Below are 144,179 nucleotides of genomic sequence, written 5' to 3'. Positions count from 1 at the left end.
GGACTGTCAGACTCACAGTGTTATTGGATCATTTCAGGTATGAAGAGTAACTTGCAGACAGCACTATTCTAAAGCTTTTTTAAAAAAGTGATAATAGATATAACATCAAGCCCATATCTCAGGCATTTGAACAGACCTGACGAACATATTCCTCAATGATATACATTCAGAAACATCAGCTTTCTAAAGGTATTTAGTTCCACCTGCTGTTCAGATTGTAAACTACACATGTTGTCACTGCTGAGCGTGGCCATCACTTGTTTCCTTCTAGGTTTACTGGTGCTGAGGTAAATTTAATTTACCTGTTATTTTTAACAGAAAGGTCAGAATGAAGTTTGTAGAATGGGGTCTCATGCAGGAAGCAATGAAAGAACATTTTTTTCTTTTATTTCTGATCGAATCCACAGTTTGTTTTTATTTTGTTGATACATATTGATTTCTGTGACACACCAGTGTTTTCTTATATTTCCTCTTTTCTTAGGGAAGAGAAAATTTCACAAGTGGTCGAGAGGGTTCTTACTAAGATAAGAGAAAAACATCTGGTTATGACAGTCAACAAATTGTTTGTCCAATGTGAGGAAGTTTGAAATCTGAGGAACATAGAAAATGCATGAATATCATGTATTTAAATTTAAATCATTTTATTTTAGTTTTTATTTATTATTTTCTTATTCATTATAAAATAATAAATCTTATATTATATTCTTATTATTTTATTCATTATTTCTTTTTTTTATATTATATTTTGATTATTATTTCAGAGTTATTATAATGGTTGGATTATGACATTCATGGTCTAAAGAAATACTACTATACTGAGCCAAGTGATCCCAGTTACTGTGATACCAGTAACTAAGATGACCAGTGCTGGAATGTAACTAAGTACTGTACTTAAGCACAGATTTAAGGTACTTGTATTCTTTTTTTTTTTTTTTTTTTAATTTTCTGCTTCCACTCTAGTAGTTACTAATTACTTTACAAATCAAGATGATGTACACAAACCATAAGAAAATATACAAGTTCAGCTGAAATAATTATTCAGTTGATTAGAAAAATTAATTGATGACTCTTTGATGACTGTTTAAGTCATTTTTCATGCACAAATATTTCATGGTTTCAGCTTCTCAAATATAAGAACTTGCTGCTTTTCCTTTTGATTATTTTGATATATGAAACTGATTTAATGTTTTCAGCGTTAACTGCTTTTACTTTTGATACTTAAATACATTTTCCTAATTATACTTACATACTTTTACTTCACTAAAATTTTCAATGCAGGATTTTTACTAGTAACAAAGTGTTTTTACAGTATATGATATTCATGCATTTTTTTTATGTTCCTCAATTTAAAACTTTTCCTCATGTTGGACAAACAGTTTGTCTGCCGACACATCATTTAACAGCTTGATGAATATTGTGCTATTGCTGGGTTTTTGATGTTCCTGTAGTGCCAGTGCTCACACTCACAAATCAAATTTTATCTTTTTAAAGTTTATTTTAAAAGGACGTCAGTTTCACTTCTGCAGATGTTCCTCTGACATCCTTTTGTGGTGGCACCTCTCCAGTTCTGGGGCATGTACAGTTGTATTTGCCCTTATATAAAACACCTGCCCTTACATAGTGTTTAGAGGGCGTTACCTATGCTAATAGGTTACTTATGATCACATGGGATTCATCATTCAGCACACCTGGGTAAAAGCAGATTTGGGTAGTTAAGAATGTTTGATGCATCTGGAGTTGTCTTCTCTTAAAGGAAAATTAAGAGAAAATAAAAGGAAACTTTAAGAGAATGTTGCTGCATGAGGCCCACTGTTGTATTCATAAAGTACAGTGCAGTGCAGTACACCAACATAAATGAGCCTTTGTCAAACTAAAACATAAACAAACCAACACTGAAATATTATCACCAGGGAGAAAGAAGAAAGAAGTGGCTCTGCTTTGTAAATACTTTAATTGTTCACAATCAGCACTTTGTATTGGATGACACAGTGTTCCTAGAAGCTGACGCTACAACAATCTGTCATCCAATATTTGCAACACCAACACACTCAAAGCATTTGAAATATGTTGTTGGAATTCTACACAACCAGAGTGCAGGCAGAGAGCTCCAGCTCACAGGATTTCAGCAGCAGTGAGAAGAAAAACATACAGTCTTGCTAGTGTACGCTGCTACCTGGTTGTGTAGTTTGGTTGGACATTTCTCACCTGTTGACAACCCAAACTGTTGCACAAACAGGCCCAGAGTGTCGACTTGTCAACAAGGCTAACTGTGTGCTTAGCCTTAAAATGAGCCTTTGACTTCAGGCTGAGTGGGTCATTGTGGCTTTGACAGAAAGTTGGAGGAGATGAGTGTTTGACCTCTTGCCTGTGGAGTTTAGGCTGTTTATGTAACTTATTTGACAGGAAGTCCTGTTGACATTAAAATTAATTAAAAGAGTCTTTCCTGTTATGCAGCAGCATTTCTGTCCCAATGAGTTACTTCTTCGTACTTTCTTTAAAATGTGTCAAATATTAATGACGAATGGCCTAAATTATAGATTAAGGTCTTCCTTATCACACAAACACAAAATAATGCACATGAAAAATACTTATTTTTGCTTTACTGAGATTTATTTGGTACATGTGCTCAATTATACCCTGTCACCTTCAACCTTCTGCGGAGGGCAAGCGGTTTAACAGTAAGGCTTATTACAATATACAAAAGAACACAGACATATAATACAGTAAGGGGGACAACAGTAGTCACTGGTATCAGACAGATAAAATAAATAGTGGCCAAATATGACTAAAATGACCCAGTGCAAAGTGATCAACCTCTACAAGAACTATAAGCCATTAAATGATACAACATATCACCCATTCTTGAGATTTGGGACTCACATGTCCCACCAAGAAAATAAATAAATAAATAAATTTATATATATATATATATATATATATATATATATATATATATATATATATATATATATATATATATATATATATATATGAAGCCAACTGACAGTGCCAAAGCTGCAGTTCCTTGAACGGCCACTTGAGGCTGGCTCCAGAAGAGAGCCAATCCCCATAGACCCCCATGTTAAAATGCCTAACTTAACAGCAGAAATAAAAAAAACTTTACAGCCTGGTACAAAAACAGTTTTATGGTATATGGCTATAGCTAATTTCAACAAGCCTGGTGAGACCATCCTGATGACATGAGCTCAACATTCTGTGTCATTCTCTGTATGTCTGGACTCGCTGCCACCCAAACACTTTCAGTGGGCCAGAGCCCACACCCTGACAGTGTGACAAAATATCGGGGAACATCTTCATCACCAACAGAGCCAGTTGATAAATCAAGCTTTGGCAAAATCCAGTTGGAGGAATGGCAAATTACATCTTATCTTCAGAGAAACTAGCAGTAATTGTTGCTATTGACTCCATTTCTGCTGTAACTTAACTGGTGTGTTTACTGTAGTAATAGAGTTGGCGCTCGTTGCTTTGAGCTGCCATTATGGTTCTGCAAGCTGCGGCCTGCATTTTACGCCATGAACTACAATGTAGTCCCTGACTGGCTGCTTAATTTGTCAACAACAGTGTGGATCCATGATTGGACCCGACTGAATTTTGATTTCTGGAAATTGAAAGAGTGAAACAGAATGTTAAGCTAACATCATCAGGTTGGTCACACCAGGCTAAATTTCATCACTCATGACATCTGTACATTTTATTAAGGCTCTGCGTTATGCAAAATTAAGGGCGGGCCGCATTGAGTGACAGACTGTCAGTCTGTTGATAGTAGCCTCGCGTCACCAGGCTCTTGAAGCGAAGAGCCTGGTGTCTATTCACTCTGAATTTTGTCTGGATTCTGGTTCCGGTCTAGGGAGTGGATGCGGTATTCACCAAATTCACCAAACTCAAAGTGTTCACCACAGTAAAACTTTAAATTCTGGCGCACCATCGATTTGGGGTGATGAGGGGTGTAAGAAAATCGATTAACTTAATGGCTTGGGGCGTTTCTTGTAAATTATATTCTTTAAATTAAAAGTTTCACCGCATTTTTATTAGCTTGGTGCTTTTATTTTTACAGAAAGGCACATCCATCGAATTCCGGATCCTGTCTCACTCGCCCTGGTTCCGTTTCCTTACCAAAACGGCCACTAACAGCCCCAGACTAGTTGATAGTGTCCTTGGCCTCTCTCTCAGATCCACCCCTCGCTCCTCCGCGCCAGCCTCTTACCTAAATATGGTCACTTCAAAAAACCAAGATGGCGACGGCCAAAATGCAGGACTCAAGACTTCAAAATGGGAGTCCAAAAACCAATGCGTGACGTCACGGTAGCTAAGTCCATTATTTTTAGTCTATGCAGGAAACTCAGGAGTAAAGTAGGATACTCAGTTAAGAAAAATGATGTAGTCTGGATATGTTCATGGCCTTACAGATGGAGGCTTTAAACCCTTCTTCACAGTTACAACACAGTTCACAGTTAAAGAAATCATAATAACAAGACTTGGTGTTCAAATAAATTTAATGACAGCAAAAAGAGTAGTGTGCTACACATCTCAGTTGTTTCAATAAACAAATGCAAAAAGCTTAATATTTACAGAAAGTCAGAGCTTGATTTCAGCAAAACCTACTTAGCAGCTCGATATTTACAGGTCTACACATTTTAACTCTGCGACAACTGTGTTCTGGACTCTATTTTTTGTAATCCAACATATGCTCAGTGTGACATCCAATAAATGTATAACACACAGAGAAAAGCAATGACATTATAAAGTAAAAAAAATATTCTAATCTTTGGGTAGCAGTAAAAAGGCAGTGAAAAGGTTAAGTAATAAAATATTAAATTTAGCACAAAACATTCATATTTGGCTACTCAACATGTCCTCGTCTTATTCAAGCACTCAAAAAGGAAACAGCACACTAATCAAGCAAATAACAATCCAAATATTCTATGCTGTGTTCGACTATGATTAAATTAGAATTGCACCCTAATTAGTTATAAGATAAGTCATGATAGAAAAAAATGCCCCGACTCTCAAAAAGATGCATAGTTCCACACGGCGGTCCCTTCACTGCTCCACAAAGTCTTGCTGCATGTTTTCAAAAAGATAGTTCCTTCATATGTTCAGCGTCTTAAGGCTTCCTGCGTCTAGAAGGCAGAAAACAAAAAAAGCCCAAATTTTAAATCCAAGGTAACAGCTTCAATCATGTAGCCTATATAACACGGTAAATGGAGCATACACACATCAACACACACATGCTTTTATTTGCTTACTTTGGATACCCGAGGACTGTACTTGTGTTTGCCACCGGAGCCTGATGGGAGGAAATTATTAGAAATTCTCATTAGATTAAAAAATGTCTTGAAAAATAATTGGCTAAAGGCCCGATTTATTGATACCTGGAGACATGTTGAAGATTATAATAAATGATACAGTAATTGTACACTTAACTGACCAGGAAGCATGAGCAAAGTTTAACAGTACTTTTATATTTTTGTTGAAATCTGAGTTTAATTAATTGAGCACTTACCCTGTTTTCTACATCCTCCATATGAGCTGGTCCTTCTCCAGACCCTGATCGCCTCTTACGACTGAAACAAAAAAGGGTATTTGTCAGTTTTTAAGACAAAAAAGGATTCGTCAGACTTGAACTTAATTTTACAAAAAGACTTAATAGAGGTATCAGAATTTGTTGACATTTATCATGTAAGACATAAAGGGTAGATTAATGAGTAACTCTATAATCTCTGAAAGTTTTAACATGGATTTAAAGGTGATTACCAACTAAATTAAGTATTTCAATATGTTATTTCTGTGGCCTGAAAGTTCAATTAATATTTGCCTGCATGAGCTACTCTCTCACAAAGCTAGAAACCAGGGAAGTGAATCTCAACTTGAGATGTTGTAGGGTACAAAGTCTGTAGCTGTACCACAGACGATGAATGAGAGCCTAATCAGTCCCTCCAGGATCTCACAGCAAAGGAACCTTGAATTTGCGGACAATTTTGTCAAAAATTGCGATAAAAATTTGGCATTTTTATGTGTTTTTTTGTGGGAAATTGCAGCAAATGACAAAAATTGCAGCTAATGACAAAAGGAGAAAAAAAAGTTGTTTTTTTTTTTACTACTACCACCACTAAATTGTGACGTTTCTATCTACAAGGGCAAAAAGTATCTGGCAACTAAATACATTTTTAAACTCGAATTCACTAACAAAAGTGACAATACAAATCAAATTCATATCAGATATACTTTTAACTTTATGTTCCAAGATATGATTGGACCTGCAATCATTAACTAGGTTAATAGCAGGGGTGGAACATTACTGGGATAGTTTGGATCTTTTAAAGTGGGGCTGTATGATGGAATTAGCCATAGTCAGTGTATAACATACAGTAAGTCAGCACACTCTTGGTTTGAGAAGCAGCAGGAGTACCACCACAGAAGCTAAGCTGTGGAAGGGGGTCCAGCAACAAAATGTGTGTTTGTTCCCTCAAAAAGTCCCACCTAAGACAAATCAATATCGGTTTAAATGTACGCTAAATTTAGCGTCTTTTTCACTGCTTTACTTTGCCGCCCGACAGTGATTTCCAATGGGGAACTGAAGCAGTTCTGTCTCTCTCTACAAACCCAGACTCCATTGATAAAAACAGTGATTTGACATCACTGAACACAGAAGCTGCTGGTCTACTGCTGCCTCGAACAGGTAGTTTGTTTGTGTTGTTGTGTGACTTTGGCATTTAAAAGGGTTAGTTTCAATAAAGGATTCAATAAAGTCACACAGTAACACAAACTAACTGATCGAAGCAGCAGTAGACCAGCAGCCTCTGTGTTCAGTGAGCCAAAATGACTGTTTGTGTCAATGGAGTCTAGTGACGTTGACGAGAGTATAGATGGGGAACTGAAGCCGTTAATGGCTTTCCTATCGAACGGACTGTCTGATGGAAAGGTAAAGTGGAGAATTTCCATGTCAGACTCCACCCTGCTTCTCCAAACTGGAAGCACAAAAGCTGGCATCGACTGTTGGTAATATACTGACTATAGATAAGTACTTCATACAACCCCACTTCAAAAATTCTGAACTATCCCTTTAACATCTGTTTCATGCAATTGTATTCTTGGTGATGCATCACAATATCACAACCTGTAGTGGTAAGTACTGTACCTTGATGCTGCTGCACACTCTTGTTTTAGTGTCTCAATGTCAGTGAACTGAACAGCTTGTCCTCCGCCTCTGGTCTTAAACACATTGCCCTGAAGATTTAAAAAAAAAACAAAAAACAAAACCACAAATGTCCAAAAGGAGAATACAGGAAGAGAAACACACACTCACAATCAATGACGAAAACCATAACAGTGTTCAAGTCATACATAAAACAGGACCCCAATGTGAAATCCCACAGAATGTGATTAAGTCAAATTCATGCAAAACAAAATAATCAAAAGTCTTAAATTAAGCAATTAAGTGATTTTACCTTGATCAATTTGGTCTCTATCTCCCCGTCTGAGGCAAGCTCTTGATGTCTAAGTACATACTTGTGACATTTAGACAGAGCTTTCTCGTTCGGGGTCGACACCTTGATTGCATTGGGTATGATTGGCTGCATGACAGTGTCTAGATCCAAATTAGAAGCTGGTTTGTGGTCTACCCATTTCTCCCCACCCGCAGAGTGTGAGCGCCTGTGCGTTGGATGAACTGGAGGGGCCGTCTGGTGATCCCAGTGTGAGAGAGACAAACCAGGAAGTTATTCACATGTGACACCAGCAGGGACCGTTGAAAGTTTGTCGGGGGTTAGTGGCAGGGTTGGAAATTAGCATTAGCCATCAGCCACATGCTGGGAAAATATGCAAGTGGCTGCAAGATTTGTTTCACTCACCAGCCAAAAAAGACAATGGTAAGCTGGCAAGCTGAATGGTAGATTTTGGAATCCAGCAGCCACAGTGGCAGGTGGACTAAAAAGTTAATTTCCAACCCTGCTAAGTAGTGACGGTGAATCGTTAGTAAGGTGTTGAAAATAAATGTGCTACTGGAAGTCCACAAGGGACATATCATGTCCCACTAGAGATTTTTTTTATATATTAATTTTTAGATTTCAGGGGGAACAAGTGTTTCCAAGGTATTGTAGCTCATGTCCCAAACAAATGATATTCTGGCCTTCCAGTAATACACATTTCCTAAAGTAATTAAAACACACTGCATTAATAAAAATAGTCCAGCAGAGTGAAGAAGAATTAACATGCAAAGCACAGGAGTGGTATGGAAATGGGTCTAGCAATTAAGGTTATATGCAAACATAATACTGATGTGGTTTGCAGGTTAGAGATGTATTATAAAGCACAGGTGACTGATGCAGGGTTTAAACATCTCTTCATTTCAATATGGCAGCTGATACAGACAAATCTTTGGCTGAGGCCAACAGTTAGCCGCTGGTTAATGTTGGGATGGTTGGTGAGTGTCAACCTAGCTTTTGCAGTATGTCCCACACCGTTGGCACCACTCGGCCCTTGGTGGCTTTTTTTCCTGCTGATTCTAGCCTGGTTCCAGACCATAGACCCCGCCCACTCAACTGAGTAGGCTTGCATTACTGGTCTGGCATACTTCAATGAATTTGCAATTTATCTCGTCCAAATGATGGACGGACCAATGAATGCCGGGGGTCTAGCGATTAGCCAATCAGCGCCACGCTGATGTCAAGCTGTACGCCGGTGGGTAACTGGTGAGGATAGCAACAATGGCGACCGCTACAGATCCTACAGACCACATTAACGATGCTATCGAGGTATTTCGCCACTACTCGCGTTAATGGAGGACCAAATTAAGGAAGCTGCTAAACTGGATTTAACGGCGATGCAGCTGGGCATGCACGACGACGGAGACATTTTAAATGGGCAATGCTCGCTTGTTTTCGGCACCCCCGAGGCATGGATACTAATGACGTCAGATTCTGGGTGAGTCGTTGATCTCTACTGATTGGTTAGGGACAAAATCAAATTCCCTCCCCCTTGTAAATCACCTTCAATGGAAGCCATGTCAGACTGAAGGTTCTGGGAGCTTCAGTCTGACACTCAGACTATGCTGATTCAGCATAAATGGCGTGAAATTACTCTAACTGGCAGTTCAGCTCAGTGCACGAGAGGAAAAATGGAAGTGAGGAAAGCAAACAAACTGCTAAAGAGATAAAAAAAAAACTTGTTATATAAGGAAAGATTTTTTGTTGTTGTTGTTGTTGTTGTTGTTGATACGCTAACTGGCTAATTAGCATCTTGAATCTGTCCATTTGGTCTTCAGGTTTCCCTTTTTGAATTATGAATACAGACTATGGAGAGTTACTTCTAGGGATGCACGATAATATCGACACATTATCCATAGTCTTTAAAATGAAGAAATCAGAATCTAAAAATCAGAATCAGCAAACGTGCTTTGTCTTAATGAATGAATATTGCATACATTGAAAAGCTTCATATTTCATGTCTCCATCTGCTGGTGGGCCATCACAACAACAGTATGTATGCATAATATGATGTTAATTCCACTACAGAAGAGACCTAAAATTAGGTCTGGAAAAAATTAGATATATCAAAATCAATTATCGGTCAAATGAGTTGTTACATATCAGATATCAGCAAAAAATCCAATATCATGCATCCCTAGTTATTTCTTCTCGTGCAGGCACGGAATGTACACGCTAGTTGACTGCTGTGTGTTCAAGTGCAACTTTTTGGCCGAGACACAGGCGGTGTGAGGGGATGCAATAGTCAGCCTTCATCGCCACCTGGTCTTTGATGTCCATTTGGTGTGTCTGGGCCCTCAGACATAAGATGGAGACTGTTTTGGTTCGAAAGAACTGAGAAGGTCAACAAGAAACTCCCCTACTACTTTGTTTCTGATTCAAAGTTCTGTGTGGCCTGCTGAGGATGGAAGATTTGATTTCAGACTGATAATCAAACTGAATTGCTGTTTTGTTTCACTTCATTATTCATCAAGGTTTTGAGAGCAAGCCAGAAGTCTGGAACCAGACTCGGTAAACTAGAATTTTATGACACAAAGCAAATCACAGGTCCAAGTCAGGCCTGGACAAACAGACCAAACAGCTGCACATCTGCACATTTGTGAAGAAGCCAAGTATCTGTAAGAACTGCAGATTATAATTTGGTGATTTGGCCCCCGTGTGTACAGTCATACCAATTCTAACTTCTAGGTCAAGTAAAGGCTGTAGTTTATTTGTACACTCACATATGTGGGCAACCGAAACCCAGCAATATGTCTTTCAATCCCATGAAGACATGAAAATAGATCCAAACTAAATGGCCACATTTTGATTGTAGCAATTGTTAAAAGTGGGACACTCAAGACATTTGTGCAAGCCAAGTACACTGAAAATCATCAGCGCTGAGTGCCACATCAAATCACTCTATAGAGAGACTAACCAAGCCTCAACACTGCAGCTGTAAGAGTCCACTGATGTTTTAGGTTTCCTTAACCCATTTTTAGGTTTGTTTTTTGACGAATACCGGGTTAATAAATATGCTACTGTCTGCATCAGTCTTGCTGCTGCTAAGTGACGGCATTTTCTTGGAGAAATGACTACTTGTGTGTGTTTATTTTAGTGATGATAGTCTGGTTTTGTCATTTTAAGTGGTGCTACTGAAATGTGTGATGATATAATACATGAAAAAGCAGTTCTAAAGAGCAGTTGGCAACAGGAAATACTACAAACTATGCACATACATGATGTAACTATTCACAAGGCTTAAGATGCAAGTCAAGAGGATTCACAAGCATAACAGATCCATCTGCCTCTGGATGAGAGAAACACCAGCCTACACCGATGCAGCACTTCTACTTCTAAACAAGCAGACATCTACTGATAACACTACAGGTGCAGCTCTACACTACGGCAAAGCTTAGACTATAGGCTCACAGACAGAAACTACACACATCCTTAAGGGCATCTACTCTTAACACACACACACACACACACTAACCCTTGTGCCTGCCTCTAGGTTAAGCCCATTGACAAGAGTTGTAGCAGGGGCCTCAGTCTCTGCGACCCAACACTGGCCTCTCCTGCGGCCCACGCTGCTGGTGATGAGGCCTGAGGCAGGAGTCCGGCTCCTGTACTGGGGAGTCCCAGGGTGCCTAGCTTGGCTGCTTGAGTCTACAGGGAGCCTTTGCTCCCAATTAGAGATGCAGGAGGCTACTGAGGGAAAGGCTGAGGAGGAAGAGGAGGTGGTGGAGGTGGGGTAAGCATCCTTAACTGCCCTAACATTGGCTCGATTATGGTGGGTAGGAGTTTGGCTGCAGTCCTAAAGAGTGATGAAGGAATGGGGCCAAGCATTGTGATGTTAGGGACACCAGATGAACACAGATACAACAACAGCGTGATACAGAAAAGAAGATGTTGCGTATAAATATAAGCATATGAATCTTCATGTTTAAGACCATAACGATTACTCGCATGCAAATTTCCACATTGATTTAAGTTTCATACGAGAGTGACGAAGTGCACACTGAAGGAACAGGCAGTATGACAGAGTAAATAACTCACAGGAAGTGGCGATGGTGAGGCAGATCTCTTCTGGCCATAGTTGCGGTCTCGCTCCCTCGAAGGTCTCTCAGGCTTCTCTGGACGCTCAGTGGGAAACACGCTGCCGCTGCTGCTGCTCTCCGTCACGATGGCCTTGAGCTGCTTCAACTTTTCATCCTTCACCCACAACTTGTTCTGCATCTCCAGCTGCTTGGCGTTCACTCTCCTCTCCTGATTAGAAAACACCAGCAGGAAACAATATAAGTGGTTGATAAATTAACTGGTTGACAAGAATATTGACTTATTGTCGTTTATTAATTAGACTTTATTTAAAAAAATATTGACTAGAAACAAGTCTGCAATAACTTCAGGTATTCTTTACCTCAGGGACAGCCAAGGATCCCTAAATGCTGCTGTTATATTAGAAAAATAAACCTGTCAATCTAAAGATATGTATTCATTTTCCAGGGCATATCATGGTGCAAAACAAAGTGTCCAAGCTCATCTAGCACTATTGAGCTTGCTAATGTTACAGCTCAGCAGAGGAGGACAACATAAATGTTTACATCTCATGCTGTAACAAGCACAAGCCTCTTGTTCACAAGTAGGTATGGTCAAGCCCTCAATATATAAAACAAAAAGAGTAGGGCTACTATCAGTAATTCCACTTACACACTCCTTCTCCCACTTGAGTTTGGTGTCTGTCACCATGCCCTGCATGCGATGCTCCATGCGCCTCCTCTCTGACAGCTCTCTCTGTAGCCGCTGCTCCCGCGTCTCGAGCTCCTGCTGAAGTGAGCGTTTGTCCTGCTCATACATGCCTGTTGTCTTCTGCAGGATATCAATCTGAAAAGGAGGACCATTACAGTGAGAGAGAGGTCAAAACATTAAACATAAGTGAACTCACATTTACACTTACATTTAAAACATGTTTAAATTGCCTCAAACCAAATATAAAAAGAGCAGAATAAGAGTTTTGTAGCTGAGGGAGACACCTTGTATTCCAGCGTTTTGGATTTTTTCTCTAATCGTTCTAGCTCCGCCTTCTGGCTCATGATGACTCGGTCCCTCTCGCTCAGTTTGCTCCGTTGATCATGGAGGAACGTGTCCTTTGCACTGAGCTGACTGTCAAACTGCTGAAGCATGGACTTCAGTGTGTTGGCTGTGGGAGAAAACACATTCATGTAAGCCGTAAGCCATTTGGCTTGAAATGTAATTAAAATCTAACTTCCAAAGTTACAATATTGTTCTTTCAAAACAATAAATTCAGTGGCTGGTTCTCTATAAACCCAACAATTATAGTAGAAAATGGGCGTATACCAGTTTTGTTGAACTGCTCTGTCATCATATTACGGACACGCTGCCTCCTCTCCAGGACCTCAATCAGGCGGGACAACGTCTGATCATCAGCTGGGTCCACCAGCTCACAACGAGGCATGGCTGGGAGGCTTTCAATGAGCTGACTCAGCAAAGCCGGGTCATCTAGTGTGTGAATAAGTCATGAAAAGGTTCGGGTAGAATTAGTAACGTACAGTAAATACAGGTACAGACACTTAAATGTCGAGAAAATTATTATCAAAATTTAACTGCAAATGTTTCTGTTATCCCTGGTTTCATATGAGAAGAGAAAAAAAGATTACTCACTTCTAAGCTAATTTATACAATGTAAAATAACACTGACTTGTGCTAATAACATTAGCATGTTGTATTTGTGGGAAAAATGTGTCCAGATAAAGACTAGTGTTCGTCTGTAAATACTGCAAATTATAGTGAAGCCAATTTGTGTACTTGAATCAACTAAACTTCACAGCACTTCATGGAAACCCCGCCACCAACTAGTGTTTTGGAGGTGTAACTGCAGAGTGACACAGACATCACCGCACAAGTATTAACACTCACAACGGCGTAGGCTATGGCGTAGGGTCTGTTGCCCAAGTATAAATCCCACTTAAGTATAGAGGTTAGTAGAACATGTAGTCCTATGCAGAGATAGGTTTAATGTAGGAATATGGTTACTGAAGTGAGTAAAGTTAATCTACATTTTGCTAACAGGTAAATGCAAGTATAAAGTAAAAACACAGTATTAGGTTCAGTGGTGGGTTTAAAGATTCACAGATCACATATGTGGACCTTGAAACAGAAGATCTCAACTCATTTTGACAAAAAGAAACTAAAAGATGAATAAATGAAATTAGATAAAATGTTTGTGGCAATTAAGACCTCACAAACTAAAATTTAAGACTACTTAATGACCTTTGAGCACTACTATTCATTAAGTTGAATTTTAAGACTTTAAAACCCCTACAAGGAACTTTCATTTTGAGTTGATTTTGGTGACCCTGTGGACAAAAGCGGTAGTGTTTTGCCGGAATGAAGCCTACATTTCCCATGAGCTCTAGCGCGTATTGTCGTAAAAACGCTTACCTGGCTCGCGCGTGTGTTTGTTTTGGGGATGAATGAAACAACAAGACGGGAAAACTTTGCCCCCGCTCCTATCGGGGATCCCAGCTCACCTCTGCCGCGCCCCAGCTCCACCTCTCCGGCGTAAGCGCCACTGCCGCCGGGGTAAACGCAGCAGTTGGCTGGTAAGGCTGAAGGCCTGTTTGGCAAGCACTTCCACAGCTTGAGTATGGAGCGGTGCCTCGCCTCTTTATTTCTCAGCACTCGCTGGACCCTGTCAATGCCTGGCTGGTACCTGTCGTCGGCCCGGATGAGGTGTTCCAGCCCCGCGGCCCCTGCTCTCCTCGTCCACGCTGGCGCGGGGTGAATCTGCACAACCTGCGGCCTCTGTGTGTGGCTCCCCGGACAGCTAACACCATGGACCCGCCGGCTCCTGCCAGGATTGGGCTGGTAAATGCTAGGTCACTAGCAAACAAAACGTTTATCCTGAAGGATTTCCTGACTTCCTGAGGATTGGATTTTCTCTGTGTGACTGAGACATGGCTGACTGTTGGTGTGTCCAGTGCTTTCACAGAACTTTTACCTGATGATTGCTGCTATTTTAACTCCCCGCGGACGTCAGGTCAAGGAGGAGGAATAGCGACTATTTATAAGACTCACTATAAATGTAAGCAGCTAGGTAAGATGACATGTGCCGTCTGAGTGCCTTAAATGGTTTTGTCCTGGAAGCGACCTGGTGCGGACCCGGAGACAGGTTCCTAAAGGTATGGATATACACTATATAGAAATAGCTTATCTTCACACCAATGGTCCTATTTGCTGTTGTACGTCACGCACAGACATCAGCAGAAACGACTGCTTTTGCATATCCAGTTAAAAGTTCCTTGTAGCGGCTTTCAAGACCTGCAGGCACCCTGTGAGCACAGTGAGTCAGTAGTACAGATCTGAGGGTGATTTACCAGCATTACTGGGACCGCCTCGCTCTTCCAGACGGCGTGACAGCTCATCCTTGAAGGCCCGGTTTCTGTGTCTGCGCCCAGCAGCAAGGCCACAGATTGGCCGGTCAACCGGTCGTGCCACCTCCACCTCCTGGGTCATCTCTGCAAAGCGCATCACCAGCTGCAGCACACACAGTGGAATACCATTAGAAATACACTCCCTGATTTGTAGAAGCGCAACTGTGAAATTTGTTGAGTTTCAAAGTGTCAGCACTAGTCTTGGAGGAAATTAGGGGGACACTGCTGGGCAAAGCAACAAAACCAGGGTTAGTGTTTTGATGGCAAACCAGCCAGCAACTGCTATAATAGTTCAGCCATGCAAAGGATGACATGATTTTCCTCTGGGAAATCAAATGAGATTAAAGAGACAAGATTTTATTATTCAAGCCATTTTGCAACACAAATACAATATCTTACCATGGTTTCGTCGTAATCATCAGCCTTTGGGTTGACACACACGATCATCCTGACTTTCCCTTCTCCATCAAAGTAGTTTTTAAACAGATGTGTAACTTTAGAGTCCCTGTAAGGCACCATCTGGAAGAAAATAGAGGCTCTGTGAAAGTGCACTTACTGGAACATTACCAATGCTAACAACAAAGATGAATAACAGGACTCTAGTAATTAAACAGAAATGGTTAAATCAAATGATGAAACAATGATGAAAAGGTCATGAAATACAAACCTTATTAGTTCCACACATCTGGTTTTCACGCAGGACCTCCATGCATGTGCGCAGTGTCATCAAGGACTGGTTAATATTGCCTGTAAATGAGACATTACTAGAGACATTTGGTGTCTGCACACTGAATTAAAAATTTAAAAAAAGCAAATGCCTCGGGTTGATTTAAGACAGAAGCTCACAGAAACCTGACCTGCTTCACGGAGGCGGTTTCCTTCTGCTCTGGTTCTGCTGGTGCGCTCGCTGCCTGCCAGGTCAACCAGACACAGCTGACTCACATTCACCTGGTTTTTATCCTGCAATTTATTAACAAGCTGTTAGCGACACCAAACATTGGCTGGGAACCTTTGTAACACATGAGGTGTATTTATTTGGGCTGCTATGTGTCACAACCTTTCTATCTTAAATTAAATATCAGAAATGATTCCCCTGCTTTCTTTGCATAATCATTCATCATTAAAAGAAACAGATAAGCCATTTAAACATTAAAAAAAACAACAACATGTAACTCTGGAGCTGCATATCACCTGTAGAATGTGGTCACCATCAGCGTCCAGTGGTGCCTGGGCCAACTTTACTGTGAACACACTGTGGGAACGACTGGATTCACGGTTCAGTTCAGTGTTGGCTATCCTCCTTTTCTTTTGCCCTGGAGACACAGCAGAGCAACTTTAATACAGTATGACATTAACAACAACCGTAACAGTAGAGTTCACCATCACTGAACGTTGCAAAACGGCACATTTCAAGTAGTTGCCTGTTTCAACTTGTGTCCTTGTGAATTTTTGGTCTGAACTGGGCTTTAAGTATTTAAGAAGAACGTTTTTTAACCACTCACCCTTCCAAAAGACTTCAAAAGCCTCCTCTGTAGATTTGACCTCAACTTCTGTGCAGCCAGCCACGTACATGTTATGATTCTGATCTTCACGGAGAATCTTAGATTGAGGCACTCTGAAACAAGTTAATGAAAGAATCAACATAATGTCATAACATAATCATGTGTCGCTTTAGTAAGACAAGCAGCAAACGCTACAAAGACACATACTTGATATTAGTGTCAACGCTAAAATAAAATACAGTCTAGGGAGATACAGGCACATTCAGGGGCACAGACACATGCACATAAAGCTTGAGCCATACAGGGACGTTATGTGTCTCCATACTGACAGTAACAGCAGGAAGCCAATCCTTTAAGCCATCAACATGACACAGAGCTAGAAAGGTACTCCTATGCTATGGACAGGGCTTTGGATTAATGGGATGGAAATGCACTGACGGCCTATGAGACAGCAGCTACAGCCAAGTTATGACTATGAATAAACAGAGTACTGCGTCATGTTCTTTCACTGGCCACATACATGAACTCATTGTTCCGTACAGGCGTGCCTCCACCCAGCCACCTAACAAAAACAAGATTTTTAAAAGTGCGTCTTGTCAACACAAAAAAATGTCTAAATGAACTTATTCAGCACATACAGTCAAAGTGTTTGTAATGCAGAAATGCATGGTTGCACCTCTACTAGAAAAACCATTTGTAGTGCACATTAGTAGCATGTAACTGTGTGGTTACAGTGGGTGTAACAAACTTTATGGACAGAGCCATCTCATACATGAAAAGCACCACAAATTATTGAGGTTATTAAATGAAGGTTGGGACATGCTCCTTGACCCCACCCCAGTGTGGCAGCAATTGAGTCATTTGGTATGTAGACCGGACTCTACTGCACATGTGTTGTACCCCAGTGATTTGATGCAATATAACACTGTCCCAGCCGTCATTAAACAGCCTTGCAAAAAACCTGGATACAAATAGGCTTTACACAGACCACCCTTCAACTTGACATTGTGTTTCAAAGAGCATACAAGGATGTGAAAAGCTGTCTCTTACTTTGGTCTGATTGGGTCAAATGGAGCATCTTCAAGGAGATCATAGATGTAGTTGTTGTAGATCTCAATGTAGGACACAAAAACGCTGTAACAGCAGTCTTCATCCACATTCTCAGATTTACATGCCTCCTCTGTGCTGATCATATCTGCAAACTCTGGGTCCGGCCTCTGCCTAATAGAATGAACCGGAAGAAAAGCAACGCCTTTATCAGCAGTCAACATGTACTTTAAATGCAATTCTCTCTAAATGTATCAATGTATGTATCATAGCTACCTGGAGGACGGCGTTTTGGGCACAGACTGCTGACTGTCTCGCTTCTGTCTCTCCAGGAGAGCATCAACTTGATCCTGGATCTCCATCCCATTTTTTTCATCTGGCTTAAACACCTGATGCAGATTTGAGACAAATCAAGTCAATGTCCGACCACTCTTCAGACACGTAATACATTTTTTTTTTTTTAGAAACCAACAACAACACTAAAGAATGAAAGTCTTACAAATCTTTTGGCCTGAAAGGGGCCGATGCTGTTGAAGAGCATATCCAGAGAACGAGGGAGGAGTCCACCTTCCCCAGGTGAGCCGGTCATGGTGAAGGTCTTACCACTTCCAGTAACACCATATGTAAATAGCAGTCCTATAAAACACAGAATATCACAATTACATAACCACTTTTACACAGAGGATTAGGGCTGATGCTGATGGTATATTATGTAAAAACTTTATGTGTGAGAGTATGTATTAACTGGACAACAATACTAATCCCAATCAGACTTCAAAGATTAATCAATTATCTTTTCTTAAAACTAATTTTCTGTTGACAAACTAATCCTTTTCAGCACTAGAGAGGACACAAAGACAATTTATGTTTATGAACAGTAAAAATCATACATGTCATGTCTCCAAAAAACCCTTAGATTCACTTACCATTCTTACAATGAATAAGGTCCTCTATCAGGGGCTTGGCAACATCCTCAAACAGCTCCATTTGAGTGGTATTAATACCAAATACTTTTTTAAAGGAGTACTGTGTCTAAAGGATGAACAGAAACAAAACATACAGTACATGTAGATCATAATGGATTAAACCAAATAGTGTCTAAGAGGGTCTCAGGTCTCTGAATGCAACTATGACCAAACCACAAAAAAAAAACCAAAAAAAAAAAAACAAATATCCAACCAAATCACTGACTTAATAAAAAGCATTATTGTCATGTGACAATGTGTAACTAAGTACAAATCAGATACTTGTTGAGGTCAGTTGAAATGTATCACTGGTGGTGTCAGATTATATCAGGACGGATCAAAAGCAAGTATAGATGATCAATTTGTTTTACATGCTCACGTGAGTCGCCAAGCAGAGAGGCCTGCAACACACTTACCTCTTTGTATTCTCCATTGCGGTTGGCTTTGAGGCCATCAGGAGCATGTAGCTGGATAGTGGAGCTGCTGATCATCTCAACACAACATTCCTCATCTTCTGCTCCAAGTGGACGTATACGGCAGTATACCTATGAAGATGAATGAATAGATGAGGCCTGCTGTGGAGAAGCTATCACAGCTGAGAGATCTAATTTCAGAAAAACGTAATTTGAATGGTCTTGAAGACTTCATTAGCCTATGATGTCAGTCATAACTTCCGTGTTGTATGTTTTTGTAATCACAAGATTAGCACAATGTTAATTAAGTTTAAGATTAGTTTTTCTGTCATTTCTGTGTGACTGTGTGATATTGTTTCAGTTTCAGTAGTTACAAAGTTAACAGTGTTCACTTACTCCCACAGGATCTTTGTCTATGTTGGATGCCTTTTTGGGGCCAGGCCTCCGAGGAGTCTTCCCTTTGCTATAAGTGAAAATAAGAATTACACAATGTCTAACACAGAAAAAAATGCATGCTATATTCCATCTTATTAGACACATGACTTATGTGGTGTGGCAGTTGCTCAGTCCACAGGGACTTGGCTTGGGAACCACAGAGTCTGCGTTCACTTCCCCGTACGGACCAAGCGTGGACTGGTAGCTGAAAAAGCAACAGATCGCCTCCTGTGCCCTGCCAAGGTGCTTCTGAGCAAGGCACTGAACCCCTAAGTGTTCAGGTGTTCCTGTCCAAGGTAGCCCCCTCTCTCTGACATCTCTCCATTTGATGCATGTATAGGTCCTGTTTGTGCATGTGTGTGTATTTCAGGCTCGTGTGTATATATGAAAACAGAGTGAAAGAAATTGAATTTCCAGTTAGGGATTAATAAAGTATATCTTATTATTATTATTTGACCTACTGTAAGTAACTCACACTATGTGGACACATTAGTTATACCTAGCTCACACTCTGTGGTTCAGTTCATCCCCAAACTCAACACCAAACTCAACACCAAACCCAGAAAAATATTTCTTTGTGACTTGTTTCACTGTCGTCTCGAAGGGTCAGGCCGACCTGGACCAAACGTTAACGTTACATGTGTAACTTTTTTTAACAGGTATGTGGAGGGCAAACCCGTCCCCATACTTTTAGCCATGTAGTGTAAAATTCTGTAATATATAGGCCTAATAAAAAGTATGTCGCTTCACCTCATCAATCATGCTAACAAGCTAAATTAGCTCAGGTGTCACTTGCTAACGACAATTCTCAGGTTATGGTCAACAAAAACATAAACTCGACATGACAATTGCTATTTGCTACATTATTATGAATATAACCGAATTTAAACTACGTTTTTCACAGAGATACAACACAAATCAGGGACACATTAGCTGTAATGTCGGTTGAAAGGTGAGCTCATAAACCGATATTGACCTGTTGCCAGCCAGTCAACCAGCCTTAGCTAGCAGTGAGCTATGCTAACATTATGAAGCTAGTACTCCTTTTTCTACGTAACAAACGCTAGCAGGTTGCGCTAGTTAGCTAGACGGTTTCGCTAACACAATTAGTAACTGTCTATTGATAGCCGTTTATCGAACTAAATGTAAAAGGACGGTAATACTCACTTTGGTCTCTGCATTGTGTGTGTTGTTAAACTCCTCTCCTATGAACACAGAGCGCTTCTTCTCGATTTGAAAAATTCCCTCTGTGAAACGTTTTTCCGAGTGGCCGATATTTCAACCAATCACAGAGCAGATACGGCGGTCAGCACCGGAAGTCCCGCCTACAGCACGTCCCCCCTGTTGCGTGACTATAAATAGCCGAATTATCTTATGTAATAGATAGTATTTGTATTTGACCTGTTTTTATACCGCGGCGCATGTTTCAGAATTATTTGCTATTTCTTATTTTGTGATTTTGCTCATTATGTGGTCTAAACAAATAAACTATATTTAATTTTAGGGTGAAATAACTCAAGGTAGTCTGATATAGCAGTAGTATCCACTACATATAATGCTAGAATTTGGAAGCTATTCGGATATTTCAATTAGTCCTTGGCTATTATTTGGTTTTATCCATACATAAATATTATTTATGAATACTGGTCAAGTTGTTATGGTGTACAATAGGCAGGAATGTTATCTTATTAATTTTAATGTTTATTATTTTCATCAAATTGTACATAAAAATGAAATGGTCAGAATCAAAACCTACATTTATTCACTTATACATATACATTTTCCTGTATCACTTTAAAATGTGACACAGTTTCATGGCACAACAAAAATCAAATGTACATTTGTAATTTTAAGTATTATAATTACACAAAATTTGTTTCAGTTGTTATTACCTGACATGCTGAGGCCTCAATAGTCAAAATGTGGAACGTCTCAGTTCATACTCAGTTTCTGTACCCCTACATTCACCTTTGGGGTACCCCACCTATAAATGGGTGTCTCCCACCTTATCTCTCCCCTTTTGCTGTTGTACTCCATTGGAGAGGGGCTCAAGTTATATGGTTGTAGTTGATGGAGGATTTTGTCTTTACCTTTTGCTGCCAGTTGTCAGGAATAAACAGAGATTGCCTCCACAGATATCCACAGTCTGGGCCTCTTCATATCAACACAACACAGACAACACTAGTGTCCACAGGTTCACTTTCTGTTACTATTTTTCTAAGTTCTGATACACTGACATTAGAATGACACACAGGCATGTTTTGTTGATAGTTTATTTGAAAAATCATAATAAATAACATTGCACATAAATACTTTATCTTTGGCATGTCTCACAGGGTTACAGGGACGGACACAGCAATCATATAAGGGAAATAAACTACTCTGAAAACATTTACTCTGTCTTACATATATCTTATGTAACATTAACTAAACTTTTAATTATTTAGTTGCTGCTCTGCAGGCAGCTCAAACTCAAGAGCAAAACATCTTTCTTCCCTTGTCATGACTGTCTCTTTAGTCTTGACATGTTTTATAAGAGTGACAGTAGTATACAATGGACTCTGTACAAGCACAGGCACTATAAATATGAAAAGGCACGAAGTGTTAATGCAGCACTACAATTGAAAATTGAAAGTGAAATCTGCATTTTTAAATTTACATAATTTTTGTTCTTTGCAGCTGACAGTCTCTTCATACTCCACGTGTGGAAATCAGAAAACTGAGCAAATCAGTACAGACACACAGAACTGCCTCATAATGTAGCTAACATGCTACATTCATAGCTTTTTTCAGTACGAAAGAGTTTCCTCAGAAACATTTACATTCATTACATATTATGGTAACGAGCATTTTGTTTAATGTCCATTATATGGTCATGCAACATGCAACCTGATTTTCATTTTCGCTCACATGTAACAGCAGTCGTCACAGTGATGTCTGAAGGCCGAGCACCACCTTGAGTTCAGTGCAGACTACTTGATAGCATTCAGTCTCCTTGTAATTCAGGAGGATTCTTAAAATGTTTGAAAGATGGAATCACCTCTTATATTGATGTTGTTTTTCCTAATAATAACCGTTTTAAAGGTCTAGTGTGTAGGAGTTGGCAGAAATAGAATATAATATTAAAAACAATGTTTTTTATTAGTTTATGATCACCTGAAATTAGGAATGGATGTGTTTTTTCTTAACCTTAGAATGAGCCGTATATATCTACACGTGGAGTGGGTCCTCTTCAGAGATGTATACTAGATACCGGACGCCAAGATGGCATCTCATATTGTCAGTCATTTCAATTAAATATCACAATGTAAAATGTGTGTTTTCTCCTTTAAAAAGCAAAACCGACAAAGAGACAGCAACGCCTTAAGCGAAGATCTCGAGTGCACAGTTACTAACCAACGTGGTTTGTTTACATGTCGTTACAGAAGTGCATATTTAACAGATTCAGTGCAGACAGAGAGGTACTAGCTTGCTTTTAGGACAATGTGTTAGGCCTACATATCTGCAGAGGGAAATATTTTTACTGGACATCATGACCAAAGAGATATAAATCTATCAGACTTCAACAGATAGGTCGACCTGCCTGACCTGCGGGTCAACCCACAGGACCCACAGGCTGTAATGTTGACCTGTGCGTCACTACTGATCGGCGGTCCTGGAGACCTGATCCACCTTTACAGAGTCTACCATGGTGTTCTATAGTGGCCCAGAATGGACAAATCAAACACTGGCTCTTGAGTTCTGCATCCTCACCACTAGATGCCACTAAATCCGACACACTAGACCTTTAACGGACATTAAAAAACTGAGATTCAGACCAAATGAATCTTTTTTTTTAAATTATTGTTATTTGAAATCGTTTTAACCTCAAAGAAGAAGAATTCTATGATTTAGTGTACGTCCCCACAGTGTTGCATGACAGGGGAGAATACTGTTGTAACTTGGATTTTGAATTTGTTTTCAAGTCCAAAAGAATTTAAGTGACCTCCGATCATTATTGAACCACATTGGTGAAACTGGGCTTTAAAAATATTTTCCATAATATGTTCACCTGACACCTTCTGATCCAGGTCCAACAGTGCTAACCCGACACTAACCTTCTTCTTCTACTGTGTAGTTTGAAGAACAGCTTTGTGAAAGGGACACTGCTGTTAATTCCAGCTTGTTAAAGGCATTATTGTGCACTTGACACTGAAACAGGAACCTGTTACGATTTACACTAAGCTTCCAGCTTCTTTTTCTTCTTATTGGTGATTTTTTCTAATCTTGTTGAACTGTTACTCAGAGGTATCTTTGTCTCTGTCTGCCCTTTCAATTGTCAGTCTGGTTGAACCACTTTATGGCTTTTTGTTCTCCAGTACAAACCCCCCATACAAAATAAGATCTATTTGTAAAAAGAGACTTTCTACAAAATAGGGAAGTCCTGTCAGTCATCTGACTGTTCTCAATCAAGATTTTGTGGCAGGAATTGTACATATATCACCCATAATGCCCTCTGTTCACATGTCTCCAGCATGTTAGTTGTGCTCCCTCAGCCCTGACTTATGAAGCCGGAGGTTTAGTAGCAGGGGCAGACCTTGGCTGAGGCTTTCTTTGGATCTTTATCATGTTTCTTCTCTTGGCAGACTGGAGCAGAGAGCAGAGGTAAACTGTACAGTAGGATGATAATCAGATTCACCACCACACAAAGCAGCGCTACACCCAGTGAGTTGGCAACGGTGATGGGGATGGAGTGTTCAAGGAGCCAGGGGCGCCGTGTCACCATGTCCTGCTCAGCAGCCTTCATCTGGAAGTGGGTGCCGAGGATGCCACACACATGGAAGAGTTGATGGCTGTGACCTGCAGAGGGAGCAGTCGAGTCATGTTTGAGTTCAGGCAGCACAGCGACATGTCACAGTAGAAACAGTAGCGGTAAATACAAGCCCTCACCACTGAGTGAATGAGTCACATTGCCAACTGATTTCAACAGGATGAAGAAAACATGGAGGTGGTTATGCATTAATATTGTTTCGCAATGTTAAACACAAATGAGGATACACTGAATGAGTTAATGTGAATCCAGTGTTTCACAGAGTTATTTATAGTGGACAAAGATCTGAAAGGTGACATTTGATCTCTGCGTTCATAAGCTGACTTCCTGATCAAGACACCGATTCCTCCAATACTCTAGGTGCACATGAATGCATCCTAATGGCAAACCTTTCACTGCATCCACTTTTTAGATTTGTGACTTACTTTTAAAAAACGCTTCAAGTTTAAATCACACATTTTTATGTAACCATACTGATGTAATCCCAGTCATCTTTGACTGTCGAAAGTTTCTCCCATTTTTTTCTTAAATGGCTTTGAGAACAGTTTCCTTGCATATAACGAGGGTCTGAGGTTGGTGCTGAGTCACCAGTGATGTCAAACCCTGCATTCATGTCAGAGTAGTGTCAGAGTAAAGTTAGAAATGAGTTACCTTTACCTGCTACCTTTAGTTGCTCTCTGTGTCGTGTGACCTAAATTAGCTTGAAAAGTTGTTCATTAACATTAGTAAGGTAAATAACTATTTCAGTCATTTGAGGTGATGTACTGGTGCAGCAAGAAGTCTGGGACTTGTAATACAAAGCTTCACACCATGATCAATGCGTTGTTTAAATGCCCTGAGCAGTAAAATACAACACTTCATCTCTGTAGCATCCATGTTGCTTCCACATTACAACTCAAAGTTCACAAACACACCAAAGTCAGAAGAATGACTTGCCAACTTAGGATATGGGAACCATCCGAGGAGCATGTGAATACAGCATTAGTCTCTGTCTAACATGCTCTTCTGAATCTTGTGCGTTGCTCTGATCTCATGTTTTAAATAGTGTGATCCCCTTTGACTTCATTTGTTAAGAATTTCTGTTTTTGGATGCTTTGTTTACTGGAGGCATGAAAAAAAAAAAAAAAAGTTGAAGCCCCATTACTCCGAAAAATATCCAACTGGATTGAAAGCCCATTTCCTTGACAGCCGGTTATCCTAAAAACAAAGACCCATTGCTTCAAAGTCCTGTTCCTCCAAAAATACACACTCCTTACAGTTACTTTCAGTTTCCAAGTGGTGTTTGGGCACTTTTGTGCCACCTAATGTGGGTGTTTAAGCCAAAACATGATCTTTTCCTGATCATAACCAAGTGGTTTTTGTGCCTAAACACAACCACACATTCACCGCAGCATTGATAATAAATATAATGTGTCTGAGGTTTACAGAAATGTACAATGTTATCATTTTTTTCCTGGCAACTTAAACACAAAACTGACAATGCACCTCTGAAGCTGATGTGACTTGTTAGCAAACAGTTGCTGATTTACACATCCAGCAGATATGAAGCAACATTCACTGATACAGCACACTCCTTTAAGCTCTGTTTTGGTCTTAACCAACTCTTTAGGGAAATATCTGGCTCTTTTGCTGCTAAAAACTCATCCACCAGCTAAGTGTTAGCTTTCCCATTTGGTGGTGTGCCTAAACCGAAAAATCAGCTGGAAGATGCTGAAACTTCCTGCAGAGTTCAGGGGAACAGCAGACTTTGGTAGTAATTCTCTGTAGTTTCTGATTGGCACACTGGGCAAAAGTAAAACACTACTTAACATGCTCATGAAAACAACAGCAGCTTCTCCTGAGTTCAGTCTTACCGATGTAGTCGAAGCTGCCAGGCGCCAGGCGCTCAGGTAGATGTGTGGCGAACAGAAAGCCTGTGAGGAAAGCCAAGGCGATGTGGTAGTAGTGGAGGATGTTGGTATCATTGTCTGTGCAGCCCTCTCCTACACACAGAAACACCTGTGAACACAACACACACACACAGCAGATTTAATAGATTACAGTGCTATCCCCATTATTACCACTTTTATCACCTTCACATTTCTTAATGAGGCATAAACTCTTTTATTAAGTATCTGTTAGTGGAGCTGCTGCAACGTTAAACTGTGGTTCCAGTTTCAAGGGTGTCAAATTTAGCTTTTTCACTGCAACAGGACCAGATTCTTTTCATATATCATATCGGAACTTAAACACTGAACTTCTATGTACAATTACTTCAAATTATATCACATCAGAGATACTCCTCGACATGGACATTAGCACAAAGTAATGTATATTAAAGTATGAAAAAATGGAGCAACAGAGCACTGAAAAATTATGAGTTTGTTGTCTAATTCTTTACTGCAAAAAAGTAAAAAGTAATTCCAGTTAAAGAATCAAAATGGACAAGTTAAAGATTTGTGTTTTAAAATAATATCCAGTATATTTTAAAACAGATTTACTGTACATATGAACTGCTATGCCATGTTGAATTTATATATATGGATGGTTTGCAATAGGGCAGACCGGGGTTGTTTGGCACACAGCTGTTTTTTGGTCCTCTGAAGGTCACAGAAACAAAAATGTCACATAAAAATGTTTGCTTCCTTCACCTGCACTCGCATACTAGGTTAAAACTGTGTTAGATAAGAATAAAGTGTTACTTTTGAATAATAGAAACAGGAACCAGCTACATTTTGACATAAGATTTGAAAGTCTGTGATGAGTGTCAGTAGCTGGCCAACATAATTTAACACCAAAATTAGGTGAAGTGCATAAGGGGTTGTTTGGCACACTGATCCCAGGGTTGGTTTGTAACAATAACACATGTGACTGTAGCTGTATTTTTAGAGATTAAAAGTATTTTGAAAGATTAAAAACAATGTTTAAATAAATCTTAATCAATTTTTGAATGGTAAGAGGTAACAGTAATCCGACATCCTGCTGATAAATTGCTTAAAAACGTTGTTTGGTATTTATCTTTTATTTTTAATTTTCCCCATTTCCTCCAGATACATACTCTTTCTAACTTCCCTATAGAATTTATCTTGTCCTGTCACTTCTCTCTTTGGTTAATAATGTGTAGCATATTCATGATTTGCGAGCCACTGTATCCGTAGGTTGACCCGATTGGTTATGGGTGGGATGGGTGGTGGGGGTATGTGTTGTTGTGAGGGACTGTACTATGAAGACCAAGTGATTTGAATATTATAAAATAAAAATTCCAAGTCATAAAAATATGTTGTTTGATTTTAAAAATGGGCAGATAATCAATTAAATGTTCACGTTTTCTGGTACTTTTTTGACTAAATTTTCAAAATAACTTTTTAAAGATTAAAGTTTAACGACTTTAATCACAAATTACATTACATTTTAGAAAACATTTGTGTACATTTAAACACATTTATCTGTAGCTCTAACCCAGACTTTTCATTTGCTAGTTATAAAATTCTGACATAAATTAAGCCAGGGAAATACAAAAGAGAGTGAAAGGTGTGCCAACCAACCACAATCTCCCCTACTTCTTTTTACCTTTAATCTATTGTTATACACCAAACACAAACTCCTGTACGCTAAAACCTGCTTGGCAGTAAACTAGTTTCTGATTCATTCACATCTGCATCTCAGTGTCTGTATCTGTGACACACGTTGTTTGTTGTGTCTCGTGTGAGGACACGCACATGTGAAGTGCACAGCCGTGGCCCTACCCTGTAGAACAGAGGAATGTTGTCAAACAGGTAGGGGAAGGCGAAGGCAACAACTCGGAGGTATTTGCTGAACTTTGGACTCTGGCTCTCAGGAAATCTGGAAAAAAAGAGAAAACAATACAGTTCTTATATTCATTAAATATTCCTCATTTGCATCGTGTTAGAGCTGTGGAGGAGGAAAAGTGGAAATGTCATGCACAGCATCACCACTGGTAATGTCATCCCTGTGCAAGAGTTTATGATTAATGCAATCCATGTGTGTACAGTTTTAATGTCATGTCATCCATAACCAGCATGGTGCACTTCTCTGCTGAGGACACAGTGTGCAGCAGCTGGAAATTTTAGCATAAATAAACAAAAAATCTGTTAAATAAATACATTTACTTTTAAAATTCAAATCAATCCCTTGAACTACATGAATTACTTTATAAATACTCAAATTGTGTTTGAGTCAGTGTGATGACTTATGTGACATGACGTCTCTCCTGAGCAGCACTCATGCAGCCTCACAGTTTCAAAAAGTCATTATGTAACACCAGAACAAGTCAAAGTCAGTGAGTCTGGCTCACACAGAACATGTTTTACAACTCCTTTTGTCACGTCCTCGGACCAGCCCAGCTGAAACTACAGTTCAATTAAATCACAGTTCAGGGCTGGTCTCTATAGTCGCACTTCGGTAACACCCTTTATATGAAACAGAGGGTTGCTCAACTATTGAAAGTCAACAGTGTCTGTGGGATGAAGTCCCGCCTGAAGACATGTCAATAATCACACATGTTCAAGGGGTGAATCTTTACCATCATTTGATGCAGAATTAACAGAAATTCAGACAGATTATTGAAGCGATAGGACAGGCAGATTTTTAGCAAATGGAATGTCTTTACCTCATCACGGTGTCATGATTATATTGCAGATATGGTAAGCCAAGCCTTTGCAGCGGGAGAGATGAGTGAAAGAACAATGAATTAGAGAGTCAGCATTAATCCAGGAAAACAAAGAGACAACAGTGTTAACAATGTGATGAATGCTGTGAATTAAAGAGGTGGAACAATGCTGTATTAGGTGCTGAAGCTTTTATCCTCAGTGACAAAGGTCCTTCAAACTATAATTAAATTTAGTTTTGATGAAACTACACACCCCATTGAGCTTCATTTGCCAACCAGAGTGAACAAGCAGGATTTATCTGACACATGTATGTGACACCAGTCATGTTAAAATGTTGTCATGGACAATGGTGGAAAGTACTGTACTTAAAAAGAATTGAGTATTTCCATTTTCTGCTACTCCTCCACATTTCAGAAGTTAATGTTGTACTTTTTACCTTTAGTTACTAATCAATAAAAAGTAAGTAATAAAAACAAATCAATTTTGAATGCAGGAATTTTACTTTTACTGTAATATTGCTACTTCTACATAGGTTAAAGATCTAAGTACTTCTTCCACCACTGCACCACGACTACACTTTGAAGGTATAACATTATCTTTAGGGACTGTTAGTTGTTTATGAGAGGAGGGGGTGGAGCAAAACAGGGGAGGCACGTCAAATCATCTTTTAGAGGAGGGACTTATGTGTGTTATTTTGGCTTAGGAGAGGAACATACAATTTAACGTAAAGTCATGTCACAACTTAAGATAGAAAGGAAATGTGGGAGCGAGAAGGGGAATGACATGCAGCAAAGGGCTACAGGTTGAAAACACTGTGGAGGCTTTAAAGGGCATGTCTTTAAAAAATGGCAAAATTAAACCATTTATCAACGCCAGAAACTGCAAAAACAGATATTATCGTCAGATATTCTCTCTGTGCTGTTTGCTTGTTGCATTGGCTCCAATACTCACATTTCATGTGATTTAAAAAATGGTTATTTATGGTGTAGGGAGGTTTGTGCATTTTCACCCAGTCACTCAGGGAGGCTCAAGGAAAAATATTTATAGATCTGGGGAGGGTGAAGTTAAAAAATAAAATAAGAAAATAAGAAAAAACAAGTCACAACCCAACTACCCCGCTCCTCTGATAAACAACAAACAGTCCCTTATTTACAGATTAAACTGTGATATGATTGAGCCACTGGAAAAGGTGGGGATGAAACCAACACTGACTTAAATTAGGGGGTAGCTAACATAAGCATTTTGTCATTGATAGGCATGTTAGCAAGTTAACATATGACTCTTTGCAAGAGTTATTATTGGCTGTATAAAATGAATTTTCTGACTCTACCTGGAGTAGCAGGCGACACTGGTGCAGATGACGCTGTTGATCACAGTGATGGGGATGTAGCACCTGTGGAAGAGACTGTTCACCCATTTGTCCGGGAAAACATAAGCTGAGTAGATGATCGATGACCCTGCAGCAGGACACAGCAACAGAGGACAATAGTTAAGTCAGAACACTTTGTGGATTATAATAAAAAAAAAACAACAACAACAAAAAAAAAAACCTGCAATCCAATGCAACGCTAACTTCAATCACGGGCAGGCATGTGCATAGATAGACCCCGGGAGGTGCTCAGGCACCCTCCCTTTTGCTCTCTGTCTCGAGAAGTGCCTTTTTGCAAGACATGTTTTTTGAAATAATTCTATATTTCAGTTTTTAAATTAGGCCCATGGCATCAATTTCTAGTTAAAAGTGTGTGTGCTGTATGCCAGACAACTGCATTTGAGTCGAGCCCCTGGCCCTTCCTCTTTAACTTCACTTTCAGCAGCTGAAATCGAGCGCCCTGCAGAGCAGCATCACGTCTCCCAGCCAGGTAATGATAGTGTTTGCCCTGAGGCTCGGCATTGTTTGTCACTGCTGTGACATTAAGCCACTATTAAAACATCTTAATACAGCCAGTCTAATTTAGGCAGTAACTCACCATTAACAACAAATAAGCTAGTCTGGCATAAAATCACACTGTCTACCTTCAATTCTCTGCCAGATTCTGGTTCACCAACTGCCCAGTACAAGCAGAGACAGAAGCTGAATTGCTTCCCACTTACATGTACCTTTTTAAACTAATACTCAACTTGAATTAAAGCTTCTGTCTCCCACGTCACGTCTCTGATAATCAACTTAAAAAAAAAAAGCGGTTTGGGGCAGCACTGCGTAAAGGGCGCAGAGGAGGAGAGGAGTGCGGGGCTGCTTGTTTCTGTTATATGGAATTCTTATATTTATATAAGTATATAGTTCTCTGGAATAGGTGTGTGACTTTTAAAAAGAAAGGAGGAGAGGAGAGGCGAGGAGAGGAGAGGAGAGGAGAGGAGAGGAGAAAGCACTTAGCCCTAATTGTTGCAACTGAACATCAGCCTACTTTGTAGTTTGGAGGATAGATTGGTTGGTTTATCACTCTATATATAGGCTATTAATCTTGCATCAAAAGGTGTACGCTGTGTCACATAACTAAACACAACACTTTAAGACTCCTGCCTTTTTTTTTACCATATGTGGCTGAGTTACTGATACCACAGCAAACGTTTCACAACATTGTGTGTGTGGAGGGCTCAGTGCATTGAATACGCCAGTGTGAACCACATACACTTACCGATGCTGTAGAAACTGAGGGCGCCGTAGTCAAAGAAGAAGCAGATGTGGCGTGCCCGCACTGACATGCTGCTGAAGGTGTGAGCACAGCTTGACGCCAGCGGGTAAATGCAGCAGGTGAGCAGGAAGACCAACAGAGGCCAGATGAAGGAGTCCTGCCATGCCGTCTGCATCAGCACCACCGTCACTAATTTCCATAGGAAGTACCTGCCGGGAGAAACAGGTTACATTAAGATGATTAGATTGGATGCAGCAGTAAAGGGTAAGGTGGAGTAAGATGCCCCCACCGTTTAATTCCTCTCCTAAACATTATATGGCACTAGGTCTACTTTCAACACATGGAATGGATATGCTGTAGTGAATGGTGACATTTCATCTGAACTGCTGTGTTGTTAGTCACAGATCTGTTATTTCAAATCACTTATCTTTGGAGCTTGATCGTCATATCAACATTTAAACAATCAAGTGTCTAAACATACAGAGGACTGACATATTAAAGGAAAACATGCAGATACTTCTGTACAGGACATGAGGGGCCACTGGATGGTGTCAATAGTATAACACTGATGTGAATCGTATTGCCTTCACATGTCATCAGGTATAAACCCAGCTGAACACCTATATATTTTGGAGCCTTATGCAGCCACACTGCCAGAAGAAAGTGTTGGCATTGTATGATTCTGCAAACCAAAAATACATACATTTGCATGCTTCATACATATATAAACGTTATTTATGTGACATAGTACATAAGCTGACATTCTCATCAGGAGGTGAAGTGGAAGGTCGATGATGTGTTACCTGGGCAAGATGCCTGCCAAGCTGTAGACCACTGTTCAAGATTAACAAACAGCAAAACCGGTTGTTGTAGCTCGTCACTAATATTTTTCCATCGGCCTTTTAAGTGTCAAACGTGGGTGTTTTGTAGCGACAACTCAGGGGGGACAGTGCCACCCAAAGCATTTGTTTTTTGTCACCAAGATATCACTGTGTTTCCTGCTGGTAGTGTGCCCCCAAAACCAGGTATTTCAGGCCAAAACATGATCTTTTACTGACCATCACCAGGTGCTTTTTGTACTTAAACGTAACAACACTTTAACCACTGTGTTTTAAAAAGATTCAACATATTCATTACATAATAATGTCTAAAGGTAACACATCCATGGTTGGCAGAAACATACAATCTCAACATTTTTCTACTGATTGGGATGTTCTTTTTTGTTTGTTTGTTTTTCTCATCCATCTGTTCATTTATACACTTTGGCCCTGATCACTGAGTGTTTCAGCAGCTGGAGGCGGCTTTTTGTAATTGTTTTTAATGACAATGAAGGTTTTTGCTCACTGTTTTTGTGTTGCCACATGCCCCCATTGTCAAATCGGATGACTTGAGAGGCGGGCCTTCTGTGGTGGTCACAAAAACAAGTTTACAGTTGGTAAACAATGGAGGAGAAACTGGTGGTACTGTAGCAGCTGGTGGATACCCAGAGCTATACTACTTTAAGAACTGCAGTTCCTACGATCTCAACAGAAACCAGCAGGCGTGGCAGCATTTAAGTGCAGTACTTGAAACGGCCATCATCGAGGCAAAGCTCCTGGACCAGCTGGTGATACTCCCCGTGATCCACCCTCTTTTTTAGGGTCTCATGTACCCACACAGATCTCTGTTTCTCTGCGCCCAACAAACTTTTATCTGACAGCCTCTCACCCTCAATCAGAGCCACAGCAAGTAGCCTCTGCCTGAACAGTTTAGGAACTTGATATTAATTACTGTTAAATAATTAAAATCAATAAATAAACGATTTTAAAAAGGCAGTGCAGAGCGTCTTGTGTTTTTCAACCTGCAAAACACTTTGTGTGATCGGGGCCTTCAAGTGAAGGTATGCAGCATCTTTGAAGTGAATGAAGGTGAATTTGTCTCTTAAAGTTGTAACATCCTCACAAGTGGTAGATAGAGAAGCAAAATACTGGTCAGAGGTACTACTGACTGTCTCATTTGGTGTTTTGCCTCACTTTATTTGTGTTTTTCTGGCACTGTGTCTCTTGGATGCCTGCTCTTTACAGTCTGGCACCTCGTTGCTACTTTTTTGTAAAGCCCTGACCTCACCTGAGCACTGCAGGGGTACACACCCTTTTGAGCACAGAAAATAAAAGGAAAATAAGAAAATACAGGCAGGGGGCAGAGTCTCTGCAGAAAAATACACCCTCACACACTTCCAGTGTGTCATAAGTGATGATTGAGAAGGATTACCTCTGTATGAATCTATAAATTGTTTTATTTTTTTAGGAAAATCCTGCATAGGTTATCATTCATGTCACCAAACACAATCGAATAGTGTCCCTCTCCTCAGTGTCAGTGATTACTACATATTGTCGGTCACACTGTCGTAATATCACTGCTAGTATTGCTGGAATATTTACACATAAATGAATTAATAAAGGTGTAGCTGAACATTTGGTATGTGATATTTGTATATCAGAGTTGCAGCATGTAACTTCCCATAAAACCACAACTTGTCATTTTTACATTTCTGTTTGTTTAAGGATTAAACAAACAAGATACAGCGTGTTAACCGCTAAGCTTCAGGTGTGTTCTGACCTGCAGAGCGAGCTGTACTAGCTGTTTCCCTCTGCTTACAGTCTTTATGCTAAGCTAACAGCCTCCCAGCTCTGGTTCTGTATTACATGCACAGACACGAGCGTGATGTCCATGTCTTCATTTAGCTGACATAAACATAATGGAAACAACATCAGATGTACATACATTACATATATGTAATTATACATATATTCCCTACATGATGACAGTAATAGACTGCTAATTATCTCTGTGCACGGCATTTAAAAGACACACACTTGGCTTGTAATCCCTGGACCTGTCAGTACCTGTCGATGAAAGACTGTCATAATAAAGTATTACTCAGTTTAATCCTGCATTTGTCAGCAACTGTCAGTTACACAACAGCCTTATTGGGAGGCTGTAGTTTGCTTTGTGTATCTCTTTCCACATCTCAGTGCATCTCATTAACAAATCAACATTATTTGTGCTTTTCCCCGTCACTGAGCAGTTAACTAATTGAGGCAACTCATATGAAAGCCTCCAACGCAGATCTGCTCATTAGCGGCTTGCCTCGAGGTCTACACTGTGCCCCAAAGACACAAACACCCATGTGACCTGCTACACACACACACACACTCCCTGGCAACTGGCATCTCAGCAGGGAGGAAGTGCAGGGTGGCTTGTGGGAGCAGTAACCTTTGTAGTAACTTTAAATTCTGAGACCTACTCACATAAACACACACACATGTGCAGAATGAAATAATTGCATCACTTAAGTCTTGGATATATCTAACCTCCACGCTGTGATGAAGTGTTTGTCAAACTGAGAAGAGACGCTGAACTCAGGGAGGAAGCTGAGGAGCCAAATGTTGCTTTTATGGAGCACCAGTCAGAGTGAACATACTGTGCTGAGATGTGCAGCAGAGGGATATGGGAATGATCCCTCCTATTTATCTTTGGCCTTATTCCTCTTCAGCTTTTGAGGCTCTCTAGCTGCTTTCACACACGCACTGCAAACATGAAATTATGTAGACATTACCCCGAGGAGCTGTATGTGAGAACCCAAATCAGCTGGACTGGACATCACATGTACTTCACCCTGCCAGCTGCCCAGTGTAAAGTCTGTGTAATGTCTGATTGAGTCCATGTGTGGATAGAGCAGGTCATTGTCCAGAGAATTCACAGTGAGCAAGTGGACATGTGGACTTGTGCGAACCCGGAAGAATAAAAACATCCAAAGGTGAAGAAGAAGAAGAAGAAGAAGAAGAAGAAGAAGAAGGGTTACATACGCAACGATGCAAATGAAAATGTCTAACTGAAGAGATGATGAGATTCGAGAACTAGCGATAAGGGCCAAAGCTGAAATCATCAGACAAATTCAATGAATGGCAAAGAGGTTTGGTTGTATATAACCGTAATGCTCTAAACAGACACCATCCCTCGCCTAAACCAAACAGGTTATTTCCAGTTGGTGAGAATGCTCACGACACGTACAACCTCCCGTTGTGTGTTACGTGTGAAGGGGCAACTGTAGACAATGTATGGACCTGATCCTTTGGGTATCGTCCAGAAGTCATATCAGAAAACAGTTCGTGTCCGCACAACACATTCTCACTCTGACTTCGTCACATATCAACATTTGGTCGTGAGACGGGGTTGGTCTGCACCTACAGGCACTGTATCTAATGTCTAACAAAACCCTGTAAAAGCTGAGAAAACTCGAAGAAATAAGGCAACAAGTTGCAAAGTCTTCTTGAGTTTGCTCAGTTTTAGGGCCGGCTAGTTGTGTCAACTCAGTTTAAGAAGTTTTACTGTTTGTTTCATCAAAGTTTGTTCTTATATCGATCAAACTTCATGTCACCAGTCATATCACGTCATCATATGAAGTTTAGATAACTTGAAAGTTTTGAGGTAGACAAACAGACAAAGAATTTAAGTTGAGCCTACGTAATTAGTTATGTTGTCAGTAGCTGTCAGACTGGATCTCCAGTTTGTGAAGCAGTGTCAGGTTTGATGTCCTCGTGCACAACAACTGATCTAATCACTGCAGTTTCTGATGTACTTCTAACAGCCACGTTCAAACATGGATCAGTGGATCATAGTTTGCAATGTGAGGCTGAAATGTGTTAGAAAAGACCACGAGAAGTGAACTGTTAATCTTCATTATGTTTGAATTTAAAAAAAATGATTAGAGAGAAGACAAGGTGACTCATCAGAGACACATGTATATACACACATATCGAGCCTCTGTCAAAACTGCCAACCCTAAATGTTGGCACTGTGCATTTCTGCACACCGGATATGTAGCAGATGTGTTGACACTTTATGCTTCAAGGATGCCGTAGTTAACGTGTGGCTATGTTTAGGCACAAAACCGACTTGGTCATGTTTAGGAAAAGATCACATTTAGACTTTAATTATCCAGTTTTGGAGGCACAGTCACGGCTGGAAATGCTGCCGATGTGATGTCTTGCTAAAAAACGATGGTTTTTGTTGTTTGTTGCTCTGTAGCTTGGTAGCTGTCTCACCAGGGTGTCACGCCACCATCCCCTCGTCCTCATGATAACAAAGTCAGCTCACATGCATATAATTTTTAACTGATATGATGAGGTGGATTTTCATGCACTCTGTACCAAACAGTATAAGTTGACATCTTTACAGTTTATGGCGGAAGAGTTGACTTGAATAAAGGATAAATAAACTACATAAATACAGCCGTACTATAGAAGTCCTGCTGCACACAAAGCAAGAGGCCGTTGACAGGGAGACACTGCAGGAGGTCTATGGGACCCACATGGTTGCTGGGATGTATGACTTCAAAACAAACCTGTCTGTATGTGTAATCCTTCTCATATTACTTAAGTAAATTCAGCCCGATGGCTGTGAGTGATTTGGCACACATACGTGTCCTGCGCCAGCTGTCTGCAGAATCCACAACAGCTTTATTACTATGTAAAGTCCACTGCTCCTCTGGCATCTCTGTAACTCCTTGAAAAGTGCATTTATGGTAATAAATATACACTGGGATCTACTCGCTGACAGGTACTATGAATACTAAGCAGACAGATACTGTAACTCTGGGTATGAGCAGTAAAAATTAATGGTGGTCTTTAGTCAGTAATGTGGCGGAACTGATGTAATAAATCCGCTGTCTTTGCTTGATAGTAGGTATAATAGAGCTGCAACTTCAGAAACTGTCAGTCTGTGAAACCGCAGAATTAAATTCTAGATGACTCTGTGACCTACGAGATTAACAAGCTGTGCAAGATTCCTTTTAACATAAAGCTTGAAAAAGAACGCCCATGACTGTTATCAAAACAAAAACAGTCAGTAGGAATTTAAAAAATCTTGAGCTTGGAATGAAAAGAATCCTAAAACACAGATATAGATGTAAAGATGTAAGAGGTGACTTTTATGTAACAAACTCTGCAGTAGGACTGAATTGTGGAGGATAAGGTGATAATCCTGTGATGTGACATGTGTTGAGGAATCTCTAAAACTGCAAAGCACTGGAATTTCTCAATTATGGGATCAATAAAGGTGTCTCTTATCTTATTAAACATAACATTTGTCAGTCGTACCAGGTGGGCAGGAAGTGGGTCCAGATGTTGAGCGTCTCATTGGTCAGCTGGAAGAGGCTCAGGATGCAGTCGGTGGCTGAGCTGCGGGGGTGTCGGTAGCCGGAGATGATGCTGTCCTCGTGGAAAACCTCAAGAGAAAAAACTCTTTGTCAGTCCTCAGCCAGTTTGACAACTACGCGCAGCTCACAACAAACAACAAAACACACGAGACGAGGAAATCCTCAGTGAAATGCTGAGTGCTGAATGTTTAAGAGCTGGATTCAGGAACCCTCCCTCCTCAGGGTGTCCCAGGTCAAAAAATTGTATATATTGGTGTGCTAGATATATAATTAAAGTATACTACAAGCACACTTGCACTTTTTATGACTTATTTAAAGTATATTTAAAATATGATGTTTAATGTATACTTCAAAATAGACATCATCAAGTTCAACTTTAATGTAAGTAAGTATACTCATTCTGCAATACTTAAAGTGGTCTTACAGTGTACTTATTAGCAGTGTACTTTATTCACATTGTTTTGTAAACTGTATGTCAGTGCACTTTTAGTTATACTGCTAATTTAGTGTAATTATGTAAAGTTATTTGAAAGTCCTTTGTAAGATACACAAACCTGGAGTAACGTCCCAGATGATGTTAGACCAGCCCCGAATCATTTTAAATAATCTTTTTATCTTTGCACCTCTTGTCTGTACTTTTGCAAGTTTTAATGGTGATTTCTTTTAAATTGTAATATCTTTTTTTCCCCTCTTTACTCTTTTATTGTAAATTATTTATGATGTTTTACATTTTATTGCTTTGTAAAGCACTTTGAATTGCCCTGGTGTATGACGTGCGATACAAATAAAGCTGTCTTGCCGTGCCACACTACTGGTATGCTTTATTAGAGTTTACCTAAATTTCACCTCATGATCACCTTTTGTACCTTTTGTAAGATCACCTAAAGTGATCTTACAAAAGGTACACTTTAATGTAAGTTCATTTAAAAATGCATTTCAGTGTACTTTTAAAAAGTATATTAAATTGCTAAAACTTAAAGTGGCACTTTGGTGTATTTATGGAAAGTGTTCTCATTTTCAGGTTCTTTGTAATACAATATCAGTATGCTTTATTAAAGTTTCATTTAATTTCACTTCATCAGAGGTGTATTTAATTTGACTCCAAAACAGTGCACTTTAAAGTTAGTTTATTTCAAGCTTTATTTTTTGTGCACTTTTAAATGATAATAATACTAATAATTAAAAAAAATAAAATAAATAATAATAATAATAATAATAATAATAATAAGGCATTTTATCTATATGTACCTTTCAAAGCAGGAAACCTTACAAGACAGTAAAAAACAACAACAACACAAGTATTGATGTATCCAAAGATCCTAAAATCACACATATACAATAAAAGTTAACAAATCTGTCCACCTCATCATATCAGTTAAAAATCCAGAGACCCTTGTTTTTACTAAGTTGAGAACAATTTAAATCCAGTAACCAGAAGAAAATTTAAGTTTCTGCAAACCACAGATATACACTATTAGTATGCTTTATTAAAGTTTAATTTATTTTCACTACTTACAGTGCACTTTAAAGTTAGCTCATTTTAGCTGTATTTCAGTGCACTTGTAAAAAGTATTAAAGTGCACAGATTTACAGTGATTTGTTTCACCGCGGGTCACAAGCCAAAAAAGTCAGCAATATAGGAGTACTCCTTTACATTACCTTACATTACATTACTTGGTGGCTGTTTTGATCCAAATTCAACTTTACACTGAAACACGTGTGCAGTCCTCTTGGATAAATAAGTGCTTATGTTTTTCAGTCTCTGCACACACAGGATTAATCAGTGTTTATTTCATTAGGTGAAATATTAAAGGTGTAAATAGGTTCAAGTTTGACTCTGTGAGCAAAGCTAACGCACTAGTTTTTTATTTTTTAAAGTTTCTTCACCCAACTCTCCACTTCCTTTTTGACTCCAGCTCAGTCTGACTGTGTGAAAGCTGAAACCTCCAGTTAAGATATAGTGAAGATGAACTTACTTTTGGCACTTGATTGATGGTGAAGACTCGTGGTAATTTAAAGAGGCTGAGCATGATGACTGCCAGGTGCTGCTGTTACTGCTGCTGTCACTGTCAGGGAGGAGAGCTCAACTATGGCCACCGGCTGGGTGTGCCTCCCTCTTTATAAGGTTTGTGTTGCCATGCTGCCCTCAAGGTTTTTCCCCTTCATCTCCTCCCTCTTCAAACCCAGCGAGAATATCCAGTGTACCTGTGCCACTCCTCCTCCTCCTCCTCCTCCTCCTCCTCCTCTCTGGAGGTGGAGAGTATGTGCACGCAGGTGTATACTTACACACAAAAAGGCATGCACACATACATAAACACAAGTGCTGTTTGGTCACCATTATTCTGTGAAGGAAGACAAGTTTTTCAAGATCATATAACATCTTAACATTCACAAAAAAAAGGCAGGTGTTTACAAAACAAAGCTCCTCTTTTTGTGGTTGCGTAATCCTGCCTCAAAGACATGATAGTCGAGCCTGTAAGGCAGGTTTCAGTCACAAAATATCAGTTCAGTGACACAGCTGTGATTGACATGAATGGTCTGTAACTGAGACTTATATTTTCCTGGCACAAACTCTCAGCTAGTGCAGCAGACGAGGAGCTCAGCTCAGCTCAGCTCTGAACTCAAGTTATCAGAGTTTCAGCTGAGTTTCAGATAAGCTCTGACATCATGAATACAGGGTGTGAATTGGTCTGGGAGAAAAGTCAACAAAGTTCTTTTCATGCCACTTTCTTGCTCCTCTCCTGGTTAAACTGGCATGTCATCATCTGCCCACACAGACCTGACGGCGGTGGCTGTCACACCCAGACAGCCTGAGTTCCCCGGGCCTGTTATCTTGTTCAAACTGTGAAGCAATGAATGCAAACACGTCTCTGCCACCGCAGAATTAGGAAATGGAGATTTTATTTGTGGTTTGTTTGACAATTTCATCATGTGATATAGAAAAGAATACGTTAATTACATTTTGTTGGTGTGATATATGTATACTTTGGTGACATCACTTCATACAGAAGCTCTTTTGCTTTGAGCTCAGTGATCTATAACAGATGTCATGCTCGCTTAAGTTTAAACACACATGATAAGTTAATGCTTAATCTCAATGGCTTGATGGAAAACTGAAATTATTCTGTAATGTCTAACCCTCAGTATAAAGTCCAGTATGGATGCTTATGTTTAAAGGAACAGTGTGTAAGATTTAGGAGGATTTAGTTGCCTCTAGAGGTGAGGACTGCAAACTGCAACCAGCTGAAACTTCTCCTGGTCAGAATTCTTTCAGTGTTTATTGTTCAGGAGGTTTTAACCAGGAGCCGAATTATCCACAGAGGTCTCTTCCTCTCCAAAACAAACAACAGCATGTCGCAGACAGGCCGCCAGCTCAGCACCTGCTAATGTGTGCTCACCTATTTTTCTCCGATAACTTCATTAGAGCTCATCGTTTCTCTGATCCAGAAGTTTATACGGATTTTACTGGGGCTGTCAAAGTAATACATTCATTTTGATTAATTAATCACAGGAAAAAAATAGCGCTGATTAATTGCGTGCCATGGTGCCCTTTGACTTGGTGTCATTGAAGGCCACAGTGGCTTTGTCAAATGATGGAGGCAGACGAGACGATACTGCTCGGCCCCATAAATGGAACATTTACATTTAAAAAATGCCCAGATGAAACTGTTGATAGGTGCACCGTCCTCTGCAGTTTCTGTAGTAAGGACGTTTCATACCATCGGTGAAGCCTGAAACATCACCTCAACGTAAAAAGCATTTAGCAGCGAACCCAAGGGTCCGAGCTGGCACAGCCTCTGATGCTAGCGCTAGCAGCCAGCCTTGTCAAGCCACACTTGACCAAGCGTTCAGACACAAATTGAGTATGTCTACCTCTGACCGACTAACTCCCTGGCAAAATGGATTGCAATGGACTGCAGATCAGATTCAGTGGTGGAGGACAGGGGGACAACTGTGTTCAAATTCCAGCTGCTTTACTCCAACACCTCTACTTGAACTGCATTTTAAAATACTTTCACAACAAAAATTGATGTTTGCGATTATTTAAGATTGATAAAAATTTTAGTTACATTTTTTCAATCATTTGACAGCCCTTGTTTTTACCAAGCTAAATTATCCACAAAGTTTCACATCACAATCAGTGCTTCTGTGACACTGCAAGGCAGCCAACTTCTTCACCAAGTGATGTGTGCTCAACATTTTCTAATCCAGACATTCAGGAGGTTTTTACTATGAGCTGAATTATCCGCAGAGGTCTCTTCCTCTCCAAAACTAATGGACCCATTACAGTGGTGTAAAGTAGTTACGATTGGCCCCAGTGTATGTTATTATGACGGGCTCTAGTGTGCCCTAGTTACTAGTTATGAAGCACACACACACACACACACACACACACACAAAGCGTTAGGTGTATATATATTTTACCAACAGTGTGTCTTACTGCCGCTTTCATGTTATACTGTAACTACTTGCAGATGTGCCCAGTCTTGAGTCGTGAGTCAGTCTTGAGAGTTTTTGCACCTAAACTAGCTACTGTACATCATATCATCTCGTTATATGATTAAACAGAGACGTGACATTGGACATCATCAACATAATTATTACCCAGCAATCATCATGACATATCTATTTATGATAAGAAGTACAAAAGAAATTAGGAAATTATTACTTTAAATAGTTACAGTTAAATTATATTTTTTATAGTTAATGTAGAATAAGCATATCATTTTGTTATAGTTTGATAATATCTTACAAAAACAGAAAACCATGATTGGGATGGGTTTGCCTTTTTGAGGGCATAAATATAAAATTGCACAATTATTCCATGTAATGTGAGTTCTTTGAACACGGGCGTATTTCAAGGTGGCAATCAGGCCTCTCCACCCACAGGCCCCAGTGCAACCACTGCCTGCACTGTCTATATTTACAGTCCTGACCCACTGATTTGAACCACTAAAAATTGAAAAGCAGTGTTTTTCTGACGCTTTTGTCGTGGACAACACATTCACTCTAACCTCATCACATGTCAACATGTGGTCATGGATCTCCCACGTCCACATACGACGTGCAAGGTACCCTGGGTGTGTTGGTTGTTGACGTTCTGGGACACAGTGTAAAGGGACACTGCTCTCCTGGGTGAAAGTCGGTGTTTGTTGGACCCATCCACCACGCTGGTTTCTGATGCCACAAGTCACTGCAAAAGTGCCGGATTTTGATGACTTCAGAATGAGACTGCGCTCTAGAAACATGGTGGTGCAAAATGGTGATCTCTGTAGAAAAAGACCTGCTCCCTATGTAGATATAAAAGGTTCATTCTAAGGTAACAAAGACACAATGATTCTTATTTACAGGTGATAATATATTAAAGAAAACACACTTATTACATTATATACCATTTCCATCAGTATATCCCCCTAAACCCTAAACTGGACCTTTAAAGCAAACACATTTCATCATGATGTTCCTTTAAACTCTTTGATTTTCTTTTTCCAAAGAAACCAGATCTAAATTTAGGCGCGATCTCCAAACCATCAGCCATGATTTCATTAAAACCCACTTTCAGTAATCCACCATGTTGTGCTGTAGGCTGCAATCACAAAAGCTCAGTGCCATGAACAAACCCATGCAGTGCAGCAAAGCACCTTGGGATCTCATTCAGCTTTCTCTCTCTCAGAGGAGCAGAGCTGCAGTCAGAGCCGGAGCACCACCACAGATTCAGGGTGAGGAAAAAAAATAAACCAACAGGAGATGAATGTCTGCCTGAAAGTCAGTTTGGCTTGGCTCGGAGTCAGTTAGTTAATATGTAAGTCATTAGACTTTAAGTGGCAACAGTGTAAACAAAGTCAAGTGAGGAGGGTTATGCCCCAGAGACAAGAAATCAAGGTCAACAACAAAGTTATTAGAAGGAATATGATGAAACAAAACATACCACGCTGAGAGTGAAATCGCAGGGGTCTCTGTGGTAACTGATTAACATACACCCTTAGGTTTATAGTTGTGTTTAAGATAAGATGCTTTTGTAACATTTAGGTCGTACCATTCATACTCACCATACTTATTTAACCCAGGCTGAAAACAGTGTTCGCTGCCCTCTCTGGTTTGAAGTTTCATGACTGCTGCACTGACCATTGGGTGGAGTCAGGACTGAGCTCTGTGGGTCCAAAACCTGAGCAGTAAGGCACTGCTTTGTGCCAGGTGGGTGTGGTTTCAACTTAAATTCAGGTTGATACACAATATGGCACATGAATCAACAGCTGTGTGCAGCACATAGGTTAAACAAACCCCATGTGTACCAACAGAATCATAAACAATAGACTGAAAAAATGAGTAATGGCTGAATCCAAATAGAAAAGTGTTTTTATCACCATGTACAAGCTGTAAAGATATTAAAGTTTATCACACCTTCCCTCTGATTATCAGCTGATAGAGATTTAACATCATACCTCATGGGTCACCAGCTTGCACCTCCTGTTAGGTGTTTGCACCTGAAACCAAAAGTGACGTCACTGTGCACTGACAAAGGTCAACAGAGACAAAATTTCCAAGCAGTGTCCAGGGAGCTGTAAGCGACATTCAGATTGTAGTTATGACTGTCTGCACGCAGCTCGCAGCACCATTAGCTAGTAGCTAGTGCTAACAACAGCAACAGTGCTGACAGAGCTAACATTCTTAATCTGGAAGGAGGGGGACTGGAGAGTGGGGGCCACACTTTAGTGACAGTGCTGTTACCGTTATTAGCAGTAACCGCTGCATGAGCCCAGTGCAGAGCTGCAGTGATTAGCTAGCCAGTTGGATACACACACAAATGTGAATATCACAGAGCGACTCTTCCACCTAGCTGTCTTGAGGAATGGGTGGGTCTATGTGGTACAGTTCTTAACTGGTTTCACTCTTATATTTCTGAAAAGAAATTTCAGGTCAGAATTGGTGAACACATATCAGAGACAGTGTTGACTATGGTGTAGCCCAGGGCAGTGTCCTAGGACCTTTTGTTGTTTTCAGTTTACCTGTTGCCACTGGGATCAGAACGCTGTTGCCAGGGTTTAAACAATAAACTAAAAAGATAGACCATATAACTCCTGCTCCATGTAACCTGCACTGGCTCCCAGTATGTTTTAGAATTGATTTTAAAATCCTTCTTTTGGTTTTTAAGGCTCTTAATGGCATCGCCTCCTCCTATAAAATAGATTCCCTTACACCTTATGTCCCTCCACGAACCCTGAGATCCTCCGCAGCTGCTCTTTTATCTGTTCCTAATATCACTACAAAAACCATTGAGGGTGCTTCTTTTAGCTGCTACGCCCCAAAAAATACAGAATAGCCTGCCTTACAATATTGGACTTGTTGGCTCAGTGGACAGTTTTAAACAACAACTCAAAACATATCTTCTTAATATAGCCTATAACTAGCAAATATCTGTTTTAATATTCTTAATATGTTTGTATACAGTACAGGCCAAAAGTTTGGACACACCTTCTCATTCAATGCGTTTTCTTTATTTATCTTTATTTTATTTCTTTATTTTCATGACTATTTACATTGTAGATTCTCACTGAAGGCATCAAAACTATGAATGAACACATGTGGAGTTATGTACTTAACAAAAAAAGGTGAAATAACTGAAAACATGTTTTATATTCTAGTTTCTTCAAAATAGCCACCCTTTGCTCTGATTACTGCTTTGCACACTCTTGGCATTCTCTCCATGAGCTTCAAGAGGTAGTCACCTGAAATGGTTTCCACTTCACAGGTGTGCCTTATCAGGGTTAATTAGTGGAATTTCTTGCTTTATCAATGGGGTTGGGACCATCAGTTGTGTTGTGCAGAAGTCAGGTTAATACACAGCCGACAGCCCTATTGGACAACTGTTAAAATTCATATTATGGCAAGAACCAATCAGCTAACTAAAGAAAAACCAGTGGCCATCATTACTTTAAGAAATGAAGGTCAGTCAGTCCGGAAAACTGCAAAAACTTTAAATGTGTCCCCAAGTGGAGTCGCAAAAACCATCAAGCGCTACAACGAAACTGGCACACATGAGGACCGACCCAGGAAAGGAAGACCAAGAGTCACCTCTGCTTCTGAGGATAAGCTCATCCGAGTCACCAGCCTCAGAAATGGCAAGTTAACAGCAGCTCAGATCAGAGACCAGATGAATGCCACACAGAGTTCTAGCAGCAGACCCATCTCTAGAACAACTGTTAAGAGGAGACTGCGCCAATCAGGCCTTCATGGTCAAATAGCTGCTAGGAAACCACTGCTAAGGAGAGGCAACGAGCAGAAGAGATTTGTTTGGGCCAAGAAACACAAGGAATGGACATTAGACCAGTGGAAATCTGTGCTTTGGTCTGATGAGTCCAAATTTGAGATCTTTGGTTCCAACTGCCGTGTCTTTGTGAGACGCAGAAAAGGTGAACGGATGGATTCCACATGCCTGGTTCCCACTGTGAAGCATGGAGGAGGAGGTGTGATGGTGTGGGGGTGTTTTGCTGGTGACACTGTTGGGGATTTATTCAAAATTGAAGGCACACTGAACCAGCATGGCTACCACAGCATCCTGCAGCGACATGCCATCCCATCCGGTTTGCGTTTAGTTGGACGATCATTTATTTTTCAACAGGACAATGACCCCAAACACACCTCCAGGCTGTGTAAGGGCTATTTGACCAAGAAGGAGAGTGATGGAGTGCTGCGGCAGATGACCTGGCCTCCACAGTCACCGGACCTGAACCCAATCCAGATGGTTTGGGGTGAGCTGGACCGCAGAGTGAAGGCAAAGGGGCCAACAAGTGCTAAACACCTCTGGGAACTCCTTCAAGACTGTTGGGAAACCATTTCAGGTGACTACCTCTTGAAGCTCATGGAGAGAATGCCAAGAGTGTGCAAAGCAGTAATCAGAGCAAAGGGTGGCTATTTTGAAGAAACTAGAATATAAAACATGTTTTCAGTTATTTTACCTTTTTTTGTTAAGTACATAACTCCACATGTGTTCATTCATAGTTTTGATGCCTTCAGTGAGAATCTACAATGTAAATAGTCATGAAAATAAAGAAAACGCATTGAATGAGAAGGTGTGTCCAAACTTTTGGCCTGTACTGTACATGTATTTCTTATTATTCATTCATTCATCCTTTCACAGGGACTCACATGCACACACAGCTGGATGGGCCGCGACAACAATAATAAAAAAAAACTGGATAACAAGCTAAGCGTCTATAGAAATACTGGACATATCCACCGTGACGTTACCTGTTGGTTTGTAGACTCATGTTTGATGAGTTCAGCATTTTGGCTGTTGTCATCTTTCACTTCTTGTCCTTGTGTGTTTTCCCTCCCTCTAGATGACTTCACCTCTGTCTGATTGTCTGTCCCGCCCTGATTAGCCTCACCTGTGTCTTGTTATCCTTCCCCTCACCAGTGTTTAGTGTGTGTCTCTGTTTTCTCTCAGTGCCAGTTCATCTTAGCTCCTTGTGTAACGTTCCAGCCTTTAGTTTCCCTGTGTCCTTTCACAGTGTATTTCAGATACTTGTACCGTCTCGTCTCACCACAGGGTGTCAGTGCTCTCAAACAGAAGCTGCACAGGTATGGGCGTGAACAGGTACTGCGGGTGATTATGAAGATGTATGAGGACCAGATCCGCTCAATGGTTTTCTTTAAAGGAGCCCAGTGTCCTCACATTTTGTCCTCAGATTTTATGTTTTACTTTTTTTTTGTTTCTCTGTTTTATTAATTCATTTATCTCTCAGTGACCTTGGACTACAAAGCTACATGTTTTTTGAGACATCACAGGGAATTAAAGTGCATCACTCCAGGGACAGAGAGGTCTTGGAGCGCTGCATGCTCCTTTTATTGACTGTTAATGAGAAAAAGTAACAAGTTCGCTTCAGGCCAAAGCCCCCACACTCCCTCCTCCCACCTCCTCTCTCCCATGCAAGCTAAACTGAGCCTCCTGTGGCAAGTCCTGAATGTTTGTGTAACATCAGCACAACGACCATGCAGCTCCTCACATTAAGCATTCAGTGAGACGCTGCTGATGCAAACACTGCTTTCTTTAATATAGAAACAACTTTGTGTTTGTTTACGACAGACAACTTACAGCACAAATATCATTAACTCTCTAATGTTGACTAAACACAACTAATATATATATTTAATTTTCATATGTGCAGTGGTGGAGAGTAACTTGTACTTCACATGAGTCCACTTTCTACTTAGTCTACTATCTTCCAGAGGGAAATATTGTTCTTCTTACTCCACTACATTTATCTGACAGATTTTACTTTGCAGATTCAGATTTACAGACGAAACATAAAATCAGTTTATGAATTAAATTACCTTACAACATATGAAGATGTTAATATTTGCTTCATGTGTGTTACTGTACCAATCGTAATAATAATAATAATAATAATAATAATGATACAGTAATTATAGAAAATGGTGAAAATATTCAGATTTTTAACTTCAGTAAAAGTAGCAATACTGCAACACAAAAAGTGAAAGGCTTTAATGTAAAATGTAGGTAAAAGTACAAAGTATTATCAGCAAAATGTACTTAAAGAATTAAAACTAAAAGTATTTATAATGCAGATAAATTTCCTCTGGGACTTTCATAAACTATGTTCGTAGACTATTGTTGCATGAATGTGCAAGCACCCGTTGTAGTTCACTGAGATGGAACTAATTACAACTTTTTTAAGTGGTGTAATGTTTTTTTTTATTATTATTATTAAATTTACTTTCTTTTTTTGGTTTAAACATGAAGGCCACGAGCAAAATAATAAAGAATAAATAGAAAAAAACACACACAAAAAAACACACAAAACAAAACAAAAAATAAATAAAATTAAACAATTTTTTTATCTTTAAAATAATTAAAATTTAATTCAATTTAAATTAAAAAAAAAAAAAGCTTTACAAGTAACAAGGATGTTGAATCAAGACATACATATGGAGACAGTGGGGGGCTACTGATCACACCACACTGTGTTTCTAGTGTTTATTCAGACAAACTCAGGTCTAACGTTTGAAATTTGACACTCATCATTTCGTCCAGTTCTCAATAAAATTTTCTTTCTGGGTTCTCAAACTAAAAGTAATTTTCACCATTATATAGTGCCGTTAGTGTAATATATTTGTGTTAAATTTTAAAAGAATATCGTAAACTGTGTTTTTTATATTAAATGTTAATCTCTAAGGTAACAGCTGTCAAGTAAATATAGTGTGGTACAAAGTACAATAACTCCCTCTGAAATGTGGAGTAGAAGTGCAAGGAGGAGAGACATCTATTATTCATATCAGATCTGTAGTGTATATACAGATATTTTTACTTATACTTACCTGTGCTGCCGATTGTAACTGCTGTGCATGTTTCATACTGCTCACACTCTGCCCCGCCCACAGAAGTGGCTGGAATTGATTCTGTTTTGGAGCCAGCCCCAAGTGGCTGTTAGAGGAACTGCAGTTTTTGGCACTTCTACATTGGCTTCATTTTTCAGCCTTCAAGGCTGCTGCTTGGTTTATGTTTAATTTGGTTGGTTTTAAGCCCAGTTCAGACCAAAGATTTGTGACAAGACAAATTGAAACAGGCAACTACTTGCAATGCGCCATTCTGCGAGGTTCTGAAAACCCGTCAGTTCACACCAATGCGACTAGATGAGATGGTGTATCATCTCTATGCAACAACTCTCTGTACCTCTGTTGTGATTTGCAGTTTTTCAGGTTTATTTTGTGGCTGAATATAATTTGCAGTTACATTTTGTAGTGGAGATGAAACAACAAAAAATGTAAAGAAAATGAGCATCAGATGGACTCTACTGATAATTAATACTCTACAGGCGGCTTATACGTGACACCATCAACCAGCTTGAGTCGAGCTCAGACTGGCCAGTTCACACCGCTGCAACTTTTTAAAACGGGGATATCTCGTCACGAATCTTTGGTCTTAACTGGGCTTAAGAAGTAATGGTGAATATTTTGGTTCAAAATAAAGTGTGGTTTTCGTTGCTTATATGTAGGATTAACATGATTATTGCAGGCCTCCATGGGCCCCAGGGAGCTTTCTCCTTTTTCCCCCCTTACAGGCGGCCCTGCTCATACTAAATATATCATACTATATTCATACCCCTCATTGTTTGTTACACATTTTATTTATTCTATATTTTATGTAATTATATACATATACTATATATTTTACTCTGTATATATAGATACTATATATTACTCAGTACTTGTACTCTGTGCAATGAACAATATTCAAGTAAAGCAGACAGTAGTTGGTAGCAGGTAAATGTACATAGTTATATTCCATCTCTGCACATTCAGTGTGTGATTATACAATAGAATAAACAGTAAATGTACACATAAGAGTTTTAGGTGCATCATCTTGTTTCTGTCTTTCTTAAACTACTTATTTAAACAATATTTTCCTTCTTTACAGTCACTATTTTTGATAATAAAAATAATGTATTTTGACGTGCTGCTGCGTTTGTGTTGTGATCTGTCGTGGCGGTGTGGTTACAGAGGAACAGATGTGCGATAGACTTCAGTGAACCAGGCTGCTGCGCTGCAGCTGCTCACAGTGTTGCTGCCTCCCTGGTGTTTTGGTTGATGAGGTGTCGTTTGTGTCTCCAAATGAGAAGCGTGCGTGTGGCAGACGCCCCCCTGATACATTATTAATAGTTGTTAGACTCCAGGCACTGTTTTTTTTCCTCTCTGTTGAATTTCAGACTTTCAAAGCATTTTCTTCTCCGCTCAATCTAGAAATCCCCTCGCCACAGAGCTTTCTCATCTCTATATCATTTTCCTATTTACTCTACCCCCTGCTGCTGCTCTGTCTCCTTATTCTCTTCCAGCACCGCCGTCGTCGTCTCAGACTCTGGCTGGTGATTGCACCGTTCAAGACTGATTCTCTCTAAACCAAAGTGTGCCAGCTGAATGAGCACAATACAGCAATTACCAGGTTTGGAAAGTGAGGCAAGAGACTTATTTTATTTTAGTGTAATGACAGTTTCACTGTCTCTAGTGTTCATTTGGAAGAGGGGAAGAGACTGAGCTGAATTTGATAACACTGTCTGCTCAGTAGCACAAATGAAACCAGATAAGAAGTGATGTTTGAAGGTGGAGACGATTTAGAAAAGCTTTGCAGTGGACTGCTCAGGTAGCTGCTAATAAGAGGGCAGAGCTTTAAAGGACCAATTCTGCATATCGGAAATGTTATGCAGTTTTTCTTTCTTGCTGAGAGGAAGATGAGAAGATTGATATCAGTCTCTGATTTGTCCTTCAAAATATGAAGCTACAGCAAACAGCCAGTTAGCTTAGCTTAGCACAAAGATTAGAAACAGAGGGAAACTGCTAGCCTAGCTCTTTTCAAATATCACAAAATCCACCTACCAGTTTCTCTAACGTTCACATTATATTTAACTTGTTTAATCTGTACATAAACCAATGTGTGAAATTGATAATTTGTCTGGCAACCAGCAACCAGTGGAGTAAGTTACTGCTCAGAGCCAGAAATCAAATGGTGAGTTATTACATTACAAGACTAAGAGGTGCTTATATAATCTAAATACGGCCTCACGCTGTGTCAGTCACGCTTGCACACTGAGTCCGAACCTTTTGTCCGTTATTAAAATATTCGGAACAGGTTCGGTTTTACTGCGTTTTCCGCATCAATCAGAGCCTTCAGAGACGTTTGACCAAGAATCAGTGAAGAAATGTGGCATCGGGACAAAGCCATGACAAGACAGAGGAGCAGGGCGCACAGAATTATTTCGTAACTCAAATAGCTCACTTTCAACAGGTCAGATAGTGATATTCAGGTGGATGATGATGAAGAGGAGAAGGATGTGGACCGCACACAGTATGTGAAGGACAGAGAGGGAGGACAGCTCCGCCCCTTCATGCAGCTGTGGGGCCTACTTAAGGACAGGGAGGGAGTGGTGACAGCCAGATAGGTAACTCTAGTGGAGAGAGGCAAAGGAGGAGATGTGTCTTTCATTTTGTCATGTATTACAAATTATAAATTTATAGGTCAGCTGGGATAGGGAGCCTAAAAGGAGGAGAAACTGGTGGAACTGTGAAAGAGAATTATGTTACTCCAATTTTAAAATCATTACACTGGTTACCTGTCTGTCACAGAATCCATTTTAAAATTATTTTATTTGTTGTTAAATCACTGAATGGCCTTGCCCCACTTTATCTGTCTGTCATGGTCAACACACATGTGCCTGCTAGGTTCCTAAAATCCTCTGATTCAAATCCTCTGATTGTTCCAGAGGTCAGAACTCAAAGACACAGAGAGGCAGCATTTTTCAGTATTGCTCCTAAACTTTGGAACAGCCTGAGGATCTGGGGGGCTCTACATGTGTTGAAACTTTTAAATGTGACCTTATGACACAGCTTTTTACCACTGTTTTGCAACTGATGGTTGTTTTATCTAATTTAACTGAATCTGATAATCATTGGGTACAATCCAAAAAGAAAAATTTGTATGCAAATACAGTTTATCTTTATGGATTATATCGATGTCAAACTGATGAATACATGTCGTCCAGTGACGCATTTATCTTGTGTTTCTACAAGTTTGTATTTTTGTGAACACGAAAGGGATTGTTAATATTTTATATTTCTTAAAGGGAGTGAGGTGTCATCTTTTCCACCAGGGGGAAGATGGGAAATAATCTCAATAGGAATCCATTTGTAATCTTGCAAATAGTGATCTGCAGTGTTTTCAGAACCGTATAGTGTGTGACTAAAAACTCACACTGCCTTTAGATGTGAGGGGGTTTAAGAGTTTAGTCTCTAAAGTATGTTCAAAGTCCTGTCTAAGTCTTCCAGTGTATGGTGGGCATTAGCTGTAGCTCATATCTGTAAAATGGACAGGTATAAGAGCAGTATTGATTTACTCCTCTCTAACCTACTGCCAGAAACCAGAGAAGTGCACTTCCCATAATATCAAACTTTTGCTTTTTTGCTTCAGGACAAAAACTTTGGAAAAAGTTTCTCAGCTGGGACGTAAATTGTCAAATTTCAGGTGAGTTGTTTTTCTTTTCTTTTCACTGGATGCTTCCATATCCAGTTTCTCCTTCCCCACCTCCTCTGAGACCACCAAGCAACACACAAACAAATCCAATAACGCAGGGTTCAACGGAGTGTTAATTTCATCAAGTGGGTAAATTTATGGACACCACAAAGCCTGTGGCCTCCGGACGCCGCAGTACCAAGGATTCACTGTAATGTCATCACGGCCATCTCAAAGGCATCTGATGGCGGCAGAAGAGGCTGGCGCAGAGGCCATGAAGAGACGGAGCTTATCGGGTTTATGTAGGGCTAATTACAGGACTGGGAGACAGACTCAGGAGGGACGGTAATGTCATTAGCGTCGAGGAAAGAAGAGGAATGAGATGTATGAGGCGAAGTGTGCGGCTGTGAGGGAGAAATTATGGCTGGATTGTATAAATGCCAGAAGGTAATGAAAAATGCAAGCGGGTGGCAGGAGATACAGTCCTTCTCAGGTGTCTGCGCTTCTCTCTGGATCAGAATAGCCTAATTAGGATAAATTATTAATCAGGATTGGGGGTTTTTTCTGAGCAGTTTCAAAGAGATGACGTTCAGTATGAACAAACTGTTTCTGTACTGCAGTCAGAGCTGCTGAACAATGGAAATGTGCAGCTAAACCAAAAAGCATTGTTCTAGGTCGAACACAACCTGAACTATTAGAAAAAAACAATATCAGAATAAATAAAAAGGAACTGATTCTAATGTCCTTAAAATTTTCCAATAAGCAATTAATTAAATTTTGGAGAGTTAGATACTACAGGCAAGTTTTTCATTAGACTTAGGCTGATAGGAATAACATAACACGGTACAGCTCTTTGAATAATACACATAATATTAGAGATGTTTAGATGATGGACTACATGATTAAATGGATGATCAATGAACTCAATATGTTGTTCATTCATATTTTTACTTCAGTAAAGCTGAGATATTTTGAAACCTGAAACCTTGAAACCTTTCTATGGATGTCAGTTTTTGATCTGTGACAAAGGACAAAATCTGGCCTGCAACAGATCTCAGCCGAGATGATTCCAAGAAAATTTGCGGCCCCTATCAGGTGGTTAAGACGAGTGAGGAGTCAGCAGTCAATAATAAAACAGCCCAAAAAAGAGGTTTTTCAACAGTTGTGAATCACTACAACCACCAGAGATCATTGAGCATACAGTCAGAAATATGCACACAAAATATTAGGCTGATTGGTCCAGTAGTTTGTGAGATTAGCTGTGGACAGACAGATACACAAGCATGATTAGAGATGATAATAAGGTTAACAATTCAGTAAAATATATGGACCGATTCAAACTTGACAACATAAACATTCTCAGTGGTTCCCCTTTGTATTTCCTGTTTGGATGCTGACAGGGAGTAAACATCAGTATCAGTTAATCTAATGATTATTTTCTCCTCCCAACTGATTAACTGTTAATACTCAAGATGTTAACATCACTTGTTTTGTCTGATCAAAAGCCAAAAAAACAAAGATACAGTTTTTGGCCACAACAGACAAAAAAAATCGCCCCAAAACTGCAAATCTTTACAACTAAAACATTCTGCAAATCTTCTTCAAAAATGGCAAAAACAAATAATCAATAATCAAAATACATGCACAGTGGATTGATAAACTGTGTCAGCACTACAATGAAGGATAATAAAGCAGTCATACATTTGTACAGCAACATGTTCTCACTCCCAACTCATCAAATATTGACACTTGGTCAGTGGCCCTACACGTCAAACTGTGACACTCTAGATGCTCCTACAGCGTCAGTTTTGGACGCTCAGGGGCGGCGGGTCAATATACCTTTGTTACGTGCATTGGGACTTTTCCATAAATTTCTGTATTCACAGGAAATGTACAAATGTACCCCTTGTTAAATACATTCAGTCTCATGTCAAAATAAAGTCAGAACAAAGGTAAAAACATTGGTTTTAAGGCTACTTTCTGAAGTTTATACAACAAACGTTAGGTTCAGGAAAAAACATCATGGTTTGGCTTAAAATAAGGACATTTGTTCCTAATGTAATGTGACATATGTCGTATGTGGAGTATGCTACAAGTACTAGCATGCTACATTGTTATTACAATAATATTGGTTGACTTTTGGTGTCACATGGGACATAAATGATGGTCTCCCAGTCTTCATGTGGACTTTCTAATTCCTTAAACTATAGCAGTTGGTCAGAGCTTCAACAAAAAGCCACCGCCTTATACTGCAGCTAAAGGGTGCCTCCGTGCGTCAGTATCTGACGTGAGGCCAATTACCAAATGTCAGTATTTGGGAGTGAGTTGGGAGTGAGACCAAGTTGTGTGTAGAGATCCTCATTAAACCGGTGAGGTCCTGTTAAACATCAAAGAGGAAGAGATTCCACCACAAGTTTAAGAAAAATGCTTTTATTTTGTACACCTTTAAAAAGCACATTTTAAAGCACAAAGATTTACTCTGTATATAAACACCTCTCTTCCTTGGACTAAAAAATGGTAGCATTTGCACATTGTGCTTGAATTGCAAAGTCTGTACATCCGCTCTGGGTCTCCTGTGGTGTTCAAGACCCCAGTAAACATTTTATTGCATAAATCACATCTGACCTCGGCGGCCATTTGTTGAAGTCTTTAACGTGTTGTGGAAAAAAATAACCAGTAAAATGAGGGAAAGAAGCTCTCATACCTGTTACACAGTGAACAATAATAGCAGCTTTCTTAATGAAGGCGTTGCACATTGTCCTGAAAAGAAAAAACAAAGCAATCCAAAAGAAATCATGTGACATAAACAGCGGTTGTGCTTTTGTCTATCTAGCAAAACATCTCTGCAAATGATTCCAACAAATGATGAATGATGCAAACACACACTCCAGCAAAAAACTTTCAAGGAGAATTTGCAGCTACTGGCTCGTTTCCCTTTAAACCGTAGCTGACTAAATGCTAATCTCTAGTTGCACACATCCCCTTTACAATAAGCAAGTTTTACACGTCTTATTTTTGCTATAATCTACTCGACCTACGCTTGAAAAACTAGCATTTGTCAAAAGGCAGTGTCTCTCTGTGACATCTCCAAGGAGACTTAACATCGTTAAATGCTGAATGGAAATCGGTTCGCACAAAAATAGACAAATTCAAATATACTTGAATCAATGACTTTGGTATAAACAAAATAAAGATTCACACACAAAACTTCCATTCCTGAATGTTCCATTTAAACTATATTTTTCTACCCGTCCTGTCAAAATGGCAGAGCGTGAATTATGCACGTGTTCATGGGAAGAAAAAACCACCAGGAAATGAACAAAACAAGGATCGGCAAGCGTACAAAGAAATGGGATTATCAAAGCGTGCACTCGTGGCTCTTCTCTGGGGAAATATTCTAACCTTTTAACTTTAAAAAGAGAACAGAAATGTAATTGCTTTCACTGACACACAGAGGGTTAGAGGTTTGAGATTATTATTTTTTTAATTCAGTTTTTGTGAATAAAGTCAAAATATTTTAGAGGAAAAAGTCAAGTTGTTATTTCAAGGAGAGAGGCATCATTTTACAAGAAAGTGGTGGTTTTCAAGAAAATATTTCAAGAATAAAATAATTATATTTTGATAATATGTTTCTAGACAAAATTCGATATTAGAATTGCGTCATGGTAATTTATCATCACTAAACAGGGTAGATGTTACATGTGCATGTGAACTAGTAGCACCCAGAGGTGGGATCAAGTCATTGTTTTGCAGGTCTCAAGTCTTTGCACTCAAGTCAAGTCATATACTGTAAAAATAATTGACATAGCCACTGTGACGTCACCTATTGGTTTGTGGACTCCCGTTTGGGAGCATCAAGTTCGGCATTATTGCTGCCACCATCTTGGATTACTGGAGCTAAAAGTGACCATATTTGGACCAGAGGTTGAAGCCGTGGAGAAACGAGGGGTGGATCTGACTGAGGAGCCGAGGACACTATCAGCAGACAGCCTGACACTAAAAGCGGCCCACCTTTAATTATGCATAATTGAAGCCATAATAAAATGTAAACGAATGAGTCATTAAAATTCATCTCTGTACAGTTTTCATGACAATTAAAGTTAGCTATAGAGACCAAAACAGTTTTTGTACCAGGCTGTATGCCAATGAAATAATCTTTGGTATCAATTTTTGTTCATGACTCTCGTTTGAAACTTGCTACCTGATTAGTTCAAACAGTGAATCTGGAGAATTAAGTGTTGACTTGCTGGAAATGAATTGATTTATTGAACACTTTTTAAATCACATCTCTGGGTTTGGGGGAAGATATCAAGTATTCAAAAGGTCAGGTTAGAATCCAATTGAAGTCACAAGTCATTGGTGTTAAAATCCAAGTCAAGCTGCAAATCTTTTTTTGATTTTGTCAAGTTGAGTCTAACGTCATTAAATTTGTGACTCGATTCCAAGTCATGTTGCTCAGGCCCACACCTCTGGTAGTATCTGAACATCACAGTATATATGCACTGTATGAGCTGTGTTAAACAGTTACTATTTTTCCATGCAAAAAAAATGTCTTTTCACTTTATTCTTTAAATATTACCACTTATTTCTTGAAATCTGAGATTATTTTTGTCCTGATATTATTTTTGTGGCCCTAATACACACTACTGTCACAAACACTCACTTAGCTCTCAATGCAACAAGCTGATGAGGTGAGGAAGAACTACCCGAAGAAATTAGTAACTTTGAACGAAAACGAGACTTGTTTTTTATCCACTACATCAAAATGAATCACATGCTTTTCTGATTTAGTCAAAAATTAGCTCACACTATGACAACCTGAAAGCAGGGAGAATGTTTTCATCTCAAAGTTTTGATGAAAATGACCAAAGAAAATTCACCGACACCTTCAGAAGAACAAACTGGCCTGATTCTCCTCCATTAATAATCTTTAAGGTAGATCGATGAAAGCCTCATTGATGCTGAAGGCTCCACTCTGTTTTGTTTGTGAGTGCTGACTCATCCCCGACTAGCGACTGTACTGTGTGTGCAGGCTCTCCAGCCTATTAGCCGGGTGAATTGTTAGTGCCTCGGCGAGCTTTCTTTCTCCTCGTACAGCGGTCAACAGGTCGGCTCTCAGATTAAAAACGCTGAGTTCACGCACCCACAGCAGCTGAGAGGAGCAATGAGAGCCTGCTGGGACCGACAGCCTCTTAATGCTTGTCAAGAATTGACCTCGACCTTCAGTACTCCTGGCATTGTCTATTTAAATGTTATAAACTGACGTGTTAGCGAGACGCAGCTGTGCCTCTGCTGCCCACGTGTCTTTCTACCCGAATACACAACACATACATCCACCTCCACCTACACTTGTTTCCTGCAATTATCATCTGGAAGCACAAGCTATAGAGAGAAGCTTTACAGATGAGTTTCCAAAAAAGGTCAGAAGCGGGGCAGGAAAATGAATGACAAAGCAGCTAATGGTGCTGATGATCAAACCGGGGGAAATAAGGGGATATAAAGATTTTAATGTTTCACAATGACAGGTCAAGAGATTCATCTGACGCTAAAGTTAAAGACGGTTTAATGGAAATACAAGTGTTGGTTTAAAGTATGTCCTGTGTGCATTTCTTATTGGGTGAAGGGAGCTTAAAAATGACACTGCAGGGCATTTATTTGGACCTGTCTGCATGAAGCTTCAGCAAACAAAGTTAGTCCATGATTTGGACCAAAGCAAGACAACTCTAGGTCTGAAAGCACCCTTAAACTCCAAGTGATGCACAACTATTCTTCTGCAGTGGCACATAGATTATTACTTTTTTTTTTTTTTTGAGGGACATTAGTGGGGTTTGGTTACAACTATGACTGGCAGCACACAGTTTGTCATCTTCCATAAAGGTAAAAGCATTTCAGTGGCTAATTCGGATAAATGATTCAATAGGATTCTGTTGAAGATTGTTGTCGGCCTGACGGGTTTATCTCAGAGAACATATCAGGAACAGTGAGCAGTCTCAACTGAAACACAACAGTCACATAACTTTAACAACTCTGAGCTGATGTGCGCACACAACAGCTCAGCTAAACACAGTGGGATTGTGGGTGGGGACCAAGGAGACCTGCTGGTAACGGAGCCGATTTAACCATTTGAAATCAAATATGGTGGATTGAGGTGTTTACTCCTCAGAGCAGCTCGACAGGCACCTAATCCACGACTTGATATTTATATTGGAAAGGGAAAAACATTTTTAAAGAAGTTGAACTCAGTGAGTTCGTAACAACATAACCCCCTAAAATTAGTTACTATCTATCTGTGTTTTGGGGGCTTCAGAGAAGAAGTGGAAGCTGCCAGTTTGGAAGGATAAAGTATTTGATGCTTCTCTGAGAAGGGATGACAGCCGAATCAATTTATCTCACCTAACAGCTTAAACACGGTGTACTTAAAAAAATACTTCTTGATTTAAAACTTTTAAGGGTTGTAGGATAAAAAAATGGTTGCAGCGGAGAAATAAAATCCAATATGTTTGATTTTATATTAATAAGAATATTATTTTGGCAACATTCTCCAAATTATCTATAATATATTCTGTGTTTTATTGTTTTAAAAAGCTTTGCAAATCTAGGGTGAGATGGTAAAAAAATACAATTAGAGAAGAGACGTGTGGTGGATGCGTTAAATGTCGGAAATATGATTCAAGCAGTTTCATCTTTCTCTAACGTCATATATTGTTACTTTAAACCACACACACACACACACACACACACACACACACACACACGCAGACACACACAGCCGTGTTCTCTCTGAACACACACATACACACTCACACACTGAAACTAGGTCTGTGCATAATTACAAACACTAGCTCAAGGAAAGAAACAGGAGAGGAGAGCTACAGTCAGTGTTGCAGAAAATATAAAACCTGCAACAGAGCACAGGAGAAACTTTTAGTGTTGAGAGCTGCAGCTGAATAAACTCATCCTTTAGATTATGAACCTCGACCAAAACTGGGACGCACACACACACAATGTGAGCATCCGCCTCACATTCAATCATCATTAAGCGTATATTCACCTTGTCAGTCATCATCTCAGCTGTATGCTAATGTGGGTTGCAGTTTATCTAGTTGTGCTTGGCACGAATCCCTTTTAAGTAGTTCTTCCAGCGCTTCACCACATCCTTGAAGATGGGAGCGTTGTCTATGGATGCCAGCAGCTGCAGCTGGTTAATGTGTGTGGTGTGATAGTCCCAGCGTGCCAGGTTGGGCGCTGTTCCCAACATAAAGTGACGCAGGTCGTAGATGCTTCCAGACCCTGTGTCAAAGAGCGGCAGCATGGCCTTCAGCGACTCCATGCCACGGCTGAACAGCTGCCCCGCCTCCCTGCCGAGCTTCTCCCCGGCTGTCTCAGTCAAGTCATAGAGTCCCAGCAGGGAGTAGATGAAGCCGTTGAGGACAAAGGAACTGGGCGTGGTGGGGTACTCTTCATACCAGTCGTATTTGTTCATGAACACAGCTTTGACCCCGTGCTGCGCTGAAGGCACCTTGTAGGGTCCCACTGCCTTGAGGGCAGCATTGAGGTACGCTTGGTCCTTGGTGAGGAGGTACGCTCTCACCAGAGTGGACATGGCCTGGCCCTGAGCCATGGCCGAGTACCAGCCGGGCTCCAGAGGCCGGAAGCCTTCACCTAGTTTACGGGTGACCATGATGGGCCAGCCACCTCGCTCGTCCTGGTTGCGTATCAGCCAGTCGCTGGCGGCAAAGAAGGCGGCCATGTGGGCGGTGGTGGAGATGGTGACGTTGTCAACAAAGCCACGCCCACGTAGGACTAATCGCACCACCCGTCTGGGCATGATCTGAGCGGAAACACAGACGCAAGGGCAGACAAAATTATTGAACACTGGAATTAGGATTTGGCATCAATTCAAAATCTCTTTCACTGTCAATTAATCTGTTGATTATTTTCTCCATGATTAATTAGTTGTTTGGTCTACAAAATGTCAGAAAATGTTGAAAAATAAAAAAAAGTTTAGATATTTTGTCAATGAAAATGTGTGGGACCCCTGGATAACTTAATTATCAATGCAGTGAATAAACAGTATCATCTCTCGTCCAGTTTCATGGTTATCTAAACACAGGTGTTTTTTATTAAAGGTACTTTCGGCACCAACCGTCTGACACAAACTGACCTTAGTGGCCTTCACAGCCTTGGTGTTGGACAGCCCGACGCCCTTCCTGAGGTCGGTGAGCAGGTCTCGGGTCAGAGTGCTCCAGGTGGTCCGTGGCCCGACACCATATGTGATTTCGTGGTCTTTGAAGGCGATGAGCTGTGTGCTGGTCACATAGTGGATAGTGAACGGCGGGCCCTTCTCTGTGGTTTCCAGGACGACAGACACGCTGCCGTTGGAGACAAACTTGATGTCCAAGCTGAGGATGAAGTCTTTGGAGTTACTCAGCTGGAGGGACACGCCTTCGGAGGACTCTGTGGTGGTGGGATGAGAGGAGGATGTTAAAGGTACACTATCGGGCCATTTTTGTAATTATGCATTATTCCGATAATTAAAATTATTGCAGATAAATAGCGCCGATAATACAAAGCCAGATTGCTTTCATTGACTTAACAAAGGAAGAACCTACACACCCTAACACAGTGTGTGGTGGTACATGTACCTTTAACCTTGGTTTGCAAGCCACTAATAAACACAGAGAAGAACAACAACTGCAGTACGCTGTCTAGAGGGCAAAACGTCGCGGTGTGGACGTCTTTCACAGTTCAGAGCAAGACAACAGGACTGTGCTGAGGGTCTGATCTCTGACTGCCCAACACCCCACATCTTCGCCTTTCTTACCCTCAGGTGTACATAAACTACAGGTTATACTCTTCTTCTGAAAAAACAAAAATGTGAAGCTATTGGTTATGGTATCAGTTATCAGCCATGAGCAGCAGGTAATTATTGGTTATCAGTATCAGTTGAAAAAATCCATATCAGTGCATCCCTATACACGATGCAAAATGTTTCTAAAACCAACGTATAGACTCATACAACAGTAACCCCTCTTAATCATCACTTAGAAGTGTGCAACGGTGTATTTTTCTGCAGAGACTCTGCCCTCTGTCTGTATTTTCTAATTTTCTTCTTATTTACGGTGTTCAGGACGTTTATTGGCGTGCACCCCGACAGTGCTCAGCTGAGCTTGGTGCTCTATACAAAGGAAGTAACCAGGTGCCAGACCGTAAGCAACAGGCATCCAAGAGAAACAGCACTGGGAAAAATGCAAATATAACGAGGCGAAATGCCAAATGAGAGTCAATCTGGGGTTGCCTTTTACTTTCAGTTTTGCTGGCGAGTGTGTTTACAAACAGTAACCAACAATCCTGCACAGTATACCTTTAAAAACGTGTAAAAATCACAGTAGAAAACAGGTTTTGTCGTGTTTCGTCAGGTGCATCTGGTCTAAAAAAACCATGACTAACCTCATTTGACTGAATTTACAAACTCTGGAAGAAAATGGACTATTTTTAGCAGACTGACTGGAAGCCTTTTACAGCGCCTGTCTCCTTTGATGTTTCAATAAAAGCTCGTCTTTGTCCTCATGTTCCCAAGATTCACTCTGTAGTCACATTCTGAAATGATCAATAACAGTCAGATAACATCTGTGGTCAAAACCTGACTCTTTATTACTGAGGGTCTTGTAGTGTTATTACCTGTGTGAAGTGCCTCACTGTGTGTGTGTGAGTGTGAGACAGAGAGAAAGTCTCCAAATGCACACAGAGACAGGCTTCTCATGGGATGTACAGTACAGATGTGTCACTGCACACAGAGCTTAATTAGGAGGAGGACATAAGGGAGGGAACAGAGGGAGGAAAGATACAGAGTGGTGGGAAGAAGAGTGAAGAGTAAGTTTATGCACTGCACCAACTTTTCCATTTGCATCTCCACATCTCGTCTCTTCAAAGCTCAAAGTAACCAATGATATTCAGTTGCCACACTGCCACCGCTCCTCTTACATTATACCAACTCAGTACCAGGCACTTCAGTTGCTGTTGTGAATTCATTTCAACCCTCTTAAACACTAACAGCTTCTGGAATGATCTCTCCTTTGGCCTCGTTACTCAGTCTGCACAGCTTAAAAAAAACAACCTTTTCTAATCAAAGCTCCCAAAAGGACAGAGAAGAAAGAGTGTAGGAGTCAAGAAAAAGGAGGGTAATGGCATGATGGGTCGCCTCAAGTGCCCTTAAAGCCAGCCCGAGACAGGAGCGAGTGAAAATGAGCCAATAGTGAGAAGACAATTGAGAATCAGATCTCACATGACATGAGCTGAGGAAGCAGAAGCAGACGAGGCCGCCTGAGACACAAAGGCAGTCGATCAGGAGGAGAATGGAGGAGAGAGCCAGTCTGGCAGGGGCCTTTGGATGACTACGGCTCTTTAATGCACTCATAAATCCATTACTTAAGGCAATGCAGAGAGTAAGTGGATTTGTACTCTGGCCCCGTGATTACTCTGGCATCAATAAAGGATGGGCAGGGAATATAGACGAGATTCCACCTCCTCTGCTCGGCTTTGCTCTCTGGCTGTTTAGCAATCAGGCAGGAGACAGAGATGACATGTAGCTGCAAATATGTCGGCGTACAAACAAAGCTTGAGTATATGAGTGGGCACGATGAACATTTGAAAACACATGTTCAGCGTGTGTTGTGCATGTGAGGATACAAAAGACACCATGCGACAAGACAACAGTCGATGCGCTTTGATTATTTATCCACATCTCTTTGGGACTACATCAGGACATTCAGTGTCTATAAAAGTATTCACCCCCCTTGGGAAATGTTCATGTTTTTAGGGCTGTGAGTAACAATTACTTTCCTTATCAATAAATCAGCCAATTATTTTTTCAATTTATCTTGTTGTCCAAGAAGTGGTGCAAAATGCCTGTCATAATTTCCCAGAGCTCAAGGCGACAATTGCTTGTTTGACACAGCCAACTGTCCAAAACTTAAAGGGATGGTTCAGATTTGCTGATTGTCTGATCAGCTGATTGGCAGTTCAGCTCAATGCATGAGAGGAGAAACGTAAGTGAGGAGGGTAAACAATAGGATGTTCCTGGCGATTAATTTCCCTGTCGACAAAATGAAAACTTTAATTAAGCCTAGTCGACTAGTCTAAAAAAGGGAAAACAATCAGAAAACAGTCAAAATTTAGCACAATTTAAGTTGTTAAGTATTTGAAACACTGTCCCAAAAAAATACTGTGTGCATTAAGAGCCCTTTGAAGCCTTTAATCACAATCTTCAACAACCATGTCGGATTTTAAATGCAGCTGAAGTACGAGACACTTTGCGTCGTGCAGTATGAATGTGAACCTGCACATTATCTGACAACACTGACGTAAAGTTAACAAATAATATATCATCTCAAAAAAGATGAATTTCTGCTGAATTCATTTTTTAGATCAAAGTACTGTCAAACCGTGCTGGTTTTGTGAGAAGACATCTCTCTTATTTCCCAACATGCTGTTTTAAAACTCCAGTCTACTCGAGCATTACCACGGGGAAGTGGACTGCTGTCTGACTGCTCTGTAGCACCCACTAGTGGCGGGCGGGTGCGTGACAGTTAAGCAGCTTTGTACATAAATAAAACACTAATTGGTTTAACCAACTGATATTTATGGTGCCAACTAGGGAGGGGGTGGACGTTTAATCGTTTAGATGGCTAATCGCGTGCATCCCTAGTAAACACAGAGATAAAGTCTGAGGGCGTGAGATCAAAACAACCTTGTTACGTACGATAAGATTATTTTTCTTTAGCCATTGAGCTCCTCAGCAGAATTGTTTCCTGATGGTTCGTGTTACTGCTCACAATCACACAGTAAATACGTTCTGTTCTTTCAACATTGGATTATGCTATTAATGTGCTAACTGGCTAACTCACGCCAAGATGGTCTTTCGTTTTCCCTTTTTTAATGACGAATATAGACCACCACCGCCTGCTGCTATGGAGAGTTATTTCCTTTCACACAGGACCAGAACATACATGCTGGTTGGCCATTGGCTGTAGTCTTTGTGGTGTGCTCCTGTGCAACTTTCTGGCTGAGACACAGGTGACGTGAGGCGACACAACAGTCTGCTTTCATTGCTGCTAGTTCTCTGCAGTCAGTTTGGTGTGTCTGGGCCTTATGGGCCAAGCGGGAACTCGTGGGCGGGGCCAGTGAGCGGAACACTACTGCACATATTCAGTGGGTCACATACCTGGGAAGTAAACCTGCAAGCTACGAACTTTTTTTGCACAAGAGTACGCAATTCAATTGGACTGAACAGGGGTCCAGTATCCAGTCATTACTATACATCTATGTGACGTCTGTAGTCATTTATCAAAATTGCATCCTAAGGACAAGACTAATTTTCAGTAGGACATTTTTAATTTTTGCAAGGAAGTAATAGAAATGTTGCAATTATTACTGACTGACATCGAAATTAAAACAATGCAAGTTTGTTTGGTTGAAAAAAACCAAGACACCAGCTGTTGCTTTTCTGTTCCTCAAAAAGGAGCCACTCACGAGTGTGGCTGTTGCCACGGTAACCACGGGTATCTTCAAATCAACCAGGACTGAAATCTTGAGAATTAGAACTTTGAAGTGTCACTAAAGCCACTTTAACTTTGATTCAATGTTGTGAGACAATGAAACATAAAACTTTCCAACACAGCCGCTGACAGCTGTCACTCCACTGGATTTCTGTACGCAGATCGCCTCGCTAATTCTGGAGAGGTTTAGTTTATTCAGACTGCATTTCTGAACTATCAAACGTCCACGAGGGGATTGAGAAAATAAAGGTGCTCAGTAGCGGACGGCGTTCGTGCAGGAATGTGCAGATGGTAGATGGTAGGTTATTATCAGGGGACAGACGATTGATCCACTTGTCAGAGGATTTGAGAGGCTGTTCAACACCAGCGCCCTAGATATAGTAAGGAGGAAAAAAGACCCAAACAGAGGGAAGGGAGCAGGGGGAGGAGGTGGAGGGAGGTGAAGACAAAAAGAGAAACTGACAGCAGAGGAAGAAAACAGGAAAAGTTTGCATGACAGAGCAGAATGAGGCGTTAAAATGGAGCATAATATGATTGCAATGTTTAGGAAGATCACTGAGGGTTGATAAGTGGGCGGAAATGAGTAAAGAGGGGTGGAAGACTGACTGAAATCTGGGGTGGACGAGGAAGATTAATGGAGAATGAAGACTGCCGAGGGAGGGCTGAGGAGGGATGATGAAAACATGATGATGTCGAGGAAAGAGAGAGCTGATGATGGCGAGTTGAGGCTGCGAGGCGAGGTGAGCAGGGAGCAGAGAGGGAAAGAAAGGAAAGTGAGGAGCGGTGGAATGAAAAGAAGTTGTTGATGATGAGAGGTTGAAAGCGGAGGAATTAGGAGGAGGGGGAAATTACAGTAGAGGCAGCAGCTCAGCAGAGGACACAGAGTGTGTCCTGGAAATATCAGCAGGAGATCAAAGGAGAATAAAGACAGCTCAGAGTCAGCACTCAGTAAAAGATTCTGACTTCTCCCAAATCCAAAAATAACTCTGCCAACTATCTCGTGGCCGTGGTCATTTTACTGCTGGAAAACTGGGCCACTATCAGAATAAACAGCCGGATTGTTCTCATAGTTTAGATATTTACACCACTCAGATATTTACAATAGTGTACGTTTACTACGGGCTGAGCAATTTAAGAAAAATATCTAATCGGTTTAATTTTTCTTACCAATATTGCGCTTTCAATTGAAACCATTTTTCCATGAGTTTAGCTGCAGGTCTGTATTAACGGTCTATATACTATATCACAAGTGTTACCAAACAGTTATTCTTTCTAAACTAATAAAATCATAAAATATTGCTGTTGCTTGTTGCTGAGGTCCTGGGGGGTTCAATGTCTTCCACCAGGCAGAGAAAAAGTTTTAATATTGAAATATTGACCAATTTAACACACATATATGAACAGGGTGTCTACAGGTGTCTGACAGTTAAATCTAATGCTTTTTAAGATCCATTCAAGACACCTTTAAACCAGACATATTATTGGACAACTCATGTTTTACTTTTTTAAGCATCGCAGAGAAGTAGTATATATGTGGTCTTTAGCAGAGGAAAGTGTTATGTAGGAATATGGTTATTAGAGCGAGTTATGTCTGTCTAGATTCTGCCAACAGGGAAGTAAAAGTATGAAGTAAAACTCAAAGATGCTTTTTACACTGGTTAAAAACGATCATAAAATAGACTACAATAAAATGCACGCAACATCATTCACACAATAAAATCCAATTTGAAAAGATGTGTTTTCAGTAGAGGCTGGAATCAGGGAAAGTCGGTGCAGTCTTGAATGTGTTTGGGTAGAGCATTCCAGGAGGAGGGGGCAGCAATGGAGAAGGCTCTGTCGTCCCAGTTTTGGTGCTTGGTCCTGAGTGGTGGAGTCAAAGAGGGTGGCATCAGAGGAGCGGAGACTGTGAGAAGGAGTGAGGCGGTGGAGCAGGTCAGTGAGGTAGGAGGGGGCCTGGTTATGGAGGGCTTTGTAAGTGAGGAGAAGGACTTTGAATTGGATGCGTTGTGGGACAGGGAGCCAGCAGAGGTTCTGAAGGACAGGGGTGATGTGATCACGGGTTCAGGATGGGTGAGCAGATGGGCAGCAGAGTTCTGGATGTATCGGAGGCTATTTAAGAGTTTGGATGGTGTACCGTGGAGAATGCTGTTGCAGTAGGCCTTATTGTTGAATTTAAGACATTTTAAGGCTTTTTAAGGACCTGTAGACACCCTAAGATATTTATTAAGATATTTAAAAGACCTTTAAAGTTAGTTTAAGTGGGAGGTTCAACACCTCTGGTTACCAGCTGTCAATGACTATGTTTACATGCACAGTTATATTCCTCTATTATCCCAAATACGATTTCAAATTAGGCCTTCTTCTAAATGTAACAATTACTGATTAAGACTTGTGGGACATGGCGGTATTATTCTGGCTTTAGTAGCATTCTTTGGGGAAACACCTATAAAAGCAATTTATTTATTTACATTACACATATTATAAAAAAAGCCATCAGGATTGTACATAATGTTGAAAATAGGGGGCACATGAACACACTGTTTTTAAAGTCACATGCACTGAAATTCGTTGACTTAATGTACAAAGCTAGAAATAATCTACTTCCGGGCGATATTCAAAAGATGTTCTGTGACAGGGAGGGGGGAATTGATTTTTGGGAAATTGGGATAGTTTTTGACAGTTGTTGACAGTTTCCTGTTCAAATGTGACATGAATACTAGAGAATGGGGTATGATTATATAAGTGCACACTTCTTCCTACTCCTTTTGTCCAAAATAAAGTCATTCATTCATTCATTTATTTATACAGCACACTCAAAATATGCGTCTAGATCTGGGTTTTGTACCACAGTTTGCCACACACAACCTCTTGCCTGTTTACGCTCAGCTCTGTGCATTGTCATGGATACACTGATAACAAACTAACTTGCTAACAGTTTGCAAGGCTGGAGTAGAGATGTATGTCCAAAAGAAAGGCCAACATTTGTGGTCGGAAGACGAAACACAGGTTTTTGGATATGTGGAGTCACTGAAATGCTGTCCTTTTTTTAAAGAAAGTGGTTGAAGGAATGAAAGAGGGAGGCTGTGTTCACATTCAAGTCGGCCACTGGTGGAAAACTGGAAAACATCCTATTTTGACACCAAGAAAATGGCACAAGGAACTCCAGCTGTTCCACTTTGCCACACATTTATCAGGGTATACATGGTTACCTGTAAACCGTAATATTAGTAGAATGTTTATTTTCATTAGCCAAGTAAACAGCTTTGAAGGAATATTGTTTTTGGAATAATGCAAAAAGTTGATGTGAGGCGAATACAGAGATTTTTAATGTAGAAAAGAAGTAGCCACTACCAGCAGAAAGACACAACCCACCCCTTATTTTGTCATTAGAAATAACAGAGTGGTGCTTCTTCCTCCATAAAACCATCTTTGACTAAGCATAAATCTATAGATATCAGCATTCGGAGAGTGAACATCAGAACCAGTCAGCGGCCAAGATTTATATTCTGTTGTTTCACAGAACGAACATTAATTGACACCAGCTGAGTAAAGACACCTACGTCATTATAGCTGATGAAACCAACGCTTAAACTTAGATTAAACTCACTCTTGTGATGTGAAAACTTGTGATGTGAAAACACTCTTTCAGCTCACACCTGAGTGAGTCTATATAAATATACACACACACTGCAGCCCTGAATACAATTCTGTTTGGAGCTTTATGAAAAGGACAATAGGAGTGAAGAGGGAGACAGTTTATTTTTTCATATTTTCCCTCTTTATAGATCAATTTTTTGATGCATAAGGGAGAAGGCTGCACACAATAAACGTCTGTGCAGTCTGAGTGTCCTCAGTACCGTATGAGCCTTGATACAAAGAGAGTGAGGTGAATTAAATGAGATTCCTTGGAGTTGAAACTGTGCAAAAAGGCACCAAGGACAGTGTCATCCTTCAGTTAGGTTCATTACAAGGGGCAAGAGACCCCGTTTTCTGAAGGCCAATTAACTTTACACTGATGGAGAATTAAACAGATAATATTGTGAGTATTTGTAGGGATTTAGTTCTGACTGTAGCGCTCAAATCTCAACAACTCCCTCTGAAATAAAAACAAAAAAATGTTCAGTGACAGTTTTTTGATATCAGCTCCAAGCCCCATCAGTGACCTTCATATCTTATAAATTTATTCTGTTATGATACTGCTTGTCTTGTAATATATTCTGAAATATTCAAACACGTATATGGTTTGTTTAATATTAAATTCTGGTTAATATTAATAACCATATATATATACAGTACAGGCCAAAAGTTTGGACACACCTTCTCATTCAATGCGTTTTCTTTATTTATCTTTATTTTATTTCTTTATTTTCATGACTATTTACATTGTAGATTCTCACTGAAGGCATCAAAACTATGAATGAACACATGTGGAGTTATGTACTTAACAAAAAAAGGTGAAATAACTGTTTTATATTCTAGTTTCTTCAAAATAGCCACCCTTTGCTCTGATTACTGCTTTGCACACTCTTGGCATTCTCTCCATGAGCTTCAAGAGGTAGTCACCTGAAATGGTTTCCACTTCACAGGTGTGCCTTATCAGGGTTAATTAGTGGAATTTCTTGCTTTATCAATGGGGTTGGGACCATCAGTTGTGTTGTGCAGAAGTCAGGTTAATACACAGCCGACAGCCCTATTGGACAACTGTTAAAATTCATATTATGGCAAGAACCAATCAGCTAACTAAAGAAAAACGAGTGGCCATCATTACTTTAAGAAATGAAGGTCAGTCAGTCCAGAAAATTGCAAAAACTTTAAATGTGTCCCCAAGTGGAGTCGCAAAAACCATCAAGCGCTACAACGAAACTGGCACACATGAGGACCGACCCAGGAAAGGAAGACCAAGAGTCACCTCTGCTTCTGAGGATAAGTTCATCCGAGTCACCAGCCTCAGAAATGGCAAGTTAACAGCAGCTCAGATCAGAGACCAGATGAATGCCACACAGAGTTCTAGCAGCAGACCCATCTCTAGAACAACTGTTAAGAGGAGACTGCGCCAATCAGGCCTTCATGGTCAAATAGCTGCTAGGAAACCACTGCTAAGGAGAGGCAACAAGCAGAAGAGATTTGTTTGGGCCAAGAAACACAAGGAATGGACATTAGACCAGTGGAAATCTGTGCTTTGGTCTGATGAGTCCAAATTTGAGATCTTTGGTTCCAACCGCCGTGTCTTTGTGAGACGCAGAAAAGGTGAACGGATGGATTCCACATGCCTGGTTCCCACTGTGAAGCATGGAGGAGGAGGTGTGATGGTGTGGGGGTGTTTTGCTGGTGACACTGTTGGGGATTTATTCAAAATTGAAGGCACACTGAACCAGCATGGCTACCACAGCATTCTGCAGCGACATGCCATCCCATCCGGTTTGCGTTTAGTTGGACGATCATTTATTTTTCAACAGGACAATGACCCCAAACACACCTCCAGGCTGTGTAAGGGCTATTTGACCAAGAAGGAGAGTGATGGAGTGCTGCGGCAGATGACCTGGCCTCCACAGTCACCGGACCTGAACCCAATCGAGATGGTTTGGGGTGAGCTGGACCGCAGAGTGAAGGCAAAGGGGCCAACAAGTGCTAAACACCTCTGGGAACTCCTTCAAGACTGTTGGAAAACCATTTCAGGTGACTACCTCTTGAAGCTCATGAAGAGAATGCCAAGAGTGTGCAAAGCAGTAATCAGAGCAAAGGGTGGCTATTTTGAAGAAACTAGAATATAAAACATGTTTTCAGTTATTTCACCTTTTTTTGTTAAGTACATAACTCCACATGTGTTCATTCATAGTTTTGATGCCTTCAGTGAGAATCTACAATGTAAATAGTCATGAAAATAAAGAAAACGCATTGAATGAGAAGGTGTGTCCAAACTTTTGGCCTGTACTGTATATATAGATAAATCACTTCTGATTATGTTAAAGCTAATGTTATCTGACTGATGACCACCTAATGATGGCGCTGAGTGCTCTCCACTGCAGCAGAATGAGCTAACATTAGCTTCACACACTGACAGCCTGAGCTGCTTCACAGCTCTGTATCCTGGAAAACCCCGGCCAGAGCTACTAGGCTTATTTGCTTAAAATATGAACATAATTAATATGATGTGCTTAATAGGAATAAAACATTTGTGTTCCTCTGTGCCACTGACTTCCATTGTCATCCACAAACAATTAATAACACATCAGTGCTGTGACATGCATCTTCCTGACAGCTAATGTGTAGTTTGGTTTACAGTCAATCTAACGGCCTGCTGCTGTAAACTCAGCCTTTTTTGATTTGTGAGAGTAATTATTTGTGGCAGTTTTGTAAAGATTTACCCCAGAAACACACTAAGCAGTGGCCAAGTGCAGTTCTAATTATATTTTTCTGTGGCTGGGAGGCATGTTCATGTGTTTAGATGGTACGGAGTTCTTCGTAACACAGGTCAGCATGTCCCAGGATTCACAGGACTCTGTTGACCGATTGGCTGCGTGTATTCTCTGGCCGCAATTTGAATTTAAAGTTCAACTGTCCTCAACTTTACAGCCGAAATACATGGGGCACAGACATCACGAAATGGGAGTGGAGCAGGGTGTTTCTGAATTGCTACACAGACTACATCTCGGTAGTGTGTGGTTCCTGCCTGCTTTAATGTGTGTAAACTGAGTTTTGCAGAGTGATAATGCAGCTGATTACGGAGGGTTTGGAAGCATCAACTATATCAATTGGTACTGAATTAATTAACTGGATCATTTTAGGAAGAATTGCTTTGATTGATATATTTTAATGTGAAATGTAAAAACACCCACAAGGTTACTCTGCAGCTTCACATTGCCTCTGGTACGATGAGGTATTCATTTTAATCATTTTTAAACAGACTGTGCTCATTTTTACTCAGTTCTTTGTAGTTTTTATCCGTTTATGGGCTGCAGAGCTGCACTGCTAAGACCATCCTGATGACGTGAGCTCAACCTTCTGTTTTGCTTTCTGTATTAGTCTGGACTCGTAACCAACTAAGCAACGTAAGCAACTAATCAGAGATGACGTAAAATGCAGGCCGCAGATTAAAGAACACGAATGGCAGCTCTAACTTCAGTAGAGTTAACATAGCAATAAATGAAGTTAATGCAGAAATAGAGTTAAAAACTGCATACTCTTTAAATTAAAGTTAATTTGTTACGCTGATTGGCTGAAGGAGTCTAAAGTGCAACACACACTGCCGCCGGTGCGGCGCTGTGGCCATCAAGTGCCGCCCCCCAACACACATTGGCAGTGGCGCGCAGCGGCACTGTCGACACTAAAGTGTATTTCCCACCCCAGCCCGCGAGATGGCTGTACCTACACTAGTTGCCAATGGTTGCCAACTGCTAGTAACCGAAGAAGAAGAGGAAAACTTTGAGGCAACAACAACTTGGATTTCATGGGTGAGTTTCTTATCAAAATCGTCTTATTAAAAATTTGAAAAACTTAATAACGTTAAGCATCCAGATACCCCTTTGAAAGCTGCAAATGAACATAAAAGGCTTTTCTCACTATCTATACATCTATTTTCATCCCTTGGCAGCAGGCCCAGCAAAGCACCCATGTCGTCCCTCTCCCCAGCAACGCTTTCCAGCTCCTCCTTGGGGACCCCAAGGTGTTCCCAGGCCAGATGAGATATGTAATCCCTCCAGCGTGTTCTGGGTCTGCCCCGGGGCCTCCTACCAGTGGATCATGCCCACAACACGTCCATTCGGAGGCCCCCAGGAGGCATCCTGATTAGATGCCCAAACCACTTCAACGGACCCCTTCTAACACAAAGGAGCAGCAGCTCTACATCCATGTCCCATGTATTTTGGCCGTTACTTTGACTGCACTTCAGAATCACAGAATCAAACAGCCACAACTCAGAGTGGCTGCTGCAGTTTTGTATAGACATTACAGGGCAGCTCACTGCAGGACGCACTTTGCCGCTGCTTGGTGTGTTTTCAATGTTGTATCTTAAGTAGCCGACTTGACCACCTGTCTGAACCAATCAACTACATTGTTTGCTTCTGAACAACAGAAGGCAAGAATTAACTACCTTTCATTAAAGCCCATATGGTGCGTTCAGCGGTTTGCAAAGAGCCCACTAACCAGACAGCAGCCGAGAGATTTATTCTGTCCTTTGACCAACAAACACGATAAAGGTTAACTGATACCAGCTGATAAAATTTGGAGACAACAGCTCTCATGTCAGGCAGTGATATTCATGCTCTGGATTAACAGGAGACGTCTGTAGTGGAAAAAATGTTGACTAAATGTGTTTCCGTCTGTAGCATCAGCAGGAATTTTCACAATGCATTTAGACAGCATAAATGTGACAATGTCTGACTCAGTGAGCAAAATAGGATGAAATGTGTGATGTGTCTGCTGCTTCTTTAATCATCACAATTTTCAGGAATCTGTCATTATGTGGTGGGTCCACTGTCAACCAGCCAGTATTCTCACACAGTGGCGGTGACTCACTGCAGACTATCATCCTGTCCTGAGGGTGTAGTTGCGTACCGAGCCTCCTACAGTCACAGTTAACAGGAGATAAGCTCCTTGTCCCGAGGCCATCTGGGCTCATGGAAGGGCTTACATACCTGGAGCACTGAACTGACGCACAGAGGTAGCTCGGGTCTTGTCGTGGACACGGCTCAGACTGCAACCTTTCGGCACACTCCAGGGCGCCGTGCTGGCTCGGCTGTCTCTGTCCTCAGCTGTGTCGTAGACCTCCACATGGGGAGGGCGCTCCGTCAGGTTTTTGCTGTAATGGCTCAAGCCGTACTGAGCGATCTGGATGGCGTAGAAGTAGCCCTGAGGGCCCCACTGAGTGGACAGAGGCACACCTGGGTGGAAAAGAGGGAGACAGAAAAGGAGGACAATGGTGTTAAATAAATAAAAATAACCTCCTTATATACAAGAGACCACAGACAACTCATTAGGTAGTTGGTTGTCTACTTTTATAGTGTCTTTAAATGTCTCTAAATGTTGTGTTTACATGCTCATCCTGTTTATGTGAAGGTTTATCTTTAAAGCTCTTTTCAGTCTATTTCAAGTAAATGCTCCTTTTCAGATGGCAGTTGTCAGAACAGAATTTTTCTCAGGCAGTGTCACATTGAGTTCATTGCCACAGTCATATCAATAAAACTGCTCTAAAATTAATTTCTGATATCAAACATACACATTTAGAATTTCTTCAGTAACTGGATGAGACCGACTATGGTAGTGACAAAGATTTAAATCTGGACCTATTTTATAAACACAGATAAAGACAAAAAAAAGCATAAAAAGGTTGGGAAAAAAGCGCCACCAGCTATAGTAAATGATTGGACGATGTGGTGAAATTCAAGCTAATCTATTGCATTTCACCGGAGGCGAGCTTCCTTGTTCACGCAGCCAGAAATAGCTCAGGCAGGAGAATCACTCTGATTAACAGATAGTTCACTTAAAGACCTTGTGACAGTGAGAGCACATGTGCAACCCAAGCCCCATCCTTCTGAGAAGAAGAACATAATATACTCATGCTAGGGCCAGGCAATGACGTGCCTCCTCCTGTCAAACCCATCACCACTGCACACACAGCTGATCACTTAGGTTCTAGTTTCTTTACTGTCATTTGTGGCGTTTTCCTAATGGGACACATCTTAAACCAAAGGCTCGTTTTTGTGATCAATTTTTATTTTTCAATACTAAAGGTTAAAGTGAGTATAACATCATCAGCCTCTACACACATGTAATACTGGATCATTGATCATTTTAACATAAGTATAAAGACATGGTTTTCTTGTCTATACATGTATGTTATTCATAAACTGCGTGACAAACGGCTCTTATTGTTCCCTCCGATCTTTTCAAATTCCCCCGCCTCTCTTTTGGATGGCACGAGGGTAAGGGCCCTGACACAAGTGAGGTAAGATTATTTTATTTTATCCATTGAGGTCTTTAGCAGAAACAGATTGTAACTGTTTGTGCTATTGTTAGCTGGCGCACGGTAAATATACTTTGCTTTTTCAACATCAGGTTGTGTTGTTAATGTGCTAATTGGCACACTAGCATCTTGAATCCATTCTGTCTGTCTTCTGGTTTCCCTTTTTAAATGATGAATGCAGACATAAGACAACCCCAAAAATAGATTATAGTTCTTTGAAATGATATTAATTGTTAGTTTCCAAATTTTCTACCAATCTGGAATCCACAGAGGTGGAAAGGCGAGTTGATTCCCCGTTTTTGTTTTTATACTGCCAATACTGAAAAAGGACTAGCCCTTTTTAAACAGGAATTGTGCAAATTTGCAGGAAAGCCCAATCAGTCTTTTTTCAGCATTGGCAGTATAAAAACAAAATCGGGGAGTGCAGCAAAATGCCACCTACCTACTTTTGTTTATACAGAATGCGCCTTTTTTGGGGCAATGGGGGGCGTGAGCAAATAACAAAACGTGTAGCTCAACATGTGACGTAAACAGTGACGTGGGAGGGAAGCCGCGGCTAGTCAGGCGGCGATTCTCTTGTAAGTTGGCCCGTTCTTCACCGTCCCCGTCATTTGATGGTTAATGGCCTCTTTGTTTGCGAGGACAAGGAGGGCGTGCAATTCCTTGCCTCCCCAGTTGCTCATCTTTACAGTGTCTGTCAGGTTTGCGTTTCCCTCTTGCTACTAGCTGCTCGCTAATTTCTACTATCAGCATTTTCCTGTTTATCCACCGCCAGTGGGTCACACGTGCGGCAACATCAACAGCTCCTCCCACAAGTCATCAACACCCCCCCCCGTTGCGGAAGGCCCCCTTGTCTGTTTAAACTTAAAGGGTTCCGCCAATATGACTACCCTACCAGGTGGAAAATTGGGCACCTCTAATCAACTTGCCAATCTGCCTCTGTGTGTATAAACGCTCGCAGCTAGCCGGCAAATCGGCCCAACATTCGTGGAAAATCTGTCAGTGTAAAAGGGGCTACTGATTGGGCTCTCCTGCAAATTTGCACAATTCCTATTTAAAAAGGGCTACAGACAATCATTCACACTCACATTCACCCCTACGGCCAATTTAGAGTCACCAATTAACCTGCATGTCTTAGGACTGTGGGAGGAAGCTGGAGCACTCAGAGAAAACCCACGCTGACACAAGGAGAACATGCAAACTCCACACAGACGGGCTCCCCCACCCTGGGTTCAAACCCCCTACCCTTCAAACATGAAGTCAGTTTTTACTCATCAACGGGGAGCTTCTCACTAACCCTCCATCCTCCCCTGATCCACTTATTTTCATGAACTGTATCTTCATTACTATGGAGAAATATTTCAGACAGACCAAATTTACTGCATAAAAACAATCATAGCTTGTTAACTGCAGAGTGGCAGTCACTAACAAGCACCAGTAAGAGACCTCACACATTTTCCAACTGCTCCACTGCAGTGTTTCCGATGCAGAGAGCCTATGTGGACAATTCATCCACATAGATTCACTTTAATCCACAAAGATTTCTCATTTGATTTATTTTCCTTTCAGAAGTCAAAGTGACATACAGATGACTGTCAGTAAGGTGTGTGAGCGGTCCCTCCTCCCTGCTGTCCCCAGTGCAATGCATTGGAAATATGCAGTTTCACATTATGAGCGGGACATAAATGTATGGCCTATTTTCGTGTTTATTTATAGAGGGACATACTATAGACTAATGCCTCCACATTTAGGTAGTAAAGTCGTCATAAACAAATCCTGATTGACAACTGATGCATCTGATTTATGTGTTCATGAAAGAGCAAATGAAACACATACACGCACAAACTCTTTTACATCCCCGCTCAAACACACACTTTCCAATCTCATGCCAGACTTTTCTCCATGCTTGTCTTGTTGCTGGTGTCTCCCTTGACAACTTAAGTCAAATGACTGTCAAAATCCTAACACTGTGCTACTTACTGAATAACACTAAGTAATCCATGTGGAATTGACTGTTAAGCCTGCACATATTTTTATGACTCCAGAGAGTGGACTTTTCTAGAAAACTGGGTCTTCTGCCAATTACAGCAGACTTTAAGCCTAAAGAAGTTAATATAGTGGGAAAAGTAAAGCACCGTCTCATTGTTATGCAAGCTTTGTTTTTGACCTCTAGCAGGTCAGCAAAACTGTGACATCTGGATCAAGGTGAGTAGACATTAAAGCTCCATTAAGCAATATGTTTAATATTAATATTGAACCAAATGACTAATGTGTCATGTGAAAGGTTCGATTATAATGCTGAGAATTAACCAGGTCTTTGCAGCTTTTAAAATGTTTTAGAGCAAACATGCTCAGGCAATCTCACTGTGAAGAAGCAAAGTGAACTGGTGGGGAAAGTTCAGCGTAGTGCAGCTGACGGACAGATGTTTTCCTCAGGTTTTCCGCACGTTCAATTTAAAAATGGTTGAATGACATGTTTCCTCAAAACAGTGTACAACCTTGTGCTTTGCCCAGCGATATCCAAACCCATATCTTGTCCTATCAGGTCACCAAATATTTGAAACCGTCTTACCTGGTTTTACAGGAAGAGAACAGATAGGGATTTTGCTGTAAAAACACTCTAACACTGATTATTTCAAACATTTTTTGGCATATAACAAGACATAAATGATCAATGACTACAGGGACACAGGATTAAAACTGGGAAAATGTATTTTTCATTTCACTGGGTATTTATCGTTGGCTGGGTGATCCAGCTGGGTACATTATGAAACACTTTGGGGAAATCAAACTATATTTATTTTACTGAATATACCACTTTAAACTACCAAACACAAGAACTCAACACTTCAACTACAGCAGCTGTAACCCAGCTGTTAAACGCAAATCACATGTACTGTAGGTGTAAGCCTATTGGAAATCAGCACATATGAAAAGAGTAATGTCTGCACACCAAATTTAAACCATAATTTTATGTATTTTTTGACAGAAAAAACTGGGACTGAAATGTTGTCTATTTAAATTATTTTGTGGTTAGGACTCATTGTGACCTAGCTACAACCACCACAATTTACAGCAGTGTCCTGGATTCACAGACTATTCATCTCAGCCCTCCTCTGTCTTCACTAGGAAGCTCTGCATCCGTCTTGGTCAGCAGGTTGAATGTGCGCAGGTGTTAGGTTAAGAGAGATCACGCGTCATGCATGTGTTCGCACCCAGGGTGTAAGTGAGAGTGCGTGTGTTTTATTAAGTGCTTAAAAGGTTGTGAAACTGTGTGTGTATGTATTGGTGAAAATGTTTAAGTGATGGCGGTCTGCGACGGAACTGTGAGCGAAGATAAAGACGGTCCAAGAAATAGCAAGAGACACAAAAACGAGAACATGATTTAAGAGGCTGTTGTTAGAGAGGATTAACTACTTCCACTAATGATAGTGCTCTGGCTGCTGGGGCTTCATTATTCTCAACTTTTGTTCTTTGTCTCATGGAGGCCCTGCAGCAACAAGGAAAACTAAGACCTCAATTTTTAACCCTCTACTATAAAACCACAAGCCCTGCAGGAGATGTGACAAGTAACGGCACATAAAGGTGCTATGACTTTAAGACTCCTAAAATAAAAACCTAGAGAGCATATTTTTGTAGTCAAAGACTGACTGTGAATTTTAGACTAATTTATATGAAATCCTCTTAAGTCTATTTTTTCATCCCAATGTTATCACAGTTTAAAGAGGCTTGAGATATCAGTACAATCTGGGTGCATGTCAACTGGTTTGACCCCTGACACAAGTCACATCTCAACAGACCATGGCAGAAGCCAGAGTGATGTAAAAGGGCCATCAGGACATTTAATGAATATTGCTGAAGATCCTGTTAAATAACTTTTCTGTGGGTAGCAGGGTGCATTGGGAGTGAAATGCTCCCATGACCTTGTTTAAGCCCTGCGGTTCCTCGGACTGTGACAGGATAATTAATGAACTGCTATTTTCACCTAAAAAATATGCTAAGTTGAAGAGTTGTATGCTTGAGCATGTGGAGTGCTAAATAGCAAGAAGCCTTGGGCTTAATTAATGGACCTTGTTAAATTGTGTGTGTGTGGGTATAGAAGTGTAGCTGTGTTTCCTCCATTTTGGACTAAAAGAAACGGTCTGCATGAAATGAGAGGGTGAGAATAACTTGGCTCCCCGCTGCTCAGCCCAGAGGTACCAACAGATTTGGCTAGATTCTTTTATGACCCATTTTTTCCCCATTATATACATTCCCTCCCATACATGTGTTGCAGTGGGTCCTTAAAGGGATTTTTTGAAAGGGACTGCATGAGGTACTCATCAACAGTGTATTACCTACAGGAGATGACGCTCAGCTCACCCTGAGTTTAGAGAAGCAGGGTGGAGTACTGCCACAGAAGTTAAGGAATGTACTGTTATAGATGGGTCCGCAAGAAAACATATTTTTTAAACATTATTTTTACGGCTTTTTGGCCTTTATTGGATAGGAATGTGGTAGCGTGAAGGGGGAGAGGGAGAGGGGATGACATGCAGCAAAGGGCTGCAGGTTGGAATCGAACCTGAAGCTGCTGTGGCAAGGACGTAGCCTTTGTACATGGGGCACCTGCTCTACTAGATGAGCTACTGGGCACCACAGCAAAATGTATTTTAACCACACAAAAAAAGAGATCCCACCTAAAAATATCAATAACTGTTAATAGTTTCAGTGAAACAGAAGTCAGATCACCTTTAGCTCCTGTCCTGCGACGAATTTCCCAGTAAAACAGAATGTTTTATTGGTCAGTTGTTACAAGACAGATTTTAATCAAATCCTTTACATTTTATTGGACCACTAAAAAGTGGGCAGGTTTAAAGGCTCAGAGCTGGCCAGTGGCTCCACACACACCTCACTCGGGTTAAGATCATGAGGAAGACAAGGGAGAGATGGATTAATGGATTGGATTAATGAATGAACAAATTAGACCTCAGCCTTATTGTTTTGGAAAACACGTTTGATTGTGGGTGTGTCATAACAGTGAGGCTCCGACAGTGTTAGCCAACAGGATAGTAGTATTTGTCAGTGAGAGAGACATGAAGCACAACCTTATTTGCTGAAGCTGTCCACAGTAAGATGCATTGTGTGGGCCACTTTCCTCAAGTAAATAAATTCTAGCAAGCAGCCTTTAACCACGGCATTTTGAGGTAACAGCAATTACTATAGTTAATACACTGACTGTGGACAAGTACCTCATAAAACCCCACTTAAAAAAAATCCAACCTGGGAATGCAGTTCCGATAAAAAAAGTAATGAGAACAACATAAATGAAACTATGCAATTCACTGAAAATCAGCCAAACTCATTGGAACTAATCAATCAAATATGTTATTACACTTTCTGACCTGCCTCATAATTCAGTATTCTCTGCATCCGCCTGAGTATAAAGCCTCTGAGAGAGTGTACAACAGAGTGTCACACATACTTCTTAGAGATTTTACTATAAAGAAAACGACCTTGTGTGTTGTTCTGTTTGTGTGATGAACAAAGAAGCTGATTTGTGCCACCACTTACAAATGAAAAAAAAAAACTGTGGGGAATCCATCTCAGCAAGAATACCTATTTACTGCTGGCAAATTGCTCCTATAGACACAGGCTATCATTACGCATCTAGCTAACCTCATTACGCTAACCTCAGCAACTGACACTTTGCCAGAAGATATATATCACCTTTTATTACATCGATCCACCGATTCAAGAGCTTTCGTCTTGAGTGGGAAAGGACTGGGGCCAAAAAACTACGAATCTTCTTCTTCTGATTTTCACTGATGTGTTTGAATGTGTAAGGAATGTTTTAGGGGGCTTTAGGAGTTTTTCTGTGTGATGGCGTTTATTTTCTTTCACCGGAGGCTCCACCTATTTGACAATAAAAGAAGGATAATGAATATCTATTTTGTAATTTCAGGCAAGTATACAGGGTCACTTATTGGAGCGAGTGGGGCACAGAACTATATTGATGACAATGTGGTTTGAACTAATAGCCTTTTAAAATGAGCTATTGATCTTTCCTGGTAATTATTTTAAAAGGTACCCTGAAGAGAAAGCAACTTTGAGGATGGACTCAAAAGTGTGAAGGAACAGGGAGCAGGGGGGTACACTCACTTAACAGACATCCTGCAAGACATCTACACAAAGACTTGCTGACGGTGTCTGAGTGAAGAAAAGATACATTAATAAATTGACTTCACACAAATTACATTTGGTGGTGTTAAAGAAAGGCTAATGGTGTTTGGGAATGGGCGGCAGAGATTGAGTATGTGCTTTTGAAATCTGATCTACCTTGTTAATGAATTCTTGATTCACTTTCTTACAGATCAAATAGAGAATTTCCGATGCATCGCTTAGCTGGAATACACCTCATTAAGTTAATCATATTTCTCAGAGACATGGGGTTTATTAAAGACAGAGACGAATCAAAGTTTATCATCAAACTCACTGTACATTGTATTCATTTGGTGGATAGCTTTGAGCCGCATGGAAGGAAAATACCTCTAAAAGTTAGTTCAAACCGAACTCTTTTATATAGTTCGTCTGTTAATGTGAGAAATTGATTGCGTGGATCTGACTTGGATATTCTAGGCTATTGCATCTTGTATCATAGGTAAAGATGCCTGCATATGGACAGAGATGCTCTGCAGTGGGGCTGCAAGTAATGACTATTTTGACTGTCGAATAATCTATCAATTATTCAAACAAATTTGAGAATTGAAGATTGAGAATTGCAATTACTCAATGCTTCTTATTTAGCAATCAGGGGATACAATTTTGCAATAGGGATACAAAAATTCAAAAATACGTCTTTTAATAAACTTTCCTGGTGATACAACAGAAAGGTTAACTGATATCAAGTCCTGTCTAGGGCCAAACAGGTTGCTGTAGCAACAGTCAGTCAATCAATTCATTAATCAATCTATATATCGCATGAAATTATATAAGACACAATTTCCTGACCTCTTGCATTGTAGTTTGTTTACATATTTTGACCTCAGCAAGATATCCTCACCATCATTCCTTCCGATTATGGGCACTCCGCAACTGCCTCTGAAGGGTGTCTAACAGTGATCCAGTGTTTACTTCCCCTTGTGAGGCAGGAACAGGACAGCATTTCAATATTCCTGTCACACCAGTCCTTATTCATCATAAAGCACACGCCTCCTGCTGTTTTCCTTGCTAGAGACTTGTCTAGTATTTCAGGATTCAGCCAAGTTCAGATGAAACAAAGGACATTACAGTTCTTGATATCCCACTGGACACTGATGCTGGTTGCAGCCAGTGTTTCAATTTCAATTTGATTTCCTTTATAAAGCCCAATATCACAAATTCACAATTTGCCTCAGAGGGTTTTACAGCATACAACGTGTGCAAAAGGTGAAACAATGTGTAAAAATGAGACAAAGAATGAACATGATAAAAAGAGGTTGTCTTATGACTGAAACACTCGCTTTGTCCTTGCATCTTACAACATTTTGTTGTGCTTAATACATGTAATTAACTAATTTTGTTTGTTTCATCCAAAGAGCCTCTTCTCTTTTGTCAGACTGCTTTTGGCTCCACACACCTGACACAAAGCCTTTCACATCTGTTTCTCTAGTATTTAAACATATAGTTTAAGTTTAAGGGGTTCTTAAAAATATAAGATAATATAAAATTAGCTGCACAGTGCATCAAACTGTTAAAACCACCATGTGAAAAATTAAGATCTGACACAGGTGTGTATTCTCAAACATTCCTGTGATGAACATTGATAAAACAAAGACTTACCTTCCACGCCACTGATACACTTGACACGGTCACGGACCTCCACGTTGTATCCCTCAAATGACATGAAGACTCCGTCGGGGTGGTAGGGTTCACGCTGTGTGTAAACCTTCGAATAGCTGTGCTGGAACTCGAATCGATCGTAGCCGTCGTACTGCACCACTTTGCCGTACACCTCAAAGTATTTCTCCATCCAGCTGAAGGGCAGGTAAATCTCCCCGCCCTCTCGCCGGCCTTTGATTGTAGATTCATCATTGATCAGGCAGTCGATTTCTTCATACTTGATCCCTGCGACAACCCCGACGACAGGCGGGGGCTCTGGAGGTTGCGGAGGGTGTTGCTGGCTGCTGATGCTAGCATCTCCCACCTTGGGACTTGGAGCCACCAGGGCAGCGCGGGGCAGGAAGCGTAGGGTGGTGTCACTGGAGCAGCGGTTCCAAAGCAACACAGTGATGAGTGTGAAGAGGGCGCAGATAACAATGAGGGTCTTGTAGTTCACCCGAGCAGCCAGGCAGCGCATGGTCACAACTTGCCTGCATGACACAAAGACAAGGGATACATTAGAAGCATGTATGATTGATAACTTGTTGGGAAACGGTCAGGTAAATTAACATGTTATCTGTAAGTCCTTGTAGCCTTGTTTTTTAAAAGCCGATCAAACAGTATTGACCAATGACGGTATATAAAGATGGACGATGTGTCTCCATTTCCTCCCACTGTGCAAGAATGAAGCCACTGCCATCTTGTGACAGGGCCAGAGTTTCTGCAATAGCAATCTCTAGGATATCGAGTTCCTGTCGTCTAACAAATTGCAAGCGGCACTGTTGTTGGTGAGCATAGCGATTGGCGCGCACAGCTGTCAATCATGCTGTCAAACCACTGTTTTATAGTATCTAATAACTAGTTGTAACCAAACTTATGTGAAAAACAAACAACTGAACATACATTAGCAAGATAACAACGACCTAAAATGAAAGAAAAAAATCATTGGGAAAAAATAGTTTGACGTCCATCCATCCATCCATTTTCAGCCGCTTATAAAGGGCCAGGTCATGGGGGCAGCAGGCCAACCAAGGCACCCCAGACATCCCTCTACCCAGCAACACTTTCCAGCTCCTCCTGGAGGACCCCAAGGCATTCCCAGCCAGATGAGATATGTAATCCCTTCAGTGTGCTCTGGGTCTGCCTCGGGGCCTCCTACCAGTGGGACGTGCATGAAACACCTACAGCGGGAGGCTTCCAGGAGGCATTCTGATTAGATGCCCGAACCACCTCAACTGACCCCTTTCGACGGGAAGGAGCAGCGCCTCTACTCCGAGCTCCCTCCGGATGTCCGAGCTCCTTACCCTATCTCTAAGGCTGAGCCCAGCCAACTCACTGAGAAAACTCATTCTGGCCGCTTATATCCATGATCTCATTCTTTCGGCCACTACCCAGAACTCATGACCATAGGCGAGGGGTGGGATGTCGATGGACCAGTAAATTTAAGCTTTGCCTTTCAGCTGTTTGACGTGTATATTGATATTATAGTTTGACCCATGTCCCATCCACTAAAATGGAGGGGTGAGGTTTATGACCTATAGTGCAGCCTTAACAACAGTGAGTACATTTATATGCTTAAAAGAGACAAGGTTACTGTAAAATCTGCCTTTACGTGCAGCTATCAGATTTATCCTCTACCCCTCAGTTAGAGCTATGACTTTCAAAGATACTTTTTATTGCCGGAGCATTTGGACAGACTGCAGTAAGACGGATAGGCTGTGTGTGTCTGCACAGTTTGTCCTTTCAGCAAGAATGGCTCTAAATTTTACAATTAGTCAAATGTTTAGCAGTGGAAACTCACTTATTTAGACTTCTAGAGGGCTCTCAGTGTCAGTTTCAGCTTTAGTCAGACTTTGAATAAAATAATTTTGAAAACAAGGATGCATTGCTATGCATAATAATGTTTCCTTTCATCCTGCAGTACTTTTGTTACAGCGGGCCCTGTTTGAAGTCTTTGTTATGCACACAGGTGCATTTAAAAAGCTGATTAGAAACCCGTATACATGGACACAAGATATCAGCTTTCTCCAGGAGAAATCTACCTCAGGGAAATCTCTAATCCCCCTCATGATTACCGAATCTGGGTTTTTAGTTTATATTAAAAAAAAGAAGAATCACCTTGCTGGAGAAAGTGCACTGTAACCTGGTTACTTAAATGCATGTAAACACACTAGGTGAGAGAACCACTCTGCTTTTTCTCAATAATTTTTACAAGATCAGTGAAAAGTCAGTTGATTAATATTAACTATAGTTGTACAAAATAGATTAAATAAATTAGGTCAGCAGTAATCAAAAATAATTTGAATAAAGCCAAAAGAAAGTAGACAAACATCTGATGCAAATGAGCTACATGGTAAATAACACCGCTGAGCAACTGTCAAGTACAGTACAAGTGTTATCCAGTGATTGTCTCATGCTCTCATGAAACACTGCAGAAACCCAAGAGACTGCCACTTGGAACAACTTTCCCTAAATAGATGACAAGTTGTAATTTGTGTCAAACACGTTTTTTGCTCACTTTTGTTTGGTGAGAAGTCTGTCTAGCTGTGGATGAGTCAAGCACATGAGGACATGAGTTGGTAAATGTAGAGTCTGTTAATAATTAAGACTGTACTCTCCAAACAAAGCCAAGTCTGGTGTGGTCACATATGCGTAATGGCAGGTCTGTGACCAATAAGAAGCTCTGGATTGTGCTTTCATTGCTGCCTTGTGCATGTGCGTCTCATTTACTACCCAACAAACGACTACTGTCTGCAGTTGGTCTTTCGGTCGACTCACCCATCATTTTTACTTCTTGTTTTGGGATGCTTTCAAGTCACTTCTGCTCCTCACTGCACCTCATAAACGGTTTTATCTGGCACACTCGCAATTAAAGAAACAGTTCAACATTTTGGGACATATACTAATTAGCTTTCTTTTTTAGAGTTAAATGAGAACATTGATGATACTTTCTGCAAAGCCAAGATTGGAAATGGGGATACAGCTAGCCTGGCTCTGCTCAAAGGTAACAAACTCTACTTTCTGTATCAAAACCTCCAAAGCTCACTGTTTAACAGGTTATATCTTGCGTGTTTTCCTGTTTCAAATTAAAAGCCATCGAGCATTTCATGCGTAGTCCAGCCATATACTAGGCTTTGACCAAACGAAAACCTCTGAAAAATGAGTCTGAGTCTGAGCTGAAAAATGAAGCCAAAAACTGCAGTCCCCTGAACGGTCGCTTGAGGCTGGTTCCAGAAGCCAGTCAATCCCCATAGACTCCCATGTTAAAATGTCCAACCTTACAGCAGAAATAAACATGTTTACACCCTGGCACAACAACCAGTTTTGAATTTTTATATAAAACACTGGTTAACACTGTATTACAGCTTAAAGTTTCACATAATTAAGGGCAGACTGCTTCAAGTAACAGGCTGTCAGGCTGATACTGTCCTCGGTTTCTCAGTCAGATCTACCCCTCACTCCTCCACAGCGCCAGTCTCCCAAATATGGTCGCTTCTGGCTCCAAAAGAAAAAATAATTAATAATAGGATGGTGACTGCCAAAATGCCGAACTCAAGGCTGACGTCACGGTCGCTACGTCCATTATTTCATATATTCTATGGTTTTGACCTAGTCTTGTTATCTTTGACCTGCTCAGCCCATATCGCATCTCCAGTTTCCTTACATCCTTCAGCCCAATTACCTTTTCGAAAGGTTTACGCTATCACTCACAATTAAGTTGTATATTGACATTTCTAAATCCAGTCTTGAGAAACATTTTCTTTTACAGAAAAGGTTACTGTCACTATATGATTGTTTATATTCTGCCTTTATCAGATTTTGGGTTCTGTACATTTCCAATTTGTACATCTATCTATTTTCACTGCAGTTATCTCTGTTATTTAAACTTCTCTGTACTTTGGTCAACATTTAATATTAAAGTGACTTGACTTGCTCACAGCAATGTATTCAATAGCAGTTCAACAACATTTGAGATTGCACAAACTCCAATTTTTCTTATAGGTCTGCTGTTAACTGCATATAAACGGAGACCTCTCACAATGCAATGAGAGATGCTGCTGGATGAATCAGTCTGGATCCATGTTTTCATGTCCTCTGCGCTTCTCTGGCATTTTCACCAAGCCAGTGAGGAATCAATACACATACTGAGGTCTCCTCCTCCACACTAATTACAGCTTACTCCTCAAAGAATTCACCATTACAGTGACGACAAACTCCTCTGATGACAGAGGAAGGAGGAGGAAAATCATTACTCCCCAAGTTCATTTCAATATCCCACCTTAAACGAGACACTACTAAAGGTCAGCTCAATTAATGTGCATTAATTGGACGATAGCAATGTCCTACAGCACTGCAGAGTCAAATTACAGGGCTAGTGGATTCTTGAACAAAGTTAATGTCTTAGATGACTCTTACCAGATAGGAAAGTGGACTTCCAGAGTGCTTTAACAAGCAAATGTTGAGTGAGTCCAAGTTCCAGAAGATGAATAGCCTCCCTCTAAATTAAGGCTTAGGAAGAAAACTGAAAGAGCCAAACACTGAATTTAGGCTTTGCTTGTGTAATAAAAGGGTTGAGATGAGTCCACTCAAACAGGCAAAGCATCCCTTTCTCCAGGGCACAACTGAATCATTTTCATTCCATAACAAAAAGGAGGACAATTATTATATTCTTTCTTATACGGTCGAGTTTAAAGCAGCTGTACGCAACATTCGGAGCATATCTAGGGTGGGCTCCATGCTTCTGCAATGACATCGTCCGGATATCAGCCACAACTGCCACATGAGCGCAGAGTGGCAGTGATTAGCAAGCCAGTGGAATGAACACACATGGCATGGCAGGACCACCTACCACAACAAAGGACAGAAAAGTTTAGATTTAAACACACACTGAGGAAATGTGACTTCATTATATGCACAGGACCAAATAACGACATCTTTACATAGCAAATAGTGGTTTGCTGCTGTATTAATGCCCTCTAAGTGGCGTCCAGAGACTTTAAAACTTTCTGCTGTTGTCTTCCAGGCAGTGGTGGAAAAAAAAGCTTTGTTATATCTCTGCGCCTGATAAATCATTGCCACACATACAAACTATCATTGATATTTGGAGAAATGTCAGCTTGGTGCAGTGATGAAAGATTGGGCCGACAGCAGCTCTGACAAAGCTGCGAATGCGAAGGAGAGGGCCTGGGGAATGCACCCTGAAAGATAAGTAGGACCGGCCCTGTCAAGGAAGCGACTATAAATAATTGCTTCTTTTTATAGTGATTCGTCGCTGGTGTTGAGCTCAGGCTCAAGGTGGATAGACATGGGCTTAAGCACTGCAGCATGGAGAGTATCCTAATGCTCGTGCTGACTATAAGATGATTTGTCTGAAGCCATGTCCCATTTCCAGAATGTAATTTACACGCTACAGTAAGCACACTGGAAGAGGAGTTAATGTCACGGGTCACAAGATGCAGTTTGTTTATAGATCAAAAATCATGGGTGTTTTGATTCAGGTGATAGCTCTCTCTCGCTGTTTATTTCTCATCCACATCTGGCACATGAATAGGCATTTGCTCATTTACCACCTGGCTGAAACGAGCTCTAGAGGGTGAAACTTTAAACACGGTAGAAGGAAATGTCATTTATAGCAGAGCAAGAGAAACAAAGCAAGACAGTGCAGAGGAGAGAGAGAAAGAGACTAATGAAAAATTAAACTGTATTTGTTATGTGTTCCATTACAATATGAGATAAAACTTAGCAACAGATAAAAAAGGAAAGGTATACACAACACACTGTTGAAAATTCACTTGTCAGATGGTGATAGATTTGGCAAAGCCTTGTGCAAATATCAAGCCTGGGTTATTACAACAAAATTCGCTTTAAGGGAAACTTCCGTATTTTTGAACCTGTGCCCTATTTTCCCATGTTTTCGTGGATAAGTGACTAATGGGAACAACAATTTTGAAATTGGTCCAGTATTGAGCGGACTGCTGCAGCCACAGCGGCGAAACAAGCTCCAATATAATCCTTATGGGCAATTGTGCACCGTTAATTTAGGTCCACCGAAAGTGCTTGTCGTTGCCACGGACAGGCTCAGATTGTTATTAGAAGTGTTTGACAACATACAAAACACTACACATCTACAAGATTTTCAGTGTTATGGCTGAATGTTAAACTGATTCCGACCATGTGGAAAAAGTCCACGAGATTTCCGCACAACACTTCCGCTTGATCAAGACTTGATTACACACACAAACAAACAGAATGGATCAGCGAAAGGTAAGGAAAAATTAGGGCTGCCCCTGACTAAGAATATTCCATGTCGACCAATAGTCATCATTTAGGACCATTAGTCAACTAGTCGGCTGCATGTTTACGATATTAACTGAATTATTAAACTATATATTTTGGGCGGGGCAACACAATGGTTTGAGTTGAAGGTGTGAGAAAGAATAGTATCAGTAACATTGTTAACACTGTGCTACATTACAGAGAAATACAAAACCGTACTAATGAACCTTCATTAATATAGGCCTATATTTTATCTACAAGTGCACGTCACACACTGAGTGAGCCGCCTGTTAATGAAGCTGTGGGCTAATGGGCATGTAGCTACTTCCATGTTTCAGGTGATACGTCATGTTTGTAGTCGACCAATGAAGATGAGTTTACATATCACCTTGGGTTCGTCCTTCACCTTCTCAAAATGATCCCACACTTTGGATTTCCTGCCCGACATGTTATTAACTAGCCTGTGGAATAACCGCAGGTACCAGCCCTGGAAATTAACCTGAGTCCTGTCTGACTGCTGAGCGTGGACACTTCCTGTGTCTGTCCTTTCAAATTAAATTCCCACATGGTCCAGTCACATAGGTTTTGATTTATTTTGACAAGGCACAGCTCCTAATAGAGCTTCACCTTTATTGTTTTTTTTGTTTTTTCTGCGACTAAGTGACCAGTGAAATCTTGCCTACAAATGACCTTTCTGGTTGGCTAACATTTGGCCAACTATTTGGGGGCAGCCCTAAGAAAAATTTTTCATTTCTCTGAAGGGTCCTTTCTGTAATGTTGTTAAACACTTATTATTGCAATCTGAGCCTGTCAGTGACAAAACAAGCACTTTCAGTGAATGTAAATTGTCAGATGCTGGTCTATGTGTAAATGGGCACAGGCTCCTAATCTGTGAGTTTAAGTAGTCTTAACTTATGCTGTTCTTTATCTCTATTGACTTGTTCCATGTTATATTTAATATCATTTATGGTGGGAAACATGCAATAAAAACACTGAAAGCAGGTGGTTACAAGTAACGGGTAAGGACGCTGAAACAAAGTCAAAACAAAACAGACCCGAAAGCTAGGACAGCAGTACGCTGCCATTCACTGTGAGCGGGTTGTTTTAATGCAAGACTGTTTTCGGTCTAAATCCCTGCTCAGGCAGCAGAGCCAATAAACTCTCCAATCTTTCTAAATTTAAATAAATGTGTGTATTTAAATCCACATAAAGAGCAATAACATTTTGTTTTATGTCCTGTTAACTAAGTTGACAAAACAATTCAGTTTAACACTGTTATTAATGTCCTCCTTACTGTGTTTCCTCAAATGAGGATGTTTGTAAATCACATCTGCTGCTTTTGCACGAGCTAATTACAAGGCAAACAAACAACATTTAGCTAGTTCCTCAGACAGTAGCTGCATTGTCTCTGGTACATTTTGACCCAAATTCACTTACATCTATTAGGAGTCTGTTCTCACCAGAAAAACAACAGCATCAGTTGTTTATTCAAAGGCTCAGAATGACTTGTGTTTAGGTTTCCCTGACAAGCAACCTCTTCAGTTGTTTGAATAATGACTGTCCTCAGTAGCAAAGACAGCAGTGTAGTAGTGGTGTGTTATACAACCACACAAGCTGTTAGGGAGGAGGTCAGAGTGAATAGTTGAGAGTGCAACTTGTGTGGATTAAACACCAGAGACTGCAGTTTGAGTCCTGTTTCCTACCGACAGTGTACTTTGAAAACTCTTTAAAGGTTGGCAAAACGATTGTGGCTATGGTTAGGTATAAAAAAACAGACATTAGAGGATCAGAAAAAGATTTGGAACACTGTTTTTATCCTATCCTTTAGGTATGAGGACTTATTTAAGATATGGATAGACCTTTGTGTAATCCACTTGTTATCAGCTCAGCTCTGGAAGTGTGGCATAGATATAATCCCTCTGGTAATAACACTGTTTTGATGTGGGAAGGAAAAACTACACTGACATAAAATATATAAAAAAGACAGATGCAACTGGACAGGAGGTGAAAGACAATCCTGTTGGAAGATAAAAGTCTTCCATGCTTGACAGATTAAGGAAAAAGACACTGGAAAACAAAAGCAGCTTTTCAGTTTACGTGCTCTCTGTGTCCCGCCTCGGAAAACTGAACAGTGCCTGAAATAGCAGCCGGTGACTTGTTGAGACTTTGGATTTTTATATCATGGCATCATTTTTGTGAATATCTGAATGATCAAACTACATCAGGCAGAGAGGGAATGAAGGGAAACTTTGGCATATTGTTATCTATTTAATAAATCAAATCCTGTTCCTCTCATGCAAACAAACTGGAGGTTATGAATATAACCAATGTTCCCTGAGGGAGGGAAATGAGGTACAACACATTAGTATGGGGATTGCGTCCTCGCGAGACCAACCTGAAGAAACTTTTTCAACACGCCTGTCAAGGCCAATGAGACTGTCACAGGCAAGGGAAGTCCCGCCTTCCCTTGGGGCTATAAAATACCCTGCACAGTCTCATTTCCTCAATCTAAACTGCACTTCACCGAGCTTAATGAAAAATGTGGTGAGGGGCTAACTTGTGTTGTACCTCGTTTCCCTCCCTCAGGGGACATTGGTTATATTCATAACCTCCAGTTCCCTTTCGGTCGGTACACTCGGTACAACACATTAGTATGGGGACCTATCATCACACCCCGAGACACCCCTGCAGCTTGACTGAGAAGACCCAGCTCAGCAGCAACCGTGATGTCAGTTACATCACCTCCCTGCTGAGAGCACAGACTGAGTGACATCCTGAGCTGTCACATCCAGACAATAAAATTTCATAAATGTATGTGGAGAGGCCCAGCTTGCTGCTGAACATACATCCTCCACTGAAACTCCTTTAAACAGAGCCCAGGACGCAGCCATGCCCCTGGTGGAGTGAGTGCGCACTCCGCCAGGCACCCGCACGTTTTTACAGGCGTAGGCACGGGAGATCGCCTCCACAACCCAATGAGAGAGGCGCTGTTTGGACAGCGCTCTGCCTTTAACTGGGTTAGCCAAACAGACAAAAAGCTAGTCCGTAGTTTGTACCTCCCTTGTGCGGTCGACATACACGCGCAACGCACGCACCGGGCACAAATAATGCAAACGCTGCTGTTCAGCAGATACAAAGGGAGGTGGCGAAAAGGACAACAGTTCACAAGTCAAAGCCTTGTAAGATAAGGTCGGCACCTTAGGGATGTACGCCGGATTAGGGCGCAGCACCACTTTAGAATAGTCCAGTGCAAACTGCGTGCATGACGGATGCACAGAGGGAGCATGTAAATCCCTTATGCGTTTTGCTGAACACAACGCCAATGAGAGCGCAGTCTTAAACGAAAGCATGTCAATGCCGATAGACTGCAGTGGCTCAAAAGGTGCGTCACACAGCGTGTCCAAAACCAGAACAAGGTCCCACTGAGGGACCACAGCTTTGCGCATCGGCCTCTTTCGAAGCACACCCTTCATGAAACGCATCACCAGGGGATGAGAGCCAGGGGACTTCCCTTGAAATCCCATATGACAGGCAGAAATGGCTGAAAGATACACTTTTATCGTGGAGGAGGAAAGCCCTTTCTCTAACAATTTCTGAAGAAAAGTTAAAATCTCCACCACAGAGCTCTGAAAAGGAGAGATGTGTCTCTCCACACACCAAGCCTCAAAAGCACACCACTTGAGCGTATACAGTCCCTGTGTGGATGGCGCCCTGGCACTTTGGATCGTATCGATCACATTATCTGGTAAACCTGCAGCCATCAGGTTCTCCCTCTCAGGGGCCAGGCCCACAGACCCCAAATGTCCGGCCATGGGTGCCATATCTGTCCCTGGGCCTGGGACAGCAGGTATTTGCGCAGGGGATGCACCAGGGCTCCCCATTCAACAGCGCCACGATCTCCGCAAACCACGCCTTCCTTGGCCAGCGAGGAGCGATCAGCCACTGATCGCTCCTCGCTGGCCAAGGAGCGAGGAGCAATCAGCCACTGATGGGCTAACGCATCTAACCCGAGAGGCGCGCTCCTGTCCCGTAGTGAGAAGAACATGGGACAATGTGTGTTTTCTCTTGAGGCGAAGAGATCTACAGAGGCCCTGCCGAACCGTTCCCAGATCTGTTACACTGTCTCCGGGTGGAGTCTCCACTCTCTCGCCAAGGGAAAGCCCCTGGAGAGGAGATCCGCTCCGCTGTTCAACACTCCTGGGATATGTGTCACTCTGAGAGACAACAGGTGCCTGTTGCTCCATGAAAGCAGACTGTGGGAGAGAGAGAGCAGTGGGAGAGAGTGTGTCCCTCCCTGTTTGTTTATGTGCGCAATTACGCACGCATTGTCACTGCGCACCAGAACATGGTGGCCGGCCAGCAGACCTGCCCTGTAAAAATGCCTCAGTGACAGAAATACAGTGTATAACTCCAGCGTATTGATGTGCCATGTCCTTTCCTCGTCCGTCCAGGACCCGTTCATGTGAACGTTCCTGCAAATGCCTCCCCAGCCCCATTTTGAGGCATCTGTGGTGACCAGAACACGCAAGAGGACCCGTCCAAGAGGCGCTCCTTAGCTCAGACGCACAGAGTTTCTCCACGGGAGCAGAGCATCCATGCATGCGGGTGTGATCTGCACCCTCTCGCCGCTCCGGTGGGCGGGGAATAATTGTTTTGCAGGCACCCAGCGCTGGAATTTCCTCATCAATAGCAGGCCCAGAGGCACAGCTGGAATCATTGAGGCCATAAATCCCAGCAGTTGCTGACATTGACGGAGACGGACAATGTGATGCAGTTGAAACTGCACCTTCACCGAACAGACTCCATTCCCTCCAAGTCCAGGTCCGCGAAAGCTCAAGTGTAAAATCGGGGAAGACCGGTAGTTTGTGTCTCACCATTGCCGGCTGCTGGGGGAGAAAACAGTTACCGGCGAGTCGTGTCTGCTGCTGGCGAGGAGGCGGAGCTGGCCATGGCACCTCGAGACGCTTGGTCGCTCGGCGGCACAAGTCAAGGCAGGCTATACGGCAGAGGGACGGCTAGTTAGCAAGCTAAACACGCACGTCGAAACTGGTATTTGTTAGCACCGCTAAACAAAAAACCGTAGCCAGGCTAAACGAGAGAGTGGCAAGTTAGCAAGCTAAACAAGCGTAATGCAGAAACAGCCTTGATAGCGACGCCCTGGGTAGGGAGCAAGCTCACCTCCTGCGGACAGTTAAATCGCTAGCAAGTGTTCCGCAGTACTCAGGTTATGCGAGGTGAAGTGCAATAAGATTGAGGAAATGAGACTGTGCAGGGTATTTTATAGCCCCGAGGGAAGGCGGGACTTCCCTTGCCTGCGACAGTCTCATTGGCCTTGACAGGCATGTTGAAAAAGTTTCTTCAGGTTGGTCTCGCGAGGACACAATCCCCATACTAATGTGTTGTACCAAGTGTACCGACCGAAAGGAAACACCCATATTTCACTTACTGTTACAAAACCACAAGGTCTATGATTTCGTAACAGTACAGAGCTCTGGGGTTAATGTTCTGCCAAGTATTTTCTGGAATGAAACTGATGATGAAGCAATTTGTGATGTTTTGTAATTAAATAAGTCACACTTGTCAAGGTTTGTGTTACAATGATGCTGACTTTTAATAGACTATGAACACATCACATTAAAATGTATCACTGATCTGTGACATTCCCTCACTCTTGATATACAATGTGGAGATGTGTGTATCAAGTGCATCTTAAAGTAATTTTCCCCCACTTGACATAAGCAGGAAGAATGTAAAGAACATCGTGGACACTTGAGTGCTTCATCCCTATACAAAGAATAAATCCAGTAATTATTAGCACAATATTAACAGCTTGGCACTATTGGTGGAAAACTGTATTAAAACATATTTGCTCATAATAAACAATGCAAAGATGGTTGCATCGTGTTTGAAATTGTTTTTCTCTCTACTTATTTACAGGCCTCTCACACATTTACAGGCCTCTCACACATTTACAGGCTATGTATGGACTGGAGGAAAAGGTATGAGAGCGTAATGCATTTAATTGAGAAAAAAATCTGCTTTGTATTTCTGAAATAATGTGATTATAATCTTAATTCAGAAAAATGAGAATTTATTAGATAATGATCTCATTAATTCAGGGGGAAAAAGCAGTTTTTTTCCCCCACATAAACCTCTGAATTCTTCTTTTTTTTAATTCATTTATCTTTTTTTTTTATAAAGATTATTTTTTTGGGCTTTTGCCTTTAATGGATAGGAAAGTGTATCAAGCGTGAAGGGGGAGAAAGAGAGAGGGGATGACATGCAGCAAAGGGCTGCAGGCCAGAATCAAACCTACGGCCGCTACAGCAAGGACGGAGCCTCTGTACATGGGGAGTCTGCTCTACCCACTGAGCCACTGATGCCCCAAAACCTCTGAATTCTGATTAGAATATTTTTAATTAAGAAAAACGGGTTATTTTTTTGTCAAAAGTATTAGGCTTCTGTACAAGAGATATCAGCAGGTAACTTAGTAAAAGTGCCATTTATTTCATCAATAGAAAATGGCCTAATTTACCCATTTAGCTATTTGGAAACATACTGCAATAGTGCCTGAAAGATTTAATTGATCAATAGTTTGGTCAGCCGACAGGAACTTCATCTGTTTCAATATTTGATGAATCACTTGAAAAAAGACAAACATTCATTGGTTTCAGCTTCTCCAATACAAGAATTTACTACTTTTCATTTTCTTCTTCTTTGTTTTATGTGATGGTAAAAGGAATGCCATTGAGTTTTGGACTGTTGGTCGGACAAAACGAGACATCTGAAGACGTCACCTGGGGCTCTGGAAAACTGGGACTGACATTTTCCACTGTTTTCTGATCTTTTATGGACCAAATGATTAATCAGTTGAGAAACCATCTGATTTATCAATAATGACAATAGTTATAAGCTGCATGTAATTAAAATCATATTATTAGTCAGTTAGTTTACTGATACTGATATCAGTTAGTTTACTGATAACTAAATCCAGAATGTACAGCTAACAGTGACAAGCTGCTGGCAAAATCCCATCTGACTTTGTAAGAGCTTAATGATCTCCGGCTGACAGGTCCTACATGATATCTCTGACAGCTCTCTACTGAAGCTACTTGAGCGAACATCGGCTTCACAGACTAACAGCACAAGCAACTTCACAGTCTTGAATTCCTGAGGTCCCTGGGGTGCTTGCATGTCCATCCTTTTTGCTGCTTCTGCAGATCAGCAAAGGCTTTAGACTCTGATTGTGCGCATTTGCCTGTGAGCTGTGATGGACTGTAACATATGAGGGATCACTGGATGCACTGATGGTTGCTTCATCAAATGCAGCAAGTGATCCCCTGGCTCAATACTATGGGTATTAATTCTGCCTGAAACAGACAACACATGCAAATATTTGGATGTCTTTATCCCCCAAATCCCCCGTAACAAGGCTGGGAAAATTCTAGCAGGCACTTAATACTACAATTGTTTTTAATGATGAGAAAGGGTAAGGTGTTTTTCTCGAGAGTCTCATGAAATCAAATGTCTTCATTGTGACCTTGTTAAATGCACTTCAAGTCAAACAACCTGCTAATCTCTGTCCTGGTCCCCAGTGCAATATGTACAACCTTTACAACATGTTAAAACTGCTGCAGCGGTAAGCATAGGGATAGCTGAATAGAGTTGTTTTTCTTCTCCTGCTGTCCTCTGGCGTAAAAATCACGAGCAGTCATCACAGCAATAAAAGCTGAGTGCTCATGAGCCACCCTTGGGGAGCTATTGGAGCAGAAGCGGTGTATGTGTGAGATGCAGGTGTTGTAGCCCTAACTAAACTCCTGACATTTTCACTGCTCTCCTCCACAGGTGAAGTAAGGTGGGGGTTTGAGACTGCCTGTAAATTATCATCTCATGCTGAAGCTGTAAGGCATGTTAGCTCCAGTGGAGACTGGTGTGCGTGTGTGCGTGTGTATTGTGGGTGTCTGTTGTGGTTGTGAGCCTGATTATTATACTGTGTAGGCATCGGGGTGAATTCAAGGCAACAACTGACAGGGGGAAAAATAACTTGCATCTTTATCCCACAGCCATTTAGTATGTGAGTAGAGTTCCTATAAATCTCTTTTTTGACGCTCACATTATTGAACCATTACACAATATATCATCAAAAGACACTGTTCAACGTGTTGGTGAACATCATAAACAGATCTGTCTGTCACCAAAATATGTTAGCAGTCCCTCCCAGGCATGATTTACTCAATTCCTACAATCAACAGATCACAGAAACCATTAGAACTTGTGGTGTCATAAATGATCATAAACTACGAGAGGCTGAGTCACAAATATAAAAGCCAGCGCTGATGTGAGGTCAGTTATTGGGTCATTAACTACTATTCAAAATGAAGCTGAGCCTTTAAAGAGGTGCAACCGTAAGTCACCTGAGATTGTGTAATATGACAATATATCAAGGTTGTAAGAAAACTAGAATTACTGCCCCATGGTTGTATGCCTCTGTGCACCAGTCAAGTTTCTCTCTTACAGTTTACATCCATCACATCTTCCCCTGGCAGCAGCGATGATCTATACAGATCTATTCAACCAGCACAGTTTCAAACTTGATGTCACCAATTCAGTTTCTGACCGTGTCTCCCCTTCTGTTCCTGAGATATGACGTTGTATAATGGCCAGAAAACTGTTGTACGTAGAATATTATGATGTCACAGTGAACTTGACCTTTTTGAATATAAAATGTCATCACTTCATCATTGTATCCTATTAGACATTAGAACAAATTCTGATCAGTTTATTCTTCAGTCTAAGTGGACATTTGTGTCAAATTTGAGGAAATTTCCTTAAGGTGTTCTTGAGATATTGCTTTCACAAGAATGAGACAAACAAGGTCACAGTGACCTTGACCTTTTACCACTTAAATCTAATCAGTTCATCACTGAATCAAAGTTAACATCTGTGCCAAATGTAAGAAATTCCCTTGAGATGTTCTTGAGATAGCACTTTCACGAGAATGAGATGAAAGGTCACATACTGACCTTGAACTGTGACCACAAAATTTTATCAGGTCATTGTTGAGTTAAAGGTAACGTTAGTTCCAAATTTAACTAAATGTCCTCAAGGTGTTTTTGAGATACCGTGTTCACAAGAATGAGATGGATGAGGTCACAGTGACCATGATCTTTGACCACCAAAATCTTATCAGTTCACTGTTGACTCAAAGTGGATGTTTGTGCCAAACTCGAAGAAATTCCCTCAAGGTGTTCTTGAGATATCATGTTCATGAGAAAGAGACAGATGCAAAGTCACAGAGACCTTGACCTTTGACCACCATTACCTACTCAGTTCAAGTCACCATCTCTGCCAAATTTGGAAAAATTCCCTCAAGGCATTCTTGAGGTATTGCGTTCACAAGAATGGGACAGACAGACAACCTGAAAAAATGATGTCTCAGGCCATGGCTATCGCCTGCGTGGAGGCACTAAAAAGGATAACCAGGCCTGCCTGACATTCTTGAGGTATTGCGTCCACAAGAATGGGACGGGCAGATGGACCGACGAAGAGACAACCCAAAAACATACTACCGCCGGCCACGGCTATCGCCAGCATGGAGGCATAAATAAGAAGGTCAGCTGGGCCTGCCTGTTGGTAAAGTACACTCAGTAGACAGAACCATTGTAATTTTATAAATGTGCAGAATCTGCAGTTACCTATTTGAGCCTGGTCGTTGTGTCTGCAGAGCCTCTCTGTCTCACTGACTGCAGCTAAAACCACAGAGCTGCAGCCACAGCAAGTGGAGAGGTCTGAATATTCATGTAGCAGCACGGAGGACTCACTTTAGGGAAAACTGCCTGATGTACTGTCACTAATGTCTGCCCAACAGCCACTGGGTTTGTTGTGAGTCGTTTTCAAAATAGAGTTGCTTAAAGGGTTTCAAAAGTCACCAAATCAAGTGACACCAAGGCTGCAACTGGATATTAGTTTCCTAAAAACAAATCTTTAGAATATCTTGTCTGTTAATCAATTCACTTTTTGCTCAGTGCCTAACCAGATGGTTTGTTACAAAGAACCATCTGAGAAGCTGTCATTGGAAACTGTTTGGAAAAGGTAAGGCACTTCCATGTGATTGGATGAGCTATGTGTCTATCACCATCTATCAACCAACTTTAACCAGTCAGACCAAAGAACCTACCAGTGGGGCCAGCTGGTAAATCAAACTCTTGCCGAAGCCAGTCGGGAGGCATGTATCTTTTTTTCCAACCCACTTTAGATGAAACAATGGCCACTTCTGCATATGAAAACATGCTGTCAGACATAAAGGTCCAATGACTGACTGCCAGTCTGATGCTTGCCAGTGCCATTGAAAGAGACTGCTGCTAACTAACTAGCTCGCCCACTCAGCGGTCCCTCCACCTCTCCCCATCACTCTGAAATTAAAAAGCCAGTGAGTTTGGTGATCTCGCGGGGAGTGGTCCGGTATCAGACCCCCGGCCCTGAGGTTTACACGGGCTGAATTTGAGTTGCTATAGCCACTGAATGTCCATCTACGCGAAATACAACAGCTACAGTCGCTTAGAAAATAGCATATTGGTAGTAAGGGAGTTCCAACCAGCTCTGTCATCACAGTGTGAGCAGTATGTACAGATGAGCGGTGTTTGGCTTAGCCCCATGCTGCCACAGAGCTGCCAGCTCCAGGGAACTCCATGCTGTGATGAAAGAGCTGGTTAAAAGTCGGCAAAGTTTCCTTTTAACAGCTGAAGTAACTCAAAGTCAGACAGTGACTGTTAGTAAAAACAGATAAACACTGGGGAGGCATACACATGTAAACACAACAGAAATATAAAAGAGGTAGAGTGGCATCAAAACTCAATGCCCTGCCTTTAAGGCGAGGGCTGAGAAGGGGGAGTTTTTTGGCAAGAGTGCTGTTCAAAGCCACAGATTACCTCAAGCTGTGCCACTTCATGGGGTGCCCAGCTATTGATGCCTCTATGAGCCAGCGCCTGCCTTCCTGCGTGCCATTGCCTGCTTTCATAATGCTAAAGTGGGTGTGGTTTCATCTATAACTAATTAAAAAAACAATCAATGTAGTCAGGGGAAGAGCGAAAACGTCTTCTGAATAGAGAAAAGCCTTCTGCGTCTTTCTTTGCTCTTCTTGTGTGAAGAAATACTCTCTGTTCTGATATATCTAGTGCTATTGCAGCAACTATGATAACCTTTTTAGAAGCCACCATTGCTGTTTTCAATGATCAATCGCCTCTTTGTGTCGACACACACACCTAAACCATACCCGTAGCTGCCCGTAGCTGCCAGTAGCTCCTCACAGGACGCTGCTTCGTGCAAACAACAAGTGGCACTGACACGCACACATTACTTGAAGCCTGAAAAGATGGATTTTCGTGTGGTCTTGTGATATCCTGAGAATGCAGCTGCTTTACAAGGTAATAAAATGCCAGAAAATAGAGAAAAAATTCAATTTCCTAAATCCCAATGTCACATCTACACATGACTTGCTTTGTCAACCAACAGGACCGAACTCAAAAATATTCAGTTTACTGTAACATAAGATAAAGTACATCAGTAAATCCTCACAGTTGAAACTTGAACCAAAGACTGGAACGTGAACCTTTCTTCATGCATTACTTAGAAGAGAGGCAGACGCCCAGCTAACAAACCAACACAGCAGACCAACAAGCAATACTGCATCACTGCTCAATAATAAAGCTTTGTTTAGAGGCAGCCCAGAAGTGAGTAAACTGCTTAAAAGTTAATGTGCCTGTGCGTTTTATCTCTAGTAGGAGGATTAAGCAGGTCATTACCAGAAAGCTTATAACTGAGGCCGACTGAGGGATTAAGTAAACTCCTCATCAAATGGAGGCAAGACAAGAGAGAAATGTATGAACAAGATCTTTCTGCATCATTTTTGAGGTAGGTCAAGTTAGCTGCTTGTCCGACAACATCATAGAAACAAATGTGGAAGGAAGGAACAAAGGATGTTTAGAAACAAATCATGCTATGGTAGGATTTAGTGCACATGGTATACAGGTGCGGGAACAATAATCTGGACTGTGTAAACTAGCAGTTAAAGGGAAATGGCAGATGTCTGTTTTTTTTTCTTCAGAAAGAATCAGAGCCCTTCATATTTTGAAAACTGTATTTTAGCAAGTAAACAAAACTGCAGTGTAACCAACAACCCAGTATCCTAGAAATTATCTATGTATAGTACTTAACTGCTTTCATAATTGCATTTTTTTAGTAACGTAATCGTTGACAGGATTTGTGCAAGTGCAAGACCTTAACACCAATAACCCATGGTTCGTGTCCAGAATCCTATCTTGGAAAAGATTGTGATTTCATTTTCTAAAAAAACATAAAAGTAAAGCCTATTGTCTTAGGATTTGGCAATAAATGTATGTTGACTGACTTAAGGGAAAGACTGTTAATTTGAGTCTTGATAGTGTATTGCAAAATTACCTACCTGTTTTGGCAGAAAAATCTAAAATACTAGGGGTGTAAATCACCAGTTTCATCACGACATTATATTGATTCTCTGGACAGCGATACAATATTTGCCGATATTACAAAATCTGCCACAACACAATTTCGAGTTGATGCGATTTAGGGGCCTGCAATCGTTATGAAATGATATTATAAGATCATTTCACATTATCTGTTACAGAAGATGCAGCCACTCCTTTCTTTTTTCTTTTCACCATAAAAAAATAAAAACAGCACATAAATAATGTGAAGTGCAGTTAAGTTAACTTTAACCTGACTCCACTAACACACATTAAACAGCACATGGGATAAGTTAACATTCAGGGTTTTCTGTAAGAAAGACTTTTCTGGAAGAAATATTTTCATTTTAACCCAAATTATCATCTGTTTCATAAATTTTCAGGGTTATCTGGCTTAAAGCCTTGAAGGCAAACTTCTCCAAACAGCCATAATACATGAATAAAAACATCATTTAACAAAAGTATCAAATTCAGCTCGGTAACAACTGTCAAGGTTCATGGACAAAACAATTGTTTTTTTACCCATTACATTGCATAAATTAGCCTAGCGGCTAGCAGATTTTTTTCCTTTAAGTCACTGTATCTCCTGACACAACAACTCAGTTGAATATCAGTCTGTGTGCACCTTTTTTCAGCTGAACATTGTTAAAACAGAGCAGCTAATGTTGCTGCAGTGAGAAGTTAGCAGAGTGAGATGCCATCAAGGCAGGTAACATTACGTTGTGTTTTATCTTTTAACAGCAATGTTTACATGTATGACCTGTATTTTCTCCGAAATCCAAAATATTTTTACACAGCTGATTTATTCCAAAGTAAATAACGTTATCTTCATTGTCTTTCTCTTGGCTGCTTGCCATCTGCCTGCTGCTGTTTGACAGTGACACAGACTTTCAAAATAAAAGCGCATCCTAAAGATGACGATACTGATCAACGTTTTTACTTTGCATCAATGACATTGGATAGTTGATCGTTTAATCAATGTACTGATCTAGATCGATGGATTGTTACACCCCCTATGAACGCTGCTGTCATGAAAAAAATGAATAAATTTGTTTACTACCCACATGTATGTGTGTATATTTATTGTTTTTAGATACTACGGTTTGAGGTCCTAAAGACACTGCAGCCATGTTTCGGTATGTTAATGACGCTGACATGAAGCCTGCAGCTTAACCATGTTCTAGCACTATTTAATAAACTGTTTAACAAAAACAACATGAAATGACTCAAGTATTTTCCAATTAGAAGCAATATACACAGTAATACTGTCATCTTTTCTTCTTATATAAAGGGGAAGAGGAAGCTCATTAGATTGCCAAGCTTGAAACCAAAGTAAACATCTTTCAGCTTCTTTTTTGGGTTCTTTGTGACTGTAAATGCCTCCTTTGTGCAAATTTTCTGAATTAAACAGCTCCTTTAGTTTTTCTGTGTGAGATTCATATTTACCAAACAACTAACAAATCAGGCATTAAGTTATGCAACTAGCCGAGCCTCATCATTAACTCTATTTAAACACATGTAAACATGACACAACTGAAACAATACAATTAAATACATTTACTTTTTGTAACTTTATTACCAAACTAATTGTTCGAGGAATTGTGCAATAAGTGCCAGCATATATTAACGAGACCAATACAAGCTAAACAGTGTGTTCGCTCTGGCTGTTGATGATTTCATAACACAGAATTTATCATAACACACCAACCACAGGACATGGCTGTCTCAAATATCAGATGTGGTATGAAGTGGTGTGCCATTATCCAGGGATTATCTCGTGCTGAATGGGGGTGTGTGCCTCTTGATGCAGACACACATATTACCCGTGTTATACAAGCTAATGAACCCAGAGTTAGTTCAAAGAGCTCCATCTTTCCTTATGCTATCAAAGATGATTCGGTGATGACAAGGGGAGAAACGCTGGGCTTCAGGGGACTTGTTACAGCTATGCTTAATCATTTCATCATACAAGCAAGACTGGGCCATTTTTCACAGGGGACAAAAGAGCATGCAGAAAATGTGAGATTTAATTTACCCATATAATGAAGCCCAGAACAAATTGGCATGCAGAAGAGATTGGGCTGTATATACAGTATGTTATTTAATTTCACATACAGTAATCAAGTTTACTTCATAAAACAAAAATTTGTTTCAGCAAGACTGTGATCATGGGCTGTGCATGAGCAATTTATCTACGCTACATGACATCTAAGGACAGTGATCATCCCAGTTTTTGGGCCTGTATCGGTAGGTTCAAACAACAAGAAGCTGCCAGCTGTAATCAGATTGTCTCACCCAATCACTTAACTATCAGCAACACCATTTAATTTGATACCCATAAGGTGAATGGAGTCGTGCGTAGTGTGGCCATACTTTGGAATGTTTTAATGGCATCTCGGCACACTGAACCTCCAACTCTGTCAAATACAATGTGCCCAGTCTCTCCACACCACAGACTGTATGGGTTGTAACAACTGCTGCCTGAATATGAGCTCTGTGCTGGGGACATTGTGAGAGTCCACCTGGCTGCACAGTCTAGCTGTTTTTTGTTAGTGCAAGTTGGAACCATTTGGCGGCTCTGTGTTGGATGTTAGCTGCTGCTGTTGTGTTAGTTCGTGCTAACTTGGCAGACAGTGAACTGACTGTTCACCAGCGTGGGAGGAGAGTGGCTTTGGAGGCGGCAGTAACAGAAAATTTGCTGATCTGGCAGGGAGTTTGGATGGTTCAGGTTCAGATCTCTGGTGCAAAAGAATTGAATGCAGGTATCGTTTGACTAGAATCGTTTTGATACAGCTTGGGTCTGGATTATATCAGTTGATACTCAGCCCTACTGACATCAGAATAATAACCTTACTTCACTGATATGTGAGGAACTCGAATATGACTCTATGTTGCCCCGATGAGGACTGTAACAATACTGATACTGACCTCTAATCCATTCACAAGGAAACGGCCAACTGGCTGGACATCCTGTTGACATTCACCGCCGAGACTTTCCACAGCTCGTTTGTCTGGTATGTTTTGCTTGCAGCTTCCTCAGCACCTAGACGTGACAGAGAAGAAAGTAGATCTCCATTATTATGGCTTAAACTTATTTATAAAAGATAGATTATTATTATAGTAATACTAATAATAGTCATTTTCCCTTTTAATATTGTTTCATTTGAATCATTTAACTTGTCTAAAGAGGTAAAACTATACTTTATCTCACAAGGAAAACAAAGATAAAGTCCTGAAAATAAACGTAACTTATAGCAGAATTTTGTGCTTTAATATTAACTACTACAACTTACAACCCATAGATTACGGGCAGCCAAGCCCTGCAAGCCTTTGACAAGTGTTTGCCCTAAGTATAATAGCATCAGGTGCCCAGGTTTGTGTTTGCTGTTACAATTTACGACCCCTAGATTCATCCTGTGACTCCCTCTGTGGGTCCCGAGTCACAGGTTGGGAACCACTGCCCGCTTGTGTTGCTCCTTACATTCAACCCAAGTTTCTGTTGACAAAATGACATTTGTCACAGAAGTGCATCAATTTCAAATGCGTGCTTATTGTTATTCAGGGTCACACTGGAGTGGAAATGTAAGGGCAGGTTTGGGCAGAGTTCATTCCAGCATGCACTGAGGGGAAGTTAGAAACAGTGGACAGGTAGCAGGTCTACCACATGTTAAATATTCACATGGCTGACAGGATTTAAAGTATTATGCAGGAGAATGAATTCCTCAGTACTTTTGAGCATCTTGGTCTGAACAGGCTCCACATGAAATCCTTTAACAGGCTAAATGTTTCCGGAGGTAAATTATGATTGATTGCTCCTGCACACTAAGCAGCTTTTCAATACAAACTTTTCTGAGGGTTACAAAATCATCAGCTGTTGCAATTCTTTCCCACTGCTGCTAATTATAACCTTAAATCAATGCTTCATGGACTCTGACACTGATGCTCTATAAATTAAGACGAGGAAACAAATACATAATTGTAATTGTGCCCATGATGAATTTGTAGGCTTTCCGACAGCAGGGTCATTAATGTATAACCAATCTATCAGTGCAAATACGCTGAGAGTGACATGGATACTTTACTCTGCAATTAATCTCACCACTGTATTTCTAGCCCCTGTTGAAACAGGCCATTAAACTAAAGAAGGTGCTAAATCGCCACATCAAAGAGAGAATATTGATCTTTTTATGAAATGTGCTTATTGACAAAGCACTTAAATTAGATACTGTAGACATAAAACCAGCTGGGCTCTTTCTGTCATCGCAGGGGCCCCCTGTAGTTTTACAGGACGTGAAGAGAAAAAGGCTTGGAATAGGACAAGGTGAAATGGACGGCACATCATATAATATAATTCAATCCAATTAGGAATAAGTTAAATGAGTCAAAGCGCCGGCCAAATCAATATGTGAGAGTTAATGTTGATGCAGATTTTTGCTGGTATTCACCTTTAGTGTCTTTCAGACTACAGGTTGAAGACAGATGTGAAGGCTTTTTGTCTGTCACAATATTTACTATACACCATCCCTGGATAAAAACACAAAATTTCTAAAATTATTTAAGATAATCTATGCTCAAAACCTGTAGCTACTTCCTACATATACGATAAAGACTGTATAAGAGGTCTGAGAAAGAAAATAAATATTTCTGAGATAATTATGCTCTGATCGCACAAAGGGAGGATGTGTGTTTGCGTAACCTGCCTTCGTTTGAACGATGGCACATGTTGTACCCAGACAGAGTGAAAAGGAAGTAGAAATGTCAGCAGTCTTAATCAATATTCCCCGGCTACTGTATGGGTGTACTGACGCTTTTTTGAGGCAGGTGTGCTGCAGGCAGATGGTGAGAAGTAGAAAATGAGAGTAAACGTCAGCCTAGAGCAGCTCATTATTCCTGGAGCTTATCCTGCACCACTCCTGCCATCTATGCATTTTCCAGGCAACATTTCATTCTAGATATCTCCTCTCTCTGAACATCTGGATATAGTGCCGTCTTGCTGAAAGGAGCATCTCAGCTGAGCTGCTGCGCAGGCATCCACGAACAGAGGCCAAATTCAGACAGTCAAGAATAACACACCAATTTATACATTCTGTTATATGAGGCCATTCAAAATAGCACGCATACGTGTTAAACCAACAGAAACACCACATGCACTTGGAAAAGCATTTGTGGTTGAGAGCACATTTTGTTTCAAGATGAAATAAAAGTGTTAATAAAACATCTTAGTTTCCCCTGCAGTGTTTTATAGTGTTCCCTGTTAGCGTCTAAATAAATGATTATATATTTACAAAACGTAGTTTATTAGGTACTAAGGCAGCCGACAACAGTCCTGCATTAAATCAAGCCTTCGTGAAAGTTACAATGTTTAGCTTTAGTTGAATCTGTTTTACAGAGGTGTTAACTCAGCTTTATGATCATTTTGGATGATGTAATTTCTGGTGCTCTTAAATTGTATTGCCCTATACCAACAGGTGTTTCTATTATTTTGTAATCTTCATTTATATCACTGAAGGTAAGCCAAACAACAGAAGCACCTCTATGTATACTGCAATACAGGTAAACAGCTCCACACGCTACATCCTTGATCATTTTGAAGGATGTAGCGTGTGCAAAATAGTAGAAACACCTGTTAGTATAAGACAATATAATTTGAGAGCACCAGAAATTACACTGTCCAAAATGATCATAATGTTGAATTAACACCTCTCTAAAAACACTTTCTACAAAATCTGAATGTTATAACCTTCATAAAGGATCAGATTTACTGCAGGACTGTTAAAGATAGGATAGGCTGCAATAGCTTCAGTTAAGGGTGCCAAATAAACTGGCAGCTAAGTGTAATATTAGGCTTATCAAAAGGACAGTTTACCCCCAAATCAATAATACATATTTTTCCTATTATCTGTAGTGATATTTACAAGTCTAGATTTAGTGTGAGCTGTCAAAGAGTTTGAGATATCGGCCGTAGAGATGTCTGCCTTCTCTCAAATATAATGGAACTAGAGGTCAGGGCACTCACCTTGTGGTGCTCAAAGCTCCAACAAATTGCATTCAAAAAACTCAACATCAATTTCTCCTTTAAGAAATCATGACTTGGTAACAAAAGATAATCCACAGATCTTGCTGTGAGCAGTTTCATGTAGGAGCCATTTGCTTTTTACCAACCTACACCTGCCAGTTGCATCACCACGCAGGAGGACGCTTGCTACTAATGGGCGAGAGTCCTAGGGTGTTTTCACACTTGTGTCTTTTCAGCCCTATGATAAGTGGACTCGAGCAGTGACTCAGCACTCCTAGAGAACTCTCTAAAGTGAACCGAACTCAGACCAGCTCGGGGGGTACTCTGAGTTCTGTTCGCTACAAGGCCCCCACTTGACCTATTCAGTTAACCTGTGCCTTGTGAACACAGTGCTCCAGGTTTGCTTTGCTCTTTGCCATTGTATTCAGCCCTCTAGATCACCTTCTGTTGCACTGAGATGCTTGAAAAAACAGAAAAAAAACACATCAGCCTGTAACGCTTGCAAGGACACAGGACGAGGAGTAGTTTGGTCCATGGTAGGTACTGCACGTCCCCAGATGTGGGAAGTACAATACATCAAACGACAAAAGTCTACAGCTGAGAAACACTGAGGTTTTCCTCCAATTTTAAGCTAATCTGAAAGCGAGGGGCTTCATAACCACACTGCAGTGCCACGTCAGAGAAAAACAAAACAATATCAATATATATAGTGTGAACAGAAAGAGGACAGAGGCCCCATCAGACCTGAAGTCGACCAGAAAGAACTGAGTCATCTTTCAAATGATCTGACAATGTGAACACAAAAAGAACTGAGTCCCTTTTCTGTTTGTCCACTTTTTGGTGCACTTTAAGAGGACTGAGTTCGGTTTGTTTAAAAAGGAATATATGTACACTGATGGCAACCTTCTCTGTTGAGCTGTAACGTTAGCTAGCACAGTGGCGCTATGCAAGCTAGCAGTAGATGCACACTTTCTTCCGTGCTGTGATTCGTTCTGTTGTCGAGTGAAGTTCGATAGAAAGAAAATAGTTCCTACATGAAATTGCTCACAACAAGATCTGTGGATTATCTTGAGTAACCAGGTCATGATTTCTGTAAAGAGACATTGTTGCTGGCAGACATCTCTACGGCCGATATCTCCAACACTCAGCAGCTCACACAAAACAGTCTAGACTGATAAATAGCACTTCAGGTAAGGAGGACAATATATATTTTTTTATTTTAGGGTGAATTGTCCCTTAAAGCTTTAGGGAAAACAAGAAGTGGTGCTTCATCAGTGAGGCGACACCTTTTAACTACATTAATAATGAGGTGCGATGCATCAGGATGTGTCTGATTTAGCTCAGCAGGTGACTGATTACCAATGTCCTGGAGTCAACCCTGCATATAGATTGATTTTTGAAGTTTAAATGACTGGATTTTAAAAAGTGGTTATTTTTGCCACTTTTCATTTGATTGTGACAGTATGTGTAAGAGATGTTTTGGACTGCTCTTGTCTTGTTCAAAACACTCCTTATCTTCAAGAGATGTTTATCCAAAAAAGCGAGCGTTGCCAAAAAAATAAATAAAAAAGCAAAAAGTAGTTGATGGACTATGTTTGAGGTGATAAAAATAAACACGTCTTTACATGTTTATCATAAATAAACATCCTCTGTGACAGTGGTATGAATTACTTCTAACAATCACTGCAGCAGAAAACAAAACAACTTATTTGCTGATATAATAATAAAAGAAAATGTCATCACGCCAGACCGGTTGATGAAGATCTTAATTTCTGCAGAAGTTTAATTTTTTAAATTAAACTTAGATCCAGGAAAAAAAAGCATGGGTTATCGAAATAATCTCTTAAGGCTGTGTTATGAAGGGGCGATGAAAGCCAAAAAGCACTCCAGCTCCTCTTCAAGGTGGCTTAGCATGTGACTCTCAAAGATTAGCACTGCGCTGACACCATTTTCATAGCCTTTACGTATTGTCCCATTCAATCGACCTTTCTTAAGCAAGGAGTTGACACTTCGCATATGAATCATGAACATCAACTTTATAGCTCTCCCCTGTGAATACATTTTGAACATTAGGCTGAGGATATTTCTTTTACGGCGCCTTGACTGAGAATGATATTAGGTCATTAATTATTCTAGTTGCTCCTCATTTGCTGCCATCGTGACACAAGCAGCCATCTATCAGGACTTGTAGTTGGGGTAAAAAAAGAGATGGAGACCCATCTGTTGGGCATTCATAATACATCCATTTTCTCTGGGGAGTCAGTGGCTGGCCAAACACTGAATGATCGCACCACTGATGCCACCATGACGCCAACCATCGTTGACCATCTGATGCCCAAAGCAATATCCAAGAATTCTGCGTCTGCAAAGTGAAGAGCTCAATTAATTGAGATTTCTGCTTGCAGAGCTGGAGTGAACTGATTAAATGTGATCACTTCTTATCGCACATTTCATCAACTCTGTCTCTACACACACACACACACACACGCACACAAACCAGAGACACTGTGATAAACACATTTACAGATTCAATACAAATGTCAGTTTTACAGTCTTCCTTTCAATTATTGTTTGGAGCTGCAATTAACAAATATTAGGCATTATTCTCCAAATTCACCCAAAGTTTGTTCTGCCATTTATTCTTAGGAGAGTCTACATCAGATTCATGACGTTCTTAAACGGCAGCATTGTTTGCACCTGTGTTCTTATCACGATAAATCCAAATGTCCTCTTCAGTTGAGAGCATGTCCCGGTTGATCCTAATTAGCATAGGTTAATGCCCTGCCGATCCCCATAAAAGGCCATGAGACTGCAGGGACGTGTGCACACAAACTGAAGAAGAAAAGTTGAGAGTTTTAATGTCCAACTGAAAATCTGAAAAGAGTGGAGCACTGGAATCCAGCCAAAAAAATTACAAAAGAGACGAAAAAACTGGAGGTACTTCTGCAGAAAGTGAACGCCAAACAAGCCGTCATATTTAGTAGCATCAGGACTGGATGAACAATGACATAAAATAGATGCATGACATGTTAAAAATACGCATTAATCAACCACTCGCCCCACAAACCACAAACTTTCGACATCATAGCATCATGTCAGGACTCAAGACAGAGATGATCGCTGAGAGAAGATAAGGGTACTGTTTATGGTGGAAACGCAACGGATCTAGGTACCATGTCATGTTGCTTTTGGTTCCAAACGTACCATACAGAAAATGTTTGGTAGAAAGGGACTTCTTTGTCCCACCTGTCTCAACTGCCATTAATATTTTCTAGCATGATCAATCACTAATTATTAGACATGGCATGGTTCCCATTAACGTAACTGATGTGTATTAAAGTGTTAGTGTTTATTTTAAAAGACCATGATGCTTTTTGTAAAGTAATCAAAATAATTAATAAAAAATGTGATCATAAATTATAAAATTACTATTGTAATATGAGTCTTTTAATATTACTGTAGAACTGAAGAAAATGCAATAACCAATTATTCTGGGTTTTAAGGAGGAATTTCTTCTTAAGAATAACTGGTGAATGAGGCCTATTCTTTTTGATGATTTGTTTGGTAAATTTATGGTCTAATTAAATCACAGAAATATGCATAACCCAAAAATCACGACACTGCCAAAAACAAAGATCTTTACTCCCCCCCCCATTCCCCCAAAAAAGCCACAAACCTTAGGGCCCGAGCTAGTCACCAATGCTAGGCATATCCTCCCAAAGCATCGGCCCCATGCCAACCTCTCCCAACTCTCAAAACATTAGGGTAATTTTCACACTGGATTTAGTGAACAAAGGGGGTTTCAGTGGGCCTGCATCACATGCTGGGAGATGCGTTGTGGTTGTCACAAGTGTTCAGGAATATAGACAGTAAATTCTGACGTTATTTAGTGGTGCTTTGCATATATTTAGGGGCTCTGTCACTCCTTTTTTGTGCCCAGATTGGGTGCAGCTGTTCATCCACTGTTTGTGCCCTTCTTTCCCATGCAGATACTATTTTCTATTTGTGAAAACCCTAAATGTAAACTATATATTTCCACACTTCACCTGTGGCATCATGAGTTACTTACCCTTAAATAAACATACATTCTTTAGCTACTTTTTGCATTAGATCATGGTAACATCAGCGTGAGAGTGACACACTTAAAGGATGAGGCAACAAGCACAAACAGGCTCTGGAGAGCAGGTCGACTCAGTGCACAAACGCAGAACAAAACACAGAAACTTGAAAACTGAAGCGTCTCAAAGAGCCACTCCTGCTTTGCACTCCAACTCTTAACTGAAGAAACAGGATGAAGGGATGGAGTGGGAGGCGGCAAAGACAAGCTTGCAAGAGGAAGCCAAGATGAAAGTAAATAAGAGTTTGGAAGTTTTTGGAAGCTGAGTAAATACCCTCGGTGCCTGTCAAGACCCTGTGGTGCTCTCTGTAGTGAACTCTGCTTTCAGGTTTGTAGGCAAAAACTGGCAGTGGGAAGATTTCAGCATCGGATTCCAGCAATAAGTCACAGAAGCAGCAAATAAACATACACAACAACTTTTAGCAACAGCAATAAACAAGTTAAAGCACAGGAATTATTTATTATCTCATTAAGTGTGCGAAAGCTGAAACTGTAAACTTATATCCACCCAACTAGTGCCCACATGAGACTTCTTTTACATATATTTAACTCTGCTGCAAGCTTAGAATCAAAACTCATCACATCATATTTGTTCTGCAACTAACCATTATTTTATGTTATCGATTCATCTGTACATTTTGGGTTTTTTTTTCCCCAATTCAGAAATTAGTGCAAAAAAAGGAAATTACAACTTCAAAATGTTTGGTTTGTCCCTCTTACAGTCCAAAAACCAAAGACATTAAGTTTACTGTAGCCCCTTTTACACTGCCTGTTTGAGGCGGGAATTTCATGCCTTTGTGCCGCTTTGCCCTTCTGTATAAAAGGAACAATCACGGAATGGAGAGACAGAGTTGTCTCACCTTTAACATGGCAGCAGAGGGAGTGACAGCACCAAGATGACATCTGTATAAAAAGGAAAGCCGGCAGGACAGGACTGGTTCATGTTTTGCCAATGTGTTTTGTGTGCAACCCACCGCAGGGAGATTTAAAAAGCCAGTGGTAGCGGTCAGAGGCAAACGCGAAGAAGAACAGTGGCCAAAAATGCCCGCATATTGGGAAAACAATGAGGTCCAGAAGCTCCTTACCCTCCGCACAGAGGACGAGATTAGCCACCATATAACAGGGACAGTAAATGATTTGTTACTTCCATGTTATGCCATTGTTATTGTTTATAAAGCGCTGGGGATACATACGTTTTTTGTCATGATGCTGGTGTTGTCTGGTTCTGTGTAAAAATGCAAAGCTGCTGTAGAGATGGGACTTTGTAGCGGCCCTGTGGTGCGATCTCTGTGTGAAAAGGTCTAATAAGCAGCAAATCCTTAAATGTGAGAAACTAGAAGCAGTAAATGTGGCAGACTTTAGCTTGAAATGATTATCCGAATATCAAAAAAGCTGACAATTACTTTTCTGTTGAAATGTTTTAGCTCTAAAATGGTTGCCTGGGTCAAGATCTTTGAATATGCAGACTCCACCGAGTTTAAATTGACTGAGTCGTCTGGCATTGTGACATCAAACAGCGGTTTCTCGGATAAAATAAAAAACGAAAAGTGAGTGCCGCAGGGGGCTGATGGCTAGCTAATCAATGCCAAGGTCCGGACTAACACTAATGTCAAGCTGTTGCCAAGCGCTGCCAAGTGGTGCGCCAGCACTGATGACGAGTAATAACTATGGCGAGAGCGATAGACAAGATGAACGCTGCTTTCAAGGCTGTTCTACATCAATGTGTCCTCTCAATATTGACTGACTTTGTATTTTTTTTTTACTTCACTTCACCCCACTTTTAAAACCTCAGCAAAACAAGTAAGTTGGCATGGCTACACGTCAGTGTGGACTTTAAATGAAAACCAGATTCAGGCAGATATGTGGGTTGCTAACTGATTTGCGTGAGGAGGCGGATTTGATTTTCATGGACCAATCACTAGAGCGGAAGCAATGTCAGACTCAAGATGACAACACAGTGTAACAAGTTGACAATTCTGTCTGTTATCAGGCAACTAAAATGGAGCTGATGTCTTTCAACCAAATTAAACAGTTTTCAGAAACCAAAAACAAATAATTATTGCCTGACTCCCCTGACCCAAAAACCAAAATAAAGGGCCAAAGAGTGCAGGAAAACATATTTTGTCTTTGAAAGGACAGATGATGAGCACTCGTGCAGAACAAGAACAGAAAGACAACTGACACGAGAACACGTCCTACTGGCCTCTGTGTATCTGACGAACAGCTCTGAACTTGTTAGTAGCACAGACACCTCGGTGTGAGCTCCGAAAAAGCAGAGGGCTGTGCCCCAGCTGCCTTTCACATGAAGACAAGACTTGCATCTTCAGAACCTTGTTAGTTCTCTGAAAAGGCCACCGACTAGTTTGGAATATTAAGCAGCTCATGCTGTCGGAAATCAAAAGGATTTTGGAAGAGAGTGGGAAGCTTCAAAAGGGCTTTGATGGTATATATCGCTCAATCTCCTGCAGATATGACGGAATGAAGAAATAAAGATAAGGGAACAAAGAGCTTCTGAGAGAGGAGGCTGGCTGAGGTTATTCTGCTCCTCTCAGAATTCTGCATATGCATATATCATTATTCCGCAATCAGAGAGACTTGCTCTTAAAATGTCAAGACTTCTGACTGGAAAGACTGATAGCACGTGAGAGACAGAAATAGAAAAAAAAATAGGAAAGTGGGACAGCATAATGTTTCAGGTCATTTCTCGTAACAGGCACACTCAAGTACAGCAGTTGTCTCACTTCCAGTAATGTCCAAATGTAGACCACATATACAGCATTAATAAGTAAAGAATATGTCGGTGCTATAACGCCTGGCAATGCTGCGTCTGTACTCTGTGTGGAAAAGGAAGCATCCGTAGATATGAAATCCCAAGTGTACAAAACTTTTTGGATGACTCAAGATTCACTTTATGTTTCTAGTGTGTCCTCTGCTGGGAGAAGGAACAGTAATTAGGGTGTGGGAATGAAAAAACAGTTTCCTTATGAAGAAGAAGAGGGGATGGAGGCAGGAGGCAGAGCGAAATCTTTGTTATGATTTCTGTGTGGGAGAGGAAGCATTTCATCCAATTCTCTCCGGAGGAATCTAAGGTCAGGTTCCTAATGAAATGATTGGATCACCAGCGGTCGTTGCAAGAATAATTACAGAAACAGCAGGTTCCCGCTGAAAGATTTAAAGACAAAGGCACACTGTGTCATTCTTAGCCAAACATGTTGATCTAATAATGGCACTCCTGTTTCAGTTAGAAAATTAACCGTCACTTTGCAAAGAGATTACATTAACATGTCTCATGCGATACGTCCTTCCCTTTAGTCACAGAAAAAATATGTTGTTGCCCTTGATGCTTGAATGCAGTCTTTGGTTAAACCATATTCAATTTCAGAAAGAAAAGTGAAGACCTAAAGAGTCACAGTTTGAATAATTAAGACGGTCTGTTGAGAGATTTAATTTGTAAAGCACCCTGGCTCACTGAGTTGAAGAATTCACCAGAACTCAAGCAACAAGGTTGAACATGTCTGGCAATGGAGGAGGGGTTAATGGTTCTTCCCAGCTGAGTCTGTCTTTGCTATATTCTGCAGGGTTACCAATAAATGCCCTTTTCAAGATAATTATTACTCCAGTTAGCGTCCTGTCAATCTCACGATTTCGCTCTTCCCTATAATTGCTCTTATATAAATCTCTTCAACCTCTCTCTGCAGCTCTCAGGCCATTTTCTTCCCTCTCTGTTCATCCTTCCATCATATATGTAAATATGATCACACAGGAATATGTTAAGGGCAGTAAGGCTGTTATACTTGGTGATTCAGGGATGTAATCTTCTTCTACTTTTACAAATTGTACAACAAGGCCATGCCAACTCTTTGGCAGTGTTCACAAGTCTATCAGCTTGTAACTCGGTTTGTAACCCAGAATGTCCATGTGGCTTGGCTGCAAGATTTCCTGCCATGGTCCAAATGTCTACTGGAAGCATTTCAGAAGTGGAGCATCTGAAGAAGTCTCTTGTTCTCACTGTTTATTACAACACCATGATTAGGTACCTTTAATATAGTCATACTGGGGCTGTCACTTTTCCCAAAAATCAAGATCGAACCAATTTGAAATGACACGCAATTTGTTCGAATGAATGTCTCACTTGGGTGGCAAGCTAACGTTAGTAGGTGAGTCCGTAGATTTGTCATCAGAGCAGCTCTGTACAAAATACAGCTTTGTCTTTGCTAATAATTTTTCCATTTATGGTGTAGAACCCATAATACTAATCCACACACTACTTCTCAGATGCTTTGGTGTGTTAAATCCACTCAGGATGGCTTTGCTCGCCAACGTCCTCTGTTTTTGTAGCAAACAACAGTAGCGTCTTTGCTTAAGCTTAGTTTACTTACAGGTCAAGAGGGCATGCAACAGGTCAAGCTGCTGGTGAACTTTTAGAGCAACCACTGCTGAAACACAAGGCAAACTAACTTAAAAACTTACAAACTAAATTAACCGGTATCCTGTGTTAACAGTCTGTAAATGAACGGTCTGTTGCGCTCATAGACTGTAGATTTTTAATTCAAACAGTACATTACAGTTTGAAATTTAACGATGCTTATTGTTCTTAATCAAATGTTTGAACATAAATACATCTGCCCACTTCACCATTCTGTTAATAACTGAAAAAATGATAATGTTAGTAGTGCAATTTTACCAGTGAACCAATTCTTTGTCCCAACCTCCTTAGTCACTGTTGCTAGATCGGACGAGCATGACAAAAAGAAACAGGCTTCAATGCCGGTTCGGTTTAGTTGGATGCTGCAGTGTTCATTAGATAATTTCTGGACGTCACATAGTATTGTGTAGGCTTTCAGTCTCAAAGAAAATGGGAAAAACCACACATTCTGAGAGACCGAGGATGACAAGACATGTTGCTCCTGCACTGGCTGGTCTGTTCCCTTTTTCCCTTCTGGGGATAAGTAATGGTTTTCAATGATTCAATTTACAGTGCTAACACTAAAACCATACATGATTAAGGTAAAATGATTTCCACTTCATAATTTCACCTGTCGCTCTCTGTTAAAAAGTCCTGTGCACACATTGTCTGAAGTATGTGTCAGGCCAGGTCTACATGTACACCAATTTTTTTTTATCAACTATACACTCCTGTACAATCTAATGAAATTCAATGTAACTGTTCTCCATGAAGTCTACTTTGGTGTTGCCTATAATGTTCAGTTTTTGTTGACACCATCATTAAGGTGTAACCACTTATGTTTTAGCATTGAGGTCATAGTTAGTGATGGTGTTTTTAAAGGTGTTTCTGCCCTCCTTATGTGTGTAAGTAGGGAGGACAAAGAATCAGAAACATCTCGGTGGTGCAGTACAACACCACTGCTAGCAAAGAAAAAGGTCGAATTCATTACACAGCTGTTGTATTAAATTGCAATAGCCTGCACAGGTGTACCTTAGAAAGTGGCCAGTACATAGTGCACTATATTTACACTCTCCCATTTAATTTGTGTGGCCAAATGTGCTATTTATGCTCAATATAGTACAAAATAATGATGATTCATAAGTGCCCGAAATTTAATGCTCACTACAGCGTAAAGTACTGAGTGTATATTATATATGGAGTAGTTAGGGACCGACAGAGCTGTGCTGCACAGCCATCTTTACTGCAGGTGGAGACATTAATGACCTCATTCACTACCTGAAGACAGAAACCTGCCTCTGTGGTAGGTAATGGTGCTAAACCAAAAGAAATGAGCCTAAAGGTCCATTAGACAAAACCCTGGACAACAAAACGCAGCTTGAAATTAACTAAGTGACAACTGGGTGATTACAATTTATTCTTTTATCTATAGATACCTACTTCTGCAACGACCCATCTACATGTACAGTGTCCATTATATCATCCAACACAAACAAGGCTCTTCCCTTGGTTTTATAATCACACTGTCCTTTCTACATTAGATGGATAAAGCAGGTTGAAGATATGACATTGAGATAGCCATGGTCCATCAAATCTGTCATTGCTAACAGGGCTGTCAGAGCTGAGCTGAATGGCAAATGTGCTACTCAGGTATGGGATCGGTTGTACAGTAGGTACGGGCAGTGAGAGGCAGAGGAGAGGAGACATGCTGGTGCTTTGATGGTACAGCAAAGCCTATTTACTCAGCTGCACTTCTTCATATGTGGAGCTCCACAGAGACAGCAAATTCACACCCTTTTCTGCAGTCAGCATTCCCAAGGCTTATAGACTCCAGCAGCATTCATAATGAGAGGAAAGATGTGGCAAAAATGTAAAAGAAAAAAGAGGAATCATTAAACTCTCATGCAAAAATAAATGATCAGCTCACACTGTCTCCTAGCTTGACACTCAAATTAACTAACACAGGAGATCACAATGTAAGAGGGCAAATAGAGGTGCTGCATGCCATCTGACAGAAACTGTTTATGTTTTCTGTTTGTGCATTGTCCAAAATATTGCAAGTGATTGAATTCAGAGTATCATTTTTAACAACCACTAATCTAAAGGAAACTGACTTTAAAATTTGTTTTTGGCCAGTCAGGTGAGGAATTCTAAAATGGCCTCAGTCATGCAGCTTCTGATGTAGGAGAAATTTACAGCCTTCATCTCTCTTGAAGCCAATCTCTTTGTGTTTGCGTGATTGACTAAAGCCTGCTCAAAACTTTGAGAACAAAGGCACTTTTACATCTCCTCTACCACGCACTAGCCAGCACTGATTTACAGCATTCATCTGGGACTCCGCTGAGACTTTGAATACCACTTTAATAACTCGCTGAAATTTTGATTCCTGTGAGCTGCATCTAAGGGCGATTTCCAGATTCCAGTTCAACTAACCTACATGTCTTTCGACTGTGGGCGGAAACAGGAGCACCCAGAGGAGACGAGCTCATGGGGAGAACAAGCAAACGGCACACAGAAAGACCAGCAGATTTTCGCCTTCTTGGCAACTCTGCCAACCACTGAGCTCCTCTGCTGCCCCGTCGTGTTGTAAACAGCTGAGTAATTTTTTAAATGTTGCACAAAGTTTGTCTGTATTTGACAAGTTAGCTTCGGTTTCAGTTCCCTTTGACCTGCAAATCTGAGCAGAAGTTCATTAGCAGAGAGGCTGCAGAAATTAGAAAAAAAATATCCTGTTGTTAAAGGACAGTAAAGAGCAATGGGAAGTAAATCAGCAGGACTACAGCTAATGCTCTATTGCAGAAAATTAAATAAACTCCAGACATTTTACAGACACCAGATAAAATTAGATAAAATACCTCCGGTACCCTCTGGTGATTTAAGACATCATCAAAACTGCTAATTTGCTATTTCAATTAATTAACACGATTCTAACAGATTACACATGCCCTTTCTGTTCAGAAATGAGATGCATCAAAGGAACTCAGATACTTAAGGTGTGGACATTTCTGGGGCAAACAGTCACTTGTGCAGTGAGTTTAGCTCAACACCATAATTAACCAGACATGATGCAAATAAAGACCACACAGCTCTTATAAATACTGCCTTCAAATGCATTTAAACCCAAAAGTTTCATGCTGGTATAGTGCCTGGTCCTTATGGTGCCCCAACAGCAATTAATAAAATCTCAAATATTCAAAAATTTGCATTATATTGTAAAAATGAGTAACTATCAATAATGAACATACTGTATAGTATCTGTATAAGGAAAAAGTATAGTCAGTGTATGCATATTTTAAATTATTTTATTTCCATTTTGTCCAGTTTGTATTTTTGATATATTTTTATCCTTATTTGTCTCTTAATCACTTTTTTTTCCCATTTATTCTCTTGCATCTGACTCTTGAGCTGCTGTAACGTGTGAATTTCCCTGGTGTGGGATTAATATAAGTCTTACTAGTCCTAGCAGATTTTATCTTGTCTTAAAAATCCAAGAAGTTACATTTTCACCATTACCTGTTGGTAAACAAAGAATCAGTGAAACATTACAACAGTGAAATATAAAACCAATCGCTCTATATCAAAATTGGTTTTAGTGGTATATTTTTTTTTCATACCTTCTTGACATTTGACTGAGATATACAGTATATGAAAGTAGTTGTGTGCGGGAGCGGCAAGTTCACTGTGTTCCACAAGCTCTTTCAGCTTAGCTTATAGCTCTCTTAGCTTCCTTATCTCATCTACACCTTCTAAATTAAAGTTTCTCTCGTCCACAGAACTAAGACTAACTGCCTTGTGAACTCATGGTAACACACATCATCAATCTCCACACAACTAAATAAAACTCACCAGCCTGTCTGTCTCTCTCTGCTGTTACTTTTAATAGCATTAGTCCTGTAAAGTTATCCCCACCCAGTGATTCCCACAAAATTAGAATCTATGTGTGGTGGTAACTGATGACAGAAAAAGAACTTTCAGGGTTTTTTGTATCATCCTGTGTCCCCTCTCAAGATTTAAAGACTTTTGTGGGTCCATGGACACAGAGCAGGCAGACGTCTTCAGGAGTTCTTTCAATCGTGAGTGGCACTTTGAGGAGGTTTGAGTTGCGGGATGGATAATTGATCTGTTGACCTGATCACAGCCAATCAGATCAAATCAATAGACTAGAGGAGCAGCTGCTGCAAATACGAGTGAATGCAAACTTTTTGTCCCAGCATAATGAATTATTAAGTTGCACCTGGTATTCTGCTGCTCTGTCTGTGCTCCGCAAGTGTGGTTCAACACATAAGTGAGTGGTATATATATTCCAGCAGCGCTCCTAATGAATGGTCCAAGTCCAAAAATAGAAATAAGTACGTGGTGACAGACGCTGATATTGTCACGGGCCACCACAAATAATCAAATGTGTGGGAAACTCTGCCACCACTTGCAGTCGCCATCGTTCTCAGCTCAGTTGCCTGTTCCACCAGTAAAGGCTGACCTCTGGGGGCACACATTTGCCATGTCACAGAGAAAAAAGGTGTAATTAATAAAAATAATGATGGCTGTTGGATTCCATTTAGCTGCTTCAGTTTTGGGGTCCTGGTATACTGTGCATGCTGGCATGCTCTCTCATAACTTTCTGGGAAATTTGAGTGTATTTGTATACAGAACACCTGTACCATTCCAACTATGGCAGACCAAAATGCCTGCTGTTAAAAAAAAGCATATCAGAGCCAACATTCCCACATTCAAATAACTCTTAACTTAACTTAACTCTTATTATAAGTCTTGACTGTCCAGAGGGCAACGTACACTGTCAAAGTTCTTGCAGAAATATTGAATAACCATGAGAACAATCATTATCACCCTTCTTGTAACAGGTAGTTCAAGCCTTACTTAAAAAATAGACCTTTCTCACTGTGGGCATTTCCTCCCAGTGGAGGCACAGGTGTAATTAATAACTTTAATGGTGGCTCTGTTACATTTAGTTGTTCCTGTAAGCTATAGGAAGTGAAGTGGCTGATAGATTGGGTAGTTTTACTGTAAATCAACGGATAAATGGGGGCTCTTTTCACCACCAGTAATTTATCCTTATCTCAAGTTATTGGATGCTACCAAGTGTTCAGACGCGAGGCTACAAAAGAGCCATGAAGAAAAACTGAAGCAAGTGCTGATGAAGCAGGTGCATTGACTGCAGCACAACACTGCTGGGACATCCTCCGAGCTTAATATGTCCAGCCAATTCAATAAAGACTTAACAGGTCTCTGGGGCCAAGGTCGCGCCTCCTACCTTAAAAGAAGGAAAACTTCATTTGCAAGCCTAATCATGTGTGAATGTCAGAGAGGCATAGCAAAGGAGGGTCGTGGAAGGCTAATTTTGTTCAGGGAAGATGAGAGAGCCTCAGAGTCTCCCACTTTTGCAATATTGGAGGGTGTTAAGTTGTAAAGATGGCTATTAAAACAATTAACTAAGACATCCTTTATCCACATTGGGTAGTAAGAGTGGATGGCTCTTATGAGAGTGAAGTAAAATGGCAGCCCAGAGACATTTCACTTCACAAATTTAAGTCACTGAGCGCCTCAATTATCAAACTGGATGGAAAAGAACTCCTTCATAAATTTAATATAATTTTTAGCCTTAATTTTTTATTCTGGACCTCTTCTTTCCTGCATTGACAAAATAAAATAAAAATTAAATAATCACAGTTCCGTGCAACACACACTTTTTAGCATGGGAGCAGGGCCATGGGAAGACTGTGACCGTACTCGACTGAGCTGTTTCGACATCACGGTCAACTGCTCAAACGTACGAGTGTTCAGTAATTTTGTAGCTCCTACATAATGCAGGAGTCACTGACGTTTGGAGACATTTACTCCTCTGTTCATGTTTTAAATCTTCATGTGACAGACGGGAGTACTAGTGAAAAATATCATAATGGTCTTAATCTACTTGCTTTGTCTTAACAAATCTTCACACATGAGAAGCTGAAACCAGAGAATGTTTAGTGTTTGTGCTTGAAAAATGAGGTTTCAAACAATTAATTGACTATCAAAATTGTCGCAGTTTAATTTCCTGCCGATCGATGATCCCACTCGTTTCAGCTCTATGATGAATTCTCTCGATATTAATCAAATAATAAAGCCAAACTCAGCACTTCCTGCAGCTGTTTCCTCATAAAAAAGCCCTCTGGATATCTAAAAATATACTCCTTGCATTCTGTCAGTTTTTGTTCCTGGTGATATTTTGGTCAGATATGATTCAAGCTTATGAATATAACACATCGAATTTATACCTAAATGAAGTAAAGGAGAGTGGTCTTGATAATTAATACCAGACTGAAACAGTGATGTGGGTCTACTTCCTGTGTTTACTTTCAGTTCGACCAAGACCAATATTTTCATCACAGGACATGCAATGTAAAATAAGGTAAATTAACTCAAACACATCATGCTACAACTGTTTGTGCTGCTTGATACACAGGAAAAACTCAGTGTTCTCAGTTTCCATGACTTATGTTACTGGCCAAGCCTTCCCCTTTGACACAGGTCAAGCGTGTATGTGACATGGTCTGGCAGCATTTCTTATTGGAAGTGAGACTCTCCTGCATGTGTGTAGAAAAGTACCATAACTGGGCCAGCATATGCTGCAGACACAGTGAAGCACGTGCTTATCTGAAGCTATGGTATTCAGCAGAAGTGTCTACATGAGCTCAAGTTCCAGTAAAGCAACTATAAGAAGTGCTGTGTTTTGTACTTGCTCCACAGAAGAAATAAAGCATCTGTTTAACTCAACATTATCAAAATGTCTTACTATCATTCTACACTCTAGCGTTGCCTAGGAGCCAGGCTCAAGCTAATTCAGTTAGCTTAAAGAAACCAAAGGTCTCTAAACTACGGGTCGGAGCCACAAGACTGGAGAGGTAATGTTAATACTAACGTTAATTCAAAAGAGAATTCTGTGTGATAAACAACTAAAGCACGCCCTGCTAGTCGTTGACCTCAAACTGAAAATAAGTAAGGAACAGGAGGGGAGCAACATAAGGAAGCCCCCTTATTTTAGGGTAGGCAACATCTTTAATTTTAATATGACATGTTAGATCACTGACTTTGGCCTGGATTGATAGAAGAGTATTATATGAATACAGTGGTGTCATGGTGAGTCAACCACGGTATTAAACAACCTGATTTTACCCTTCTTCCCCTTAGAAAAGTCTTCATATTAAAACTAAATTGTCAGCTTTTGTTATTTTTATTTTCAATGCAGATGTAGAGTGACAGATTATATTGAAATAGAGCTGTTCAAGTCATCTGGTGAAGACTGCTGTATTTTACATATCGCAATGTATATTGCAGAAAAAAACATTGCAATGTAAGTTTTTCCAATATCTTACAGCCCTGGTAACAATGGCCACGATTTTGAAAATAAGACTAAGGTAGAAAATTACAGAAATTTACATATAATGACTATAAAGTAGCATTAACTAAAACCAACCCCCCCAACAAAAAGTCAATTCACTACAGGTGCAAACAGAAACAACTAAGGGCAGAGTAGGCCAACATGCTATTTGTGCAGCTGATGCCAGGTTAATTTTTTTAACCTCAATTCCAGTTTGAACTGGACATTTTTTAACAAATGAGTGACACATGAAGCCTGTGGTGGAAAAAATAAAGTGAAAAGCATTCAGCTTGTCAGTATAACTGGAGAAGTGTAATCAACTTTGGCTGCACAGAACACAAGCTGAGAGACAACACAGTGGCATCTCTATTCACTGCCACTGAAAAGACACTTGCGAGTCAGACTGCCACAAGAGACGGCTGTGGCTGAGAAGAACGGCACTACATTACTGGCTTGAATGTGTGGCTGAACATTGTGTATGAAGGGGCAGGACTGTGAGGTTCTTGGGTTCGGGTATTGATGCTGTAACGGATAGGACAGAAGGCAAAAGCACAAGCACTCCACACATGATCGTGAGCCAGCCAACCAGAAGATCTTGCTCCCCGTAGAGTGTTACAATTCCTTGGAAAGCCTGTTTGGACCTACCAGCTCTTAATCCTGGTGACACCCACAATACAAAACCAGTGTTAGACACATTTTTTTCTGAAAGACTTGTTCACTAGAAGCCAAAAAGTATGGTGATAATCAGACGGGAGCATAGGTCTATGTCTATTGTCTGCGTGCCTGGGGGCAACTGGGGCCACTGTCTTTTGTTGTAGGGGGGTGGCTGGTATTTAGCATCGAGGAGGGGTATAGAGGAACGTGCCTGGGGGAGGGTTATGGCTCCAAAATATGCAGACATAAGCTGTCTGCGTGTTGCCTTTCAAGCAGGCCATGGCTGGCTGTACTGTGAGGGTCACGGTGCAACGGTTTACAACAGCAGTGTCCCACAGAGAGTCTGGACTCATCCCACCCCCTCAACCCACTGCCAAAAATGAACACAGAATGTCAGCTTGAAAAACTAACAAAAGCAGCCATTATGATGTGCTTGTTGGGTTGTGAACTTTTGAGTCTTCAGAAATTCAAAGTAGAGTGAAGTTGATGACTTAGACAATTAAAAACAGCATCTTAAAACCTATCAACAAAACAAAAAGGTAGACCTGAATTTATAATGGCATCAGAGTACACAATGTTGAACCTTTTGAATGATTTATGAAAGCTGCAAGGCCGACGTTTTTATTCATGAGATCAGCATCTATTGTAAATAATCTTGCAATAGACTTTATTGTGTCAGGAGCCGGAGGTTTCTAGGTCTTTCCTATGTTCTTCTTGTTCCCTTGTTCTTTCATTTGTGGGATATGTGACATATGGGGCACAGGTTGTTGTCAATTATTGAGAAATACACCTACAGCTGATTAATTCCCCCACACCTATACACATCTGTGAAATGGGTGGAGCAGTTTCTATTTAAGCTCAATGTTGTAAATAATGGTCTTGATAACTCTTGACGATGGTTCAGGAGGACCGAAATGTTACTGTTACTAAAAAATTGTGACGCTGAGCAAGAGCAGTGTGCAGGATTTTCTGTTCAAATGCCTGAATTTGTGAAATCTGTAAAGTCAGCATGCCAAATGCAATGTTTGTAATCGTAGAGCAATTGTGTCCTAAAACCCAGTTGAGAACAAAGATTCTAAACAAGACGATTTGCAACAACTACATCACAGGAAACAACTACTTGCAATGCGCTGGTTTACACCAATGTGACTATACGATAAAGTTTATTGTATAGTCGTATAATTATTTATTTATAACAATGGCTTCAAGTACTTCTGTTCTGATTTCCAGCTTTTCAGGCTGAATATAATTTGTAGCTACTTTAAATATGAATAATAACAGTAATAAAGAGATACGTGCTGCAAGAGTTGAATTTCTAGTTGTGATAAAACAGCAAAAACATTAGGTGATGAACGTCAGATGGACTGCATTCATGATACCTCACAATAATTTAAATAACCATGCCCATTAATGAGTCAGTGAAAAGACTACTTAGAAACAGAATGATATTTCTATGGTAAGATATGCGTGTGTGAGATGAGCACATATAGCAAGCAGAAGCAGCGACCCACAGTCCCACTGACACACTGTAAGGACAGAGACTGACATATGTGACAACAGCCGCAAGGATGTAAATGACAGGGACTCAGAATGCTGCAGCAAGAGAACACACAGTCTGTGGACATGTTGTAACTGACTCAACTGGCAGACTCTGCCACAAGCCAATTGGCTGCTGAAACAGATGATGAACCTTAAGTTCTAAAACCAGCTGCTGGCGGCTTGATAAGTTTAGTTGTAGATGGCACCATCAGTTACCTTGAGACAAGCTCAGACTGGCCAGTTCACATCAAGCAACCTTCTCTCCAAAGCTCCAAAACAGTTTTGTCTCGTCGAGAATCTCTCCTCTGAACTGGGCTTAAACTAATGGCAATCTGGCAATGGTTGACAATATTTCTAAACCATCATCAAGCTATTACTTGCTAGAGAAAAAATAACTATCTTTAAACCCTGTGACGCACGAACACAGGGTGTGCACTATATTATGGCCACCTGCAATCCAATGCCAGGACCAGACTGCACGCTATCAGCCACATAATCACCTGTGACAGATATGGAGAGTTGTTGGTTACAAATAACAAGCACTGGGAGCCCTTTTGAATCATATGTGATCATTTGAAAAAAGCACAAATATAGTGAATACTGGTCCTGGCATAATAAAATAGAAACATCACCTAACAAAAATACTAAAGTTTAGAATAATGAATTCTTACGAGATCAATCATGAACTTCACAGAGAAGACAAATGATCCTCCACCAGCCTGCTCATTAACACCAATATTAGATAGCTAGTTACCAGATGCACTGTAACAATCATGTGCTTCAAGAGGTTTAGGCCTTATGCATGCAGCCAAGACAGAGCAAATCTTTGTCCATTAGCCTATTATTAAGCATACCTGGCTTCTCACTGCATTAGAGACAAAAAATCTCAGCATGAGCAAGCTGAAGCAGCTCCAGCAGAGAGGCAGACAGAAAACGACTGCTGGCATTCTGGTATAACAGCTTGGCATCAGCAACTTCCACTTCACAGCAGCTCTTAAATATTCTTTAAAATAGGTGCTAATGGAAAATTAAGTAACAAATACGAGGCAGCTTTCTTCTTTTCTTTGTCACTTCAGGTGCCTTTGTGTTGGGCATCTCATGTCTGCTTTTCCAAAAGGAGCAGTTTCTGGTGTGCGGACTTGTTTTTGTATTTTTGTATTTGTTCTTCTGTCCAGCACCCAGTATTTATCATTTTTGGATGTGCGTGCTGTTTTTTTGAGTCTTCAGTTTGTGCCTTTGTGTTGGGAACCTTCAAGACATTTAAGATTTGTATAAGGGCAGCACAGTACAATGTTTTGTTAACTGTCATCAGGATGTCAACTTGCAGGATGAACACACCGAAAAAACAACTGCAATATTGTAATCTGGATATTGCAGCAATGGATTAATTATATTCTGTCTGCAGGCACGATTTTATCTTATGCACGCCATGCTGTTAACTCTGGCTAATCAGAGAGAGCCCTCACCATTAGGTAGTGTCCGAAACGTTCTCTTATTTTGTTTGTTTATTTTGTGTGTGTGTGTGCATGTGTCCTTTTGTATCATTCCGTTTCCTCTCTCTAAATTCAAAGGTTTTTACGGGTCTCTGAACACAGTGCAGGTGGAACTCTTCATGAGTTATTCTTTTCCTCAGCAGCAGTAACTTGCGGAGTTTGAGTTTCAGGGTTTATAACTGATCAGATCAAATCGATGTATGAGAGGAGCAGCTGCTGCAGAGGCAGGTGAAAGCAAACTTTTAGACCCAGCACTTTCAATGTGCCTGCTTTTTGTTGCTCTGTCTGTGCCCAGAGTACAGTCTGCGCTCAGAGAGTGTGCTGCAATGAATACCTTTATGTTCCAACAGTGCTCCTAATGAACGGCCCAGTTTAAAAAAAAAAAAATCAATATGAGGCGCCAGACGTTGATATGGTGGCTGGCCGTCACAAATAAATGAATGTATAGAAAACCCTGTCTCACAAACATTTGATCATTCTCAAGTCATCTGGTAAAAAACATGACATCACTTGAAGAATCTTTGTTGCAGCTGCAAACATCCTGCAGATCTGGGAAACTCCCTGCACAGATCATAAGGAGGACTGAAGAGTCCCAGATGGATCAGACCCCTCCTAAAAAACATCTGCACAAAGGTCCCAAGTGTTAAGTAGATATAAAACTGGCCTGTTTAATCATTATCCAACATCTACACAGCATGCAATTCAAGTGAATCACAGCAATAAAGGGTCTCAAAGGACCAATGTACACAAGACAGCAGGTCTGACTACTTTCATGGTAGATAGTGGGATGTGAGGAGCAGGGGGAAAATTTAAAGAGGATTTTTGGTCAACTTCAGCAAAAAAGGAGCATCAAAAGAAGGGCTGCGCGATTAATTTTTAGAAGATCACAATCTTGATATAGGCACATACACAATCATGAGTGAGAGTGGTTCTGCCATAGTTGCTTCGGAGAGTTGCATACTTACAAAGAGTGCTCATAATTTGTCCTTGCTTTTCTACTGTGCACTTACAGTACTGTAAATGTAAGATTGCTCTTCGATATTCATAGTCTTCCCTGTAGTTATATGGCTGATTGTGAAGAGCATCTAGGCAAGCAGATGTACAGGGCCGAACCACAGACTGCATAATAAAGATGGACAACATGACAACTCCACATATGTGAAGCCAAAAGATCTTGTGGCAGGCTGCATTACAGGTCATAGAGCCCGCCCCCTACATGTTAGCAGACCGGACATATGCCAAACTTAAAAAACTCAAAGTACATGTCAAATAATTTTTTTCCAGACAGTGTCTGTCATTTAAGGTCATTCTTATCATGCTGCTATCATGCTGCTTTGATACTATAAAAATAGGGGGCTTGACATCATGATTGAGAGCTATGTGTGCCAATCGAATTGCTTCTAATAAATGGCGCTGCTCACGATTGGTCGCATGGGTATTGGGGTAGGAACTCGAAACACCCAGAGGTTGCTACTATGCAGGCTCTGGCTCCAAATGACATCACCAGTGCAAGATGCCAGTGGCTGCATCCAGGATATTTTGGCTTCATTTTTTAACAGTGGGGGTAAGTGGAGACGCATCATCCATCTTTATATACATTTTATGAGCTGAACTGTTTGCTAACGAGCTAGCTGACAGCCAAGCCCTATCAATAAGTGAAGTATTATCAACTAGGCAGCCAAAAGTTTACAGATTATAGAAATAGAATACTTAAAGCAGTGGTAAAGGGTGTAAATATCACTGAATGGGAGGTAAACTGGCCGAATAGAAAGTATACTAGCTCTACAAGTAAAAAGTAGTCATGTTTAAAATGTAAGTGGCCTCGGAGAGCACACAAGAAATGCAGTAGTGCTACTAGAATTCATTTGTTTTTGTTGCAGAAGAAAATAAATGCTTTCCCTGAAAATTGTGATCTCAGTAAGTACAAAAATAGTTGTGATTTACATTTTATTTAGAATCATGCAGACCTAATTATCAGTAGCGTTACCATCTGCCAGCTTGGTCACAAACAACACACATCTAAAAATCTCTCTTCTGCCACTCAGTGTGGACAATATGGATCAAGGTTTCTGTTCAGAACATGTGATTTACATCACAACAGTACTATACTGTATCAGGACATATGGTTTAGTGCGCATTTTCTGAGAATTCAGTAGAGGAAACGATAGAATAGCCAGAGGGGAATGTCTGTTTTTAGCTAATCCTGTGAACGAGGTACCTGACAAATCAAAGTACTTCATCACACTGATGCAAAAATCCCTAAACCCAGTATTCCAATAAAGGGGTCCTCCTTGCTGATTTACAAAACTGCCCACAGTGGCCTAATACAAAGATATTAAACAGATCCTAATACACAGATATTAAAGGGGATAGCTATTGTGCTAGAAACATTCTAATAAAATCTGTACTGGCCAAAAAATCTCCATTGTCTCATGATACGGTGTTTTTGCCCAACGCTTTCTGCCACCTTAACATTTTGGTAAACCTCTCTTAGCACATCACTACCAAACTGGAGCAAAGACAAAGTGAGTAAGTTTTAGTTGTGATTATTTAGTCAGTGTGGGGCAGCATATATAAGCGTACAGATTTTAAAACGTCACAGTCATAGCACACTTGGGACGGAACTGTCGACTTAAGACTGAATGCTAAGAACACCACAGAACAATAAAAAGAAATATAATGTTTGATATTTAAATGTCTCCAGCTAATATTACTTGGCAGCATTATATCTTTTTGAGCTGCTGGTAGAAAACAGATGGGAAAGCCTCAAAAGTGTGAGAAAAGAGTCAGCCTCACGCAGACCTTTTCTTTAAAGCTTAATTAAGATGATAAACACACTCCAAAAAAAAAGGTCTTGTAAACACAGATGAAAATAAATGTTAGATTTGCTTTGCTTGATCAGAAGACGAAAAAAAGCTCCACCGTCAACCATGTTTAATTAGTTGATTATAACAGAAAATTACACTTATTAAGCACAATTTGAAATATAGAGAATTTGACATAATAAGGTGTAAAGTACCTATATCAGCTGGCATCTTATTTCACTGGTAGCTACTACAGAGGCAAAAAATATGATTTATAGTTCTACGATCAGCTGGCAGATGCTGGATTAACACCCTGAAATAAATTGTTACTTAGACCACATCTACACAAATACAATTTCGTTTTAAAATGGTGTTTTATAATGAAAATCATCTCCGTACACACAGACATTTTCGCACCATTTCAGAAATAATCTCAGTCAATATCAACACATCTGAAGACACATATCACATGACATTCACGTACACTGGGCATGCATGTTTTAACCCTATGGGCCCTAGGCGTTTTTGGGGTATTTTTACTGCCTTTACTTTTAAGCTCATATCACAGTCATTATAAAGGCTACATACACATGCTATATCTTGTTTTTTTCAGGGCAATGTGGGCTATCCAGATTTGTCATCATTACATGTCCTTCTATGTGCCTGTATTTTATATTAATTTTTATATCAATGAAAAAAAACAAATCTGTGTGACAAAATCCTTACATTTTTACATGTATCTCACCATAGCAAGTTGGAAGAAGACATATTCTGCCATATATGAAGAGGGGAGACTCTCTGGAATCTGGCAATATAAGAACCATGATGGTGGGACATTCTGTCACTTCACAGCTGTCCAAAACATGTGGTTTGTGCCAGGCATCTTGAAAGCTGGACTACAAATGTGGATAGACAGGGAGAAACACACGCAAGCCTAAGACGTGGTAAGATACGATATTCCTCACTATATGAAGTGATTGACAACAAGATCTGTATAATGGGTTGTAAAGAAATTAGTCAGGTTTTTATTTTGTAGACAATTAATCTGGATTTATAGCGTGATGGGATGACAGCACAATGATGTGTGTGGTATCAGTGGAAAGCTCTGCTCCTGCACTTTCATGTGATATGTGTGGCATTTCTGTGCGACCCTGCATTCGCATATAATCCATCCAAGAGTAATGTGTGTGCAGAGCTGTATGAAAGCTCTGTTATACATAATTTTAGTGTAACTTTATCATTCTTTTTCGCTGTGAAAACATTGGACTACCGACAAGCTTGGCCTTGTCGGAAAGCTACAATTCCGCTGTTTCACGTGATATGCGTGGCTTCTCGCTATGACGCACGGTCGCGGAGAAAATCAATAGAGAAGAACAGGTGTGAATTTGGACACACTATGCGTCGTTCGGGCCCATAGGGTTAAGGTAAACAGAACTTAATTACAGAAAACACTACAGAGATGGCAAAAAGTAAGACCACAGATTTCTTGGCTTCAACCAAAGAGGTGGAACTGTTACTGAAAGTAACATTTGAGTATAAGGCAGTCAAGGCAGCAGAAAATTGTTTGGGAGTCATTACATCGCAAATACAGTGACATTTTAGTGCTATACTGATTGGAGGAAACATCCATTGCCAGAAGAAGTAATGGTAAAGGCAAAGGAGTAACGTTACCCACCACACAATAAGGATGAGATCACAAAAGGTATGTAGACCTAGCTATAATTTTTTGACTTGACAAATTGTGACTGAAGCCCTGTTTCCACCGAGCACTGTGATACAGTACAGTTTAGTTCGGTATATACTTATTTTTATGTTTCTACTATGAAAAGTTGTGGATGGTACCAATGCAACCGTTCCGTACCGTCCCCATTTTCAGTCCCCCCTCTGTTGGGGTACCTAGCACACAGATCTGGTACTAAAAGGTGGAGCTGTGAACACTGCAGTCTGATTGGTCAATAGAGGACGGTCACTCTGCTCAGGGCTGAGTTGTGGCTGGTTTTGAGGCTCATGTAACCACTGTTCATACTGTGGAGAGTTTTATTAGTAAACTGTAACTATAAAATGAAAGCATGTTTTGCTGCCTCTTGTGGACAATAAACGAGGCGCAGACTTCCATCTGTGTCACCGCTAATGAGGAAATACAATGAGTGCTGGGCGGAGCAGCGAGTGACAACAACCCTGCCCACATCTAAGAGTACTGTCTGCGGTGGAAACGCGGAAGCCAAGGTACCACGTCTGAAGGGTTACTTTTGGTTCCAAAGGTACCATACCGAAAGTGTTTGGTGGAAACAGGGCTAAAGATCTCAGTTTTTGTGGTTCCAAAACAAGTAGTGTGGACCCAAACGCAGCAATAGTTATGTGTTTTAAAATGAAAATAGTTTGGATGTAGCCTTGGGAGACACAGGTTTATAAACTGCCACACAGTTACCAATGCTTCAGACATTCAAGCTCCAGACTGTCACGCACTCATTAAAATCAGGCCGAGACTTGAATCTTTCTGCTGTTGATTCTTGTTGGGACAAGACATGTTTACTTGGTAAAAGCTCAGGCATAACAGTATAATAATAGGTAATGATATTCTTCTACAGGCAAGTGCCTAATTCAGAGAGCAGCTGAGAGAGTAATGGTCTCAGATTTAAGGCTATTAATTACAACAGTGCACAATAAAAGACTGGGCATGCTACATGCTGCATATCTGGTTTCTACTTTTTCTTCCACTCTGCAGTAAAGTGCCACAGAAAAAGAATGAAAATCAGTAAAGTTCAATATGAAACACTGTTAGCATTTGACAGCTTTCTGTCCTGTGCTCCTCCATTTTTTAAATGGACCACGCATTTGAGACAAGACGAGAGAGCTTCAGCCACAAGGACACTTGACTGTCTCATGCAGTGTGGTGAAATGTGCTGATTAAGGGCACTCATCAGAGAAGAGACTGAAATGGCTTTGGAAGGACATACATCAACAATAAATCAAAGCACGGCGACATAAAACTGCACTCTGCCAAATTCAGCAGATAGCACTAGATAGAGCCCCGTGTTTAATATTTGCTGGAGATGACAAACTGAATGGGGAAATATGGGTTTAAAACTACAAGTGTGACATGTGTAATACCACAGAACCACAGGGATTTGGTGAAATTGTGCGAGAAGACTCCGCCAAACAAAACAGCAACATGCTCAGAAATCAGAGCCGCTTCTATCGGGCAGCGTGACTATGGAACCAAAGAGTTCTGGGGACTCTCTGAGAGAAACTGCCCAGTGGGAAGCTCCCCTGTGAACTATGTACCTTCAAGGGCTTTTTTCTGTCTGCATTCACACTGCGAACAGGAACGTTAAAGTGAGGTACTGTAAGCCAGCCAGCAGTTGTTATAGCAACGTCATTTTTGCTTAGACGAGTCAAAGTCATGCTGTATTTACACCACCACACATATGCTCAGTGAGGCCTGGACTTCACCGTCCATTCACTTTCGTTACAAGCTGTTGTTTGTATTCTCTGATGTTTACACTGCTTAAGTGCCTGATACACCAAGCCAAAGGTCAGCCATCAGTCAGTGTTGGGCAGCCAGTGAGTGTCTGCTGCCCTTGCCTTTGCGACATGTCCCACACCACTGGCCCTCGTCAGCCCTAGGTGGCTTTTTCTCAGCCGATTCAGCATGTGGAATCAGCATTGTAAATGACAGAGCCTGTTGGTAAATTAAATCATTCGGATTGGCTGTTCAGCTCATCGCACGAGAAGAGAATCGGCAGTGAGGAAAGTAAACAAAAGCTGAAGTCAAGAGGGAGTGAGATCAAGTTTTTTAAGATGAGATTATTTTTCTTTAGTCATCGAGCTCTTTAGCAGAAACTTTTGTGATGGTTTGTGTTATTGTTCACTGGCGCACAGTCAATACAGTTCTTTCAACATTGGATTGTGTCGTTAATGTGCTAACTGGCTAACTAGCATCATGACGATCTTCCAGTTTCTGTTTGTGAATGACGAATACAGACTACAACCGGCCGCTGGTATGGAGAGTTATTCCTCTCACACCGGCACAGAACATACATGCTGGTTGGCTGTCGGCTGTAGTCTTTGCGGTGTGTTTGTGTGCAACTCTTTGGCTGAGACACGGCAACATGACACAATGCAGCAGTCAGTATTTGTCACTGCTATTTCTTTAAAGCCGGTTTGGTGTGTCTAGGCCTTAACGGATTCTTAAAAATGGCAGTTTTGATGCTGCATCGTCTGTGTTTCACTAATCAACATACACTTATGTCTGGACAAATCAACGTACACTTAGTTCTCTCATGGTTCCCCTTGTACTGGGAGAGTACATACTGTTACATAGGAGTTAAACCAGTCCCTGAACACTACAGTTGTTCCTAACTCTTGCAGTGCAGACAAAAACAAAAAGAGAGGTTCTTAGAAGTAGGTTGCCAGAGCTCTGGTCTGAAAACACCCATGTCAGTGTCCATAAATTGAAATACCGTGTGTCTTAACACAAACATAAAAATGTATCAGATTAGGCAGTGAAATCACTATACAATAAAGTATACAGAACATAACTGTAGTGTGAAGGTGATTTTAAAAAACCATCATGCTGCATGCTGTTTTCTGCTGGAGGAGTAACTTTTCAAAAGGTACATATTGCACCACAGCAGGAAATGGCCTTAATACATCTAAGAGGGGCGTATAGAGCTGTTGATCAATACCAGTGACTAAAGGTTTACTTTGCCAGGTGCTGAGATTCATGGATTTTCAAAGCTCTTTGTTTGGGTCTAAATTGGTTGCTGGTATTTCAAGTTTCTTTCCGAATCTTCTCTCTTACTAATAAAGCATTATAACGTACTACTGATTCCACAGTGTTCACCTATACAATATTTCACAGAGTGATATAGTGTGTTCTGTCTTTTCTAGGCATTTCCATCAATTCTGTGCTCTGATTAGCTGACTGCCCAATTAGCAAGCTGCCAACTTCTGCCAGTGTTATTGCAATCTGCCACCACTCAAAAATAGTACAAATGCACACTCTGTGGAACAAGGTTTTGTTTGTAAGTCTGGACACCCTGCCTAGTTCTGAAATCATATACCAAACTATAAAACATACACAAACTTCTTACTCGTCTCTCTATGATTTGTCACTAATTCTGTTTCACCTGTTCCCACCAGCCAGCTGACACAACCTGGTGCACCAGTTAGTTTTAAGCAGCTTAGTCAGTAAGTAGTTCAAAGCATTAATTCTGCAAAAGCAAGTTTTAAAACACGCAAACCAGGAAGCAATGGTGGAATGGTTAAATCAATTAAAACAAAACCAGCACCTCATTCTTATTAGATGAATCTCAAAGCATTAATGTCATTTTTTACTGTAAAAAACATCAAACAAAACAAAACCAGATAATGAAAACCCTTGGGAAATGATCCAAGGTGATGTTAACATTACCAGAAGGCAGGATATGACCATACACATGATGAAAATGTCACTGTATCTTCATCATATATTTATCCAGATGTAAATACAAACAAGCATATTAATGTGCTTTCAGTATTTTTGAAATAAAGGTGCAAGAGTGTAACTGTCTGCAGAATACAGGTGTGCATTTTATGTGCAGCTCCAGCTATGCAAATATAAGTGAGGAAAAGTATTTATGCAAAAGCACTCATTATTACACTCACTGTATAGCATGTAAAATGGGAACAAGACAGCTGAATCCAAACAGGAACTGCTCATTTACATTGTTGGCACAGTTCGCAGTGACACAATTCATCAATGACTTTGATCATTGAGTCTCTGTCTACATGTATGTGTGGCAGCTAGCAGAAAATATCTGAAGAAGAAATATGAAGAGCAATATTCAACATAAATGCATTCCTTATTTATACCATGAAAACAAATGCTCCTCACTTTTGGGCCTCTGAAATGCGAGTGTCTTCCACTTCACTTTCCACTAGGGGAAATACTACTTTGCATCCGTTTCACTCCATTGCCTTTCTGGTTCATGTGTAAATTCAGAGTATCAAATGGAAACAGACAGCGCCCAACAGCAAGTTTTAGAAACGGTAGCCCAGCTGGCTGCCCGGGATCAACATTGTTTGCCATAGTTGACAGAGTGGTGGCCATGATATCATAGATTACAAGTGGAGCAGTAACACTCATGGACAATTCCACCTCATATTTCAGTTTAACCCTTTACTAAGGCTCATGAAATCTTAGTAGCATTTTCTAGAGTTTCAACTAGGGCTGCAATTAACGACTATTTTCATTGACGATTAATCTATCTATTCATTTCTTATTTAATTGATTATTCTTTGGTCTAAAAATGTCAGAAAACGGTAATAAAATTGTCAATCAGTGTTTTCCAAAAGCCAAGATGACAGTCTCAAATGTTTTCTCCACAACCTAAAGATATTTACTATCATAGACGTGTAAAGAAACCCCAAAATAATACACATCCAAGAAGCCTGAATCCTAGAGCTTGGTCCTTTTTTCTTTAAAACTACTCAAACCAATCAATCTAGTATCAAATTAACCAGCAAGTGTATTTAAAAGTTGACAACTAATCAATTAATCAGCTCTCCTTTCAACCACATCTCAGTCTTCCTCAATATTGACAAGGTCAGGAAAGAATGTCCATACTCAAGTTAGTATCCCGAAGTTAAGGGTAGATTTAGCTATGAGAAATTATTCCCTTCTGCAAAATCCTTTTTGATGTTTTGATGTGGTGGTATACACAGAAAGTGTTAGTAAAGATGATTTTTTCTTTTTCAGAATTCAGTAAGTGCTTTTGAACACTTGTGCCAAGATTGTCTGACTTGCCATGTTCATACTCTCAAGTGTGCTGCCCGCTGTCCACACTCGTACAACTATCTGCCTTTGATTTTCTCAGCTGCCTTCTGCTTTTTTGCTCTGCTTTGCTTCTTAAGTCTTTGCTTCTCTTTCATTTGGGTGGAGCTGCCTCAGCGTTGATACGACTCTGATTACTGCTGACCTCAAACATACATGGAGAATCAGTATATCTGACAGAGTAAATAAGTAACAATAATTAACACTGATTTTTTAAAAGTTTTTCAATACACAAAAAGTGGTTGTTTACAGCATCAACCAGAGTAAATGAAATGCTTGATGTGGTCCAAATTTGGCAGCGATTAGTCTTGACCCCTGCCAGACTATTACATCCTAAAATAAACTCGGTGACTAAACAATAATCCAGCTGGGTTAATGAGGTTGGGCGCACACTGATTATGAAAGCAACACAGCTCAGATATGTAGTCAGACTATGGCAAATACATTACAATTTCCATAATCAGAGTATTACCTTAACTCAACTTCTTATAGTCCAGTTATTATTGTGTATATACAGGTACTGAGGTGTGTGTGAGCGAAGTAGGAGGCATGTGATAAGTGAAACACTGAAACATGTTTCAGCTGGCTCTTGAGCACAATGTGAAGCATTTCAGGTATTTGATAGTCCGCCGCTGTGACAAAAAAAATACTCAGAATAGCCTGTGGTGTAGTTTGACATATGAAATCCAAATCAAGGCAGTTTGCAGAAAGTACCTCATGTACAATATTCATCATAACAATTTGAAACTTGACCTCCCTAAACCAGCCATAAAAGCCAATCTGCTTACTTCTTTCATTTTACGGGCTATTTGATAGCATAGTCATGGGGTTATTTGTTGTGTTGAGGACACACGAGGAGCCCAGGACACTCTTTAATACTGTCTCTTGAGAGGAAAAATCACAGATTCAGAGAGCCTATACTTAGCAAGGTGTAAACCAACAGAGACATAAGCACTGCAAGTCAAAATAAAAACATGTCTTACAACTCTCCTGACATATACTGTGCTCATTTACATCACAAAGCGAAACCGTGACGAGTTGATTTTTCAAGTGTAAATGTCTCGCTCAGTACATATTTTGGCCACAACATAAAACAACAACCGAGGGATCGGTATCAGAAATGTTTGCATATTTATGTTTATAAATATTGCTATCACCTGACATTTGGTTGTAAGCTTTTTTTTTTTACTCTCAAATTACCATATCTATATCATCCTAAAACAATCCAACATTATTCAGGCTTTAAATAAGACTTCCTGTATCTATCTAGACAATGTTAAGACATGGCACATGTTCAAATAATTTCCTCTCTTCGAAAGTACAGTTATATAATTTTTGCGAAACAGCCGAGCTAAACTGCTTATTACCCAGTTGCGGCTTTTACCTCTCACCCCCTTGGTGCCTTTCTGAACATATGAGATCAATAGACTGACACAATCGAGGTGCACCACTGATCCTCCCTTCCACTGGCTTCCAGTATGTACAAAGCCTTCCGAACAGCTGGACACTGACTCTGACAACAAGGGATTATTATCACATGCCTCAAACTTAATTCACTGTTTCCATCCTATTCTAACTATTTTCATACAGCTCCATTTTCTCTTTATTTTTAATTATACTGTACCATTACACCTCTCTGTGCAGTTTATCCATTGCTTGTAATTTGGAACGCTGTAACCAACACCCATACCCTTTTGGTATATTTATGTACGTTTTATTTAACTATGTATGTGCATACATTTTAAACTAAGTGCATGCTTTTTTAACCATGTATATCAAGCATCATGCGCACAAACACACACTGAATGTCAGTATCCTGAAAATAGCCAAATGCCAACTACAGCTGCTCTTAAACAATGCACACTGTTAACAGCTGTGAAGTTACCAAAACATAAAGGGATTACAGACCATGGATACTCAACATGCTTTGCCTGGGGCCACTTTTGCAGAATGACAGAAAAGCCAACCTGTTTTCAACCTGTCTCGACGCTCGCTGCCCTTACTTATCTTTGCTAATAGGCAAATTGAGTCACAGCAGCCCCGTGCAGGTCAGGTGTATGCAGAGGCATTTCGAGGATTTCAGAATATTTGGGCTAAGCCTGGACCTCTGTTGGGGGGTGTGGAGGGGATCCTTATCTAGCACTTTTTTTCAAATAAACAAGCTCTATTTTGATGCTTATTTTGCACTCTGTCCTCACTGACATTAAAAGTACAGAAAAAAATTCCAGTGTGAATCAATTTATTTTCATTGTAAATTAGTAGGGATACACGATGTTGGATTTTTTGCTGATATCTCATATGCTAGTATGTAACAACCCATTTGACCGTTAACCATTACCAATATCTCCATTTTTCCCTATCTAAAGTTAAAGATCATCAAGTCTCTTCTGTAGTGAAATAAACATCATATTGTGCATGCAGACTTTTATCGTGATGACCCACCAGCAGATGGAGACATGAATTAATACTTTTTAATGTATACAATATTCATTAATTGTGCAAATTAAGAAAAGGCACAATGGCCGATTCTGATATTTAATTTTAAAGCCAATATCAGCCGATACTGATAATGTACCAAAATTATCGTGCATCCCTATAAATTGGAAAATGCTCAATGGGCCTGACCCCATTGGCTGTAAATTGAGTATCACTAGGTTAGACTGTAAAGCACTAGTATGGATAGACAATTCAAGATGTGCATTCAAGGACCACTCAAAAGTAGATTTAGTGTCACTATATGTCTGATTGCTGGATTCCCAGAAGCACAGCTGCACAGAAGTGGTCTTTTACCTCCAGTCTATAATAACAGGACAGCTACAGTGATGCGTGGCGCTTGTAGGTGTGGATAGGAAAGAGATCTTTGAGGATGGAGAAGTTACTGCACATAAGACAGACACTATCCCTCAGACAGGAGGAGCACCAGAGTAAACTAACAATGAAAAGTAGTTATTCTGCTGCAACGGCACGCGAGTGAAAAGACATCTTAACTGGAAACCAACAACAAAACTGCCGTTAAAAACCTGAGGTGACTGAACATTAGCTAACCGGTGGCACAAGTTAAGTTTGGTCCATTCACAAAAAAAAAACCCTGTCATGGCTTCCTGGCTCAGACACCTCACAACAACCTCTCCAACAGGACAACAATGTAAACCGCTGGTATATTTTGGTGTTGAGCTGACAGAAGACCTAGCCAGCTAGCTAGTGAGCCAGCCAACAGCTACTTTATACTAAGCAGATGTATCGTTAGCATACAAGCTAACAGGGGTATTGCATTCCAGAGACAGAGTCAACACTGAGCTTTGAAGTTCATGTATTCCCCCTCCGGTTCCGTTAACGCCACCCGACAAGCCGAGGCTCGTATTGGAGACTTTTAACGCTTGAGTGTGTCACGAGGGAGATGTGACAGGAGAGGAAGCGAGGACTGGTGGTATTTAAATGTTGCTTCGCTGATGTGAAACTGAACTGTGGAAATATCAGCTAGCACTGCATACGAGTGTCTGGACAGAGGGAGCCAACAAGACGTAACGTTAGCAGTCTTACCTGCGGGATTAAAGGTGTCCTAAAGAGCCGGAGTTTGTTCCGGGGACATCAGAAGTAGTTGTTTTCGGTTGGTCGGGTAGTTTAAAAGACTCCTGTTTAACCTCAGGCTGAATCACGGTTCAACCACAGAGACTAACTGACTGTGCTGCCTCCCAGCCACAACAGCGACTGAATACTGCTCAGGATCTGCTTCTCACTGGGAAGGATCTGCGGTATCGCGATACAGGACGAGAACTCGGAGATATCCAAGAACCAATCAAATTAGCCGGCTGGAGTCAAGCATTTGTTTTGCTGGTGGTCAGTGTAAAACAACATAAAATAAATAAATAAAATAAAATAAAATCAAAATTAAAATAAATAAATAAATAAATAAATAAAATAAAACAAAATATAAAATAAATATAAATGAATCCAATAAATAGAATTATACAAAACAAAAATAAAAACCTAATAACAAAATTAAATAAATATAAATTAATCAAATAAATTAAATAAAACAAAACAAAATATAATAATCACGTTGATAAAATAAAAGTAAAGATAATCACTTGTCTTTTGTGTAAAATCATATTAACCTGTGTTGATATGTTGAGCTGCATTAATGTATTAGTCAAGAGCATAATCACTACAACCTGCACATACTTAGGGATCACAGGAGTGTTGAGCTTCAGGATCTGTTGTAAATCAGAGCGGCATATTCGAAAGATGACTTTCCAGTGTCAGTATTAACAGTTGCAACCTGTATCTGAAGTCACTATATCTTGGGCTTGATCAATTACAGATCCTCAGGTGAGAAATTAGGATTATATGAGATTACATAAGAATTGTATCCGTTTAAGTGCATGAAAATGCATTTCATGTACTTAAACTCCTTTAATGTCATATCAAAATTATACTGTTGTGTTAAGATTAAATAATGTGGAAGATATGAAACTAAAACTGATTATTTGAGTTGAGTTGAGTTGAATCTTAATGAAACAGGTTGTATAGACTGGACTGACTGTACGAACAGCCTGTAAGAACAGACACACTTAGCCCCAGGTGGCATATAGAGATTAACTGGGAAGATAAATGATGCTTTAATTTCATAACATCCAAGAAAGACTAAAATTAATGAAGTGCTAAAAAAGTAGCATTTAATTAGTAAATCAAAACAATCCTGTTTTCTAAACGAGTCATTCATCCTCTAATGGCACCTGGGGAGGAGTCATATATGTTACCCAGCACTTTGATATCATTTCATGTTCTGCCTTCTGTCTCTCAGCGTAATGCATTATTCACTTTGCTCAGTCCAAGCTTTGCTCATTGTATCACTCCAGTCGGAGAGACACACTTGATTCTCGCATGGCGACAAAGCGTCTACCTTTGGTGATAAACCAAGAGCATTAATGACACCACGCTGCATAATTATAAATCCTGCAATGGCAGACGATACCTGTGGCAGAAATAATAGGAATGAAAACAATGTTGTCAGGTTCCAGCTTTGCTTATTTTTGTTTCAGTGGGAAACAATTATGAGGACCTTTGATCAATGTCGCCACCATCACACTGACCTTTTCTTTTCAAAATGACTATTGTTGCAAAACTAGTGGCAATATAAAGTAGATTGATCCCGGCTTCCAACATTCGTCCGGCCCCCAGGTGATGTGGGAGTTTGATTCCTGTCTTACAAGCATTTCATCCCCTCCCCTTTCCATCCTGAATTTGGTGATGAGATTCTATGTGGTTCACATGTTTGTGTGGGTTGCTTCACAATTATTTGTTTTCTCCTCCCACAGACTACATATATGCTTTTGCATGCTTATCTTTGTTCAGCTTTGTTGTGCTTGTCTTAGCTCCATGTATGTCTTTGTGTATCTTCCTGTATATTTGTTCTTGGCACTGTGTGTAAGAACACTGAGAGGCAATGGAAACTAGAGTCAAACACACTAGAGCCAGTCAGGCTGATTCTGATTTTTATTGTGATGTCAGAGAGTCGCCTGGAGTATAATTCATCCTTGGTTATGATTTTAAATGTGAAATTGGCCTTGAGAAAGAAGGCTCCTATTCTCATGTGTTCTTTCTGAAAAAACGTTGTGCCTTACAGATTACCGTTTGTTGGGACTTCACTTCATCTGAAAAGGTTTTGGTTGTTTGAAATGATTAAGATCAGAATTCTAAAACCATCAACTATAGTTGAGGCGATAACCTTGGAGGAAGTGAAAGCTATGATCAGAATAGTTACTCTTCTGACTCTTCTACAGTGAATTGTAGAGCTAAAACAAACTTTCCCCAAAATTTCCCAATTTTCTTGGGACCCCTGTGAACTCTCCCAAGATCCCCTTGAAGTCCCTGGGCACCTGGTTGAGATCCACTGACTAAAAAAATCTCTTATCATATTCAGAGTATACCTATGATTCAGAGGTTGTCTCTCAAGATGGAGGTGGCTGAGCCAGCTAGCAGCTAATGGTGTTTACAGCATGAACAGTGTTAACAGTGCTAACAATGGCAACAGTGTTGACAGAGCTAACGGTGTTAACTCAGGGGAACCAAAGGGTTGGGGCTACACTTCCTCAATGACCAAAGCCCAATATCAGCAGTAGCCAAAGTGCAGTGCATAAACAAAAAGCTGGCCAGTGGTAGTGGTACTGCCATGACAAATGGTACAGATATTTGTGTCCCCCTCAAGATGAACTGTAATGATTTTGGTCATCCCTTAAAGCAGTGGTTCTCAACCACTGGTTGTTAGATATGATTAAGACCAGAATTCTAAAACCATCAGCTATAGTTGAGGTGATAACCTTAGAAGGAGTGAAACCTATGATCAGAGTAATCACTCGACTCTTATACAGTGAATTATATAGCAAAAACAAACCATTCCCCATTTTTCTGGCGACCCCTTGGAACTCCCCCAAGATCCCCTGGATGTGCCTTGACACCTGGTTGAGAGCCGCTGCCTTAAAGGTGCTGTATGTAAGATTGTGGCCAAAACGGTTACTGCACTCAAATTCAAAATACTGCCGCGAGTTGTGTCCGCCCCCCCTCCCCTACAGATTCGAGGTTGCTGGACAGATTTGTTTGCCCACGGGCGGCTGCCGTGGCAGGGCCGTGTCGCCGCGTCCTTGAGCTTCAGTTTTCCAGCGGACCGTTCGAGCAAGTCCGACTTCTCTGCTGCTAACGCTGCTGCCGGGATACAGCTGAGGAGACTGCTAATACTATATACTGGGACACTGCTAATGCTGCTTCCCGTGCTGCTGTAGCTCAGTCGTAACTGTAACTGATGCTGAGACTCTACTGACTGCGTGACTGGTAGACGGCAGTGGGTGGCGCAACAGGCCAAAACACAAATTCAAAACATAAACATGATTTGCGGACTGTAAAAATGTTTTTTAAATGCGAATATTCTGGCTGTACTATTGTTGTCGGTGAGATCAGTATGTTATATGAACATTATTCTTTAGTCTCTGTGACATATTAGGAGGATTTTACGACTATTTGCTTTAGATTTCTTACATATAGCTCCTTTAAAAGGCACTATTACTATGATTCAGAGGTTGTCTGAACATGGTTCTCAAGATGGAGGTGGCTGAGCTGGCAGCCAGCAACTAACAGTGTAAACTGTGCTAACAGTGGCATCATTGTTCAGCTAATATCATTAACCCTGGAGGAAGCTAAGGGTGGAGGCTACACTTCTGCAATGACGCAAACCCAATATCAGGGGTAACCATATAAGCATGGT

The 144,179-nt window shown here is 40.6% G+C and overlaps 3 protein-coding genes across 8 annotated transcripts; all 3 read right to left on the bottom strand.

The window, feature by feature from the left end:
* Positions 1 to 4,496: 4,496 nt before the first annotated feature.
* Positions 4,497 to 20,556, bottom strand: LOC117261191 (kinesin-like protein KIF23). 5 transcript variants are annotated; one of them, XM_078174126.1, is made up of 24 exons: positions 20,468 to 20,556; positions 19,262 to 19,328; positions 18,869 to 18,997; positions 18,414 to 18,519; positions 17,987 to 18,123; positions 17,764 to 17,876; positions 17,491 to 17,661; positions 16,961 to 17,002; positions 16,441 to 16,553; positions 16,130 to 16,251; positions 15,796 to 15,898; positions 15,606 to 15,685; positions 15,338 to 15,457; positions 14,882 to 15,041; positions 12,843 to 13,004; positions 12,518 to 12,684; positions 12,195 to 12,368; positions 11,544 to 11,753; positions 10,981 to 11,301; positions 7,470 to 7,703; positions 7,160 to 7,248; positions 5,525 to 5,585; positions 5,268 to 5,308; positions 4,497 to 5,141 (listed from the first exon to the last, which is right to left on the bottom strand). In XM_078174126.1, the coding sequence occupies exons 1-24, from the start codon at positions 20,479 to 20,481 to the stop codon at positions 5,126 to 5,128; spliced, it is 2,952 nt and encodes a 983-aa protein (XP_078030252.1). In that variant the 5' UTR covers positions 20,482 to 20,556; the 3' UTR covers positions 4,497 to 5,125. The 5 variants fall into 5 exon arrangements, with proteins under 5 accessions (XP_078030252.1, XP_078030257.1, XP_033489429.2 ...); XM_078174131.1 differs by lacking the exon at positions 10,981 to 11,301; XM_033633538.2 differs by lacking the exon at positions 16,961 to 17,002.
* A 1,001-nt stretch (positions 20,557 to 21,557) lies between these two features.
* paqr5b (progestin and adipoQ receptor family member Vb) lies at positions 21,558 to 39,745 on the bottom strand. Of its 2 annotated transcripts, XM_033614742.2 has the most exons (8): positions 39,526 to 39,743; positions 37,491 to 37,618; positions 31,354 to 31,559; positions 30,051 to 30,177; positions 28,720 to 28,764; positions 27,836 to 27,932; positions 25,964 to 26,108; positions 21,558 to 24,139 (listed from the first exon to the last, which is right to left on the bottom strand). In XM_033614742.2, exons 1-8 carry the CDS (start codon positions 39,577 to 39,579, stop codon positions 23,859 to 23,861), a joined length of 1,083 nt encoding a protein of 360 aa, XP_033470633.1. In that variant the 5' UTR covers positions 39,580 to 39,743; the 3' UTR covers positions 21,558 to 23,858. The 2 variants fall into 2 exon arrangements, with proteins under 2 accessions (XP_033470633.1, XP_033470719.1); XM_033614828.2 differs by lacking the exon at positions 28,720 to 28,764 and having other exon boundaries at positions 39,526 to 39,745.
* An 18,613-nt stretch (positions 39,746 to 58,358) lies between these two features.
* glceb (glucuronic acid epimerase b) lies at positions 58,359 to 140,600 on the bottom strand. Its single transcript, XM_033621207.2, has 6 exons — positions 140,462 to 140,600; positions 104,630 to 104,744; positions 82,887 to 83,416; positions 73,762 to 74,007; positions 60,736 to 61,028; positions 58,359 to 60,402 (listed from the first exon to the last, which is right to left on the bottom strand). Exons 3-6 carry the CDS (start codon positions 83,401 to 83,403, stop codon positions 59,671 to 59,673), a joined length of 1,788 nt encoding a protein of 595 aa, XP_033477098.1. The 5' UTR covers positions 83,404 to 83,416; positions 104,630 to 104,744; positions 140,462 to 140,600; the 3' UTR covers positions 58,359 to 59,670.
* Between the last annotated feature and the right edge of the window lie 3,579 nt (positions 140,601 to 144,179).

Source organism: Epinephelus lanceolatus, chromosome 2 (assembly GCF_041903045.1).
Source record: "Epinephelus lanceolatus isolate andai-2023 chromosome 2, ASM4190304v1, whole genome shotgun sequence".
Lineage (NCBI taxonomy): Eukaryota > Metazoa > Chordata > Actinopteri > Perciformes > Serranidae > Epinephelus > Epinephelus lanceolatus.
Note: the sequence above shows the minus strand (reverse complement) of the source record. Positions and strands in the feature narration are given on the sequence as shown.

Bases quoted from the DNA above. Each gene is read 5' to 3' on its own strand.
- LOC117261191 (XM_078174126.1), bottom strand. The intron at 13,005-14,881 runs GTAAATCACCCT...TTCACACACTAG, and splicing joins AGGCGGTCCCAGTAATGCTG to ATGACCCGGCTTTGCTGAGT. The intron at 11,302-11,543 runs GTGAGTTATTTA...ATCACTCTTTAG, and splicing joins CCTCACCATCGCCACTTCCT to GACTGCAGCCAAACTCCTAC.
- paqr5b (XM_033614742.2), bottom strand. From the start codon at position 39,579: ATGCTCAGCCTCTTTAAATTACCACGAGTCTTCACCATCAATCAAGTG. The intron at 30,178-31,353 runs GTAAGTGTATGT...GTCCTGCTGCAG, and splicing joins CCTCAGTTTCTACAGCATCG to GGTCATCGATCATCTACTCA. The intron at 26,109-27,835 runs GTAGGGCCACGG...TTGTGTTCACAG, and splicing joins ACATTCCTCTGTTCTACAGG to GTGTTTCTGTGTGTAGGAGA.
- glceb (XM_033621207.2), bottom strand. From the start codon at position 83,403: ATGCGCTGCCTGGCTGCTCGGGTGAACTACAAGACCCTCATTGTTATC. The intron at 61,029-73,761 runs GTATGTAAGCCC...CCACCACCACAG, and splicing joins GCGTCAGTTCAGTGCTCCAG to AGTCCTCCGAAGGCGTGTCC. The intron at 60,403-60,735 runs GTCAGTTTGTGT...GTTTCCGCTCAG, and splicing joins AGGCTGTGAAGGCCACTAAG to ATCATGCCCAGACGGGTGGT.